General features: G+C 41.5%; 4 protein-coding genes across 6 annotated transcripts in view; 1 reads left to right on the top strand and 3 right to left on the bottom strand.

Moving 5' to 3' along the window:
• The window catches only part of SMAD4 (SMAD family member 4), a 36,909-nt gene extending 9,559 nt beyond the window's left edge, over positions 1–27,350 (bottom strand). For both annotated transcript variants that reach the window (XR_013996356.1, XM_081097591.1), the window contains exons 1-7: positions 25,818–27,350; positions 24,593–24,767; positions 24,143–24,172; positions 21,877–22,089; positions 15,220–15,339; positions 15,009–15,125; positions 13,330–13,380 (exon numbers count right to left, since the gene is read on the bottom strand). Coding sequence is in view for 1 of the 2 variants with exons in the window: in XM_081097591.1 (XP_080953717.1) it covers positions 13,330–13,380; positions 15,009–15,125; positions 15,220–15,339; positions 21,877–22,089; positions 24,143–24,172; positions 24,593–24,767; positions 25,818–26,066 (955 nt within the window). In the remaining variant the exon portion in view is untranslated. The remainder of the gene's footprint in view (positions 1–13,329; positions 13,381–15,008; positions 15,126–15,219; positions 15,340–21,876; positions 22,090–24,142; positions 24,173–24,592; positions 24,768–25,817) is intronic.
• Positions 27,351–46,737: 19,387 nt separating this feature from the next.
• Positions 46,738–47,365, top strand: LOC308522850 (ubiquitin-fold modifier 1). Its single transcript, XM_081096433.1, has one exon. It carries the CDS (start codon positions 46,873–46,875, stop codon positions 47,128–47,130), a length of 258 nt encoding a protein of 85 aa, XP_080952559.1. The 5' UTR covers positions 46,738–46,872; the 3' UTR covers positions 47,131–47,365.
• Positions 47,366–68,329: 20,964 nt separating this feature from the next.
• On the bottom strand, positions 68,330–85,906 carry ELAC1 (elaC ribonuclease Z 1). Of its 2 annotated transcripts, XM_081096964.1 has the most exons (5): positions 85,823–85,906; positions 77,263–77,427; positions 71,017–71,484; positions 69,316–69,640; positions 68,330–68,768 (listed from the first exon to the last, which is right to left on the bottom strand). In XM_081096964.1, the coding sequence occupies exons 2-5, from the start codon at positions 77,417–77,419 to the stop codon at positions 68,690–68,692; spliced, it is 1,029 nt and encodes a 342-aa protein (XP_080953090.1). In that variant the 5' UTR covers positions 77,420–77,427; positions 85,823–85,906; the 3' UTR covers positions 68,330–68,689. The 2 variants fall into 2 exon arrangements, with proteins under 2 accessions (XP_080953090.1, XP_080953089.1); XM_081096963.1 differs by lacking the exon at positions 68,330–68,768 and having other exon boundaries at positions 69,000–69,640; positions 85,823–85,877.
• An 8,204-nt stretch (positions 85,907–94,110) lies between these two features.
• Positions 94,111–143,293, bottom strand: ME2 (malic enzyme 2). The gene is made up of 16 exons (XM_081096959.1): positions 143,117–143,293; positions 129,190–129,309; positions 121,642–121,775; positions 119,419–119,568; positions 116,945–117,020; positions 115,647–115,808; positions 115,235–115,338; positions 112,515–112,624; positions 112,318–112,415; positions 111,913–112,026; positions 107,281–107,395; positions 105,916–106,058; positions 101,527–101,629; positions 98,919–98,989; positions 98,165–98,263; positions 94,111–96,222 (listed from the first exon to the last, which is right to left on the bottom strand). The coding sequence occupies exons 2-16, from the start codon at positions 129,295–129,297 to the stop codon at positions 96,055–96,057; spliced, it is 1,755 nt and encodes a 584-aa protein (XP_080953085.1). The 5' UTR covers positions 129,298–129,309; positions 143,117–143,293; the 3' UTR covers positions 94,111–96,054.
• Positions 143,294–144,179: the final 886 nt, after the last annotated feature.

Genomic DNA, 144,179 nt, shown 5'->3' with positions numbered 1-144,179 from the left:
GTAATGATGTTTACTTTGAATTTATATGAGTTCACACAAACACTCCATCCATGCTTTTGTTCCGGCCCTCCGGTCCAGTTTAAGAACCCATTGTGGCCCTCGAGTCAAAAAGTTTGCCCACCCCTGCTCTATCCACTGAGCCAAACCGGTTAGGGCAGGGGTGGGCAAACTTTTGACTCCAGGGTCACAATGGATTCTTAAACTGGACTGGAGGGCCGGAACAAAAGCATGGATGGAGTGTTTGTGTGAACTACTATAATTTCAAAGTAAACATCATTACATAAAAGGGTACGGTCTTTTTTTTCAATAGTTTTATTCATTTCAAACGGGCCGGATCCGGCCCGCGGGCCGTAGTTTGCCCACGGCTGGGTTAGGGCTAAACTTTTCTTTTTTTTAAACACACTGACTTAAAGACATATTTCAGGGAATATTATCGAAAACATCAATCCATAGCATATTTTTCTAGTTCCCTAATTGACTATAAGGAGCCAAGCTAGTCAGCCATTCAGACCAGAGTCAAGATTAATTACACTCTAACTAGACAGCTGCTATGAGCAGGAATTCTCAATTGTCTCTTGGCTGAAAGGTCATTTGTTGTATCTCTTAGTGAAGTGAAGTCATGTTAACTACTACAATTTTAACGCTGAAGATGGATTTAGTGCAGCGGTTCTCAACCTGTGGGTCTCGACCCCTTTGGTGGTCGAACGACCCTTTCACACGGGTCGCCTAAGACCATCCTGCATATCAGATATTAACATGACGATTCATAACAGTAGCAACATTACAGTAATGAAATAGCAACGAAAATAATTTTATGGTTGGGTCTCAACATGAGGAACTGTATTTAAAGGGCCAGAAGGTTGAGAACCACTGATTTAGTATATTCATTTGAACAACAACAAATGATTTAAAATAACTGTGAATGATTAGAGGAAAAAGGAGGCACTACTTGGTTGGGTTTGTAAAGTTTTCTGCAGATTAACCAATTACTTATATGCACATCAATGTGCTATTTATGAACTCTGATTGGACTAGAACTTGAAGCAATAAAACTTTTAACAATCTGAAAGGATAGAAAAATAGATCTTTGTAACTCCCTCTCAAAAAAATCTTAAAATGAAGTATAACTGATGCTTAAAATACATTTTTTTAAAACCTTGTATTCTGCCCTAACCGGTTTGGTTCAGTGGATAGAGCATCAGCTTGCGGACTCAAGGATCCCAGGTTCGATTGCAGTCAAGGGCATGTACCTTGGTTGCGGGCACATCCCCAGTAGGGAGTGTGCAGGAGGCAACTGATCATGGTTTCTCTCTCATTGATGTTTCTAACTCTCTATCCCTCTCCCTTCCTCTCTGTAAAAAATCAATAAAATATACTTTAAAAAAATAAAAATCATCATTGAAAACCTTGTATTCTATGTATCTAATTGATTTTTAACATGTTGTCAAGGAAGAAAATACTTTCCAATGAAGAATTAATAAAACAGACCACGAAGAGACAAAAATCAAAATTTCAAATGTTTTTTCAAACAGATCAAATCAACTAATCATGAATACAAACATTCCTTTAAATTTTGTGTTATCATTACAACATGAAAACTAGTGACATACAGTGACTTATTAAAAATCCATTTTGAAATATTTATGACGTTATTCCTTAGAGTAAAAGTCTTCAGTAAAGACATCACATTCTGCTCTGAACCAGAAGCTTCAGCAAACACCTGGCAGGCATGCTGCATGAAGCTAAACTAGAGGTTCTCAAAGCCAACAGCCCAAGCACCCATGCTCTGGCAGCTAAAACCAGTAACAGCCCTGAAAAGAGGTCTTTACACAATGAGTCCAAAAAGTAAATTTCGTTACAAACAATGCCCTGAAGTCAGGAATGTTTACAACGATGATTAAATAAAATGAGGTGCAAATACATGCCTTTCCTAGTTCACACTGAAGAACACTATCCGGAAGGAAAGTTCCATCGTGAGCAACGTTTTTCATGAGAGTCAATTCAGGGTGGGGAAAAGGAGTGGTAAAATCTTCTTGTTTAAATAAAAAAACATACTGTTATCATGAACTGCAATATCTGTACTTGCACTTAAAACTTATTTTATTATTTTCCAGTCACCAAGGGTTTTTTGTTTGTTTCCTGCCGGGAGCCGGTCCATGCTTGCTGTTTCAAGGGACCTGGCATATATGGCATACTGTTCTTAATATGTTTGCTCACCTTCTTGGCACTATGTGTTTTAACCAAGGTCTCTGAGAAAGGTTGTTTCCCCAGGCAGGGATTTTCCCCTGAAGTTAGGGAGGGAATAAAACCTCTTAACTAAGTGCCAGGTGGGTAATTAATCACTTTAACTACGAACAATCATGCTTAAGCTACATAATCTTTACTCCCTGGAATGGAGATAAGAAACGCCCTAACCTTTGAAATAGAGATTGATAGGACTGGAATCAACTGGTATCAATACAGATGTAAGAAGACAGAACTAAGAGAGAGAGACAGAAATTGGCACAGAATCTACACAGAACGTTCTCTAGAGACAGAAGAACTTCGCTGGAGAGAACATGGCAAAAGATCCTGGACTGAACCTGACTACAGAAATTGGCAAGAGAACCTGACTAGAACCTGGTGACTGAACCTGGCTGGAGAACCTGGACAGAACCTGGCTGGAGAACATGGCTACAGAACCTGGCTGGAGAAACTGGAGAACCGAGCAAGAGAACATGGACACAGAACCTGGCTGGAGATCCTAACCAGAACTTCGCTGGAGATCCAGACCAGAACTTGGCTGGAGACCCTGACAAGAGAACCCGGCTATGATGATCAACTGAACACTGTCTCCGTGTTATTCCTTCTTCGCCGACTCCGTCCACACCTTTGGGGATCCCTGGACCTGCTGGGGTTGGACCCCGGCAGTTTCCCTAATATTTCACACACCACACAACAAGGATGGTTACATGAAGCTACACTCGGAAAAGCTGGCCCGCTTGGCTAGGAAGAAGAGATGTACCACAAACCGGGAATGAAAAATGACCATCCATCGTGAAGAGGGCATGAGGCCTAAGAAAGCAGGAGGAAGGTGGTTCCTGCCTATGAGGACAGAGAGGGCCAGAGGTCATCTAAATGGGTTCCAGGGAACTTGGCAGTGCTGGGACACCGCACACCATGTGAGAGCTTTTCCATCCCACTCCAAATTCGCTAACCAGATGAGAGGGAACATTCTTACTTTTAAAACAGGAGCAGGTCCTAAGAATTCATTAAGTTCACTAGGCCTTTCTAGATCTCTCTCTGCTCTTTTGCTCCAAGAACCAAGCGCCATGTAAGTGACAAGCCTGCAACTTCACCAAGTTACCGTCACCACAGGCTGAAGTCACTCCGTCAGAGAGCACTTTCTTAATGCCCCAACTCCTTTCAAAGGCAGTGGGGCTGTTCTCTGCCCACTGTGCGGACCCTTGTTCCCAAAGTAGAGAAGTTGGGTGCTCATCACTGGCCAGAGAAAAGGTTGTAAAAGGCTGAGTTAACAATATGAAACTTTTTTTTACAATATAAGAACTTAGCTAAATATGCTTTGTAATGGGGAAACATAAAGCACAGTTGTGTCAAACAAATGCTGTTCAATTATAAATGAAAATCTATATCTCCAAGGCATTATCTCTAATTTCTGAAATCAAGTCATTCAAGAAAATATTTTTAAATTTGGTTAACCTTTTTAGAAGTTAGAAATTTGGATAAAGCACCTAAGAGATTCGTTATGAATTATTCTTTATATTATTTAGATCTGAATGGGATGCCCTGTGAGAATCTTTTATGACACATAAAAGTCCTCTTGCCGGTGTGGCTCAGTTGGCGTGTCATCCTGTACACTGAGAGGTCCGGGGGTCAGGGCACATGCCCAGGTTTTGGGTTCAATCCTTAGTCTCTCTAGGTGTGTACAGGAGGCAACTGATCTAAATTTTTCTCTCACATTGATGTTTCTCTCTCTCTCTATCCTCTCTCTCTCTCTCTCTCTCTCTCTCTCTCTCTCTCTCTCTCTCTCTCTCCAATCAATAAACATATGCTTGCATGAGGCTTAAAAAGAAAAGAAATGCTGAGTGGAGTGGATATTACATGGTGAGGAGAAGGGCAATATGACTGGAAGCCTTCTCAATAGGGAGATCAGGTGTTCTCCCCGCTTGGTGCAACTCAGGCCTTTCCCTACCCTCTCTCCCTGCCTCACCCCCACCCAAGCCAGAACCCAAATACCCAGGTTGCTGAACCCAGGTTTGGTCTGACCCCACCGGTCAGACACCTGGTGCAGTTCCCACCGCCTACAGCATATTTGGTGCCACGTGACTTGCCTGCTGGCAGATTCCAAGGCACATGCACGGTCGACCTGGCCTGGGAAAACGCCATCACTCCTTGTATTTCAGCTCCAGGCCCAGATGAGGACAAAAACAGCCAACGCTGACAGCAGGACCAGCTGCACTGAATACTGACCCCCTGCCCTGGTGCCTGCCTATCAATCATTGGAGACCACAACCCTCAAAGGATACACCTGAAGAACTGCGTGTATCCTACTAAGATCTTTCCCTGGGACCTCCCCAAAAATCTCTGCCTTCAAACGCTTAAGATGGCGGACCCAGTGCGCTCTCCCTCCCTGGAGCACACCAGTGCCTCTCCCTTCCCTCTCTCCCTCCCCACCCAGGTACATTACCATCAGCTTCCTCACTCCCAAGCTCCAAGGGCCCTTCCTTTACCTCTGAACTTGTTGCCTAAGCCCATTTCTTCTAGATATTACTTCTACCTCTGTAATTTGCCCAATAAGTGTCCTCTTACCAAAAATAAAAAAATAGGGAGATCAGTTAGAATATTCTTTTAACAGTTCAAGAGGAAAATAAAGGTTGTGAGGTAAAACTGCTCTAGGGCCCATTAGTGTTCACAGCCAAAGCGTTCACAGCCTTCTGGGTTCCGACCAGCTGACTCCATTAAAGGTGTGTGGGCAGAGCTGGTCCCCTCCTGCAACCATTTGGACAAGAGACCTTTCAGGATCACCCTCACCATCGAGTCCCTTCCTATTACTCTCAAAGACAGAGGCCTTCCTGCCAGTGCAGAACTACAGATGGATGGCTCAGAACTAGTTAATGCTATTCCCTCACCACCAGAAGCTCTTAGGCCTCAACATCGGTTCTAGCCTGAGAAGAATGAAGTAAAGCTATCATGAGGACAAAAGTGATTGCAGGATATAAAACTGAGTTCACAGAACTAGCTAAATGCCACCACTCCCAACCCCACACACTGTTCCATCTAAGGTAGGTCTTTCTTCAGAGCCCTGATTACCCTCATTCCTGTAGATCACCTTCCACTAAGCCTTACGAAGACTGACACCACACCCCATCCCATGACCCCCAAATTGCCAGAGATCACTATTAACTCTCAAGGATGCTGCCTCAAAACCAGCAAAAACTCTCATTCTTAAGATTCTAGGTATTCCCTTCTGATCACAATATATTTATTCACAAACAAAATTAAGATTCTGATCAATGACTTCAATTCTATAATTTCAAATACAAAAAAAACCAAACCACTAAACCAGACTGTTTAGGGATGCAGTCATCACTTTCAAAGAGTGAAAAAAAAAAATACGGTTCCTGGGTTGGCGCCCAACCACTTAGCCACACTGGCCAGACTACAGTTCATTTTTAATCAAATTAATAAATAATACTGGGAAAACTAAGATGGCGGCATAGGTAAACACAGGGAAATTGCTGCCTCCCACAACAACTTCAAAAATACAACGAAAAGACAAAGCGGACATCATCCAGAACTACAGGAAGGCTGGCTGAGTGGAAATTCTACAACTAGAAGGAAAGAAAAACACACTGAGAGCCAGAGGAGCTGCAGAAGTAAAGTGCAGAGGTACAGAGGCTCGAGCGCGCGCACGGAAAGGGGCTGGTACCTGAGGACGCGGCTGTCTTTTTGAATCGGGAGGGAGTCACAAGCTCCCGACTGCTCTGAACTCCAGTTCCGGGAAGTCTCTGGGGATCCAGGACACATAGGGGAGAAACTGGATTGTCTGGCAGCAGGCAGAACTCTGAACTTGAGGGCGGCTTTCCCTCAGAGGTGCTTGCAGCGATTACCAGGACACTGAGGCGCGAGGCCCCTTAGGGCAGGGCTGAGGACCAGCCATAGCTGCTGGCTCCGCCCTTTGATTCCCTGAGACCCCGCCCCACCCAGGCCGAGGCAGAGGCTTTTGCATATGAATGCCCTGGCCCTTTACGACCTGAAAATTACCTAACAAATTGCAGCTGGGCCAGACAGACCCAGAACTTCCAAGAGAAGGCCCAAGGCCCCACAGCAGCTTGCATTGCTTCACAGCTGGGCCTCATCAGGGCACCTTCAAACTCCAAAAAAGGAAGGGGAATCTGCAGTTCTCTTCATAGCTCCTGCCGGGTAACCTCAGGCAGAGGCTAAATTAGCACCTCCTTAGATCCAAGAGCCAGTGTACCCAGTTGTCAGAGGGGGACCATCCGGATTACAACTCCTCAGATCCATAAGGGACACACTCAGGGGGCAGACTCAATGAGCACCAAAGCCCCACTGAAGCAAGTCTTGCCCGAGAAGGGTGTCTTCAGCACAGAAGTTCTCCCACTGCAGACACAGCTGATTCTCACTGCCAATTGGCCTGGAGGTCAATTCCTCCCAGTGATCCTACAACAATCAAGGCATAACTACAACAAGACTGTGCACAAAGCCCACAAGGGGGTGCACCAAGAGTGTCCACCTCAGGTAACTGGGGAGGCTGAGCCACTGGGCCCTACAGGACACCTAGCACACAAAACCACTCTACCAACACAGGGAAGCATAAAAAATGCGGAGACAAAGAAACAGGTCACAAACGACAGAAATGGAGGAAAGCAAACGACTGGATATAGAGTTCAAAACCACGTTTATAAGGTTTTTCGAGAATTTTATGGAAACCACCGATAAATTTAGTGAGACCCTGGAGGATATGAAAAAAGACCAACTAGAAAGTAAGCATACACTGACTGAAATAAAGAATAATATACAGAGATCCAACAGCAGACAAGAGGATCCCAAGAATCAAGTCAAAGATTTGAAATACAAAGAAACAAAAAATACCCAACTGAAAAAGAAAAAAGATTCCGAAAATATGAAGATAGTGTAAGGAGCCTCTGGGACAACTTCAAGCGTACCAACATCAGAATTACAGGGGTACCAGAAGAAGAGAGAGGGCAAGATATTGAAAACCTATTTGAAGAAATAATGACAGAAAACTTCCCCTACCTGGCCAAAGAAATAGACTTACAAGTCCAGGAAGCGCAGAGAACCCCAAACAAAAGGAATCCAAAGAGGACCACACCAAGACACATCATAATTAAAATGCCAAGAGGAAAAGACAAAGAGAGAATCCTAAAAGCAGCAAGAGAAAGAAAATCAGTTACCTACAAGGGAGTACCCATACGACTGTCAGCTGATTTCTCAACAGAAACCATGCAGGCCAGAAGAGAGTGGCAAGAAATATTCAAAGTGATGAATAGCAAGAACCTGCAACCAAGATTACTTTATCCAGCAAAGCTATCATTCAGAATAGAAGGTCAGATAAAGAGCTTCACAGATAAGAAAAAGCTAAAGGAGTTCATCACCACCAAACCAGCATTATATGAAATGCTGAAAGGTATCCTTTAAGAAGAGGAAGAAGAAAAAGGAACTCTTACCATTTGCCACAGCATGGATGGAACTGGAGAGCGGATAAATATCACTCATTTGTGGAATATAATGAACAACATAAACTGATGAACAAGGACTGATCTAGAGACGGAGAGGCATTGATTGGACTGTCGGGCCTTGGAGGGAAGGTAGGGGAGGGTGGGGGTAAGGGGGAAAGATCAACCAAAGGACTTATATGCAAGCATATAGGCCTAACCAATGGACACGGACAACGGGGGGGTGAGGGCATGGGGGGGGGAGGGTAGGGGGTAACGTGGGGATAAGGACACATATGTAATATCTTTTATTTTATTTTATTTTATTGGTTTTTTACAGAGAGGAAGGGAGAGAGAGTTAGAAACATCGATGAGAGAGAAACATCGATCAGCCGCCTCCTGCACACCTCCTTCTGGGGATGTGCCCGCAACCAAGGTACATGCCCTTGACCGGAATCGAACCTGGGACCCTTCGGTCTGCAGGCCGATGCTCTATCCACTGAGCCAAACCGGTTATGGCACATATGTAATATCTTAATAAAAAATATATTAAAAAAAATAAATAATACCAAGTAGACAATAGATTTTTAAAAATCACAAAAAAATCAGACAATATTCACATTTAACAACCAGTTGATTTTAACAGAAACAAACCCTTAGTTTCAATGGCAAAGCCTCTGATTTGGTAGTATCTAATTAGTTCCATAATAACTTAGAGTCAGTATTTTTATTCTGCCAATAGAGTATATGTCAATGGAATAGATGTAAGGTAAGTCACATGTATTCTTGAAAATGAATGTGCAGAAATCTCAATACATAATTAAGCAAGGTTAATTTTTGGTAACATATTAAATATATATGTTTTAATACAAAAGAAGAAATCTGATATAATTTAAAACTTTATATTTTAATAGAATTTATTTTTAGAGAATTTTTAGATTCATAGCAAAACTGAGGAGAAGATACAAACATTTTGCATATTTCACCTGCCCCCACATATGCACAGCCTCCCTCAGGGTCAAAATTCAGTGTGGTATTTTTGTTATAATGTATAAACCCATATTGATATCTTATTATCACCCAAAGTTGATAGCTTACCTTATGGTTCACTCTTGGAGTTATATTTAATGGGTATTAACAAGTATATAATGGCATGTATCTACTATTATACTATCAGATAGAGTCGTTTCATTGCCCTAAAAATCATCTCTGCTCTGCTTATTTATACCTTCCTCTTCACTAACCTCTAGAAAACACTGATCCGTTTAGTATCTCTATAATTTTGCCTTTTTCAGAATGTCATATAGTTGGCATCCTACAGTATGTATTCTTTACAGAGTGACTTTTTCACTCGATAGTAAGTTTCCTCCAAGTCTTTTCATTGCTTGATAGCTCATTTTTTGTTGTTTGATTTGTTGGTTGTTTTTTGTTTGTTTTTGGTCTTCTTTATTTTTTTGTTTAGTTTTTGTTTTAACACTGAATAGTATTCAGTCATCTAGTTGTCTAAATGTACCACACTTTGTTTATCCATTAACCTACTGAAGGACATCATTTTGGTTGCTTCCAAGTTTCAACAAATATGAATATATCAGCTCTAAGCATCTAAGTGCAGGCTTTTGTGTGGACAAATTTTCAACTCCTTTGGGTAAATACCAAGGAGAACAATTACGGGGAAAGTGGTAAGAATATGTTTAACTTTGTAAGAAACCTTCAAACTATCTTGCAAAGTGGCTGTACCATTTTACATCTGTAGTAGCAATGCATGGATTTCTCTGGGGCTCCATATCCTTGTCAGCATTTAGTGGATTTCGTCCATTCCAGTGGCTGTGTAGTGATATCTCACTGTTTTAATTCTCATTTCTCTGAAGACATAGGATGTAGAACATGTTACTTTCCACTTGTATATATTCTTTGGTGTCTGCTCAGGCCTTTGGCCCATTTTTAATATATTTTTAAAATTTTTCTTATGTCATGTCCTACAAGTTATTTGTATATTTTGGATAATAATTCTTTTGCAAATATTTTCTCCTAATCTGTAACTTGTCATTTTCCTCTCTTTATGTCTTTTGTGGAACAGAAGTTTTGAGTTTTAATGAAAACCAGGTTATCCATTACTTCTTTTATGGATCATGTCTTTGGTATTGTATTAATCATGTGTTTTATATATGGTCCATACATATAACTATATGTAATTATATATTTTACATTTATGAAATATTATCTACGTTTGTACTTTACAGTATATTAAATATGTAATGATATATACTAACATAAAACATAATTTAGGATGCTCAATGACTAAAAATAAACAGTACTAAAGACAAAAAAAGAAAATACAGTGGGGCCTTGATTTACGAGTTTCCTGACTAACAAGTTTTTTGAGATACCAGCTGTCTCTCGGCCAATTTTTTGCATTGAGTTGATAGAGTAACTTGAGTTAACAAGCTCCTTAACAAGCTCTGTCTTGGAACGAATTAATCTCGTAAGTCAAGGCCCCACTGTAATCCTATACAATAGAAGCCTAATATACTAAGAGCCAGTCGGTCATTCAACCAATCAAAGCATAATATGCTAATGATATGCTAAGGTTGCTCAACTGCTCACTATGATGTGCACTGACCACCAGGGGGCAGATGCTCCAACTGATAGGTTAGCTTTCTGCTGGGGTTGGGCAGATCAGGACTGAGCAAGACGGGCTGGACAAGCCCTGGAGCCCTCCCACGGTAACCTCCCCGGCTGACCAACCTCCTGCATCCCTCCCTGGCCACAATCGTGCACAGGTGGGGTCCCTCGGCCTGGCATACGCTCTCTCGCAATCCAGGCTGAGGGGGCTCCCCTCACCCCCCCGCCGAGTGCACGAATTTTGTGCACCAGGCCTCTAGTAATATTTATAAAAAGCAGGATCATGGTTACTGCTGGGGTAGGGGGGGAAAAGTTTTTGACAAACAAAATGCCTGAGGTAGGAAGGTTTTTGTGGGTGCTGCAATATTTTAGTTTTCAATCTGGGTGGTGGTTATATAGGTATTGGCTTTAATGTTATTCATTAGATTATATGTATCCATGTTTTATATACTTTTCTATTTATTATATTTCCCAATAAAAATCTATAATAATAAAAGCATAATATGCTAATTAGACCGGACACCCTTCCAGACGACCTTTCAGATGAAACTGTGGTGGCGGGGGCCGAGGCAGAGGCAGCCAAGGCAGCGGTAGCTGCTGCTGCGGTAGGGGCAGAGCCCCTTGCACAAATTTTGTGCATCAGGCCTCTAGCGTTTACATAAAAGTAAGACCCCTTGACCCATAAAAATGTTTAAAATAACAAACATATACAAAATCTACTACAGTTAATAACTAATACATGTGTTTAAAAAAATGTTTCTGAACATTTTTTGAATCAGAATTTTTCTCCAAATCAAAATAAATGTTATTTGCATCCTAAATAAGCACAAAGTTTGTTAAACTATCACACTGCTGGTGAGCATGGTAAAAATGCTTTTTATACTCTAATGTGTAAATCAATTTGGCCTTCTGATCCAGAAATTCTTCAAATCTCTTAAAATGAAGAGTTATAAGCATCAAGATCTTACCCTCAATGTTTTAACAGCCAGATGAATAAATGGAACCAACATAAATAATAAATAATAAAACATTGTTTAAGAAAATTATACAGATCTATTTGAGAAAGTATATGTTATCCTTTAAATTAATCATTATGGTAACTATAGAAATATTTTTTAAAAATCTTTTTTAGAAATATATACTAAAGTATCCTATATAATAAAGATTAACCCTCACACCCTCACAATATTGCTGCCTATGACCAGGCCAGTAGGGGGGTTAGTGAGGGACAGCCAAACGACTGAACAGAGCAGGCTGCGTGGAGCAACCAGGCCAGCAGGGGGGTTAGAGGGACGACCAAACGACTAAACAGCAGGCTGCGTGGGGCGACCAGGTCGGGGGGGGTGGCAGGGGGGGACGTGAGGGGCGACCAGGCCAGCATGGGGGCAGTTGGGGGTGACCAGGCTGGCAGGGGGGGCGGGCAGTTAGGAGCGACCTGGCTGGCAGAGGGGTGCAGTTGGGGGCAGCCAGGCCAGCAGGGGAGGCAGTTAGGGGTGACCAGGCAGGCAGGTGAGCAGTTAGGAGCCAGCGGTCCAGGATTGTGACAGGGATGTTCGACATCCCCCGAGGGGTCCCAGATTGGAGAGGGTGCAGGCTGGGCTGAGGGGACCCCCCCCCCCCGGTGCACGAATTTCGTGCACCATGCCTCTAGTTTACATATAAAATGACCATAGCCCCGCCAGCGTGGCTCAGTGGTTGAACATTGACCTATGAACTAGGAAGTCATGGTTCAATTCCAGGTCGGGGCACATGCCCGGGTTGCGGGCTCAATCCCCCCAGTAGGGGGTGTGCAGGAGGCAGCTGATGGATGATTCTCTCTCATCACTGACATTCCTATATCTCTCTCCCTCTTCCTTCCTCTCTGAAATCAATAAAAATCTATTATAAATAAATAAATAAATAAGATGGCTACATAGGATTTTCTTCAGAATAATAGATAAGGGTATGAATGAGAATTAGGGCGGGGGGGGTATGAATGAAGCAAGATTGGCCATTAATTGTTAATAGCTAAAACTGAGGGATGAGTACAATGAGGGAGGGATCTCCCATATTATTCTGGTATTTGTTGTATGTTTGAAATTCTTTATAATAAAACATTTTAAAAATTAGGGTGAAAATTAAGGGGATGAGTTAAAATGATATACTTTGCATCTTTTTATGATAAGAAAAACAGTTATGAAGGGATAGAGGAAAGAAAAATCAAAATATTATGTTTATGTTAAGAAGCCTTCAGCATTTCATTTCTAAACTTTTGTTTTATTACTTCTATAATTTAAAAAGTTATATTCAAACTATGAACTGAGAAAATCTACTTAGCTATGCTCTCTTTTGAGCATAATTTAATCCGTTTCTACATTTCAATTAGCCAGAGATTCCTGAATCTTCTAAGGCAGATACAGTGACTTATTTTTCTTTTCAGCATCTACTTCAGATCCTTCCCTAGCTTTTTAAAAATTTTTTATTATTATTTTTAATCAGAGAGGAAGGGAAATGGAGATAGAAACATCAATGATGAGAAAATTATTGATTGGTTTCCTCCTGCATGCCCTCCCTGGGGATTAAGTCCACAACCTGGGCATGTGCCCTTGACCGAAATCAAACCTGGGACCTTTCAGTCCACAGGCTGATGCTCTATCCACTGAGCAAAACCAGCCAGGGCTTCTGTAGCTTTTTAAGTGACAATTTTACACTGTGTTCTATTTGAAACCCAGTTTCTTCTGCTACATATTTATGTATTCAATGCTAAAACCAGCATTTTGGTATTTTACATTTTAGCTGAAGACAGCTCTTATCTTTTCTTTCAGAGACAGTTAAAAATGTATATATAGACAATTTGTGTATGACTATAATGGTTACTCGTAAACTATTAACTAATGCTATGAGAACTGTACTTATCTAAACCTTAAATAACTCTGTTATTACATTAAAACCCGCATATGTGTATTTGTGTGTTTTTCTATTACCATAAAGAAAATCTAATTATAGGGAATCAATTTTCAAATACACTTACCAGGATGATTGGAAATGGGAGGCTGGAATGCAAGCTCATTGTGAACTGGCCCTAAAGAAAAGATAATAGAAATCCCAATTTTATTTATTAAAAGTTCACTAATATTAAAATTTTTGATACACCTTATTTAAATATAACTATCATACCTTAGGAGCTGTTTGGATCAAGTTTCTGAAATGTCTAAGAACTTAAAAGCTTAATTTAGATTACTTCATAATTATAATAAGCAAATACTCTTGAATTACTTTTATAGATACTTAATAGCTAACATTTAGTGCTATATGCACTAGTGCTGTTAAGCAATTTACAATAGTTGTACATGCAAAACTTAATGTAAATTATAAATTACTCATGTAACATGTAATACAATATAATTTATAATGTAATATGTAATAATAACTCAAAGTGTTAGGTGCATTCTAAAAACAAGTGTTTATGGCTTATTAAATTAAGGCTATTTCCATAATGGAACAGTAGCTAACATAACTGAGAGATTATTATGTGTTAAGACATTGTGCTAAACATCTCACATGAATTATTACATTTATTTCTTATAACATGGGGTTAGATACTAATTACTACTGTTACCCTTAAGGCAGGGGTCCTCAAACTTTTTAAACAGAGGGCCAGTTCACTGTCCCTCAGACCATTGGAGGGCCGGACTATAGTTTAAAAAAAAAACTATAACAAATTCCTATGCACACTGCACATATCTTATTTTGAAGTAAAAAAACAAAACGGGAACACATACAATATTTGTATTTGCATGTGGCCCACGGGCCGTAGTTTGAGGACCCCTGCCTTAAGGCTTAGAGAGATTAAATAACTTGCCAATGGTCACACAGCCAGTTAAGGGTCCAAATTCAGCACCCTTAACTACTATGCTGTCTCAGCAGCCATTAAAAATTATATTCTCTTAAGATATCAAAAAATAACATAACTGAAAAAAAACCAGGATATAACAATATACACAATATGATCTCCTCCTCCCCCCAAATTTATATATACCCATTTATATGACTGGAAGGAAAACATGACAAAGTATTAAAAGTGGTATCTCTGGGTAGCAGGATTCTTATTTATACACTTCTATGTTTTTTTTAAGTTTTCTTTGGGACTATTAACCTTGTATTAGAGGGAAAAAGATTTAATCTATATGAAAGATTTATACTATTGATTTTACTAAGCCAAAAGAACAAAGTTCCTATTCTGCCTGAAACTACAAGCTATGGTTAATCAGTAGGGTATCCCTCCCAATCATGCCTGCAGATGCAATGATGGGTTCCACGTCAGAGTGTCTATGGTATGCTAAATACTACAGTGAGGGAAACCTTGAGATCTTGACACTCAAAGGGTTTCAATCAACATGGGGTGGATATACAGATACACATGAGATCTAAGAACATGCACAAAGCAAACAAACAAATGAATGGAAATCAATGTGGTGTTAATGAAACATTAGCAACGGAAAAATAAATGTATTTAGTAAACATTACTCTTCTAAAACAAAGGTATGATAACACAGTAATAAAAAATGTTTACCAAAAATACTGAAAAACTCTAATCATTTAATAAAACTAAATTGTAAAATGAACAAAAGATGTAAAAACATTTTTTAAATGGAAAAAAAACGAAGTCCTCAAAAAGAAAAGGCCCTTACAACAAAAACAAGAGCTTACAGTAATGTCCGGGATGGGGCGGCATAGGCGGGTGGTGCTGAAGATGGCCGTTTTGGTGGTGAGGCAAATTAGGTGTGTATGGTGCAGTCCTACTTCCAGTCCAGGTGGTAGTGCTGTCTAAAAATTAAGGCCCACATGGATTAATTTGTTTTTATAAAGTCTGCCTACTTCTTCTCAACTACTTAAAATATTTTAAAAAGCATGTACATACTATGATGGTAAGTAGCTGGCTGACCAGTAAATCCATTCTGCTGCTGTCCTGGCTGAGGCCCTGAAGCTATCTGCAACAATCCTTCACTATGGCTGCCTGCCAGTATACTGGCAGGCTGACCTAGAGGAACAAGAAGACATTAAGATGGCACATTTATAGATCCAATCCTATGGTTTTATACAGTAACTGAAGGACCAAATTACATGACAGTCACAACTATAAAAATGAGCAAAAAATGAACTCATTCATGGCCTATCAAATAAAAAATCCTAAAGTCCTCTATAAAAGCAAATCTTAACTTGAAGAAGTTCAAAATCATTCTATCTTAAGTAATGGCTAGCTAATTTTAGTGGCCTATTTCTTCACAATATTCCTCAAATGCCAGAAAAATCCCACTATATATCTAGGCTACCACACTAACTTCTTCAGAAGCATATCAGCTCACCCCAGCCACTCCATTCAGCTCTGAACCTTTTTGATTAGAACTCCAAAAGTCCAGGCTTAAGTAAATGTTGAAGACTGGAAAGTTCATTATTATCAGCTCTGGTACTGGTAATAATACAATGCTAGGGTTTGATAAAAGAAAAGCAGGTCAGGCAAATATTTTAAATGAAATGTGATGGATAAGGTGAGAAAATTTTAAAAAAATTTTTCAAGCTCCACTGTTTGTTATAGTATGATTGCTAGTCTTAAAAAAAAACTATCAGACTATCAATCTTCTTTGAAATTTTTTCATGTACTTTTAAAAATCAAGAATCATCTCTTTCCAAGAACATTAGCACACTCCTGAAATTACAGGAAACTAGTTGCCTTCTCTGTATATAACAAAGAAGACTAAGCTTCCTCTGGCTTCTATCCAATTAAATGTCATTCTATGATGGCTTACTGGCCTCCACTTTTAAAGCCTTTTTTTTTTTTTAGTGGGAAAAAACGTGATTTCTTCAAGCAAGCATTAAGTCAACTGTTTGTCTCATTTGTAAACCACTGAAATTTTGTAATTATTACTTGTCTAATCTTCACAGGACTCAGCCCATTTAAAATGAACTCATTTTAGCAGGCATCAACAAAGGCCCACAATTTCAACCTCCAGATACTATCAACAGGTTAGTATCTGTGCTCTAGCACTAATCTATGCTGTAATGTACATTCTTTATTTCTCCATCACTGCCCATTCTCTTTGTCAACTATGTTCCCAAACTGGTAAATAAAGAGTAGATAGACTGGCCAGTGTGGCTCAGTGGTTGAATGTCAACCTATGAACCAGGAGGTCATGATTCGATTCCCAGTCAGGACATATGCCTAGGTTGTGGGCTCAATTCCAGTGTGGGGCATACAGGAGGCAACCAATCAATGGTTCTTTCTCATCACTGATGTTTCTACCTCTCCCTCTCCCTCCCTCTCTGAAATCATTAAAAACAAAAAAATATCTATCCCTCTCTCTCTATCCTATCTAATAAAAGAGAAACATGGTAATTGACGTGCGACCGCTACCCTTCCCATTGGCTAATCAGTGAGATATGCAAATTAACTGCCAGCCAAGATGGCGGCCGGCAGCCAGGCAGCTTGAAACTAACATGAGGCTTGCTTGCTTCACTGACGGAGGACTCCAACGTCCCCCGCCTGCCGCTGCAGGCCTCTGAGCTGGCAGTTTGAAACATAGTTACAAAAATAGAAGCTAAACAAAACCCCAGAAACCAGCTTTCAGCTAGCCAGGATCTCAGACCTGGAGTTGATACAGAGTTTCGATTGTAGAACCTAAACAAACCAGATACCTGCTTTCAGGAGCGGAGGCCTAAGAGCTGGAGCCTCAGAGCTAAAGCTGGCTCAGAATAAAAAAAAAAAGAAAAAAGAAAAAAAGGAGCAGTTGGGAGCTTCAGCCCCAGCCTGAAAACAGCCCTCAGCCCCTCACCCAGACTGGCCAGGCACCCCAGTGGGGACCCCCACTCTGAAGGGTGTGTGACCAGCTGCAAACAGCCATCATCCCCTCACCCAGGCTGGCCAGGCACCCCAGTGGGGACCCCCACCCTGATCCAGGACACCCTTTAGGGCAAACCAGCCGGCACCCACCCGTATACCAGGCCTCTATCCTATATAGTAAAAGGGTAATATGCCTCCCAGCACCGGGATCAGCGGAGCCGCGAGGTCTCCCGGCACCGGGATCAGCATGACTGGGGGCAGCGCCCAAACCCCCTGATTGCCCTGTGGCTCTGTGTGTGACAGGGGGCGGGGCCAAAACCTCCCTATCGGCCCTGCTCTGTTTGGGACAGGGGAAGGCGCCCCAACCCCCTGATCGGCCCTGCTCTGTGCCTGATAGGGGGGAGCTCCCCAACCTCCTGATCGCCCTGCGGCTGTGTGTGTGACAGAGTGCGGCGCCCCAACCCCCTGATCGGCCCTGCTCTGTGGGTGGTAGAGGGCGGCGCCCCAACACCCCCACCCCACGGGCCCTGCTCTGAGTGTGATGGGGTAGAGCCATAACCTCCCCATCGGCCCTGCCCTGAGTGTGACAGTGGCAGCGCCCCAACCCCCTGATCGGCCCTGCTCTGTGGGTGATAGAGGGCGGCGCCCTAACCCCCTGATCCGTCCTGCTCTGTGCGTGACAGGGGGGAGCTCCCCAAACCCCAGATGGGCCCTGCTCTGTGCATGACAGGGGGAGTTCCCCAACCCCCTGATGGGCCCTGCTCTGTGCGTGAAAGGGGGGGCTCCCCAACGCCCTGATCGGCCCTGCTCTGTGCGTGACAGGGGGGAGCTCCCCAATCCCCTGATGGGCCCTGCTCTGTGAGTGACAGGGGGCAGCGCCCCAACCCCCTGATTGGCCCTGCTCTGTGCGTGACGGGGTGGCGCCGCAACCTCCCCATCGACCCTGCCTTGAGTGTGACAGGGGGCGGTGCCCCAACTCCCCAATCGGCCCTACCCTGAGCGTGACTGAGGGTGGCATCGCAACCTCCCGATCCGCCCTGCTCTGTGCATGACAGGGGGCAGCGCCCCAATTCCCCAGTCGGCCCTGCTCTGAGCCCGACCAGGGGCTGCACCTAGGGATTAGGCCTGCCCTCTGCCACCCAGGAGCAGGCCTAAGCCAGTAGGTCGTTATCTCCCGAGGGGTCCCAGACTGCAAGAGGGCACAGGCAAGGCTGAGGGCCCCCTCCTTCCCCCCCCGAGTGCACAAATTTTTGTGCACCGGGCCTCTATTATATATATAAAAGGCTAAGTAACCAGCCGACTGGCCGGTCGGCCGACCAGCTGACCAGCCAGTAGGTATGACACGCACTGACCACCAGGGGGCAGACACTCAACACAGGAGCTGACGAGCGACAGCAACTTTACAGCGTGCCCTCTCACACTCCGGGACCCCTCAGGGGATGTCAGATTGCTGATTTCAGCCCGATCCCTGCAGGCCAGGCTGAGGGACCCTGCTCACTCCGCTAATGCCCTTCAAGCCCTGGCACCGCCCGAGGTGCTGCTAGCCAGGGAGGGACTACGGGAGGTTGGCTCCAGGGTGTGTACAGCCCATCTTGCCCAGTCCTGCCCCACCGGCCACCTTCTAATTAATTTCTTTCGAATGTGCACGAATCCATGCACCGGGCCTCTAGTGTGTGTGTGTGTGTGTGTGTGTGTGTGTATGTGTATATATATATTTTAGAGGCCCAGTGCACAAAATTTGTGCACTGGGGGGCTGGGCGGGGGGGGCAGCGCGAAGGTCCCCCAGCCCGGCCTATGCCCTCTCACAGTCTGGGACCCCTCGGGGGATGACCATTGGCTGGCTGAGGCCTGCTCCCCAGGGGATTGGGCCTAAGCTGGCAATCAGACATCCCTCTGGCAGCCCAGCAGCCCTCGGAGGATGTCTACTTGCCAGCGGGGAGCAGACCTAAGCTGCAGTCAGACATCCTTAGCGCTGCTGAGGAGGCAGGAGAGGATCCCACCACCACCGCTGTACTAGCAGCCATCAGCCTGACTTGTGGCTGAGCAGAGCTCCTCCATGTGGGAGCTCACTGACCACCAGAGGGCAGTTCCTGCATTGAGAGTCTGCCCCCTGGTGGGCAGTGTGTGTCATAGTGACCAGTCATTCCCAGTCTTTCTGCTGTTAGGGTCAGTTTGCATATTACCCTTTTACTAGATAGGATAGAGGCCTGATGCACGGGTGGGGCCCAGCTGGTTTGTCCTCAATGGTGTCCCGGATCAGGGTGGGGGTCCCCACTGGGGTGCCTGGCCAGCCTGGATGAGGGGCTGATGGCTGTTTTCAGGCTGCCCGCATCCCCTTCAGGGTGGGGGTCCCCACTGGGGTGCCTGGCCAGCCTGGATGTAGGGCTGAGGGCTATTTTCAGGCGGGCCAAGCCTGCAACTGAAGCTCCCAGTCTCTCCTTTTTTTCTTCTTTTTTTTATTCTGGGATTTATTTACCTTCTGTAATTGAATCCTTGTTGCGGCTCCAGCTCCAAGGCCGGCTGGCTGAAAGCAGGTACCTGTGGTTTGTTTAGCTTCTATAATTGCAACACAGTTGCTTAGAGTGCAAGCTCAGAGGCCGGCAGCGGCAGGCGGGGAACCTTGGCTTCCTCCATCACTGGAGCAAGCAAGCCTCATGTTTGCTTCAGCTGCCTGGCTGCCGGCCGCCATCTTGGTTGGCGGTTAATTTGCATATTGCCCTGATTAGCCAATGGGAAACGTAGCGGAGGTACGGTTAATTACCATGTTGGTCTATTATTAGACCGGATATATATCTCCTATGTAATGGACAAACATGGTAATTGACCATACCTCCACTACACCTCACATTGGCTAACCGGCGCGATATGCAAATTAACCACCAACCAAGATGGCAGCTAATTTGCATACTGCAGGTAGGGCGGGTCAGCGCCATCCCGCCTGCCCTGCCACCATCCAGGCCTGCCATCTGCAACCCGGGGTGGGGGACATCCCGTGTGCAACCCAACCTGGGGTGGCCGGGTGGGGCCACAGCGATCGGCCGGCCCACCCAGCCGCCGTCTGGGTGTCCTGTATGCGACCTGACCCAGGGCAGCGGGGCGGGACAGCGTGGCTCCTCTGTCACCCCAGCTTCCTCATCACAGCTCCCTTGGGGGCCAAAGCCTTTAGTCGGACATCCCCCGAGGGCTTCCTGGCTGCCTGAAGGATGTCTGACTGCAAGCTTAGGCCTGATCCCCTGGGGAGTGGGCCTAAGTCGACAGGTGGACATCCCTCAAGGGGTCCTGGACTGCAATGGGCACAGGCCGGGCTGAGAGACTCCCCCACCCCCCCCCCCCTGCCCAATACAGAAATTTTTGTGCACCGGGCCTCTAGTATATATATAAGAACAGAAACACCAAGTGGTTATATCCTCACGTTTTCACATAAACACTATATCTAAGTAGTCATCTCATGTAGCAAATCCAAAAGATACTGCTTTTAAGATATGAAATGAATTAAAGAGGGGGAAAGTTGGTATGCTTTACTCAAAAACTCAATTATATAAATCAGTTCTCCATTTATTCCAAAGATCAAATTTATATATTGAATCTGATCTGATATTAAAGTAAACAGAATAATGCCCCCTTTGGTAGGGACCAACAAAGTATCAGTCCAAATCTATTAACATCTAGTGCTGATGTGGGCTTAGACACAATCTCCTTAGCAACCAGGTGCAAATAACATATACATGCCAACAACCTGCTCTGTGATTAATTTTACAAAGCTATTCCAAACAGCAAATTGTCCAGCTATTTGTGACTGTAAAAATAAATAACAGCAGTAACAGAACCAAGTCATTATTACCTTGATCAGGCCCAAGAAAAGTTGAACCTAATAGCCCTGTGCCAGAGAAGGTGGCACCTCTATTATGGAAAAAAACTTTTTGAAACAGACTTTTTACTTGAAAAAATACAGTGTTAGCTTATGTAGAATTTAGCTTTATTTCAAAATTGACTAAAATACTTAACATTTATCTTGAGGAATATTAGTCTGTCAAGATCCCTTCTTCTAAGTTTGCACAATAGGAGACTGAGATGACTATTATAAAGCAATAGTCTGCCAGATAAATCAAAAGAAGAACACTGATTAAAGCAAAGTTCGCAATTCCATTACCGTAGATTTTTACAAACATGTTGGTTTAAAACAACTTGTTAATTACTTCACTATTTCTCTCAAAAGTATCTGAAAGCTCAAGAAGCTTCTTACTTCTGCATACAACAGTAGATAAAGTACAAATTAGACCACTAATTTAAATCAATATTATAATCAGTCATTACTTAACTTCCAAGTGACTATACATCAACATAAAAATATTTAAATAAACTACAAACCATATTTTCCCAGCAACCTATTTAATACTTATTTACCAATGAAAGATACCATAGTACAGCCCAGCCGGTATGGTTCAGTGGTTGAGCAATGACCTATGAACCAGGAGGTCATGGTTTGATTCCTGGTCAAGGCACATGCCCATTGCGGGCCTGATCCTCAGTAGGGGGTGTGCACATCAATGATTCTCTCTCATCACTGATGTTTCTCTCTCTCTCCCTCTCCCTTCCTCTCTCTGAAATTAATAAAGACATATTTTAAAATAGATACCATAGTACTTTTAATTATTACTTACTTGGAGTTTCCCTCCAAGTGTAAATATTCAATGGTTAAGGAAATTCAACTTGCTGACTACATCTGATTCTACAACTCACTTGTGGAAGCCACAGGAATGTTGGGAAAGTTGGTGGTGCTGGTAGCATTAGACTCAGATGGAGCTAGCAGAGCTGGGGTGCTGTATGTCTCCGTCGATGCACGATTACTTGGTGGATGTTGGATGGTTTGAATTGAATGCCCTTCAGTGGATAATGATGGCTGTCCCTCAAAGTCATGTACATATTCATCCTTCACCAACATACTTGGTGGAGCTATATAGAAAATTAAGCATATTTTAAAATCTTATAAGCTTCTATTTTTAGAAAAAAATCTTATAATAATACCTAAAATTAATAATAGTGTAAATAATTCAGAGTTTTTTTACAATATTTGAAAAGCATACTACTTTATCAGCAAAAGCTATTTATTTAGAGGTAGTGGCATCAGATATATTTTATCAATCAATTTGACTGACCCCTTGAAATTTGAAGCTAGACTATATTCCCACAATGGTTTTGAAGAGGTACTCCTTAGTTAACTTAGAAATAATAATCACCTTAAATATATAACATGAGGCAGACAAAAATCAAATGGCTGGGGAAACTATTTATCCAGATGAGACCAAATTGAGATTGAGCACTGAGCTATATCTTTTTGCTAATTTAACACATGGTACAAGTATGAGTCAGATCTGATAGCTATCCAATTCCAGGATCTAGAATTATTATGTAACATAGTCTTTGAAAGTAAAGTATACTGAATACCCCTAAAGGTTTAGGACCAGACAGAAAAATCCTAAATGCTAAGTCAAACTTAAATTCCCTTCTAGAAATCCAACCCAAATAATGGTACTCAGTAACAGCAGTATTTTAGGATAGGGAAGGAGTGTGAAGAGTCTTCAGAGCAGGAACCCCTCAGAAACACCCCCCGAAGGAGATTCTAATGTAGCTATCACTACAGTTTCCCAACCCCCAACACCCCTTTAGCTAAATGCTTTAATTCTCCAAAAAACATGGATGGAGAATGGTGACGATGGGAAGTGACATGGTATCAATATCTATGGCGACAGGGCTTTAGCCAATCTGGGTCCCTTCCCAGACCATCACAACAGCTTCTATTATCAACCAATTGTTTGAAGAAACCTAATAACCATTAACAAGTACCAAGGGCACTAGAGTATTCTTCTGTTACGAATGGCACAGAAGAAAAGTGGAGAATAAAAACAAGTGGGCTTTCAGGGTCTTCCTAAATTTTGTTTAAGGTCAGAAGATATTTCTGACCCACCTCTAAGATTCTGCAACAGAAGAGGTACTGAGCCACTAACTTCCCCCCAGAACAATGGCACACCTTTTTAAGGTGACAGTGGTTCTTCATCAGAGTTTCTCTGCAAATTAATTAGTTCTTAGAATTTTGAGTTAACATGTTCTAAATAACATAGCTAATGTTTTAACAGATCTCTGTTCTCACATATTACACTAAAAAAACACACAAAGAACACACACACCCATTTGTTGTATTTCCCCACCTCAAAACACCTTCTCCTTTTTAAAATAGGACTAGATCATCTGTGATCAGCATATACTTTAAAGCAGTGGTTCTCAACCTGTGGGTCACGACCCCTTTGGCGGTCGAACACCCTTTTCACAGGGGTCGCCTAAGACCATCCTGCATATTAGATATTTACATTACAATTCATAACAGTAGCAACATTACAGTTATGAAGTAACAACGAAAATAATTTTATGGTTAGGTCACAACATGAGGAACTGTATTTAAAGGGCCAGAAGGTTGAGAACCACTGCTTTAAAGTGTCCTTGCTTAATTTACTCAAAATGTAACAAGACTGAAAAAAATATTAATATATATAGTTTTAAATCATTCTTAAAATTCCCTATCATTCATAAAAATAAGTTAGGCTGAAATGAAGAAAGATTAGAATACTGGTATTTTTTAATATTATACAAGATTCCAAATTACCAAACATTACAGGTATTTATACCCATTTAAACCCACCTCTGTTAGATTTTCTTCCAAAATAACCAGTTTTAACCGATTCAAAAATATTCTTCCTTTGTATGTTTTATGATCCCCCTATTATATTTTTAGACTACTTTAATTGATAAACAGCATTTCAAATAAAAGCACCAACAGCTTATTTAAATCCAGTTTTAAATGCTGATGCATGCAACCCCCAAAACCTACATTTCCAAAGGGGCAAGACGTTTTCTTGTAAATGAACCAGTATACACAATTTCTAAGTAAATGAAAAATACAGGAGACTGAATAAAAAAAAAGAGAGAAAGTTACAAGAAACAGGTTACTTACCATTACTCTGCAATGTTAATCCCGAGAGATCTTCATTTTTAAAAGGGGGAAAGAAAATGAAACATTAATCATTACCATGAAAATATTTTCCATTGTATTTTAAATTATTAAATGTAAATATAAGCCAAAGTCAAAACTTCATGAACCATTTCAAGAATAAATGCTATCATAATACATGAAATATTCAACTCTATCATGCTTTCCATCTTATTTTCCAAAACAATATTCTAAATGGGCAAAATACCAACTATTTTGTTCTAGCAATCAAAATACAAGTGTGTTCCAAAGTTGAAATTTAAATATTTATATTTCATTAAAAATGTCTGATTCTTTAACTTTAGTTGGAAGTCCTGGGCCATCTCCAAATTTATAATTTAACTTAGAAAAATTAAAACACTATTGAGATGTTTTCCCTTTGTGCTTCTAAGGAAAAAAGCAAAGTTTACTTACCAATTCCAGGTGATACAACTCGTTCATAGTGATATGGATTCACACAGACACTATCACACTTTAAGTCAAATGCATACTGACAATATTTAACATGTTTTAGTTCATTTTTGTGAAGATCAGGCCACCTCCAGAGACGGGCATAGATCACATGAGGAAATCCTTTACGGCCAGCCACCTAGGAAAAAGAAACAATCATTTATTGAGCATCAGTTATGCATCATACATTATACAAGGCACTTTATACGTGTTCTCATTTAATCCTTACAATCCTATAAAGTCAGTATTTTAATCTCCATTTCATAAAAGAGAAAACTAGCCCTGACCGGTTTGGCTCAGTGGATAGAGCATCGGCCTGCGGACTGAAGGGTCCCAGGTTCGATTCCGGTCAAGGGCGTGTACCTTGGTTGCGGGCACATCCCCAGTAGGGAGTGTGCAGGAAGCAGCTGAATCGATATTTCTCTCTCATCGATGTTAAAAAAAGAGAGAGAAAACTAAAGCTCAAAATAACTTACTTGGCTATGGTCACAAAGCAGTGAGCTTAGGTATGATTTCAAAGCCTGTGCTAGGTTTTGAAAATGCAAAAAAACTATGGCTTTGTTGTGGAAATTATGCCTAAAAATCTAGAAACAAAAATGTTAAATCTAATGACATGTTTCTTTAAAAATATTAAGGACTGGAGATATATTATGTAGTTCTACATGAAAAAATATGACCAGTTAAAACAAAAGGTAAAGAAAATTTGTCAAATATAAGCTTTTCAACTTAAGTCTTAAAGATATCCTTGAATTCTTCTAGATTTCTTTAATATAAAAGTACCAAACATACATTATCAGATTTCTAAATTATTTTTAAAAAAAAAACAAGTATAACACAGGTTTCAAAAATGTGCATATAATACCAAAAAGGAAAAAAACATAAAAAAGCAACAAGAATAAATACCAAAATGCTAAAGGTATGAGTTTTCTTCTGCCTTTTATTTTTATGTTCCAAATTTTCTACATGTAACATTTTAGTCAGAACATTAAACAATTTTTAAAATACATCTTTATTATATGGAATACATATTCTTCCATATATTCCCATGGTGGGTATTGGTACAGGATGTGTAATATCTAAAGAGATGGGGCAAGAATTAAAGTATCCCAAAGTAACTGAAAGGAAACAAGAATTTCTTTTTTAATCTGCCACTACAGAAGATATATGAAAGCTCAAGTACAAGACTAACCTGAAGCCTTCCATCCAATGTTCTCTGTATGGTAACACATTTACTAGGATGAGCTCCATTTGTAGTAATGGCTGTTATTAACGAATCCAATTCATCTTTTTTCTCCTTCAGCTTCTTTACCAAACTTTCAATTGCTCTTTTTGCAAATGTTTCACTCTCTCCACCTTGTCTATGGCACATCAAACTATGTACAATGCTCAGACAAGCATCATTACTTGTTGGTGTATTTGTAATAGACATATTGTCCATTTGTTAAAGTTATTTCTTTTATATCAAGTATATCTCCAATTTCCAGAGCAATTTTGATATTTTGGAGGCAGTGAAAAACACTGGCTAATGTCACAAGGCAAATTGTTAAACATGTGGTATTCAGGATAACCTTAAAAAAAGAAAAGAAAAGAAAAGAAAAAGACATTAGAACACAGTTTACAAAGTAGATTCAATTACTTGGGAAAGATGGAATTGCTCCAGTTACGTCAAAGATTCAATGCACATAATTAAAATTTGGTGCTTAGCCCCAGCTGGTTTGGCTCAGTGGTTAGAGGGTCGCGCCTGTGGGCTGAAGGGTCCCGGGTTCGATTCCAGTCAAGGGTACATGCCTAGGTTGCAGGGTCAGTCCCCAAGAGGGGGCATGCAGGAGGCAGCCAATCAATGATTCTCTCTGGTCATTGATGTTTCTATCTCTCTCTCCCTCTCCCTTCCTCTCTGAAATCAATAAGATTTTAAAAAAAATTGATGCTTAGATTTTTAAATGACTTAATTAAAATGTTGCTGTTTTTGACATTCCAAAAATATTAAAGTTAAGCCTTCTCATTATAATAGAGACATACTCAATCAAGCCTTATTGACTGTATTAGTCACCATAAAGCAGTGGTTCTCAACCTTCTGGCCCTTTAAATTCAGTTCCTCATGTTGTGACCCAACCATAAAATTATTTTCGTTGCTACTTCATAACTGTAATGTTGCTACTGTTATGAATCGTAATGTAAATATCTAATATGCAGGATGGTCTTAAGCGACCCCTGTGAAAGAGTCATTCAACCGCCAAAGGGGTCGCGACCCACAGGTTGAGAACCGCTGCAAAGTAAAATCTTAGGAACTTTTTAAAAAGGAATACTTAGGAAGGTCAGTACTTAAAATATTCTTGATAGATACAACCAGTTAAACCTAAGAGTCTATCACTAACACACATGAAAAATTCACTGTCACCTAATACAAATGACATTTATCAGTGTACAACACCCATCTTTGTTCAAAGAGACTACTGACAACAATAAAAAAAAATAAACTTTTAAATGGGCAAAGGATTCTAAAACTCATTTCTACAAAGCATGGCCATAAAGTACATGAAAAATGCTCAATCATTAATCACTAGGGAAATGCAAATCAAAACCACAAGGAGATACCACTTCACACCCACTAGGTTGGAAAAATCAAAAGGATATACAGAGAAAGACAAATACCATATAATTTGTCTTTCACTACAGAATCTAATGAACAAAATAAACAAACAAAATAGAAACAGACTAACAGACATGGAAAACAGATTGACAAGCTCTCAGAGGGAAGAGAGGCTAGGTGAAAAAGGTGGCGGGATTAAAAAAAAAATTTCATGGACACAGACAACAGTGATTACCAAAGGGAAAGTGGGATGAGGGGAAGTAAAAGAGGGTAAAGGGGGCGGTAAATGGTGATGAAAGGACACTTGACTTCGGGTGGTGAACACATAATACAATATACAGATACTGTGTTGTAGAACTGTACACTTGAATACTTGAATCCTATAATTTTATTAACCAATGTTACCCCAATAAATTCACTAAAAATTTTTTTTAATGATATATAGATCAGACAGTAGGGTAGTGAAGGCCTTGGGCAAGGGGCAAGGGTGGGCCAGAAGGGATCAATGGGGAGAAAAGGGGGACATAAACCTTTCAACAATAAAGATTTAAAAAGAATGATTTAAAAAATAACTTGGGCTAGAAAAGATATTTTCTAAAAAGGATATACAATAAGTACTGGCAACTGAGTGGAGAAAATCAAACTCTCATAAATTGCTATTAGGATTGCAAAATGGTGCAGCCACTTTTGGAAAGTTGTCTGACAATTCCTCAATATGTTAAACAAAGAATTACCCTATGACCCAGCAATTCCATCCAAGACTACTGAAAACCTATGTCCACACAAAAATCTGTACATAAATGTTCATAGCAGCAGCAATCATAATATCCAAAAAGTAAATACAACCCAAAAGTCCATCAACTGATAAATGTATAAATGAGTATATCCATACAATGCAATATTATCCTATATAATAAAAGCCCAGCGACTGAAAAGCAGAATGACCAGAACAACCAGAGACCAGAACAACCACGGCCCCTTGCCCCGGCTGGCCCTGTCCCCCAGCGGGGACCCCCACCCAGATCGGGGGCGTGGCCAGCCTGCAAACCAACCCCAGGCCCCTCGCCCCCCAGCAGGGACCCTCAACCCAATCCGGGGCCCCCATCAGGGTAGGCCGGCCAGTCCCCACCTGTGCACCAGTACTCTATCCTATATAATAAAAAGGGTAATATGCAAATAGACCCTAACGGCAGAACAACCAGAATGACCGCTCAACCAGTGACTATGAGGCACACTGACTACCTCTCAGTCCCTTTCCCTGGCTGGCAGGCTCCGAGTGCCCAATGGCGAGCAGGGAACCAGGGGTGGGTGGTGGGGGACGCTGGTGGTGCCAGGCCAAGGCCCCCACCCCACCAGTTGCCCCACACACAGAGGGCAACCCGCGGCGGGGGCAGGTCCAGCGATCAGGCAGGAACTGCCGACCTCTTGGTCCCTTCCCCTAGCTGTCAGGCTCTGATCGCCTGATGGTGAACAGGGAACCGGGGTGGGTGGTGGCAGGGGGCGGGGCCAGTGAGTGGGTGGAATGGCTGACCTCTTGGTTTTTCCCCCCCCGGCCGGCAGGCTCCAATCACCCGATAGCAAACAGGGAACCAGGAGTGGGTGGCGGTGGGGTGTGGGGCTGGCTGCAGGTAGCCGGGGAAGATAGCCCTGATCACAGGCCAGGCCCAGGGACTGTACCACGCACGAGTTTTGTGAGCCATGTCTCTAGTTCAGTCATAAAAAGGAATTAAGTACTGGTACATGCTACAACATGGATGAACCTAGAAAACATGCTAAGTGAAAGAAGCCAGTCACAAATGGTCACATATTATATAACCCAATTTATATGAACTATCCAGAATAGGCAAATCCATAAAACAAAAAGTAGAATAGTAGTTGTCAGAGGCTAGGGGGAAGAGGAACGAGGAGTGACTGCTAATGGGTATGAAGTATCTTTTGGGGGTAATGATAATGTTCTAAAATTGATAGCAGTGATGCACAACTCTTACCATTCTAGTGAAAACCACTGACGTGTATACTTTAAAAGGGTGAATTTTATAGTTTGTGAATTATATCTCAATAAAGTTACTTACAAAGAGAGAGAGACCACTGAGCCCTGTCCAGGTGGCTCCGTTGGTTGGAGCATCGTCCCATACACCAAAAGGTTGTGGGTTCAATTCCCAGTCTGGGCACATACCTAGGTTGCAAGTTCAATCCTGGCTGGGGAGCATAATGGAGGCAACCCATCAATGTTTTCTTTCTCACACTGATGTTTCTCTCTTCTTTAAAAAAAATATATTTTATTGATTTTTTACAGAGAGGAAGGGAGAGAGATAGAAACATCGATGAGAGAGAAACATCGATCAGCTGCCTCCTGCACACCCCCTACTGGAGATGTGCCCACAACCAAGGTACATGCCCTTGACCGGAATCGAACCTGGGACCTTTCAGTCCGCAGGCTGACGCTCTATCCAAACCGGTTTCGGCTGTTTCTCTCTTTTTGTCTTTTTCTTTCTCCCTCTCCCTCTCTTCCTTCCCCGCCTCTCTCTCCCTCCCTCCTTCCCACTGTTCCTTCCTCTCTCTCTAAAAATCAATAAAAACATATTCTTGGCCCAGCTAGTGTGGCTCAATTGGTTGAGCATCATCCCATGCACCAGGAGGTCACTGGTTCAATTCCCAGTCAAGGTACATGTGCAAGTTGTGGGCTCAATCCCCAGTAGGGGGTGTGCAGGGGGCAGCTGATCAGTGTTTCTCTCTTTTTAAAAACAACACTGAATTCCTCAAAAATTTTTACCTGTGAAAGCAACAGAGTAAATTATTTTGTTCTTTTTCAACTGTTTTTTCATTGATTTATTAGAGAGAAAGAGGAAGAGAGAAGCATCAATGAGAGAGAAACATGATCAGCTGCCTCCTGCACACCCCCTACTGGAGATCAAACCCATAACACAGGCATGGGATATGCATGGGACAATGCTCAACCAACTTACCCACACAGGCCAGGGCAATTATTTTCAAAACAAACTAAAAAATATATATGTAAAGTGTACCCTCAGGAGTTCAACCAAGAGACTAGGAGTTCGATCACTCACTATGATGTGCGCTGACCACCAGGCGCGGAACAAAGGAAGGTCCTGGCCAGCAGCCAGAAGGCCCCAATCAGCCCTGATCGCAGGCCAGGCCTAAGGACCCTACCTGTGCACAATTTTCGTGCACCAGGCCTTTAGTAGAAAATAAATATTAATGAAGAATCTATACTTATATGTACAAAACTAAAGTAACTTATCTGACTTCAAGTTTGAACATGGAATACGAAAAAGCCATCAGTCTAAGATTAAATGACATAAAGCTGGAGTGTAGCTACACTTTGAATGCCGAGTTGTTTTTCTTTATTGGTTGATGTTGTTGCATTCCATGCTTATTTCGCTTTTATTTTCCTTTGCTCTTTACTTGAATCTTTAAAAATCCACCACCAACACCAAATAAATAAAACTCAGTCCATACCAAAACCTGTTCCTCTTCTGATGACCTTTATTTCTAAAGCATTAACTCCATTCAATTACCAATGCTGGAAAAGCTTGGTAAATCATCTTTGACCTCCCTCTTTCACTACCCCCACATTCTCTCACAAAGTTACATAATTCTTTACCTTAGTCATTTCTATCAATCTTTTTTATTTTTTTATTTAAAAAAAAAAACTATTTCAACTATGTGACATGCAATAAACCTTAATATTTCAAGTAAAAACGATCTTATAAATATGTTACATCCAATAAACATTAATATCTCAAGAAAAATTATTTTAAATATGATGTTACATGAAATAAACACCAATTATTCAGGAAAAATGATCTTACATATATTACATGCAATATACATAAATATTTCAAGAGTAAAAGGATTTTAAGTATAATGATATTACCAAATATCATAAAAGTTGTAGGAAATATTAAAAATCTGCAAATAACAGGATTACTTCTATTATATTCTAGTATATTTTCCCCCCTCTGGCTCTATTTTTGTTCATCAGTTTGTTGTTTATTATATTCCACAAATGAGTGAGATCCTATGATATTTATCTTTCTCCGACTGGGTTATTTCATTTAGCATGATGCTTTTAAAGTCTATTTTGCTGGATATGAGTATTGCTATGCCAGCTATTTTTTTCTTTTCCATTTGCTTGGAAAATTTTTTCCCAACTCTTCACTTTCATTCTGTGTGTGTCTTTTTTTTTTTTGAGGTGGGTCTCTTGTAGACAGCGTATAGTTGGGTAACGTTTTTGTATCCATTCAGCTATCCTACACCTTTTGATTGGAGCATTTAGTCCATTTACATTTAGGGTTATAATTGAGAGGTACTTATTTATAGCCATTTTAATTCTGTATGGCCAGGTTTCTCTCTCTGTTTCTTCTTCTCAGCAATCCCTTACAGCAATCCCTTTAGCATTTCTTATAATGCTGGCTTAGTGGTAATGAACTCCTTTAGCCTTTTTTTTTGGTCTGGGAAGCTCTTTATTTGACCGTCTATTTTGAATGATAGTTTTGCTGGATATAGTAATCTTGATCTCAGATCCTTTACCTTTACCTTGAGTACTTCATGCCATTCCCTCCTGGCCTGCAGAATTTCTGGTCAGAAATCAGGTGTCAGCCTTATGGGAACTCCTTTGCAAGTAAGTTTTCTTTTCTTTTGCTGCCTTTAAGATTATCTCTGTCTTTAATTTTTGGCATTTTAATTATGATGTGTCTGGGCGTGGACCTGTTTGAGTTCTTCTTGTTCGGGGTTCTCTGTGCCTCCTGAACTTGTGTGACTTTTTCCTTTACCAGGTTAGGGAAGTTTCCTACCATTATTTCTTCAAAGACCTTCTCTATTCCTTTCTCCCTTTCTGCCTCTTCTGGCACACCTGCTATTCTCATATTGTTACGCTTCACATTGTCCCATAGCTCCCTTAAGCTGTCCTCCTGTTTTTTAATTGTTTTTTCTTTTTGGTTCTCTAATTGAGTGATATTTTCAACTCTGTCTTCTAATTGACTGATTCGATCCTCAGCTTCCCCTAATCTGCTGTGTATTCCTTCCAATGTGTTCCTTATTTATTGTTATGTCATTCTTTATCTGACTGTTCTTTTTTCATAGTTCTATATCTTTTTTCATACTGTTGAGCATTTTTTATTTAAATATATTTTATTGATTTTTTACAGAGAGGAAGGGAGAGAGAGATAGAGAGTTAGAAACATCGATGAGAGAGAAACATCTATCAGCCGCCTCCTGCACATCTCCCACTGGGGAATGTGCCCGCAACCGAGGTACATGCCCTTGACTGGAATCGAACCTGGGACCCTTCAGTCCGTAGGCCAACGCTCTATCCACTGAGCCAAACCGGTTTTGGCCTGTTGAGCATTTTTAACATCATTACTCTGAACTCTGTTTCAGATAAATTTCTTATCTCTGCTTCATTTATCTCTACTTCTTAAGAATTCTCTAGTTCTTTCATTTGGGGGTTGTTTCTTTGTTTCCTCATTTTGGTTGTCTGTGTTTGTGACTATGTATTAGGTAGATCCTCTATGCCTCTCAATCTCTAGTGCAGGACAGTGTTAAAAGCTGTTTCTGACTAATTGGATCAGGCAAAGACTCAAATCCTCCGGAGACCACCTCTGTCTACAGATTAATAGGATTCTGACTTGAATTGCCCCTGGGGAATTGTCCTCAGGTGTGGTGAGAGTTTTTTTTCAACAGGGTGGGGTAGTTGCTTCTGTCTGGAGGCTAATAATCTCTTAAGTGGCCTCAGGGCAAAGTGTTTTCCAATAGGGTGTGTCAACTGTCTTCCCCCCCAGCCGAAACAGATGTCTATGTGGGAAAGATGTCCTCTGCTGTGTGAGGGAATGACTCAGACCAGGAAACTTGGGGGTCTGCCTTCTGAGCCTTATCCCGAGTCCCGTCCTGGGTTCTGCTCTCACAGCTCCAGTCCACTTCAACCTCCCTCTGCCAAAGCACAAGGTGGGTGGCTCCACAGGGAATTTTTGTGCATTGGCCCTTTAAGAGGGTGCCCAAACTTTCAGCTGCCACTCCCTGGCAGACAGCACCCCACTGCTTTTCACAGCCAAATGTTATGTGGGTACCCTCCTGAGTTTGGTGTTCTCTGCTGGGGAGCCCAGCTTCGGGAATAGTTCTCAGAGTTCTCAGGGGCAACCCTCCACAGCTGAGATATCTCTCTGGGACTTCAGCTGCTGTCTGTGGGTGCCCAGCCAGCCCTTTCTCGCCTCTGCCCCTCCTACCAGTCTATATGCCTTCTCCACCTTCAGTCCTTGGGTATAAGGGTTCTCTCTTGCTAGTTTTCCATTGATTATTCAGGAATCCTTTCCGTATTTCAATTGTCATTCCCAATCTCCTCCTTTCTATTCTCCCTGGCATTGTTGCAGTTTGGGGCATCCTTAGAATTTATATCAATCACTTGGTATTTAACATGTGTTCCCCCTTATTGTTATCTGTTTTATGTAAATGCCTGTCTCCTCAGCTAATGATAAGCCCCATGCAGAGAAAAGGCAGTTTTTCTTATATCTTTGGATACTTAGCACATTCAATAGATACATATTTGAAGGTACACTTTCCAGATAACCAAAATTTACCTACATGGGGGGATGGAGGCATTGGAGTCAGAGCTCTGCATTAGAATCCTAGCCAAGCTGGCATGACTCAGTGGTTAAGCTTCGATCAATGAACCTGGAAGTCACAATTCAATTCCCAGTCAGGACACATGCCTGGGTTGCAGGCTCAATCCCCAATAGGGGGCGTGCAAGAGGTAACTGATCAATTATTCTCTTTCATCATTGACGTTTCTCTCTCTCTTTCTTTCTTCCTCTCTCTCTCTCTCCCTCCCTCCCTCCCCCTTCCTCTCTGAAATTAATAGAAATATATTTTTAAAATGGAAATAATAAAAAAGAATCCTAGCCCACACACTAAGTAGTTGAAGAAATTAAGTTAATTTGTCTTAAACTCTGAATCTGGATTAAAAGGAGAGTGTATAGAGCTCAAATGAGAAAGTCTATACCATAAAGTGATACAGTTCAATAAAAAACAGCTATTATCTAAATACCAAAATGTTTGTTTAAAAATTTTTTCCCCTAAAACACACTATGCATTTTTATGCACTTCCTCCTATTAAAACTTGTCAAAATTTAGGAGGGCAGGGGCTGAAGTAGACCATCCAAGGACTCACAACTCAAATATAGGAGCCAGGCAAATTTTATAATGATTAAAATGTGCCAGGTGTAAAGATATATGGAGAGGAGTACAAGTGCATGCTCATCAAAATGGGTAGCCAGTATGCATTTCCAGTGGAAGTGACATTTCAGAATGCTAGTCCATGCTGGTAGATCTTCAATGTCCATCTGTATGTGAAATCTCATTTTTAAGTTATTTCCCAATATTTATTTGTGGGGAAAATGGAGGGAAAAGAGGAAAAGCAAGAAACCACTGTGTATGCCAAATAAAATACACCTTCAAACTCAAATCTGGCCCAAGAGTGCCACCAGTTTAAAATCTCTGAATGCCACCTTGTAACAATTTTAGTTTCTAGACTGAAAGCTCTAGGGGAAGCAACTGTATACATCTTATTCATTATTATAAACCCAATTCCTAGGACACTTAAGTGCCCCTTATTATCAGATCAATGCATTTCTGTATGTGCTTTCAGATTCTTTCTCATGCTTTTCTTCAGTGTAAAACATTCTGTCCCACTTTATCCACTTGGTAAGTCCTAGCCATCCTTCAAGTGCCCTTTAAATATCTCAGTTTTTCCAGGACCACACCCTAACACACTATCTCTTCTCCTCCCAATCCTAGAGGAGAATTACTTCCCTGGTCTGTTTACTGTATGTCCCCTGTGTATTACTTGATCTCTACAGCAGGGCGGATCGGGAGGTTTTGATGCCACCCTCAGTCACGCTCAGGTAGGGCCGATTGGGGGGTTGGGGCACTACCCCCTGTCACACTCAAGGCAGGGTCGATGGGCAGGTTGCGGCGCCACCCCTGTCATGCACAGAGCAGGGCCAATCAGGGGGTTGGGGCACTGCCCCCTGTCACGCACAGAGCAGGGCCCATCAGGGGGTTGGGGAGCTCCCCCCTGTCACACACAGAGCAGGGCCCATCAGGGGGTTGGGGAGTTCCCCCCTGTCACTCACAGAGTAGGGCCGATAGGGGAGTTGGGCACCACTCCCTGTCACACACAGAGCAGGGCGGATCAGGGGGTTGGGGCAACGCACCCTGTCACGAACAGAGCAGGGCCGATAGGGAGGTTGTGGCCCCGCCCCCTGTCACACACAGAGCTGCAGGGCGATCAGGGGGTTTGGGTGCTGCCCCGTCACGCTGATCCCAGTGCCGGGAGGCCTCGCGGCTACGCTGATCCCGGTGCTGGGAGGCATATTACCCTCTTACTATATAGGATAGAGGCCTGGTGCATGGGTGGGGGCCGGCTGGTTTGCCCTGAAGGGTGTCCTGGATCAGGGTGGGGGTCCCCACTGGGGTGCCTGGCCAGCCTGGATGAGGGGATGATGGCTGTTTGCAGCTGGTCACACACCCTACAGGGTGGGGGTCCCCACTGGGGTGCCTGGCCAGTTTGGGTGAGGGGCTGAGGGCTGTTTTCAGGCTGGCGGGTGACTGAAGCTCCCAACCGCTCCTTTTTTTCTTTTTCTTTTTTATTCTGGGCCAGCTTTAGCTCTCAGGCTTGGCTCCAGCTCTTAGGCCTCCATTGCTGAAAGCAGGTTTCTGGCCTTTGTTTACCTTCTGTATTTGAAACAATGTTGCGATCCTGCTGGCTGAAGCCCCGGACTAAAGCAGATTTCTGGGGTTTTGTTTAGCTTCTATATTTGTTACAATGTTGCTTAGAGTGCAGCTGAGAGGCTGGCAAGGCAGGCGGGGAAGCTTGGCTTCCTCCGTCACTGAAGCAAGCAAGCCTCATATTAGTTTCAAGCTGCCTGGCTGCCGGCCGCCATCTTGGTTGGCAGTTAGTTTGCATATCTCACTGATTAGCCAATGGGAATGGTAGCGGTCATACACTAATTACCATGTTTCTCTTTTATTAGATAGGATTTTGTCTCTAGCCTTGTTTTAATCATAATGTGCCACCTGATGTTGACCATATGGATCTAACAGCAACTCCAAGCTAATTAAGTTACTCTCTAAAAATAAAAAGGCTAATTGCTGGCCTGAAGGGCTCTCATGGAGTTCATAAACTTTAATTAATTAATGTTGGTATGTTTTTATTTCTCAGATGTCTACTTTTGAATTATCAGCTGTATTATATATGAAACAAACATACAAGTATATTTTCTATAAGTTATAGGTATTTTATTAATGATCAATAAACAATTAATACAGAAATATTTGAGAAAAGTGCTTAAGTTAACAAGAAAAAAAAGTCTAACCTGGTGAAATATCACTAGGAAGAAATTCTAATCATAGGCTTAAAACCAAGAAAAAAGAATCTGCATGTTTAGTTCAACAGCCTATAGCACAAGCTAAAGCCTAGATTCTAAACCAGAGGTCCTCAAACTTTTTAAACAGGGGGCCAGTTCACTGTCCCTCAGACATTTCACACATGCGCACTGCGGGCCCAGGACGAGTCGGCTGCTAAGCAGGACAGGCAGCGGCGGCAAAAACACCCGGCGGGCCGGATAAATGTTTTCGGGCCGCATGTGGCTCTCGGGCCGTAGTTTGAGGACCCCTGTTCTAAACAGAGGAACATTCAAGAGTTGAGGGTCATCAAAAGAAAACCTTCCAAAAGCACAAAAGATTATAGACCTAGGTATTAGTGATTTAAAAACCTGGGATGGGAATAATACAATCAGAATGCTTTTGTGATAACTTTTAAGATGAAGTATAAGAAACAAATTTAGAAGTGTGTTTGTTTACCCATAGGTCTTAGATTTAAGTATCATACCGCAACACTGATGATTTCCAGAGGGAAAGGGGCTGGAGAGAAGTAGAAGAGGGTAAAGGGGCAATAAATGGTGTTGGAAGGAGACCTGACTTTGGGTGGTGTACACACAATACAATATACAGATGACGCACTATAAAATAGTACACCTGAAACCTATATAATTTTATTAACCAATGTCACCCCAACAAAGTCAATGAAAATTAAAATAAACAATCATCATATTGGTATACCAGCTTCACTTTAAATGATCTTATTTAAAAATTAACATTTTTCTGTACTCTCATCTGCCTCTACATTCAATCTGTTACGACATGTTGTTTTGGTTAAAGTATATGAAGAAAATGTGCCTCACATAGATAACTAATTGGAAATGAGTATTTTAATGGCCTTTTAAGGTAATGGATATTCAATTTTTATTCAACACCAAGTGCAACAAATGGCAATTCTTAATGTTAATTGCAACGTGAAATATGAATCCACATCAATGAATTTCTTGGCTCTGCTATATAAAAATCCATTGGTCTATAATGTATTTTGAATGGGCCTCCTTATCCATGCATGACTTTGTAACATCATGCATTGGTCATCTGGGAAAATATTAGTTTAATGAGTTATATAGATCTTCCAAATGTTGAAATATTTTATGTATTTTAATAACATACCTTAAGAGCACCACCAATTTGTTTACTCATTTTCTTTTTTTCCTTTTTTTAAGGTGGGCAGAAGAGGTGGTTTTTTTAATATATGTTTTTATTGATTTTAGAGAGAGGAAGGGAGAGAGAGATAGAAACATCAACATTGAATGGCTGCCCTCTGCTGGCGATCCAGCCGAAAACCCAGGTATTGTCCCCTGACCAGGAATTGAACCTGTAACTTTGGTGCATGGGTCAACTCTCAACCACTGAGGCACACTGGCCAGGCTCTTCATTCATTTTCAAAAAATACCTGCGAAATATCAAATCTGTGTAACTATGGTTTATATATCAGTCATTTTTTTACGTAAAAATAAAAGTAGTATCCCATTAAAAAGCACCTAGTGTAGCCCTGGCCAGTGTGGCTCAGTTGGATGGGCATCCTCCCGAGCACTGAAAGGTTGCTGGTTCGATTCCTGGTCTGGGCACATTCCCAGGTTTTGGACTTGATCCCCAGTGAGGCATGTGCAAGAGGAAGCCTATCAATGTTTCGCTTTCACATTGATGTTTCTCTGTTTCGAAAAAGTCAACTACAAAGTCTTTATATATATATTTTTTAAAAACCCAGCTAGTTTAGCTTGCACCTCAATCACACAAGTGCTTTTCCCAGAGATGAACCTTGTACTTCAAAGTGCAGAAGTACTTTATGCTCGCTTTTATTTAATCATGCTGAGTATTAAAAAGATATGCACTCCAGGGGACAGATTTTAAATATTAAAACTTTTACTGCTTCACCAAGGATACTCCTAAGTAAAACTAGCATTTTTTTCTAATGCTTAACGTGTGTGTTTGGCTGTGAAGAACACAATAAAGATTCATACAGTTTACTGCCACTAAGGTGCCCGCAGTTTACCCACCACTGCTTCTTCACCAGCAGTGCAAATGCCCACATGGTAAAAAGACAAGTTAACATCTGTTTTATTATGAAAATAATTTTGACTTCATGAATGTCCTAACAGGAAAGGGTCATGGGGACCGCCTCCATCTGGAGTCTATGGGCCACACTCTGGGAAACATTGTTTTAAAAAATTGGAAACTAAAGTATATTTTAATAGCTGATAACTGAAAAATGCATTTCATAAAACCTTTTAAATGAAGAAGACCATCAAGTCATCTAGATTATTCTTTCAAAAAGGGCTGTATCAGAATACCCTGCAGGTTAGCCTAGCCCTATTAACACTTTATATGCGGGAAACGTGTTTACACGTTTTACGTATTTATACGTTCTACCAGTGTAGTAGAGCGCGGGACACGTATTAATACGTAAACTAAAGTTATCGTAATTTTACTGAACGTTGCCATTTGCGCAAAAAATTAGCAAAAATGGCCCGCGCCACCTGTTAGCGCGCGATAAAAACTACCCGCAAACAATGTGTTAAATATATCTATACTAATAAAAGGGTAATATGCTCATTAGACCGGGTCAACCAGCCATCTTCCGGACATCTGACTTCCTTCTGGTCAAAACCATGGTGGTGGGGCCAGGCAGAGGCAGTTAGGGGTGAGATCAGGCTGGCAGGGGGTTAGGGGTGATCAGGCTGGCAGGGAAGGGCAGTTGGGGACGAGATCAGGCCTGCAGGGAAGGGCAGTTGGGGGCAACCAGGCCTGCAGGGGAGGGTCGTTGGGGGCGACCAGACCTGCAGGGGAGGGCTGTTGGGGGCATTAGGCAGGCAGGCAGGTGAGTGGTTAAGAGCCAGTGGTCCTGGATTGCAAGAGGGATGTCTGACTGCCGGTAGTCAGACATCCCCCAAGGGGTCCCGGATTGGAGAGGGTGCAGGCCAGGCTGAGGGACACCCCGCCTCCTGCATGAATTTCGTACACTGGGCCTCTAGTACTAGTATAAAGAGTGGAGCCCTGCCTTCAAAAAGCACTCTAGGAGTCTGAGGTGTCAGTTTTATAAGGCACTAATCTAGTGTACACTAATCTACACTTTTCACTATACAAATTACCAAGAAAGACAGTGAAACAAAATACAATATCATGAATATATGCAACTGATTAAAAGACTAATTACATAGATGTTATGTCACTTTACTATTAGCCTGCTGCATATCCATATACATAAGATTCTTCCTTCAATTGGTTTATCTTACCCCATTGTGTATTACTTCCAGTCATCCTTCCACCAGATGATTCAATTACAATGACTGGTCATCTACTGATATCAAATGCTTGAATACCACCAGTGAATAAATAGCGTTAACTCAGTTTTCCATTTAGAAATATATTTTGACTTGAAAAAGACCTTAAGTGCATATACATTCATCCACACTAAGATACAGAAGTCATACCTTACTCCAAAGACAAATATTCAGTAGCAGTCCTTTTATTCAAATCATAAATAAGATTTGCATTCTAAATATGCAAACTGGGGGTGATGAATTTTAAGTAAATTGTTCCAGTGCACTAATGATTGTAAAATAAAGTCTGTACTGTATTAAAACAAATGAAGCAATAAGATAAGCATACTAAAATATCCAAAGCCTTTAAAACCAAGAGGTACTTTGTTATACAGATTCGCGTGCCCCCTCTAGTCTATTCCCAATTCTGAATCCGTGTGGATTGAAAAGAGGTGTGGTAAGGGAAAGAATAATATTTTGTTTTATTTTTTTAAATAGCTCTTCCAGAGACAGAGATGCAACTGGTCTTAGACGGGTGCTTTGAGTGATATAGATGGAGAACTGAAGCTACCTGCACAAATGATCTCTCCCCCCTTCCTTCTCCCTTCCACTATCTCTAGAACTACCAACTAGTTGGGCTTGTTGGGCAACTTTCTCACAGTATTCAAGTTAAAGCCTGACAGCAAAAGCTAAATCAATGCAACCTGCATCTCAGGAACCATTCAAGTGACTATTTGGTGTCTAGAAAATTTTATGGTTTCCAAACAGATTACCCCTATAAAGACCAAGTTCCTTTGGGAGTTTAAATGTTAATTTTGGCACCTAAACAGTCTCTAAAAGGAGCCAAGTAAGCATTTTAGAGTGCTTTAAAAGATAAACTTTCTAGTTAGGATAGTGATGATATACCAATCTCTCATCACGGGAAATACAGCATCCTAAAACTTGCTACCAGACAGTTCAAACGAATTGAACAATGAACAGTAGAAAATAGGGGAGAGAAGGAGAGATGAAGGAACAGACTTGGAAGCAAAACATATGAGGTAGTATCTTCAAGGGACCCATTAAGTTAGATGTGAGATGATTACATTGTGCATATGTATATCAATGTATTAGAGTGTAAAGCTGACGCAAGTGAAAGTTAAAAAAATAAATAAAGTTTTCGAGGACCCTGCCCTGGCCAGGTAGCTCAGCTGGTTAGATAATGTCGCCCCATTTGCCAAAGTTTTGGGTTCGATCTCCCATCAGGTGTCACATACAAGAAGCAACCAATGAATGCATCAGTAGAATAACAAACTGTTCTCTCTCTCTCTCTCTCTCTCTCTCTCTCTCTCTCTCTCTCTCTCTCTCTCTCTCAGCAATCAATAAACAAAACTGTTTTTTTAAAGTTAGAGAACTCTAATAGCTCAACCACTTCAGAACTCTCACCTGGCTATACCCCAAGCCAACTGAATCACAATTTCTGGGGATGGGATCCAGCCATCAAGATTTGTAAGGCTCCCCAAGGGATTTCAAAGTGCAACCAAGATTGAGAACCACTGTCCTATACATTGGGAACTGAAGAAAAACATTAAAAAAATGAACCCCAGCCCTGTCCAGTTTGCTCAGTGGTTAGAACGTTGGCCCACAGACTGAAAGGTCCCAGGTTCAATTCTTGGTTACAGGGTCCCCAGTCTCTGCAGGAGCATGTGCAGAAGGCAACCAATCGATTTGTCTCTCTCATGTCAATGTTTCTCTCTCCCCCCTTCCTCCTCCCTTCCACTAGCTCTAGAAACCAATGGGAAAAAAATATACTCTGATAAGGATTTAAAAAAAAAAAAGATGAACCCCACACAGTTATAAATTTTCCAGACTGCAAATTATTCTCATTTAAAATGTACACAATAAAATATAGTTCTTGAGTTTAACGGCATTTACAATTATCACCAAAATTGAAATTAAGATGCAATAACAGATACTCATTACAATCGGCCTCTGGTAGCTTTCTACCATATCCTACCTATGATGTGATTTGCAGTAGCAAATAATCAAGACTTAAATTGGCCCAGCCAGAGTGGCTCAGCGGTTGAGGTCAGTAGTTCGATTCTGGGTCAGTGAGCAGGCCCAGTTGCGGGCTTGGATCCCCAGTAGGGAGCATGCAGGAGGCAGCTGACCCATGATGTTCCTCTCTATCTCTATCCTTCTCTAAAAATCAATAAAAACATTTTTTAAAAAGACTTAAAATTTTAAGATTCTGATCACTTATTATTCTAGTTTTACTAGTAAGCACTACTCTCATTTTTATCCACTCTCATGGTTAAAATAAATTTTCCTGGATGCCAATTACATCATGTAATAGTGTCAAAGTGACACAACCCAAAATACCTTGTTCCCGAGAACCAGAAATTCAGCCACATTTCTCATCACTAAAATTACACATTTTAGAACAAGAAAAAAAATCCAAAAATTCTAAATCTGACCCATTATCAAGCATATGTTTTGGCATATTATGATGTAAACAGTATCATACTGAAAGTCACTCAAATGAATATCTAGACAAATTTTTCAACTGTCTGAATTTCTCTTTGTAAAACAACTGAATCCTTACCAACTATTGAGCAAAAAGTCCCAAATTTAGTAATTTAACAAAATTGAATGTGTTATGCTAACCTGGCTCCTTTCATTTAGTGTAGAAAATAATAAAATCACTGAAACAAATTAGCTTTATACATGATTAACCATTATCTGAGAGTCACCATTAATCAGCACTAAAGCAAAACACACACACACACACACACACACACACACACAGAAAACAAAACTCTGCGTAACTACACAATCTTATAGAAAAAAAAAGGAAATCCAACATGTACAATGAACACTGAAATGGCTAACATAAGATGTTTAAAAAACCATTCACTTTAAAATCACTGAATAAGCTCAGCCAGTGTGGCCCAGTGGTTGAGCACCGCTCTATGAACCAGGAGGTCACGTTTTGATTCCGGGTCAGGGCTCATGTCTGGGTTGCCAGCTTGATCTCCAGCAGGGGGTGTGCAGGAGGCAGCCCGTCAGTCGAGTGGATGAGTCTCATCATTGATGTTTCTATCTCTCACACTCTCTCCCTCCCTGTCCCTTTTTCTGTCTCTCTCTAAAAGAAATAAAAAATTTAATAAATATACGTTTTAAATATAATGAACAGAGCAGATCCTATAGGGTTAACTGCCGTAGTAGAAGCCTCAGCAATTCACAGCTCAATTAGAATGGTGTCTAATGATGTTACTATAACACCAGCTCACTCAGAAAAAAACAGCTTCCAAACCGGAGAGCTGGAGTGTGACTGCACAGCATAAATTAGTTTTATACTTGCTCTTTAACTGGGGGGCGAGGGGCGGGGGGGCCTGAAGGGAAATGCAGAATAAAGAATTCACACACAAATGGAGATATGGCTAAACTAAAATGTAGTTTAGGAAAGTGAAGTATAGGTTTTTACAAAGATCTGCTGCCTCCTAGTATAAGCAGAGTTCCTTCAAACAGCAGAGACATTTGATCAATGACCCATATAAAAATTATTCTGAAAAATTTCAAAGTGACTTTCTCAGCAGAAATTTTCATTAAACCTGAAACCAATTTAAAGTATTTTTTTTCTAAGCTCAAAATTTAAGATGAAGGCATTTCTCGGAACAGGGAAGTTTCTACTTAGGCACTCCCACTTCAAACATCAAAGAAGGTGCCACCTTTCCCCAAAACCTGGAAAGCTAAGAAAAGGCCACTTCTATTAATAGACTCACAAAATGGTATATCAATTTTGCCTAGAAAGCTTTTAGTTTTAACTCCAACAACTTAAACCTACATAATCTATCACCACTGTTAGACCTAAAGATATTCCAAATCTTAAATGCTTGGCCAGCCTGCATTACATTTGTTCTGTAATAAACCCAATTAAAAAAAAAAAATCGTGACATTATCAAAGAAACATTAATAAGAAATCAGATTTTTAAATGTTAATTATATCAATCATTTAGAACTTGAAATGTCATGTACTAGCTTTCCAAAAGAGAAAATTAAATCCTTAGCAGAAAAGTTACACGCTAGAATTTCGTATGCTGTATTTCAACTGAAATATATTTAGACTCTGTTCAACATGGCAAAGGCAATTTATAAAATCTCCAATAAAAATTATTCAAATACAATGTTCCAAATCACATTACTTTACAAAAATATGTACTTTTGAAAGTATTTATTTTCGAATAATCAAACTGCTTAGGGAGACTAAAAGGATGCTAATTCTGCCAAAAGTCAAAGGTTGTTAAATAAAAATTAGTCAAGATTACATGCCTTTAGATTGTCAATTCAAATGTAAATGATTCCACATTATCTTATTCTTATTACTCCTAAATAACCGGCAGTTTCACCTTGAAGTATAATGCAAACACTAAAGGCATTAAGAACTAAACTCAGCCCGGCCGGCATGGCTCAGTGGTGGAGCGGCAACCTAGAACCAGGAGGTCGCACGGTTCGATTCCCGGTCAGCGCTCACGCCGGGTGGTGGGCTCCGTCCCCGCCGGGAGCCGTGCCGGAGGCAGCCAGCCGATGGATGATTCTCTCCTATCATTGATGTTTCTCTCTCTCTCCCTCTCCCTTCGTCTCTGAAATCAATAAATTTTTTTTAAAAGAAACTAAATTCAAGTATAAATGAATAAGAAACAAATACATTCACTTTTAAAAATCACTAGGATTCTCAGGGGTGAACACAGCCATCAATCCTCAAGGGGCCTCTCCAAACCTCTCCATACACGCAAAGAAACCTTTCAAGTTACCGAAATACGCCCATTTCTCTGAACATCGAGGTCGGGGTAAGCGATGGAGCCACTGCCCTCCACCCTCCACCCATTTCACAGCCAGTGCGCGGAGCCCCAGCGACAAGGTGGACCATGCCTTTTCTTTCTTGTTCTCCTGGATGAGGGGCTGGGCGGGAGCGGGCGGCTGGTGCGGCGCTGAGATCGTCTCCTGCGGCCATCGCCCGCCACACTCACACACAGCGAGCGAGCACACCCCGGCCGGGACAGACGCTGGCACGGCGCACCGCGGAGAGAAAGGAAGGGACGGAGAGAAGACCAGCTGCCGGAGCAAAGAAAGGAGGACACACCACGTCTACCTCGCGTTCAGGCAGCTCCGGCAACGCTACCCTCCAGCCGGCCCCCCGCGCTCGGCCGGGCGCGCAGGGAAACTCCTCGGCACAACAAAGAGGAGCGGCCGCGGCCGGGACGCCGTCTCCGAGTTTCACTCGGTTCCGCGACCCACTGCGAAGGGAGCTGGGACCGGAGGGCCGACGCCGGGCGCGAGGGACGCGAGGCACCGCGGCCCGGCCGGCCCGACCCCCCGAAGGGCGCCCTGGCCCGGCCCGACAAGCGGCCGCGCTCGCCCCCCGCGCGGACCTCCGGCCTCCCGCGCGCTCCCCGCCGCCGCCTTCGGGAGCCCGCCCCGGGCGGGGAAGCCGCGGGAGGGGTGCGCGGGCCCGGCCGGGGGGAAGAGGGGAGGGGACATGGCGCGCTACCTGGACTCCGGCGATGGCGAGGGCGGTCCGCTCTCCCGCCGGGGCTAGTCCGCGAGGGCGCCGGGCCCGTCGCTCCCCCCGGCGGCCCGGAGCCCTCCTCGGCCCCCGCCCCGAGGCGTCCGGGCCAGGCCGCCCCTCCTCGGCGCCGTGCCGCTGCCCGCGCGAGCCGGGCCGCCTCGAGCTCCCGGGCCGCCCCGCCGCGGGGGCCTCTCTCGCGGGGCGCCCGGCTCCCCTCACCCGCTCGCGTCCCCTGAGCGGCCCGCGGAGCCGAGGGCAGGGCGGGAAGGGCCTCCGGAGGAGAGCGGGCGGGCGCGAACGCGGGCTCCGCCACCCGAGCCGCTCCGTTACCGCAGCGGCGACGACGACCAGGGCCGAGGTGCCGCTGCCAACTTGTCGGGAGGACACTGAGCATGCGCGCGCGGAGACCACATCCGGGTAATTTCAGGGTTTGGCCCTTTCCCCCCTCAGCTTTCCTTTCTCCCGGCTGCCCCCGCCTCCCGCCCGCAGTGCCAGGAGGGCGCTCTGCGCAGGCGCCCGCGGAGGAGGAGAGCCAGCCCGCCCGCCGCCCGCCGGACTCGCGGCTCGGGACCCGGCCCTGCAGGGAGGCGCTGCCCCTCAGAGTTGGGCGAGAAGGGCCGCCTGGAGGGAGCGATCGCCAGAGAAATTGGCATCTCTTCGCAGAAAGGTACCCAAGAAGCGCGGGAGGGCGCGGCGCGAAGGGGCGTCCAGTAAGTGTTTCTCAAGAGCGGCCGGTCGGGCCTGGTTTGGGGGGACCTCCGGGGGCACCAAAATGAGACTGCAGCTGCTAGCAGTTCTCTTCGGGAGGAAGCCGATGGTGCCGGCCCCTTCCTGCCCTTCCCCCCTGCCCCGATCACTCGGTTCAGAGGCGCTGACGTTGGCGGGACTCTCCCATATGGGGCCACATGACATAAACGGGGTGAGAGAAACGCACTAGATAGTCAGGGAATCGCACACGTGAGAGCCTGGCCGGTGTCTCTAAAAGTTAGTGGTTCTTGTCGGAGAGATTTAGGCGGATCGTCAGGGTTGGAAGGAACCTCTGAGGACCTATGCACACCTGCTAACCAGGTACCCGTCGGGTAGGGGAAGGCCAAACTCTGTTTTACCTCATACTTCTTGTTCTTGACATTTTTACAAGAAGCGCGCGTTTCTTTTACATTTAAGAAGCTTCAGAAAATACATACTATTTTTTTTCTTTTTCACCAACCAGGAAATACTTCTGTGGGGGTTCCACCGAGACCAATTAGAAAGCTCTAAAGGCCTGGTTTAGAGCCTAACGCCATCTGCTGCTGGGCGTGGAGGAGGCCTTGCCTCGGCGGAAGTGGGACTGCCCCGTGGAAGTAGGATTGCCCCGAGCGTCGGCGTCTCCGCCCAGGCCGGCTCCACCATGTCCAAGGTTTCCTTTAAGATCACCCTGACGTCCGACCCGCGGCTGCCCTACAAAGTACTCAGTGTTCCTGAAAGTACACCGTTCACCGCAGTCTTGAAGTTCGCCGCGGAAGAGTTTAAAGTTCCTGCCGCCACGAGTGCCATTATCACCAATGATGGAATAGGAATAAATCCCGCACAGACTGCCGGAAATGTCTTCCTAAAGCACGGCTCGGAACTGCGAATCATTCCTAGAGACCGTGTTGGAAGCTGTTAATGTCCTCTGCTTAAAGATCAATACACCTTTCAAAGTCAATATTGGTATTGCCCAGCCGGCGTGGCTCAGTTGGTTGAGGACCGGACCATGCACCAAGAGGTCGCCAGTTTGAATCCCAGTCAGGGCACATGCCCCGGTGTCGGGGGTGATCCCCAATGGATGTTCCCCCCTCATGGATGTTTCTCTCTCTCTCCTTCTCTCTCCCTCTATCTCTAAACTCAATAAAAACATTTCAATAAGCAAATATTGATATTGCTGTTGTAGAACTGAAATCAGGCACTTATTCAACCAAAGAACTTGTATGCATGTATGCATAACCCATGGACACAGACAATAGGGTGGTGAAAGCCTGGGGCAGTGATGGTGAACCTATGACACGCGTGTCAGAGGTGATTCATGAACTCATTTTTTTGGTTGATTTTTCTTTGTTAAATGGCATTTAAATATATAAAATAAATATCAAAAATATAAGTCTTTGTTTTACTATGGTTGCAAATATCAAAAAATTTCTATATGTGACACGGCACTAGAGTTAAGTTAGGGTTTTTCAAAATGCTGACACGCCGAGCTCAAAAGGTTCGCCATCACTGGCCTGGGGGGAGGGGGTTAGAAGGAGCTAATGGGGGGAAGGGGGACATATGTAATACTTTTAACAGTAAAGATTTAATTTTAAAAAATAAAAAAGAGCCCAGCACAGAGCAAAAAAAAAAACACAACTTTGAAAATGCCAATAGTTGATGAAATAATGAAAGATGACTCCTTTGTTACTCCCTCTCTTCGTGTGAAGAGAGAATGCTTATGCATTGAGGGTACCATTTTTACTGAAGATCTTAGCCTTTCATTGCTACCTCACAGCATGCACAGCTGCTAGTTCATTTGGGGTAAATGAATTATCCAACTGTGTTTTATTACTGAAGGATGCTTCTGAGAATTCCTTCTGAGAACATGTGGAAGATTAAATTTATTGAATCTATTTGTCTTTAAAATTTTAAAAGGATTGGATCATACATGGCAGGTTACTTGACAGGATCTGATTTGCAGACTCAAAAGTAGTTGAATTCTTAATTATATCGTGCTTATGATAAAGGATATAGACATATCCATGAATACTTAACCAATTTTTACATTTAGCTTTTTTTTAAGTTTCAAGCTTCATGTGTTCATATAAACTTTAATATCAGAGAGCCAAAAATTGAATTTTCTTATCTAGTCCCATGTGTAAAATTTATATCCCTCACCAAATAGTTTTAACTATGTTCTTGCAGAATCCAATACTTGAAATTGGGAAAAGTAGAAGCATCCATTGCTGAAAAATAATAAAGTCATCTATTAAGTCATATGGCGCTGAAACGCTCTCGTCCCCCTCCTGCCGTTCACACAGTGCCCACCCCTTAGCCCCATGCTGTTCTTGCCATCATAGCCTGAGCGCCTCCCGTTTCTACCAGAAAGCCTCTAAAACTGTCCTCTTCACCAGTGTCCCCTTACCCCTGGGGGTGTGAAGACTTTCCAAGACTAGTTTTCAGGGAATTCATTTCCAGATCTTCCTCTGATATCTGTACTATTTTCTGAAATTTCTCAGCTTTAGAAAGCACCTGAAGACATAGCAGCCCCTTTTAAAACTGTCTTTCTCCCACCTTAGAAAAAAGTCAAAAGCCTCACCCATTACGAAGGTACCTTGACCCAACAGGTAAAGACCTCCAGGGTAGTTCACAGGGACAGTTCAAGAGCTGGTGTCTGTGCTGAGAAAGTAAGCTATCCGAATAAAAGGGCCATAAATTTGCTTGTAAGTCCCACTTCTTTATCAACAAAATTAATAATAGGTCAACACGGGATTCTTAGACAATACACCTCAGTTGGGGTTAAAATAATTGAATAACATTGCTATAACTAAACTTCCATTCCCATCTGTACTAGTTAACCTTGTTGTATTGGTTAACCTTGTATTAGTTAACCTTGTTGTATTAGTTAACCTTGCTGTATAGCACAGCAGCTTAAAACAACACCAATGCATCGGCTCACAGTTTCTGTGGGTCCGGAGTCCACACATGGCTTTCCTGGGTCCTCCGCAAGACCACATCGTGATGCTCGGCTGGGAAAGGAGCCGTTTCCCAGTTCACCTGGTTGTGGGCGGCATTCAGTTCCCTGCAGGCTGCAGGACCCGAGGGCCTTAGTCCCTAGCTGGCTGTGGGCTCCCCCAGTTCTGGGACAGGTGACCCTCTCCATGGGGAAGCTTACAATATGGCAGCTGGCATCTTCAAAGCCAGCAAGGGGGACAGTTTTGGTGTAAGACATTGGTTACAACCTTAGGTAACATCATCACATATACGTGATCACATATCCCGACACCTTTGCCATTACTTGATTGGCCAGAAGCAAATCCCAAGTCCCATCCCCATTCAAGGAAAACTACACAAGGGCATGAACACCAGGAGGTGAGGATCAGAGGGGCCACCTTAGAGTCTGTCCACCACACCTATTTATTTATGCAAATGACAATTCCTATAAGCTTAACCTCAGAACTCTTCTTCAGGTTCCCTTCACCTTCTTGCTAAAGGAAACCTGACTTACCCCTGGGACACTGCTTCCCCTTCTCCCTCTCAAGTAGTAGCAACTGTACTTTCAACCATAAGCACCGTAGCCTGTGCCTGGAGGTGAGGCAGGTGTCCTTACTCCTCAGCATGCTTCCAGACCACCCCCTCTCTCCTCTCTATTAACCTGCAGCTTTAAATCTTGTTACCCAGGACTCCTCATCTTATTCTCATTCCCCTTCAATTTTTCACCATGTGCTCCTGTCAGTCACTCCAATGCCACTCCTGTCTCAACTCTCGGTGGTTATACTAGACTATACTAAGATGGTTTTCTCATGGCCTTGACCTCTCAGTTCCTTGACTTCTCCTCCAAGAATCTTGTCCTACCCTAACTCAGCCACTTGCTCCCATGAGTATAATCACAGGAACCTTATCAAACGCTGCAACTTCTTCATACTCACAACTTCAAACATATCACACTCTGAACACAGCCTCGTATTTCCTCATTTCCCTATAGCACTCTAACTCCAACAATTCTTCAATCCACACACCCACTTTCTCCCATTCTTACCACGGCCAATTATTACCATCATTTCCGGGCACACACACTCAACCCCCAGACTCGCCTCCCCCCTTTTCCTGCTTGCTGGGCAAAACCACAGCCCTGGATTCAAGCCAGCTCTCCACCTACTCCGTGCCAGCACCCATGCACCTGAATGTGGCTACAGAAAAACAGTCACACTGACTCGTTTCACTTTCATTTCATCAGTGGGAACTTCAAGTGGGCCCTTAGCACTGCCCGTGAATCCTACTTCCCTCCACCATTCTTCTGGATTTCATACTTTTTCTGTCCTCTAACCTACACCTCTTTCCCTCAATCATCATTCTCAGTTAATGACCTTGCTTTCTAGTTCATGGAGAAAATTGAAGCCATGAGATGAAAACTTCCACAGTTTTCCCACCATCTCATCTACCCATAGTCACAAACCAGCATCTAGAACCTCTTCTTCGCCTTTCCCTCCAGCACAGGGTGAGTTTTCCAAGCTCCTCGCTAAAGCCAGTCCCTCAGCCAAGGCAATAGATCCCAATCTTGCCTTGCCTAATCAAGATCATCACCTTCACTCGGGCAATTATACCCTCTCTTCTATGTTATCAATGTCCCCCTCTCTACTGGGGTCACCCCTATAAGCTTACAGTAGCTGTTATTTCTCCAGTCTTACAAAATCTTCACTTTCACTGTCAGCTACTGCCCCATTTCTCTGCTTCCTTTGCAACAAAGCTTCTAAAATCTTCTATACTTTCTGTCTCTACTTCTCCCATTCTGTAGCAGCAGATACATGCCATATGATACATTTATATCAAGTTTATAAACATGCCAAATACAGTAAGACTACATACACATATAATCAAATCATAACAACACACAAGGTTACATGTGGCATATTTTAGGCTTTTGAGTGAGAGGTTCTCCCAGCCTCTCTTAAACTCATTCCACCATAGATTTTCCCTGGCCGGGGAGAGGGTTCAGTTGTTGGGAGCGTCATCCCTTTCACCAATAGCTTTCGGGTTCAAGTCCTGGTCAGGGTACATACCTAAGTTGTGGATTCAATCCCCGATAAGGGCGCATATGGGAGGCAACATATCGATGTTTCTCTCTCACATCAATATTTCTCTGTTCCTCTCTTTCTCTCTCTCTTTTTCTCTTTCTTCCTCTCTCTCTCTCTCTAAAAATCAATAAACATATCCTCTGATGAGGATTAAAAAATATATATGCTTTAATTTTAATAGTTTATCAAAATTTATAGTATTTTATGTTTAAAGCAATTAAGTATTCAAAAATGTATCAATAATAAAATAAGGATGAGTTTAAAAATTTTATTTTTTTGTATGGAAATATGATAGGCTGATCAATAAAACTTTCCAGCCTAAAGCCTTATATTAAAATGTTCAGGGGCAAGATAAGGGGAAAAAAGAATGAGGTAAAATTTCTTTTAAAGAAAAGCTTGTTCATGTATTTTTTTAAAATAGATGATAGATGCATTATGATATTTAGATTCCCTTGGATACACTTAGAAAATGACGTAAGAACCTTATTTTAAAATGCCAATACTTGTAATGTGCCAGAAATAACAAGCTTTGCCATTATTTAAAACTATGATGGAACGTTTTAGGTCTGACCTTTGAAGGTACAAGAAGAAACACGGTTTCTCCCATTTCTTTGAGGAGTCAGCGAGAAGAATGTGGGAAGACCAGTCCCAAAGCACTCCACGGAGCTGAGCCACCGCTCTCCCGAGCCTTCAGGAGGAACACCTCAATTCCGGCATCCGCCTCTACCTGGGCGGGTAGCGCCCGGAAAGCTTCCTTCCCTTTTGCTTTTATCGATGGCTCCGCCGCCTGCCATAGGAAGCTCCCCCAGAGTGAGGAGAATACAGAGCTTCCACCTTTTCATCCCCGAGGCGGAGAGAGTGCTCACCTCCAGCATGGCCCCCAGGAAGTGCTGTAACAGAACAATATGTGCCATGGAACCAACCTAGCAGTCGACAGCTCCAGGCACGGGCAAGCATCCTGACATTTGAGAGTTAACCCCATGTGTGTAAAAACAATTCAAGTTGCCCTTAAAAATCTCTTAGCATCGATCCACCTGCATATTACCCGCGTTTCCCACACTCCTAAAAGGACCACAGCACACCGTCATCTCCTGCGGCTGACAGCGTCGGAAGTCATGTCCGAGGGCGACTGATGTGCCTGTGACTCGCCAGTGATGTGTTCTCTCGGTTTCAGGGGAGGCCAAGGACTTGATGAGGAAGAGAGAAGATGGGTGGAGCCCGTGCTCCATTTCGTTTCGTTATTTATTGTCTAAAAGGCTGTCCTAGCTGCTATTCGAGCCAGATCCAGCACGGGCCCGGCCGCAAGGGCAGCTGTGGACAGAATCCCAAGGGGGGGAAGGGGTGGAGCCGGCAGGAAGGAATTAGGCGGGTGGAAGGGAAATCACAGCCCACCTTTGTCTGGGGTCAGTCCTCTGTTCCCCGAGGCTGGGAGGCAGCTGAACGTGAGGGCGGGGCACACAGCACCCCTGAGTCGGCGCTAACCGTGCAATGAGCGTTCACTAAACACTTACCAGGTGCCAAGCACGAAGGGTCTCCGGGATAAATCTACCGTAGCACGTGCTCTTGAGCAGCTCCCAGTCTGAGGAGGGAAGGGGACCTGTTAACCAACAATTCTGAGGATGCGGGAATGGGATACTGGAAGAGGAAAGCGAGGGAGCAGCCCCATCTGGCCGGAGGGAATTGAGGAGGCTTCACAGGAAAGAAGCAGTTGAGCTGGATCCTGAGGGAGAGTAGGAGTTTGCCAGCAGAAAAGGACTCAGTGGGGACGTTCAAGGCACAGAAAACAGCCTAAAGATACGAGAGTGGTTGGCATATTTGTGGGATATGTAAAATAGCTATACTAATAAAAGGGTAATATGCTAATTAGACCGGACATCTTCCAGACATCCTTCCGGACAAAGCCGTGCTGGCAGGGGCCAAGGCAGAGGTGGTTAGGGGCAACCTTGCCAGCAGGGCAGTTAGGGGTGACCAGGCCGGCAGGGGAGAGCAGTTAGGGGCAACCAGGCAGGCAGGCAGAGTGGTTAGGGGCGATCAGGCAGGCAGGCAGGTGAGCGGTTAGGAGCCAGCGGTCCCGGATTGCGAGAGGGATGTCCCATTGCTGACAGTCGGACATCCCCCGAGGGATCCCAGAATGGAGAGGGTGCAGGCTGGGCTGAGGGACCCATCCCCCCACTCCCACCCCCCAGCACGAATTTCATGCATTGGACCTCTAGTAAAGAAATAATTATAAAATGCAATATGTAGCCAGAGATATATTTGCCATATACAAAATAAAACATAAAATTCCACCCATACAAGATTACATATCACAGCATTGTTTACCATAACAGACTATCAGAAACAAGTGTTTACCAAAAGGAGATTGGATAAATTATCACCCATCCATACAATGGAACACTAGGTAACTATACAATAGAGTGAAACTTTTTGCTGTAACCATATGACTAGTTCTCAAAGGTTTACTGCAGAACAATGTGTATGTTATGCTGTATTTAACATGCAAGGTCCAGAATGTGTATGTCATATTTTCTTATGTGGGGGTCAGTGGGAACTGGGCAGATAGGGGATGGGTGAGAGGAAATTTTTCAATGCATAACTTCTTTTCGAATTATGTCAATGTATTACCTATTCAAAAATTAAATTGAAACCTGACTCAGACTTGCAATTCTAAACGACTAGAATGTACATTCATATTCCTCTCCTTCGCGACTCAGTGATCCTCTGGGATCCCTGCTGTTTGTTGGGGTCGGTGTCCTTGCTGCTCCCAGACTAGGCAGTGAGTCCCCTGAGGACAGAGATTCTCCTTCCTCACTTTCTGTGGGTGCCTGACACTGGGCCTTGCACACAGCAGGTGTGAGAATGTTTGTTGGATGAACACATGGAGGCGAGAGGAGGGAGATGAGGCGGGGAAGATAGATTTGGGGCCCAACTGTGAAGGAAGACATACTGATGATTTGAACTCCGCTGAGGGACAGATATGTTTGTTTGTTTGTTTGTTTGTTTGTTTGTTTTTAAAATGTGTTATTGAGGCATAATTTCCATTTATAAACTTTTTAAAGTAGAGAGTTAGATTAGTTTGGGTAAATGTATATGCCACGCACCTGTAGAAGATGGCGGGAAAGGCACTAGGTGTGTGACCCATGGGGTCAGACCAAACGTGGGTTCAGCAAGCTCGGTACGCGGGTTCTGGCTCGGAAAGAATTCAGAGCCAAGACCCAGACTGTAAGAGAACATTTAGGTGGTAAGTTACAGAGGTAGAAGAAGTACTTCCTAGAAGAAACGGGCGTAGCAAACAAGTTCTGGGGATAAAGGAAGGGCCCTTGGAGCTTGGGAGTGAGGAAGGTGATGGTAATGTACATGGAGGAGGAGAGGGCAGGGAAAGGCATGGGCGTGCTCCTGGGAGGGACAGTCCACTGGGTCCTCCATCCTAAGGGTTCCAAGGGTGGAGATTTTAGGGGAGGTCCCAGGGGAAGATCTTAACAGAATATTCAGCAGCTTTCCAAGTGTGTCTTTTCAGGGTTGTGGCCTTCACTGATTGATTGGCCTTTGGGGACATTATTTACTGCAGCTGGTCCTGATGTCACTCTGGGCCTGGAGCTGAAATACAACTGAGGCCCAGATGTTATCTCTAGGGAGGAAAGGTCAGGGGGTCCAAACTGCACGACCAGTGATACACTAGGAGGCGGGATGGGGGAGTCACCCGGGGGATGAGGTCCCACCCTACAATTGATTGTCCATTGCTAGGCATCCCGGGCTTTCCACCTGGTGACCTTCTTTTTCTGGCCCATCGTCCTTGCTCTGCTCATGTATATATCTAACTGCCTACAACACAATGGGTGCCACAATCAAGTTTTAAACCATTTCTATCACTCCAGAATGTTCCCTGTGCACCTTTGCAGTCCGTCCCCACCCCCACACTCCTGGCTCCAGGAACCACTGACATGCTTCCTATTGCTAAGGTTTTGTTTTTTCTAGAATTTCATGGGAAACCACAATGGAATCTGACAGTATGGAGTTGTGTGTTTTTTGTTTTTTTTTTGGTATCTGGTTTCTTTCACTCAGTTTGATGTTTTTGAAATTCAAAATGTTATTGTGTGTATCAGTAGTTGGTTCCCTTTTATTACTGCTCAGTAGTATTCCATTGTGGGTATATGCAAATCCATAGAAACAGAAAACAGATTAATGGTTGTCAAGGGGTAGGAGAAAGGGGAATTGGGAGACATAGGGTTTCTTTTCTGGGTGATGCAAATATTCTGGAATTAGATGGTGCTGATAGTTGTACAACATTGTCAGTGTACTAACATACATTGAACTGTCTACTTTAACATGGTTAAAACGCATAGAAACAAAGTGATAGTTGCCAGAGGATGGGGGTGGGGAAAATGGGGAGATGTTGGTAAAGGGTACACATTTCCAGTTATAAAATGAATAAGTTCTGGGGATCAATATATAGCATGGTGACTATAGTTAGCAATGCTGTATTTATATACTTGAAAGTTGCTGACCGATGAGGCTCAGAGGGAAGGCGGGGAGTAGGTGGGGAGGGATTAACCAGGGAACTTATATGTTTATATGCATAGCCCTTGGACACTGACAATAGTATGGTGAAGGCCTGAGAGGGGTGGGTGTGGAGTAGAGGGAGTCGACAGGAAGGGAAAAAGGGACATCTGTAATACTTTCAACAATAAAAGACATTTTATTAAAAAGTTGCTAAGAGAATACGTGTTAAATGTTCTCACCTTAATAAAAGAAACTGTAATGATCTGAGGTGGTGGATGTGTTAACTAACCTTATAATGGTGATCATTTTGTATTACATACATGTATAGAATCTTCATGTTGTACACCTTAAACTTACACAATGTTATATGTCAATTATATCTCAATAAAGCTGGGTGAAATAAAATGTTTAGAATGGTAAGTTTCATGTTATGTAAATTTTATGTTAAAAATTTACATTTCAGATAAACATCACAAGCATGGTTACTAAGCAAAGAGTTCTTGGAGGCAGACTGACTTGTTTCAGGTCTCCATTTCCCTCCTTACTAGCTGTGAGACCTTGGGCCAAGTACTCAGAGTCTCCGTTGCTTCATCTGTGAAATGGGTGTGAAATGGAGGCTGTGTCACAGAGCTGCAGGGAGGCCTCGTTGAGATAACGCATGGGAAGCACTTGGCATGGTACCGACAAGCATCTGATCAGTGTTAGCTACTTTCTAATCCTCCTATACCTGCCATATGGCAAGTCTATTACACGTCTTATTTGATTCAACATGAAGCAGGCATTATTCTCATTCTACAGGTGATGAAACTGAACCACCAAGAGATTAAGAATAAGTTGTCCCCATACTGAGGGACTTTCTATAAAAAAAACAAACTGTTCTGTATTTTTCAAAAATGTCAATGCCCTAAAAGACAAAAGAAGACTGAAGAACGGCTCCAGGTTGAAGGAGCTTCAGAAGCTATGACAGTAAGTGGTATGCACGACCCCAAATTGGGTATGGAAACACTTGCTCTAAAGGACATTATCGGGCCAGAACCGGTTTGGCTCAGTGGATAGAGCGTCGGCCTGTGGACTCACGGGTCCCAGGTTCGATTCCGGTCAAGGGCATGTGCCTGGGTTGCGGGCACATCCCCAATGCGGGGCGTGCAGGAGGCGGCTGATCAGTGTTTCTCTCTCATCGATGTTTCTAACTCTCTATTCCTCTCCCTTCCTCTCTGTAGAAAATCAATAAAACATATTTAAAAAAAAAATTTTTTTTTTTAAAAAAAGGACATTATCGGGACGACTGGCAAAATTGAAATATGGACAGTAGATTCGGTAATAGTATTGAATCAATGTTTGATTTCCTGATTGATCACTGTAGTGTACAGGGCCAGGACTAGGGTTCGGCAAGCAAGGCTCCTAGGGTGTGAGATGTAAGGAAGCCCTCATGAAGCCATTCACTCCCAGGCCTTGCTTGCCTCCCTGGACCTGGCCTGGAGTGGTGTTCCTTGTTCTTCGGAAGTCCGCACTGAAGTATTAAGGGAAAAGCAAGCCCGTGTATGCAACTAGCCCTCCAATAGCACTGAAATAGTAATATATGGGGAGAGAGAGAGAACGTTAAAGCATATGTGCCCAAACGTTAACAATTGGTGAATCTGGGGTATATATACAGGGAATATAGACATTCAGGGAATATAGACGTTCCTCGTACTATCCTTGCAAGTTTTCTGTAAAATTGAATGTACAAATGGTTAAGTCACTTGTCAATGTGAAGAGGTTCCTTTAGCAGCAGAGCTGGAATCTGGACCCTCTGCCATCTCCCAGCTGTCTACACCATCGACACCGTGTTTGGGGTGGAGCTGCCCAGCCACCCAAATAGCTACACCCTGAGGCCAGGGTGGAGGGTCCCCTGCCCAGGTGCCTCCGGAAGGCAGTGGCCCAGGCGCATTAGAGCAGTGCTTCTCCATTTAACAGCACACAGACCACTTGGGGATCTTGTTAAAGTGCAGGTTCTGATTCTGTGGATCTGAGATGGGGCCGGAGGGTCCACATCTCACACGAGCTCCCAGGTGAGGCGGATGCTGCTGGCCCCTGGACAGGAGTTCCAGAGACAAGGCCCTAGCCTCCAGGGCCCAGACCTCCAGGGCCTGAAATTCAAAATCTGGGGGAAGAGGAATAATGGGAAGGAACCCTAAGTGACTTAGGAGGCAGCCACAGTTGTGAGTCTATGGACCTCAAATGCTTTTCAATGAGATGTTCCGCTTTCTTTTTCCAAACATCCTTTCATTTAATAAACAAGCAGAGTGAGCCTACTGTGTGCCCTACTGTAGTGTCGAGTGAGGAATGAAAGGTGAGGCACGTGAACGGAAACAGTTATAATTTACTCAGTCTTTCCCTTCCCCCAGGAGACTCCAAATCTAGACACTTTTCAGTCCAACAAGTGAACTTGGCATCTAACAGTCTCACTCGGCGTCACAGGCACAAGAGAGAACATTGCAGGCAGGGCTTGCTGGAAACGACAATTTCATCAAAAGCAAACAACAGAAAACATTTTTAAAAAGACAGAGTTGGCATTTGTGTCATGACATAATTTTAGTGACAAAAATTTTTTATAATGAATATTTGTGTGAAAGGTTCTTTGTTTTCAATTCTTAGGGGGAAAATATCTTCCCTTAACTTTACCAAAACATTTTCTTATTTTTAAAGCATTTTTCTTGGGAGACCTTGAGGAAAATAGCTCACTTTACTTTGAACCAAAATGAGTTACTAGCCTTGTTTGTTTGTTTGTTTTTAACATTCAAGGAGCCCTAGCTGGTTTGGCTCAGTGGATAGAGTGTCCGTCTGTGGACTGAAGGTCAAGGGCACATGCCCAGGTTGCAGGCTCAGTCCCCGGTAGGGGTCGTGCAGGAGGCAACTGATTAATGGTTCTCTCTCATCATGCATGTTTCTATCACTCTCTTCCTCTCTGAAATCAATAAAAATATATTTTAAAAAAATAAAAGATTCAAGGATAATCAAGTGCCGCCTTTTGGAGGTAGGAATGAGGCATTTAAAGGAGAGGGATGCTGTGAGCATTTGAACAGCTCATCACTCACATCTCGGACGGCTATGCCAAGGAAAAGCCTAGCTGGTTCCAGGACTCAGCTTCTTCCGGCCCCTCCTCCAGGAAAAGGTGGCCAGCAGAGCCCTGGCTCCCCTGAGGCTCCCAGGACATTGCAGCTCTGAGGTTTTCCTTTCCCTTTCTCCCAGGGCCGCGGCTGCCTCTCTGCTTCTGCTTCTTCCCCTTTCCTTTCCCTGGCTGACTCTCACTTCCCCGGCCTTTCCGACAAACTGAACCCACCTGCTGCCTTTCAATTCTCCCAACACTTCCAGAGCTTCCAGCCCTGGGTGCTCCCTCGCCTGTGTCAACAGCTTACCCCTGGCAGAGCCAGCCCTTCGCAGACCTGCGGGATCTGCTCCTAAAACGTGCTGGGGCCATAGCCCTTGCTGGCGTCAAGCAAGCCTCCTCCATCACTTGGGTACCTGGGCATCTATGCCAGCACATTTCATCAGCAAGGAAATGAGAACCCAGCACTCTCTGGGCCACAGGCCCCTGAGGCCACTGGTGGTGGTGGCTGTTCCCCTCCCTTCTCCATTCTAGGGAAGTTGGTTTTGGGGTCAGCTCCTCCCTGGTTTACCAATAACACCGATTCTCACTAAGAAAGATGCCCTGGCTCAGAAGCCCCTCCCCAGCCTGGATGCCCATCTGCCCTCCCCAGCACACAGGTAACTGGGAGCTCCTCCGAACTCGCCTGAGGCTATCCAGGCCGCTAGAATTCTGGTCCCGACTGGAGTTCTGACAGTCCACTAAGGTTCCTTGAAAAGTGTTCTTAATTGGAGGGCTTGACCCAAAGGCCCTGCCCTCCATCATCGCTGCTCCCCCAGGGGCAAACTGGAACTGATTCTGCAGCCAAGGGGAAGGCCACCCGCGCAAGCAGGCCCAGGCCCAAGGTTGGCCCTCCCTCCCCCCTCCACATTCCAAATCTTTCTCATCCCACCCATGAGGCCCAAGCCTCCTCCTACCAATGACTCCATCCCAGCTGATCTCATCCTTGCCTTCCTACTGTCCTGTGTGTTTACATCCTACTTCAGTAGAAGACAGGGGCGTAGAGCTGGAGATGACGTTGGGCTCCGGAGTCCGAGGGGCAAGTCTGGCTCCCTCACCGTGTGCTTCTGGGAAAGAAGTGACTGGGCCTTTCCCAGCTTTGGTTACTTCGTCTATAGAAGCTGGTACCATCGCGCTTGTTTAAAATTTTTTTCCCTGAGAGTTAAGTGAAAATTCTATTATCCGACAAAATTTTGCGTATCTACTCTTTGTCAGGCACTGTTCTAGATAGGGGTAAAGTGGTGTATGGGTCAAATCCCTTGTCCTTGAAGAGTTTACATTCTTAGTAGGTGATACAGACAATGAACATGGACCCAAACAAATAAGAAAGCATCAAACAGTAATAAGGGCTATTTTAAAAAGGACCATAGAGAGGGATTAGGTTTGAAGAGGGGGTGGAATACTATTTAGGATAGGGTAATAAGGAAGGTTGTCTGAGGAAGTAACATTTGAGCAGGGACCTTTATTCATACATGGGATTGTGACTATTATCAAGATTGAAAAAGTGAATTGTTTTCATAAGTAAATTTATTTAATATCCATACATTATAATCAGTCAGGAATTATGCAGGCTTATATACAGAATAGCATCAAATTTGGAACATCAGTTAGGATATTACTAGATGCAAATCGCTGCAGATTCAAAGTATGGATGCACATAACAATGTAAATAGACGTTACAAATTTCTGCAAATTGTGCCTAAAAATGGTCTTCAGCAGATGCTGCTAAACTCTCTTTGGATTACAGCTTTTGAACAAAACAAAATCCCAATGTATTTGGACAGGAGATCTCTAAAACCTCCTCCACCCCCACAGCTGTCTTTATTTAGTACTAAATTTAAAGCAGATGGAGAAAGCAGCAAGCAAGACAATGCCTGCATCTGCTAATAAATTAATACTTGCTGAGCCAAGCAAATAGAGAAATCTAGAGTGGCCTCTACATGTTAGCTGAGCTACAAAGAAGGCGAGGCCTCCTGCTTTTGAAGAATTTATAATCTATACAATCTTATATAATAAAAGCCTAATATACCAATCAACCAAACAGCAGAACGACTGGTGGAACAACCGGTCGCTATGACGTGCATTGGCCACCAGGGGGCAGACGCTCAATGCAAGAGCTGCCCCCAGGACACAGGCCCCAGGCCAGCTAAGGTGGGTGCCAGCGGGGGCCTCCCAATCGCCCCGCCGTTCACCCCTCAGAGGAAGGCGACTGGTGGCGGGGTGATTGGGGAGTGGGGCTGGCGCCAGCCCGATTGCCCCACAGGAATGGGCGGCGCAAGACCGGCCAAGGCAGGTGCCAGTGGGGGCCCCCTAATCACTCTGCCAGTCACCCCACAGATCTGCCCTGATCATCGGCCAGGCCTAGAGACCCTGCAATTTTGTGCATTGGGCCTCTAGTTTAGACATAATATTGTTTGCTAACATTTATTGAGGACTTACTATGTGCCAAGCACTATTCTAAGTGCTTTATTCATATCAACTCATTTAATCTTCCTAACAATCCTGTGAAATACATGCTGTTATACTATCCAGTTTACAGAGGAGGACACTGAGTCTCACAGAGATTAAGTGACTTTGCCCAAAAGGCCACATGGCCAGTGACAGAGCCGGGGTCCTAAAGCCCATGCTCTCCGTCACCATGGTGAAGTGTTCTCCTAGAAAGACACAGACAGGAATAGGTTGTCTCTATGACTTCATTTTATGTTTACCAGGTGTTCTTTGTTATTTTTGAGAAGTACGCCTACCCCTCTTAGAATGTCTCACAGGTCTGTATCACAGGTCTTATGCTGAGCCTTGCGTATAATAGGTGCTCAATTGGTATTTATTGGTTTGATCATGGGCAATATTATTTTGAATATAATGGCCATAAGAACTTAAGGAAGTTGACCAACGCCATGAGAGATGTGTCAGAGCCTGGTTCGGCCAAGTCCTGCACCCTTTCTGTCTGTCCACACTACATTGGGAGCCACCTCTGTTCCCTCTTGTCTCTCTCTGGAGGCTGTAAGCAACTTGAGGTTCAGCATAGTGTCCAGGTCATCACTGCATCCTCAGTGACCAGGCCAGGGGCTGGGAGGGCATTTCTTTGTGAGTGACAGGAACCCAGCTGGCATTTGTGAAAGCAGGAAGCGATGTGTTCGAAGCATGCCGGGGGAGCTCATGGGTTAAGGGAAGAGAAAGAAGCAGAGGAGGTCCAGAGACTGAACCCAGGGCTCTATGCTGCCGGGCTGCCTTTCTTTCCACCTATTCCTGCCTCTGCCTGTATTCCTATGGTAGGGGGCCTCCAAGATGGCCCCACAATCACCCCTGTATAATCCCTTTCCCTTGAGTGTGAGCCGGACTGATTCCCTTCTAATGACTACAATATGGAAGAAGCAATGGAATGTCACTTTCAAGGTGAAGTTATGAAAAGACTGTGCACCCCTGTCGAGTGCTCGCTTGCTCTTGCTGGTCCTGTGGGAAACCAACTGCCATGCCAAGGGGCAGCCCCATGGAGAGGTCCATGTGGCCAGGGACCACGGTCTGCCAACAATCCCAGGAGAGGGCTTGAAAGGGGCTCCCCTCAGTGGAGCCCTCAGAAGTCATCACAGCTCTAGCTGGCAGCCTGACTACAACCTCATGGGAGAACTAGAGCCAGCAGCACCCAGCTAAGCGGTGCCCAGAGTCCTGACCTACCAAAGCTGTGAGACAATAAATCATAATATTTTGTGGTAATCTGTTATGAAGCAACAGCAGTGGCACTACTGTTGAATTCTAGATCCAAATCCTTTATCAGCTCTAGGTATTGCAAATATGTTCCACCACTCTGCGGCTTACCTACTCACTCTTTTGATAGCGTCTTCTATGAATATAAACTCCTAATTTTAATGTCCAATTTAACAATCTGTTTTCTTTACTGTTAGCACTTGTATTCTGTTTAAGAAATCTTCCCCTACCCCAAGTCCAGGAGTTATTCCATCTTATCTTTACATTTACATATAAAGTCCACCTGAAAATGATTTTTGTGTATTCAGGGAGGAATCAAGGTAATTATTTCTCACTATGGACATCTGATTGACCCTCATTTATTGAAAAGACAATCCTTTCCCTATTGCATAGGAATGTCATATTTGTCATAAATAAAATACTATGTATGTGTGGTGTTTTTTTTTCTTCAGGACTTTATTTCACTCCATTATGTCTTCCTTACAATAATAACACATTATATCTGGTAGTGAAGTCTCCTAATGCTGTTCTTTCAAGATTTTCCTGGCTATCCTTGGTCCTTTGCATGTCCATATAAACTTCAGAAACAGCTTATCAATTTCCTCATCTATATCCACATAAAAACCTGCAGAGCTTTTGATTGACATTGAAACTACAGATAAATTTAGGAAAAAAAATGACATTTTTCCAATACTAAATTTTCCAAATTTATTAAGATGGTGTGCTGTTCTGTATATTTGAGTCTTCTTTAATATAACTGAATATTTTTTTAATTTTCAATAGAGAAGTCTTATATATTTTTCTTTAGATTTATTCCTAAATTTTTGATGGCTTCAATGCTCCTGTAAATGGTGCCATTTAAATTTTTTCAACTCGTTTGTTGTTGGAATATAGAAACAAAATTGTTTTTCTTTATTCTAATTGAATACCCAGCAACCTTGCTAAATTCACTAGTTAATCCTAACAGGTTATCTCCTTTATTCTTTTGGATTTTTTATGTACATAATCATATCATCTGCTAACAATGAGTTTTATTTCTTCCTTTTATTTATTGATTGATTAAATGACTTGAGAGGGAGAGAAAGAGAGAAACATCAGTTTGTTGTTCCACTTACTTATGCATTCATTGGTTGATTCTGGTATGTGCCCGGATCAGGCAATGGACCCCACAACCTTGATATATTGGGACGACATTCTAACCAACAGAGCTATCTGGCCAGGGCAGGGTCTTATTTCTTTTTAAATCCTTATACCTTTTATTCATTTTTCTTGTCTTACTACACTAGGACCTTCAAAGCAAAGTTGTATAGAAGTGGTACTCAGTGGGCATCCTGTTTATTTCTGGTACCAGGAGGAAAGCTTTCAATATTTTATTATTAAGTATATGTAATACTTATTGTATTTTTTGCAGATATTTATCAGATTAAGGGCATTCCCTATCCTTAATATGCAAAAGTTCTTATAATGAGTAATAGGTTTTTATCAATAATGTACCTATCAAGATCATCTTACCAGTTTTCCCCCATTAATTATATTAATGTGGCATATAATACTGATTTTCAAATGTTAAACAAACCTTCCCTTCCTGGAATAAACTCCTTTTTCCAAGATATCTTATTCTTTATACATTACTGGATTCAATTAGCTAATTACTTTCTTTAGGGTTTTTATAAGAGAAATTAGTCTGTAATTTTCCTTTCTTTTAACATCCTTAAATGTTGGCATCAAGGTTATACTGACCTCATAAAATGAGTTGGGAAGTGTTCCCTCTTTTCTATTTTCTGGAAGTGTTTGTGGAATAAAGGTATATTTCTTCCCTAATTGTTTAGAATGAGTCACTAGCAAAACCATCTGGGCCTGGAGGTGGTTTGTTTTTGTTTTTAGAAGAGTTTTAATCACAAATTCACTTTCTTTAATAAATAGAAAATCTGAGTAGTCACCATTTTTTCCTTGTGTCACTTCTGGAAAATTGTGTTTTTCTTTTAAGAAAGTTGTTTTAGTAATTTTAGCTAAAATTAAAGTTACTTATAGTATCCTCTTTTAACTTATTAATAAGATCTGTAGCAATTTCTCCTTTTTCATTCCTAATGTAAGCATATTGTAAATAATCTATCATTGGACTGACTGATGAATGGATAAAAACATGTGGTATATTCATACAATGGAATATTTGGCCATAAAAAGGAATGAAGTACATACTGATATAAGCTACAACTTGGATACATCTTGAAAACATTATGCTAAGTGAAAGAAGCCAGTCACACAGGACCACATATTGTATGATTCAATTGATATGAAATATCCAGAATAGGCAAATCTATAGAGACAGAGAGTAAATTAGTGGTTAGAAAGTAGATTAGTGGTAGAAAATAGCTTAGGGCTGGGAGCTTGGGAGGAAAGTAGGAGTGACTGCCAAAGGGTATGGGGTTTCTTTGGGGGATAATGAAAATGTCCTAAAATTGACAGTGGTGATGGCTGCCCAGCTCTGTGAAAAGATGAAAACCCATTGAGTTGTATGGTATGTGAATCATAGCTCAATAAAGATGTTTTTAAAAATCTATCTTTAGACAGATGAGATATACTCCTTGATCTGGATTTGATTAGATCCTCCTTCAATTTTGTTCAAAGCAAAAAACTGGAAACTACCCAACTTGCAAAAGAATGTATCTAATCATTCAGGTTCCAATCCCAATACCAGTATTCCAGTTATCTCTTTCTTTGGTATCCCAGCTGCTTGTCATCTGGACTGGAGCACTGTGCAGTGGAACCAGCAGACCCTGTCTACGCTAGTTCCCAGGAAGATGGACTTTAGGAAATATTTCATGGAAAGAATGCCCATGTATCTTCAGAAAAGTCTTTGCCTAACCCCAGGGGTACAAATACCCTAGTTCAGCGGTTTTCAACCTGTGGGTCGTGACCCCTTTGGGGGTCGAATGACCCTTTCACGGGGGTCGCCTAAGACCATCAGAAAACACATATATAATTACATATTGTTTTGTGATTAATCACTATGCTTTAATTATGTTCAATTTGTAACAATGAAAATACATCCTGCATATCAGATATTTACATGACGATTCATAACAGTAGCAAAATGACAGTTACGGAGCAGCAACGAAAATAACTTTATGGTTGGGGGTCACCACAACATGAGGACTGTATTAAAGGGTCGCGGCATTAGGAAGGTTGAGAACCACTGCCCTAGTTTGAAGACCACGGCAGCAGATCACACTGCCTTTCAGCAAAGGCATATGGGGGAGGAAACCTATCGTGTTCCAGGACGCACTGGCTGTATGAAGATGTGTTCCACGGCAAGGCTGCGGGTGAGCCAGTGAGGATCAACATTCGGGCTGCTCACTCAGACGTGGGTGTTTCGACAAGGTCAACCCCAGTCCAGGATGTCTGACAGGGATATGGCCTCCTGTGGACAAGCCTATGACCTCTGGAAGGCACGACAATGCCGAGAACCACCTAGACAAGATAACCTTGGTTTCACTTTGGTGACACTGAAGGCCTAAATGGGGCTCAGCTCTACCTGAGGCTGCCTGCACAGTTTCTGGAAGTGGCAGGGGTATTTATTTAGCTGGAAACTTGATCCCTTGCCTTTCCCTTTTTACTTTTTTGTGGGCGAATTTAATCTTTGTACCTGCCAAGTCTGCTGCGTATATAATTAGCACGCTGACATCTGAGCAACAGTGTTTCTCTGCTAGCTTTATTTAGGAGTCGAAATATTTTTTCTCTTTGGGTAAACTTGGGCGCCCTCCTCAACTTCCTTGTTATCCTGGATATAACAGCTTTTTAATCCGGAAAATATGTCCATCATTCTGTGTCCACATGTCACCTGGAGTTACCCTGTCCCAACACAGGAAGGCCTGGCATTTAGCTGGTTTTCAGTGAACGGGACACCACCAAACCAGGTATTTAGACATTTTTGAACAAATACAGGAATGAAATGGACCAGGCACAGACCTTCACTTGAAGCTCTAAAGTTTGCACATTCATGATATCAAGACCTCGTTTCTTTCAATACACGTTTCTGGGTGCTGCTCTGGGTGGGTGTTTCTGAGAATGGAGAGGTGACTAAGATACAGGCTTTACCCTCAAGAGCTCCATGCAGCAGCAGAGGTACTAGTATTAGCCATTCCCTGTTGTACAGGTTTGGTCACAGAGTAAGTGTCTAATAAATGCTTGTTTGAAAAGAGTTCAGGAACCAAGTTTCACTTGAAGCCTGGTCAAATGTTGGCACTTTGCCAGGCCGGCAGCCTAGAGTAGGGCAGAATCGGGCTGTTGTGAAGACGGCTTCAGAATGAGATCCTGAGTTACTAGACCATCTTATCACTACCCTAGGAACTCCAGAACCACCCAGGAGTCAAAAAGTTTTACTAGAGAAGCCCCAGAACTCAAAGGAATTTAATAGTATACACCATCACAATACTTTTAAATACCCTATATAATACAAGAGTAATAGGCCAATCGACTGAACGGCGGAACTACTGGTGGTGGTGGTGGTGGGGGGGGGGGTCAGCCAAGGTGCAAGCCAGCAGGCAGAGGGCGGGGACAGCAATGGGGGGCAGCAGTGACCAGCGGTGGCAGAGGTGTGATGAAAGGGGTGGGGCTGCTCAGCCAGCCAGTGCCATCCCGATTGGCCCACCTGGTAACCTCCCGCAGAGGCTCCCAGACTGCCAGAGGGCACAGGCCGGGCTGAGGGACACCCCCGCCCAAGTGCATGAATTTTTGTGCACTGGGCCTCTAGTGTACTCTAAAACTCTCTGGGTTCTTGAGATGGAAATAGATAGTATGTGATGAAATAGGACTGAGAAGGGGGTTCAATAGAGTTGACAGCCCTGTACTGCAAGACGTCTCAACGCCGTGAAGCAAGGTGCTGTGCTCCTTTTATGCACTGCCTCACTTAATTTTCGCAATGATCCTGGGAGGCAAGTCTTATTTTTTCCTATTTTAGAGATGAGCAAGCGGAAGCTCAGAGAGAGTAACTAATCTGCTCCAGACCACACAGGTTCCACCGTACGGAACAAAATGGAACCCAGAAATCAGGTCTTTCTGACACCAAAACTGATTTATGACCACTCAAGCAGTACTGTTTTTAATATAGCAAAGGGCATTAGGACACTCCCACAGGAACACATAGCATAAAGGATTTCCCAAACTGATTTGATTAGGGAACCCTTTTGAATGAACCAGTACTTGAGACTAGCTTTCCATATAACACATTTTGAGAAATATTGGGGTCTAATGAGTCAGATACCCCATGGCAGAAAGGAGGTAGAAGGCACGTGAGAAGGAAAAGCTATTCTAGAAAGGACATTTATTAAAAATGTGCTCAAAGAATTACTAATAGGAATATGTAAATTAAATGCAGTTGAATAGGTATCATTTCTTTACCTCCACATTCGTAAGTTCCAGCTATGGCTCATTTCTGTCAAATAATATTTGATATTACATTCCAATTCACTTAGCTAGTTCTTTAGGATTGGTTGTAGAATATGCTTTACCTAGTAGTTCAATTCATTATGTCATGAATTTTGAAAAAGTATATTCATATTGGGAGCCTACATTTTAATTTGCTATGTATCTCAACAGGCCTGCAATTTGTATTTTGGGGTGAGACAATTCTTCATTGTACAGAGCTGACCCAAACTTTACAGAATCTAGCATCCCTGGCTCCTACTGCTAAATATCAGTAGTACTCTCCCCCCACCTCCCAATCATTTCTTTTTGGTTGTTGTTGTTAATCCTCACCTGAGGATATTTTTTCCATTGAGAGAGTGGAAGAAAGGGAGGGGAAGAGAGAGAGGAAGAGAGAGAAACATTGATTGAGAGAGACACATCAACTGGTTACCTCCTGTACGCACCCCAATTGGGGCCCGGAATCGAACCCAAGAACCTTCGGTTTGCAGGCCAACACTCTTAACCACTGAAAAACACCGGCCAGTCATTTTGACAAGAAACATCCCCACAATTTCAAAACCCCACCTAGGGGAGCGGTATTACCTGAGCTGAGGACCACACGTTTAGAGCACACAGGAAAGTTCAATAACACAGTAATTAAAGGATAAACACCTAGCCTGACCCTGCAGTCAGCACTCCAGCCAAGAGTTCAAGATCCAACATGCCGGCTTCAATCCTGCGTGTCCAATGTCATCTTCTACTTCTATCCTGTTAATAACATGAACAGGTTCAACACAAACTGCCAAAATACCATTTTTAGCCACGAGGGCCAAGCCCTGCGTACTTTGCCAATAACAGCAATAAAGCTGGCAGAAGCTAAGCCCAGGACTGCCTGGGGTACATCTGAGGCAGCAGCCCAAAACGTAAAGGACACCTGAAGAGGCTATCACTTTGTCAAACTGGGCTTTAAAAAGGATGCTAGCTTTTGTTTTATTTTTTGAAGTGATTTATTATAAAAACACTTGCTCCCTCTCACTGCTGGATCAGTTCAGCAATGACACTCCATCATTTTTAGGATTATGGGACCCAAATAATTTTAGACCAAAACAACAAACTTTGTTGGTTCAGTAACATATTCGTGGACATGTCGGTATGTATCCAGGGACGCTGGCTTCACTTCTTGATTGGAATGCCAATCACCATAAAATCCTCTGCTAGAGTCACCTCTTGGAAATCTAACACTGATTCGGCCTGCTTTTTCAGCTCGACAGTCCCATCTGCCTCTCCTTCTCTGGCCAAGGCAACGGGTTTGTACCTCTGACTGAAGTGAGTCAGAACCAGCCTCTTTGCGCGGCACCGCTTCGCGAACGCGGCTGCCATCTGGGGCGTGCTGTGGCCGTGCTCCTTCGCCTTGTCCATCTGGGCGTCATCCAGGGTGGCCTCATGGATCAACAGGTCTGCCTCAAAGCACAGCTTCACGCCCCCATCGCCCACAACCCCGGAACAGTCACCCAGAATGCAGATTTTTCTTCCAACAATAGGCTTTTTTAAGACATCCTGGGGAGAAATTGTAACTCCGTTTTCCAGAACAACAGAAATTCCGTTTTTCAGCTTCCCATAGGCAGGACCTGGCGGAACACCTAATGATGGAGGCAGATAACATCACATCAGGGGAATGGAATTTATGACTTGTTAAGAGAGTCTGTTTTAGCAGCAACGCAAACAGCAAATGGAAAAGGCATCCATTTTTTTCATAATTTGTCTAAATATTTTATTATTTGTGGAAAACTGGAATATTTACACTTTGTTAAAAGTTCCGTGTTGGCAATGCCATATAGCACTTAAAACATTTCCCAAGCACATGTGTCAGCTAAGTTTTAAGCTCAGTCCCACTGCAACATTATTACAGTCAAGATAACAGCCTCGATGCTCTGCTGTGTGCGGGAATCAGTTCTGGAGAGTGCTTTATTTAATAAGCTCATCTCTGGGCAAAAGTTAAGAGCCCATTTAAGTAATGACAAGGTACTTATACACTGAATAGCTTAATAAAATAATCTTCTTCATGTGTAGTGACGGTTCCACCTTTACCAAACAGGGCTTAAATCGCATTAATCTGGAATAGTATCTGATTATCACTGAGGATAATACCTACAAATAGAAAGTGCTTACTAATCCCAACGTAGATTATGTTTAAAATTTCCCAATGTAAGAATATTTCCACAGGATTTTAGATAGTAAAAATACCTTTGGCCTAAGTTATCTTTCCTCATCATTTCGCATTTTGTTTTAGTTGGAAATGAAGGAAGAGGTTGAGTAAATAAAGTAACAAACACACAAAAGACTCCATCATGCTTTGCAGAGGCTCTGCCCTGGCCATGCCAAGGAAGGCGGAGATGCTGGCGGTACGACACGCCTGGGCACCGCTTCCAGAGCCGCTGCAGACCCCCAGGCATGAAGGCCTCGCATGCAGGAGGTAGAAGCCTCGGACGGGCCCCAGGCCTCGCTTTGTGAGCTTGTATTCTCCCGTGATGGACCCAGGTACATAAAAGGGTGAGGCAAAGGATACAGAACACTACACTGACTTAATCACGGCAGAAAAGGAAAACCCTGAAAGTAAGTGGTTGCAGTTGAAGATTAAGATATGGCAAAAATTCTCAAGGCGAAGATGTCATTGAAAACATCTTTTAAGAGAGACATGAAAAAACAAAGCCTAGACCTAAGACAACAACCACTCCCCTGCCAAGCAAGAAAGTGTAAGCTGAAGATAAGCCACACTAAGAATGTGCATCAGGGAGCAGCAGAGAGAAGGATTAACATATATATACTTGGGTTTTGCTCTGTATAGCATCTTTTGGTGCCAGGAATCTCCCTTATTAAGCAAACTCTGGGCAAAGGAAATAAGTGGAGAAAATGTCAATTTTAGGCCTGGGAGACAGGAAAGGAAGGTTGCTATAACACTTCCCAGAGCTTCAGTTACCGCCAGCTTGACTGACCCGAAGAGAAGAAAAACACTTACCGAGGTCTTTCAGCTTCTGTGCATTGAGTTTACCTGGGCGCTTCTTCTCCACCACTGAAAACCCAAAGGAGGGGATTCGGTGAAAGAGGCGAAATGCTTTTACAACAAACTGCTCGTCATCGACCAGAAGGTAGGAGTTTTCTTCCGAGTCCAGCAGGATAGTCCTTCCCAGTCCCTCTTTGGGAGAGCTGTCTGCTCCACCCAGGTGTGCAAACTCTTTCAGTTCTTCTGCAGGACACTGATCTGCTGTAGGCACCAGCTCGTGGACCACGTACGGGAAGACCAACTCCGTGTGAGAGAGTTCCATGGTTCGCCAGATGAAGTCCCGGAGGCCTGCGGGGCCGTAGATCTCAATGGGCTGTTTGGTGACCGTGGAGCCACTCTGCAGGCTGATGGTGCAGAGGAGGCCAGGAAGGCCAAAGAAATGGTCTCCATGAAGATGTGTGATGAAGATCTTGGTAATTCTCCCTTTCGATTGAGGAAAAAAAATAAAATTGGGAATTTTTCAGAAGTAAAGACCCATACAAAGGTACTTGAAAGACACATAACAACTTGCATAGAAAGCAGTAAAATGAACTTAGAGCTTTACTTATCACTATAAATTTATTTTTAAATATTTTTTCTACATGATTCCAGAAGCAAGAAAGACAGGCTTTCTTTTACTAAATGGTTTTAGTAAGACAACTTTTTCATAAAACATCTTCAAATTACATAGTGTTACAGTTTTCAGAGTATTTTCTTATATATCCTTTTACAAAAAAAAAAAAAAAAAAAAAAAGTTGCAATAAGGAAGTGTACCAAAATAATTCACTGAAGTAACTAGATAGGCCTCAGGTACCAAAAGCATCTGACAGTTACACTGCCCCCTACTGCTCCCTCTGAGAATAGCAAATATGTATTTCCAGCAAAACAAGTTCTCGGGCTTTGATCAACTGGACCAGTGCCTGAACCCCAAACTGCCTTGTAAGGACTCTCTACACTGGACAGAGATTAACTAACCAGGTCAGAGCCTGCTTGTCTGAGTGAGGTTGATGGGGAGGAGAAAAAGGAAGATGATGAGGGAGGCAGAGGCAAGGAAGAGAGAGAGGGAGGTCAGAGAGCAAGGGGGTAAAGAATGAGAGGGGAGGTGGGCAACAGACACTAGAATGCAGCTCAGAGGGCAGTGCCGGTGTTACTTATGCCAAGGAACATGGGCCCATCTCTTCCCTTCACTCTGAACTAACACAACAGCTTTATCAGTGCACACTGGCTTAGGTTATAACTCGATTTACCTAAAGGCAGACTGACTTTACTGCTGGTATGTGGCAGGACGCCACATCAGCATTTTTTTGAGATGCACAAGGTATTTTAAAAGTAACAATCACAATAACACATGTTTAGGGTAACAGAGGCTCTGGTCTAAGCTCATGGCCCACCTCTTTCAAACATGTGCTGCCATAAAAGAACAGAAGCTTACTGATGCCATACGAGAACAGGGAGAGTTTACTGCCATGTGACTGTCCTGTGACGCCAAGGCAGAAGTGCTCTCCAAGCGAGTCTTCCCGTTCTGCACCAAGCCCAGGCCTGTGGCTAAGAACAACAGGTTGGCAGAGGCAGATTCTGAACCTCGAGAATCCCTCCCTTTGCTCCTTTTTCTTTTCTCTTTCAGTCCTGTTTTTGCTGTCTTTCTGACTTTTGGAAGCATGGCATTTCCCCTTTCTGCTGTCCGGGATGCCAGGCACTCACAAGTGGACCCGAGGCCTCTGCAGACAAGAGAACTACTACGGTGTTGAGTCCTGATCCACGCTGACCGCAGGTTTGCCACCTCAGACGCCCTGGGCCTCTCCCTATCTACTGCAAAACAGAGCAAACTGAGCACCAAAACCACTTGCAAACCCAAAGTGAGTGAGACAATAGAAGTAAAAAATTGCTTCCCATGTTATCAGTTTCAGGGAAGACAAACATTTCATTTTTCAGGAAACTTGATTTTAGAGGGAGAAGGAATGGCAAACACCATTATCAAAGGTAAGAGGAAGCTATCCAATGAAGAAAGAAAAATGCATGAGTTCCCTTTTACCCAAGAACAAGAAAGTACAAGGGAAGATGTCATCCGTACAGGAGTGGAATACTGGGCATCCTCTCTAAGTGATGCTGCAGTTGTATCTACTGCCCTTGGGAATGTCTGCAATATAGTCCTCTATTATGGTGTTCAGTTGGAAAAAAAAGCAGATTACAGAAGTACAGTGATTTCATTTATGCAAAATTATACACACAAACACACACACTATACCTACACTGTTACCTTATCTGCATGAACAGAAATTTTACTTATGAGATGCAGATTTAGGCTTTTCTTTTTTGTTTGTTTGGTTGTGTTTTTTTTTGTATTTTTTAAGGAATAGTTTATTGATTTTTAGAGAGAGGAAGGGGAGGGGCAGAGAGAGCACAATATCGATCAGCTGCCTCCTATATACCTCCTTCTCGGGATCGAGAAGTAACCTGGGCATGCGCCCTTGACCGGGAATCGAACCAGCAACCTCCTGATGCACTGGGTGACATACAACCAACTGAGCCATCCTGGCCAGGGCTAGGCTCTTCTTATTTACACTTTTCTGCTTTGTTTGAATTTTTACAATGAGCATGTATACTTTTTATAATTATTTTTAAGGGAAAAAAAGGAAGGCTAAGTCTTTAATATTATGACAGAAATGGACATGGCAAGCCTATACTTGTTAATCAGATGCTTGTATTTTAGGACCATGGAAGCTTGAAAGATGTATATTTAGATAAATACAAAGTACTTCCTTATGAAACTCATAAAATATTATTACCCCAGGAGGTAGTACAAACTGAAAGGGTTTCAATAAATCAAATAACAATAGGCCCATATTGTGTTACTGAGAGAAACCAATAACATCCTGGTGTTCTATAAGTCTCCCCCCCTCCCCCCCCACCCGAGTGTGGGTGGGACCTACGATTGGCTTCTAACCAGTAAAATAGGACCCAGAGATACAAAGTGATTTCATTATGTTTTAAGACTCCATATTGCTTGTAGATTTCCTCTTGAGTTTCTTTCTCCTTTGCTGGTACTACTCTAAGCTACATGAAGCACAAACCCACGTGACCAGAGAGCCTCTAGGAGCTGTGGGAAGCCTTGGTTCTACAACTGTAAGGACTCTGCCAACAGCCTGAGTGAGTTCTGAAGCAAATTCTTCCCCACTTGAGCCTCTGATGAGACCTCAGCCTCAGCCAATTACAAAACTGCAGCTTAGTGAGACCCTGAGGCAGAAAACCCAGATAAACCAGGCCCTAACTCCCTAACCTACAGAAACTATAACATAATAAATGCAAATAGGACACTAAATGTGTAATCTGTTTTGCAGCATTAGATAAATGATGCAGCATTAAATAAAAAGGAAAGACTTATCCCCATACCCAAACCTCTAATACCCACACTTAACATTTTCTTCTATTTTAATCATTTTGCCACATCAACCCCTGCTCTCTGAACAGTTACATATTATAGCTTCCACTCTGGTCTGTGCCTACCCAGACAGTTTTCACAAAAGAACACTTGTGAGACCCAAGGGACATAAAGCACAGTACCTGTTGTCACATCAGGGCTTCAGGACAAGGCAATGTATAATTGGGGTTGAACATGTCCCAAGTGATAGTCATTAGTTCATTCCTCCAACTACTCTTTTCATGACACCCAGGTCTGAAACATAGCCATTTGTAACTTGTAATAATTCCTTACTTCTTCTCACTCTAGATATTTAATCAGTCACCACCTCCTGTTGGCTCTACAAGTACCTCTTAGATTACGTGTCTCTTCATCTCTATTCCTACTTCCTGCTTCAACATCCTCATCTTCTCTCTCTTCTCTCAGATGAATGCAATTGCATTGAAACTGGTCTCTCTGATGCTATTCTCTTCCTGCCACAAATCAGACCATGTCACCCCTGCCTAAAAACCTTTAATTCAGTGGTTCTCAACCTTCCTAATGCCGCGACCCTTTAATACAGTTCCTCATGTTGTGGTGACCCCCAACCATAAAATTATTTTCGTTGCTACTTCATAACTGTAATGTTGCTACTGTTATGAACCGTCATGTAAATATCTGATATGCAGGATGTATTTAGGCGACCCCTGTGAAAGGGTCATTCGACCCCCAAAGGGGTCTCGACCCACAGGTTGAGAACCGCTTGCTTTAATTGTTCCTTTTTGCCAATGGCAAGGTCCAAATACCTTAGCATACCACAGAAGACTTCACAGTCTGCCCACATTTATTTTTAGCATTCTTTTTTAAAAATATATTTTAATGCCGGAACCAGTTTGGCTCAGTGGATAGAGCGTCGGCCTGCGGACTGAAGGGTCCCAGGTTCGATTCCGGTCAAGGGCATGTACCTTGGTTGTGGGCACATCCTCAGTAGGAGGTGTGCAGGAGGCAGCTGATCGATGTTTCTCATCATCGATGTTTCTAACTCTCTATCCCTCTCCCTCCCTCTCTGTAAAAAATCATTAAAATATATATATATATTTTTTTTAATATATTTTATTGATTTTTTACAGAGAGGAAGGGAGAGGGATAGAGAGTTAGAAACATCAATGAGAGAGAAACATCGATCAGCTGCCTCCTGCACATCGCCTATTGGGGATGTGCCCGCAACCCAGGTACATGCCCTTGACCGGAATCGAACCTGGGACCCTTCAGTCCGCAGGCCAATGCTCTATCCACCAAGCCCAACCAGTGAGAGCTATTTTTAGCATTCTTATCTCTCTTCTATCTTAGCCAAGGACTCGGATGCTTTGGATGGCTAAATACTCCCCAAACATGTTTGGAAACTTCTTTACTACTTACTCACTTCGCTGTTTGTTCCTTAAATGTCCAGCCATACTTATCTCCCCAGAGAAACTTCTCTTAGATCCTAGCTCAACTGTTACCATCTCTGGAATGCTCTCTGAACACAGGAATATGCCAGAAGGACTTAGAAAACACCTCCATCATTCTCCTTATCACATTACATTATGACTGCTTGCATGGCAGTCTCCACTATGGATGACCCTTGGATGCTAGAACTCTCTTTCTTTCAGTCATCCAATGCCATGCACTCGTTGAGTCATAGGGAAAGTAACTTCTATAATCATCATTTATCAAGACCTAATAAGAGACAGGCACTGCACTAAGTACTGAACGTGTTATTCATGCTTTTATTGAACAAACATTTACTGGGCATCTACAAAGCACACAAGTGACCACTCAGCTTAGCACAGGGCGACAGTGCACATAAAACAACGATTTAAATAACATCATTTTAGATACTGATGATGCTAAGAAGTTAATAAAAATAGGACAAGCCTGTAGAATGCCTGGGGCGAGAGGAACTAATTAATTATAGAGATTCAGGAAAAGGCATTTGAGCTATTAGTTAACTGATGAGAAGACAACCACACAGAAAAGGGATTATTATATACTAGAAGCCCGATGCACGAAATTCGTGCAAGAGTAGGCCTTCCTTCCCATGGCTGCCGGCATCGACTTCCCTTTGGCACCTGGACTTCCCTTGCAGCCCTGCCTTCATCCGGAAGGTTGTCCGGAAAGACATCCGGTCTAATTAGCATATTACGCTTTTATTATTATAGATAATTTTCACAACATGCCTTCTTAAGTAGAAGTTTTTATCCCCATTTTCAAGATGCTGATCTGCTAAGATCACAAGCTGAGTCACAGCTGGGACTGGAACGCAGGTCTGCCTGACTCTGACTAAGGCTTTTCATCCGTTTGGCAGAGTTTTCCAGCTGCTAGGCCTTTGCTCACTCCACTCCCTCTGGCTGAAATGCCCTTCTCCTCTCCAGCCCAGGGAATCCCTCCTCTTCTTTCAACAACTCACAAGTCACCCTCCAAGCTGCCTACCCTGATAACCGAGTGGGAAGAGCGTCTCCCCCCGCTGATCATCTACTGCCCTTTGCGTTCTCACGAGACCTACATCTCCTGGTGGAAAGAAGTGAGTACACATACACTGTTCTTTTGCTTGGGCAGCGTCCCTCTAATAAGCGTCATGTCTCTCACTGCATCCTCTACTCTGAGCCTCTATAAATCTTTGCTCTCAAAACTTGCAGGAAGAATGACAAGTAAATAAATAAATGAAAAACGTTCAGTGGGTGTACCAATTGCCTGAGGGCTTTCCAAGCAAAGGCCCAAGGAAAGCCAGGAAGATGCGGCAGAACAAGAGATGCTCTTAATGAGATAGCTGGATGCACACTGACCTGCTTTAAGCTGGCTTTTCATAAGCTGCGTCTGGGTTCCCTCCCCACAGTCAAAGAGCCAGCACTCGCCCTCACACCGCAGAACCAGAGCAGAGGCACCCCGGGTCGGGGATGGGTATGCCGCGCCTGTCCCCAGAAACGTCACATCCATGGACATCTTCTACCCTGCAATGGAAAGATCACCTAGGCGTTATTGCACATCACTGCTCAAAATCACCAAAAACGGGTTCCCCAGAGACTAACTGTTATTTAGGGCAGTGAAACTATTCTACTGCGTGATGAGGTAGAGACAGGCATCATCGTTATACATTGGTCAAAACCCACAGAATGCACAACTCAGAGTGAATGAACCCTAATGTAAACTTCAGTCAGTAATAATGTATCAATGTTGGCTCATCAGCTGTAACAAACACACCACACTACTGCAAGATGTTAACAACGGGAGAGGAGTAGGGAATATAGCGGAACTCTGTACTTCCCAACCATTACTTTTCTTTAGTCCTTCTAGTAAACAATAACAGCAATCACCACTCTATTTGAGGTTCTGACATGGGATTTAGTTACATTTACTAAGTGGTATGCCTGGTGCCCACCATGATGAGCCCTTTCTCTGAATGATCATAAATAGAGCAATGCTCTACAGCATTTTCAACCAGTGCGCCGTGGCACACTGGCGTGCCGCACAAATTTTTTAAAAATGCAATACCTATTTAGTCAGGGGTATGGGCCTCTTCCCGCTTAGACTGTCAAAAAAAAAAAAAAAAATGACAACAGCCAACACAGTAATAGCCATCCAGTGTGAATGAATCAAAATTACACCTATTTTTTATTAAATCAGCAAAAGATATATTTTTGGGTGTGCCGCAGAGTTTTAGTAATTAGTTTGTAAACCATGAGGTGAAAAAGGTTGCAATCGCTGCTCCGCAGCACTACAGTAACGCCAAGTGAAGGCCTCACTCCTCTAAGTAACAGGGTCCATACTGGTCAGGATCTGGGTTGCTGCTCTAAGTGATCAGCAGTAATCTGCTGAGTGTGTAGATTTCTGCCAACTCCTGGCATCTCTTTTTCTTTTCACTGTTTCTGGGCACATCTGCCATCGCTGCTATACTTCTGTGATGGGAGATGTGCATCTAATAGAATAAATGAGAATAAACTCAAACTTGTACATAAACAATCATAGTTCATCCATACTGAGGGCTGGGAGCAAAAAAAAAAAAAATACATCATTTTAAGAAAAAATACTAAGATAAGAACATCTGATAGAGAGCTGGATAAATATACAAAATTGTCAATAACTTCTCTCAGTCTTAGCAATAACCAGATAAAAATAGAAACGGGAAAGATCTCATTCACAAGAGAGAAAAGACTTATAAAATCACTATAAATAACAGGAATTAAACAGGCTCTAAAAGACCCAGATGCACATTAAATCTCTTAATAAGACTTAGTATCACAGAAATGTTCATTTTTTCATAATTAGTACAGATATACTTAATGCAAATTCTGTCAGACTTCCAGTGACAGTAATCTTGGAACAAAAACAATCAAAAGATGGGAGAAAATAATGTCTGAGAATGGGCAAGAAAATTACATAAAACAGTAAGTAGAGAATTACCTTTCTAGATATTATACTTACTATACTAGGTAAGTGGGTATACTATAATTAAGAGAATAATATTGGCACAAAAAATAGAGGTGAAAGAGAAGGAATAGTCTAAAATAAATCTGGGAATTTATGGGAATCAATATGTAACAAAACTGTAAAAAGGGTGACATTTAATAAGTAGCACTGATATTTTTTTCTGCTATTTTTGCAGAAAAAAAGTAATGCAAGATATTCACTTTGCACTGCATATAAGAACATATTCCATGAGGTTTAGAAATTTAAATGTAAGAGGTCCAATAAAATATGTTTAAAAATATTAGGAGAACATGTATATAATTTGGGGATTGGAAAAGCCCTTTTAAGCAAGACAGGAAATTAAGAAATATCAAAAAAAATAGACGTTTCACTATATATCAACTTTCATATATCAAGACTCAGAGTCAAAGGACAAAAAAAAAAAAAGGCACCTGGAGAAAACTATTTACATTGTATGATAACGAGTTAATGCCCCTTGAAACAAATTCAAAATACCAAACATCTGATAGACAAAATATACAAAACCAAACCAAAAAACTGATACAATAGATAAATGGATATATACAGGAAATTCACAGAAGAAATCTAAACAACCAATAAGCATGAAAAGTGTTCAATCTCCAGGTAGAGGAAATGCAAATTAAAGAAATGAATACCATTTTTTCCCACATCCGCTGGCAAATATTAATGCTAGCCAGTGCTAAACAGAACAAGATTGGCATTCATATGTTACGAGTGGACTGCTATTACGCTTTGGGAGAGTAATCTGGCAATATATATTACCAATAATAATGATGCTGTTAATAACAACACACTAACCCAACACTCCCATTTTTGAGAATCTACCCTATAGAAATAAAGGACTTATGTGTAATGGTGTTTATTGTGGTACATTAAAGGTGGCTAAAATTTGGAAGCAAGCTGAAAAAAAAAATCAATAGGGAAACAATTGAGTATTTTATTATACAGTCATGCCATGAACTATTTGTTCTGCAGCTAAGTCAGGCCTGTAACTCTTGTCCTGAAGGGATGACAGTGAGAAAATTTACAGATGGCTATGGTATGATCTCATTTTCATAACAATGTCCAAAACCCCCACATTTATATGAGACAGAGAAAGTCTGGTGTAGAGGATACACACCACATTGTTAATACCAGGGGTGACTAAAACGGAGAGGGGAAGAGATTATTTTTTCTTTTAAATCTTTGAATTTTTAGTTGCAATAAACAGCATTTAATTTTTAAAAAATATATATTTTATTGATTTTTTACAGAGAAGAAGGGAGAGGGATAGAGAGTTAGAAACATCGATGAGAGAGAAACATCGATCAGCTGCCTCCTGCACACTCCCTACTGGGGATGTGCCCGCAACCAAGGTACATGCCCTTGACCGGAGTCGAACCTGCGACCTTTGAGTCTGCAGGCTGACGCTCTATCCACTGAGCCAAACCGGTTAGGGCAACAGCATTTAATTTATTTAATTTTAATTTATTTTATATATAACTAGAGGCCCACTGCACAAAATTCGAGCATGGGTAGGGTCCCTAGCAGCTGTCAGCTGCTGGCTGGGGCCTCCCTTTGCTCCACGATGGCCCCTGGTGGTCAGTGCACATCATAGCAAGTGATCGAAATCCTGGTTGGTCAAACTCCCAAGGGGAGACTTTGCATATTAGGCATATATATATATATATATGAAGATTTCTTTAAAAGTGATTATTTTTTTTAAAAATGTGTCATATGGCTGAACATGCTTTTCAAACTACAATTCACCTAATCTTCCTTTCCATTGGGGATACAGTCTGCTCCCCCGACTTCCCCCCACTCCCCTCACACACACACCTTACACACGCAGATGGTACATCTCTCTACCCCACACACAAGCCTTTAGGTTACTGCTGGTGTCCCTTCAATATGCTACTCCACACTTTCACTTCCAAGATCAAACCTTCCACTGATAATTAAGTAGTTTAATCTGCAGAGGTTTCCTATTAGATTGCAGCTTGCAAGACAAATAAGAATAAACAAAATTTAAAAAATTAAAAGCTAATAAATACAGGAGGAATAAACTATATATATAAAAGCCTAAGCAACCATCGCAACCAAACGGACGACCGAACAGGTTGTGTGGGGCGACCAGGCCAGCAGGGGGGTTAGCGAGGGACGACCAAATGACTAAGCAGCAGGTTGCAAAGATGGTGGCGCCCACAGCCAATAAGGAGGGGATATGCTTATTGACTGCCATGCCCTCAAAGATGGCAGCACCGACAGGCACAAGATGGCGGCACCCAGTCCCCTCAGCCCTGCTAGGGTGGAAGGTGGCAGTAAGGCCAGGCCCGCCCCCAGGAGGCCTGGCCACTCCGCGCGCCTGCCTCCAGAGACTCCCAGTCCCCTCAGCCCCCAGCTGCCCAGGGCCGGCCCGAGGCTCAGGTAACCAGGGAGGGCTGAGGCTTGCACTGCTGGCAGTGGCAGCAGAAGAGGTGTGATGGGGGTGTCGCCTTCCGCCCTGAGGGCTCCCGGACTGTGAGAGGGGGCAGGCCAGGCTGAGGGACCCCCCTCCAGGGCATGGATCTTCATGCACCGGGCCTCTAGTAGAATATAATCACTTTGCAATCCCTAAAAATAATGGATCTAGGCCAGTGGTACATAACCCTGGAGTATATTAGAATCAGCTTTTAAAACATCAATGATTGGGCTCCATCCCAGAACACTTAAACAGGAAATTCTGAAAGTGAGATATGTGTTTTAGTATAAAAAAATGCTTCCCCTGAGATTCTAATGTGCAGTCAGATTTGAGAACCACTTAATGAGAAGATAATGAAGAACAGAACTATAATGGATGGATCAGCCGACTTGAACTCACGCACTAGTCAATTTTTTAAAAACTTTTTATGAAAAATGTCAAACGCACACAGAAGTAGAGATTAGTGTACTGTATTGCCATACACCATCGCCGAGCTTCAGTAATTATCAACTAATTCATGGTCAATCTTATTTCATCGGTATCCCCTCCCATCATCCAAGAAGATCTGATAAGTGTATTGGGCACTTCCATCAGTAAATACACACTGGCTGGCTGGCTCTCCTTTTCTGATGTGAACAGGCACTGGTGATCACTGCCAGAATCCATTATTTTATTTGGGGTTGCCAAAAAGTGGTGTTCTCTCATGCCTTCGGCAGTTATTAGCTGGCATCCTTCTGTAATTCCCTGGCCAATTATTTAGTTGCCCTGTGGTGCAATTTGTTATTTTATTTTATCCTCACCGAGGATATGCTTATTGATTTAGAGAGGATCAAATCCACACCCTTTTGGTGTATGGGACGCTGCTCCAACCAACCGAGCCACCCAGCCAGGGCACCCTGTTGTGCAGTTTGTAGAGTGTCTACTAGTCAATCTTAACACCAAGACAGACAAGACCTTATCTAACTCCCGACGCGATGCCATATGAAGGACATAGAAACCCGACCAGGTTTTCTTGCCAAAAAGTAGAATTTGAATCCTCTACGCCTGTCATCGAAATACCAGTTTACTAAAGGACCCCACAGGGAGGGAAAAAGCCAAATCCGGAATGTAGGAAACTTGACAGGACAAATGATTTGATTTCTTCAACAAGTAAAATCTGTGTGTGTGTGTGTGTGTGTGTGTGTGTGTGTAGGAAGGCGTAATAAGGATGGAGGAGATAAAGAAATTAAAACAGAGATGTGGAGAACCAAGATGGCGGCATAGGTTAACGCCGGAGTTTGCTGCCTTGAACAACTACTTCAAAAGTGAAACTAAAAAACGGAACGGACATCACCCAGAACCACAGGAACGCTGGCTGAGTGGAAGTCCTACAACTAGGAGGAAAGAGAAACGCATACGGACACTCAGAGGAGGCGCAGTGCTGAAGTCAAATTCTGAGGTGTGGAGTGCGCGCGCGGAGCGGGCTGGTGGCGGAGGGCACGGTTGGCGTTTTCAATCGGGAGGGAGTCGCAGACTCTGAGCTCCAGATCCGGGCGAGTCTTTAGGGACCCAGACTCAAACGGGAGTAGCGGGACTGTCTGGCTTCGGTCAGAGTGAGTGCAGCTTTCTCTCCGAGGTTTGCAGCGGGTGCTGGGACTCAGAGAGGCAGAGCCCCTGGGGACAGGACTGAGAGCCGCCATAACTGCTCTCTCCAGCCCACCCTGTTGATCCTGTGCGACCCGCCCCGCCCAAGCCCTGCACAGAGGCATTTGCCGGATAGCCTCAGGCAAAGGCTAGATTAGCACCTCCCTAGAGGACAGAAGTTCTCTCACTGCAGACAGAGCTGATTCTCATAGCCACTTGGCCTGGAGGTCAAACCCTCCCTGGTATTAGCTACAACAATCAAGGTTTAACTATAAGACTGCGCACAAAGACCACTAGGGGGTGCACCAAGGAAGCATAACAAAATGCGGAGACAAAGAAACAGGACAAAATTGTCAATGGAAGATATAGAGTTCAGAACCACACTTTTAAGGTCTCTCAAGAACTGTTTAGAAGCCGCTGATAAACTTAATGAGATCTACAAGAAAACTAATGAGACCCTCGATCTTATATTGGGGAACCAACTAGAAATTAAGCATACACGGACTGAAATAACGAATATTATACAGACTCCCGACAGCAGACCAGAGGAGCGCAAGAATCAAGTCAATGATTTGAAATGCGAGGAAGCAAAAAACACCCAACCGGAAAAGCAAAATGAAAAAAGAATCCAAAAATGCGAGGATAGTGTAAGGAGCCTCTGGGACAGCTTCAAGCGTACCAACATCAGAATTATAGGGGTGCCAGAAGATGAGAGAGAGCAAGATATTGAAAACCTATTTGAAGAAATAATGACAGAAAACTTCCCCCACCTGGTGAAAGAAATGGACTTACAGGTCCAAGAAGCGCGGAGAACCCCAAACAAAAGGAATCCAAAGAGGACCACACCAAGACACATCATAATTAAAATGCCAAGAGCAAAAGATAAAGAGAGAATCTTAAAAACAGCAAGAGAAAGAAACTCAGTTACCTACAAGGGAATACCCATACCACTGTCAGCTGATTTCTCAACAGAAACTTTGCAGGCCAGAAGGGAGTGGCAAGGAATATTCAAAGTGATGAATACCAATAACCTACAACCAAGATTACTTTATCCAGCAAAGCTATCATTCAGAATGGAAGGTCAGATAAAGAGCTTCACAGATAAGGAAAAGCTAAAGGAGTTCATCACCACCAAACCAGGATTATATGAAATGCTGAAAGGTATCCTTTAAGAAGAGGAAGAGGAAGAAAAAGGTAAAGATACAAATTATGAACAACAAATATGCATCTATCAACAAGTGAATCTAAGAATCAAGTGAATAGATAATCTGATGGAACAGAATGAACTGGTGATTATAACAGAATCAGGGACATAGAAAGGGAATGGACTGACTATTCTTGGGGGGGGAAAGGGGTGTGGGAGATGCAGGAAGAGACTGGACAAAAATCGTGCACCTATGGATGAGGACAGTGGGTGGGGAGTGCGGGCGGAGGGTGGGGCGGGAACTGGGAGGAGGGGAGTTATGGGGGGGGAAAAAGAGGAACAAATGTAATAATCTGAACAATAAAGATTTAATTAAAAAAAATAAATAAAACAGAGATGTGTGGATCTTGATTTGGAGAAACTGATAATGGGTGGGGAAAAGGAGAATTGGGAAAATGTGAATACTGACTGGATAGGTGATCATATGAAATGCTTATTAGATTAATAATGGCTTTGTGTTTTTTAAAAAAGGAGTTGAACCCAGCCAGTGTTGCTCAGTGGTTGAGCCTCCAGGGAAGAACCAGGTCACAGATCCATTCCCAGCAGGTCACATGCCCAGGTTGAGGGCTCCATCCCCAGCAGGGGGCGTGCAGGAGGCAGCCCATCAATGATTCTCTCTCATCACTGATGCTTCTCTCTCTCTCTCTCCCTCTCCCTTCCTCTCTGAAATCAATAAAAACATATTTAAAACAAAATAAAAAAGTTGTTTTATAAACATAAACAAGTATTTAACGGACGCGACGGCGCATTTAGATTTGCTTTAAAGAACCCGCTGGGGTGAGGGTAATAGATAAAACCAGGTTGGCCATGAGTCGGGAATTCAGTACACGATCTTATTTCCATATGTTTGAAAGTTTCCATAATAACAAGTCACACACCAGCGAACAACAAACCAACTCATCACAACCCCTCTCCTGGGTCTGGAAGCCATCAGGTTTGTATTTACTGAATGGCGCTTGTTTTGTGACATGTGCCATTCATTTTAGACACGCGGCATTAAAAGGCACCAAACCCGGTTTGGGCCCCATCTTCTTGGACAAAAAGCCCCGGCCGCCCGCTTTCTCCCGACTAGACCCTCCCGGACCGAGCGCACAGCCGCCGGGAACGCACACGGCCCGGCCGCCCGCACGGCCACCGGCGCTTCCGGGGCCGGAGCAGGTGGGAGGTTCCCGGGCGACCCCAAGGGCTGCGGGCCGAGACCCCGGGCGACCCCACGGGCTGCGGGCCGAGACCCCGGGCGACCCCACGGGCTGCGGGCCGAGACCCCGGGCGACCCCACGGGCTGCGGGCCGAGGCCCCGGGCGACCCCACGGGCTGCGGGCCGAGACCCGCGGCGCAGGCGGGGCAGACGCGCCATCCTCTATTTTAGGGGAGAAGGAGCCGGGCCGGGGGGCCGGGGGCCAGGCGCCCTTCCGAGTCGGTGTCGGGGTCCCCCACGGACCGGTGGGCGGCGGCAGGAGCGCGGGCAGAGGCGGCTCCCGCCCCCGGCGCTGGACGAGGCGCGCTCGCTCCGGGGCCTGGCGCGGGGCCCGGGCCGCGAGGCGGGAGGAAGCGCGCGCGCCTGGCCGCGCTGGGGGCCGCGGCGGCGCAGACCCTGCCCGCCCTCCTCCGGCGCGCGCGGCCCACTCACCCAGCCCGGCCCGGGGCAGCCGCGGGAGGCGCACCCGCAGCGAGGCCGGCGGTCCGCGGGCGGCGACGGCGCGGGCGGAAGTGCGCCGCCGGCTGGTCCGCGCGGCCGCTCTAGGACGCGCCGGAGGTCCGCGCTCGGTGGCGTCCGCCCGGCCCCTCCGCGGGGGAGGCTCGGGACCCCTCCCCTGGCCCGCCCGGGGGGCCCGCACCGGTGCGCTGGGCAGGATGGTGGCGGGAACCCGTGCGGACCAGGGCGCCACGAGTGCAGACGTTTACTGTTCTGTTTTTTTGTTTTCTGTGTCATATTTTCAAACAGGAGCCTTGTCCCGGATGCTTTGCTCATGCACAGGTTTGTGTGATTTCCCTTCTTTCCTTGGGACGAATCTTTCAGCCACCAAACCTAAAACGTTCAGCTGGAGGCGCCCGAAGAGGAAAAAGCAGTGCGCTCTGAACCCGAGTTCACATCGCACTACTGTGGACCGTGAGCCTCGGCTCTTTCTCCACCAGCCGGTCCCGGAACGGACGGGAGGGCCTGCTTAGAACCTGCAGCCCTCCTAACCGGTTTGGCTCAGTGGATAGAGCGTCAACCTGCGGACTCAAGGGTCCCAGGTTCGATTCCGGTCAAGGGCATGTACCTTGGTTGTGGGCACATCCCCGGTTAGGGGATGTGCAGGAGGCAGCTGATCGATGTTTCTCTCTCATCAGTGTTTCTAACTCTCTATCCCTCTCCCTTCCTCTCTGTAAAAAATCAGTAAAATATATTAAAAAAAAAAAAAAAAAAAAGAACCTGCAGCCGCCGCGCTGCACCCGCCACCAGCATTGCGGGCGTGTTCTCTTAGGTGTCACCCAGCCTGCAAACCGCTAGGGGTCAGATCTCATTCTGGTTAAATTCTAGCATTTGGAAAAAGTATTTCAAGCTCCCAGGCAGTGCCAGATGCGCTGATTTTTTTTTACTCGACATACTCGAGGTGGTCAAAGTATGCAGTAGCCAAATATAAGCAATAGGGGAGCTATGTATGCAGGGTGTTTTGAAACTATCAGGGAGCGGAATTAAGAACACTGGCCTCTCCCCCACCTCACCCCACCCTACTGCTTTGCTCAATAAACCATTAAGTAATCCACTTTTTGGACTCTTCAAAGCCTTTGTTTCTTCGAGTATTAATTGAGCTCCGACTTTGTGGATAGTATTATTTTGATACTGAGAGCATTTTAAAAATATGTCTTAGCCCCTGGTTTTAGGAGCATACACTGAGATTGGGAAAAACTATTATCAGGAAACAACTAACAATATCAGGGAACTAATGACAAGCCAAAGAAGTGATAAGAATATGGAAAAAGGATCACTAGCCATGAGATCAGTTAAGAAAGGTAGGACTTGAGCTGGGTCTTGTAGAATGGTTGAGACTGAATGTTGTAGTAATGGAAAAATAAGGTGGATTGGCGACATTGAGACTGATTTAGCATAGCATTAAACATGGAACGTAGCAGAAAACTTGAACTGTAGTTATCCTGATCTTTGCTTAGCTAAGAAATGCTCAAAAGAACTAGCTCATTCTCCAGCTAGCTCTTGATCGCAGCTTAGTTGGGGTCCCCCACAGCAGTGCCTTCCATAACCTGTCCATTCTAGAGGTTCATGGTTTGTTCCTGTCCACCTATCAAAGCTTCCTACAAATGCTTAGAAGTTATTTCATTTTTAGAAAATAGTGGATAGAAATTTTGTTCACTTTTAAAATTTTCCATTTTGGGAAATTTTATACGTACACAAAAGTTGAGAAAATGTGTGAACCGTTTAGGTATAACCATCACCCGCCTTCAATAGTTAGTAACATCGGGTCCATCTTTTTTTACCTAAAACCCATGCACCTCCAAAGGCAACAAAACCCTGGAATATTTTAAAGCAAATTCCAGGTACAATATCATTTTATCCATAAATAATTCTGTAAGTATTTAAGGATCCTTCTTTAAAATTTCATCACTACATAATGATGGCAGGCAGTCCAGTGCATAAGTAGAAAAGATAGGACTTAAAAAATACAACTATAATATCATTATCATAAAAATACAATAATTTAATAGCATCAAATCCAGTTACTGTTCAAATTTGCCTGATCAACTCATAACATTATTGGTTTTAGAGAGAGACAAAGGGAGAGGGAGAGAAAGAGAAACATCGATCAGTTGCTTTCCACTGACCCACTCAGGCCAGGGCTCTCAACTCATAAATTTTTTTTAATATATTTTATTGATTTTTTTAACAGGGAGAGGGATAGAGAGTTAGAAACATCAATGAGAGAGAAACATCGATCAGCTGCCTCCTGCATACCCCCCACTGGGGATGCCTACAACCAAGGTACATGCCCTTGACCAGAATCGAACCTGGGACCCTTCAGTCCACAGGCTGACGCTCTATCCACTGAGCCAAACTGGTTAGGGCTCAACTCATAACTTTTGAAGCCTATTTATTCAAGTCAGAAAATTAAAATATAAATTTTAAAAAACTAAAAAGCTCTTTAAAAAACGTAATTACAATGTTATCTCACCTGAAAGTTAACAATAATTCTTTTAAAAAAATTTTTTTTTAATATATTTCTTTATTGACTTCAGAGAGGAAGGGAGGAGAGAGAGAGAGAAAAATCAATGATGAGAGAGAATCATTGGCCGCCTCCCACACCGCCCCCCCCCCCCCCCCACTGGGGAACAAGCCCGCAACCCAGGCATGTGCCGTTGGCCGGAATCGAACCCGGGACCCCTCAGTCCACAGGCCGATGTTCTATACACTGAGCCAAGCCGGCTAGGGCAACAATAATTCTTTAATATCTAATTTATTATATTCTTATCTACATTAATAAAATGGAAACATGCAAATTTGTGTCACTCTGCTACGCCCACCAGCCAGAGTGACTGTGTAAATTACCCAACAAAGATGGCAGTTAATTTGCATACGCAGGCACAGAGTGAAGACTGAAGACTGAAGACTGAAGAGGCTCGCTGTGGCCGGAGGGGAGAAGCCAAGCCTCGCTGCGGCCAGACCAAAGGCCGGGGTCCCGGGTGCCGGCAGCCAGGGGAAGGAAGACCTATTGCATGACTCTCCTCATGCAACAGGCCTCTACTTTGTAAATATCATTTTCAAATTTCCCTAATTATCCCCAAATATCTCGTATGTAGTTGGTTTGTTTGAATCAGGATTCAAAGGATTACACATTGCATTTGGCTGAAGTCTCTTAAGTCTCTTTTTAAGCTTAATAGTTTTTTTCTTCCTCTTTTTTCTTGCCATTTATTTGTGGAAGAAACTGGGTCATTCATTTGTTCTGTAGAATTTCCCAAACTGGCTGATTGTACCTCCACAGTATCATTTAACATGTTCCTCTGTCCTCTGTGTTTCTACCACATGGGACTTAGATCTAGAGGCCTGTTCTGATTCAGGGTCTATTTTTTGGCAGGTCGGCTTCATAGGTGATGCTGAGTACTTTCTGATTTAGTCTTCTAATAATTAGGGTCTTGGAATATATATGTGCTGGGGGTGAGAAATAATTCCTTTACTGCTATGATTAAATAAGGAGAGAAATAGAGTAGGAAGCTGAACAAAAGGAAATAAAAAGATGAGGAACTCGACTAGTGTTCCACTTACGAATTTAAGTCTAACAATATATTCCCATGGGGTCAAATAGTCTTGGAGGGGTGTGTGTGTATGTGTGTGTTTTAAGGTTTAATAATGACAAGTTTTAAAAGTGCCTTATATACAGGAGCCTTTAAAAACAGGGTCATGGGGTGGTGAACACATAATACAACATACAGATGATGTATTATAGAATTGTACACCCGAAATCTATATAATTTTATTAACCAATGTCACCCCAGTAAATTCAATAAAAAGCAAAAAAAAAAAAAAATCAGTCACATTTTAAACAGTTGAAAACAATAAAAGCAAAGTCATAATGCATTTTTTATGTACAGGAAAATTTTATTAAGAAAATACACACATCTCATTACAATATGTCACGAAAGGGAAAAAACAATTCACATCTTTATGAAGTTTTTAGACTGATTCCTGGAACTGCATGTAACAAGTTGATCTGGTATAATATACTGCTCTACATAAGGCATTCCCCTTAACTAGCAATCCCATAAGCAATTACTGCAAGACTACCCCACCTCTTTATCTTTTTTAAAAAAATAATTTTTTATTGATTTCAGAGAGGGAGAGGGATAGAAACATCAATGATGAGAATCATTGATCAGCTGCCTCCTGCACACCCCCCACTGGGGGATTGAGCCGAAACCCAGGCATGTCCCCTTGACCAGGAATGGAACCGTGACCTCCTGGTTCAGAGGTCACTGCTCAACCACTGAGCCACACCGGCTGGGCTCTTTATCTTAAATATAAACGTGAGAAAGGCTAAGCCGTGACTTTTGCAACTTGTGGTTTCCTTGAAGTCAATAATTAAAGCTGGGTGTGTTAACACAATATCAATTGCAAAAATATGGTTTTAATTTCAGTTAGTTTTAAAGGTCATTAGATAATAAATCCTTAGGCAAAAATTTTACCTGGTCAAATATTTAGCTAATATTGGTCTCTTCAGAAATTCTTTATTGCACGCATACATATTAGTACTTTCTAACTGTTCTCACCTTTTAATAAAGAAGTTATATATGTGCATATAATACAATAGATATCATTTAAAATAAACTTTACAATTCAAATTCACATTGACTTTGGCAGACTCCTGAAACCAATTTGCCCCAAAGTGATAGCAGTTGGTGGTTCTATGAAGATGACCAAATCAAAAGATGTTAGTGAACTGGCTACTGAGAATGTTGTAATTTATCATATTCAAAACCACATCTTTTATGTTACTGTGCAATACCTAAAGTGCTGAAGACTAATGTTTACATTGTATTTGAGTTATAAATGGGAACAAAGTAAAAATCAAATGAACCGGTAAAGTGCATTAAAAAGGACCTAAGACTAATCTTATAAGATTAGGCTGGTTGCACAGTGGTTAGTGTTGGCCCTCAGACTGAAGGGTTGTAGGTTTGATCCCGGATCCTGGTCAGGATGCGTGTGGGAGGCAACCAGACACATCAATGTTTCTCTCTCTGTCTCTCCCCCTCCCTTCCACTCTCTCTGAAAATGAATGGGATAAAATATCCTCTGGTGAGGATTAACAATAAAATAAAATACATAAAAAGAATAGGTGACAATTGTCATCTGAAATAACAATTCTTGAAGATAAGGTATTTAAGATTCAGATAATATCATCTAGCACAGAGGCCCTTCTTCCCTGAGAAGGGCTAAGGCTAGGAGCCTGTGCTCTGAGAGCCTGGCCTGGAGGCCTTCTCTCTAGAACAGGTGGGGTGACAAAAGTGATTGTGAAGACTAAACATAATGATGCATGTAGGATACTTAGAACAATGCCCCGCACAGAGTAGGTGCTATTCATAAAATGTATTTATCATTACTCACTAACTGCTTACCTAACATGTTGGTGATACTGCAATGATTACGTAGGAATCAATGATTTGCTAGAATAAACACTTACAATTAGGAAAGGGAAAACAATTTTTCTACAACATACTGAACACTGGGGAATAGATTTCTCCTTAGTCTTAAAACTTTAGAAAGTATGTTGAATGTGGGGATAACTTCCCAAACAGCGAAGTGGCAAGTATTTATTTGAAAAAAGCAATTAAATAACCATATGTAAGTTTATTGGCAAAAGATGCAAAGCATCCCAGTCATTTACCTTCATTTGTATATTTTATGCAATTGATCTAGGAACACCTTTTGTATCATGCACGGGCTTACTTTTCTCTTTGAGAAGCATAATTTTCCTTGTCCAAGAAAGGAAAATAATTATTGTTTTAAAATCTAATCACTAGTTTATCTGAGTAACTCCTGGCAAGGATTAAAGGAATTAGGCACTAAGAGTCATGTCCTAATTAGTCCCGGTTGAATTTATTAAAATTTTGAAACAAAAGCATTTTTTTTCTTTGTTTAATGGAAACATCTTATGCTCACTTCTGATGAGTGGTAAATTTTCTGCAGTTGAATTATCTTGACTGTTTTAAATATTAAGGATGTTACTTTAGCTTGTCTGTAGAGGATTTCTTTCATTTTAATGTTTAGATGCACATCAAATTGCAAATCACTAATCAGTCGAGAGCCGGATAGAATGTGACTTTCTATGGAGTCACAGTGTGCCTGCACCGGAACAGGTGTGATCCTGCCTGGGAAGGAAATATGACATTGGTTCTACTTCATTCATTAAGACAGTCCCTTTATCAGCGGTTCTCAACCTGTGGGTTGCGACCCCTTTGGCAGTTGAATGACCCTTTCACAGGGGTCGCCTAAGACCATCCTGCATATCAGATATTTACATTACGATTCATAACAGTAGCAACATTACAGTTATGAAGTAGCAACAAAAATAATTTTATGGTTGGGTCACAACATGAAGAACTATATTTAAAGGGCCAGAAGGTTGAGAACTACTGCTTTAAGTGGAACCCTAATAGAGAGCATTGGGATTTATATTAATGTTCTCATGTATTATGTATGCTCAACAGAGATGATTCCACTTTGGTGAATTCAACAGAACACTAGAGCTGTTCAACTGCATGAAGAAATTATCTTTGAGGGATACTGAATGGGTTTAGGAAAAAAGCTAGAGAAGCATTTGGATGAAGTATTTTTTTCTAAAGAAAGGCTTTTCCTGTTCCCCTATCATCCCCTTTGGGCTTTCTTAGTTATCTCTCAGCAGTAAATAATGCCCCACACCCCTTAATAATGATTATGCGTTGCTATTAATTTGCTAGTAACTCCTTTGCAAAGGAGAATGCAAAATCTTATTTCTCCAATGCTGACAATTTAGAGAAAAGAAAGACAAAGGATAGGTTAAGTCATAGCATGAGACAACCAAAAATAGAGAATAAACAAAGATTCATTTGATGGCTAATCTTTTACAAATGAAAACTGGTTGCTAGGTTTTAATAAGTACATTTAAAATCAATAATTTGAAATTAAACAGTATTCAAGTTATGCCTTTTCAGAAAAATGTTTAAAAGTTCTGTATTAATTTTTGCTCTTATGAACATCCTTTAAAAACTATACGTAACAGAAATAGGTGGACCCAATTCTTTGTAAGAACATAATTTGTCATCTTTTTCATGTGCAGTACATACTCTATGAGCACTGAACTCAAAATGCACACCACCTAGGACTCTGGAGCAATGCCATTCGGGCCTTCTCTGTACCAGCAGCACGGGCATCACCGGGCATCACCAGGGAGCTCGTCAGAAGCGCAGAATCTTGGGTCCCACCCCAGACCCAGGGCATCCACAGGAGGAATGGGCCAGCTCTCCAGGAGACTCAGACAACCTGCTTTAAGGCAGTGACAGGGAGGGCAGGGGAAGTGTGCGCTGAGAACACACCTGCCACGACTCTGCCCAGGGGGTCCAGGGGCCCAGAGGAAGGGACAGAGGCCTCTGCATTTTAAAGAAGCTTCTTAAAGAAGCTTCACAGTGATTCTGAGGCAACTTTCTGGGTAAGAATCCATCCTTTAGAAAGGTTTTAATCAAAATCTTTAACACTTTCCCCATTATCGTCAATAAACCTTACCCTCGCTATTTATCCAATTTGTTTCACACCACAGGTGGTGCTGCCAGGTTAGAAAAATGTGTCATCACTTTTTCCTATTTAATCATTTCTGACAGGCTAATCTACAGAATTTCTTTACTCAAAAGAATTAAAATGACTCTCCATTCCTGTTTTTCAAAACAATTATCTCCTTTCTAGGTAAATGTTTCCATAGAAATCAAATGTTTCAGCTTATTTTCTAATTTGATGCCATTATGCCACCCCCCTCCCACCATGATGAGAATTCTTGCCTGTATTTTCTTAGCTTTAATATTAAAAATGGTTTCATTACTTTACACCCAATACTTATTTAAAAATACTGATTGGTAAATAATACATAATGAGAATTAAGTAGCTTAGAAATATATATATATATATATATATATATATATATATATATATATATATATATAAAGATTTCTTATTTAAAAAAGCAATGTTATTTGGCCTTGTTTTTTTCCCCTTGAAATACTGATAATTCCCATGAGACCTGTACTAGAGATATTAATAAGTGAACATCTTAGTCAAATTACTAAGTAAAATTCAGCATGTGTTCCTACCTTCAGTAAGCACAAATCAGGTTTGTAATATTTATGTTAAACTAAAATCAAGATTTCAGAGAATATTTTTGGGAGTGATTGTGTTTTGACAAAGGTAGTATGAAAAACATAAACCTTTCATATTTAATTAAAAGAAACAAATTGTGACCTAGTTGCTTATTTTATGAAACAGATTTATCTAACAGACTTCTGACTGTTAAACAAATTAACAGATTTGCACTTCCCCATATTTTAAATGGCAATGACATTTTGAGCATTCTTAAAATGAAGAATTTACTCAAAATTATTGTGAATTAATCTCTGGCTATAGGTAGAGGAAAATATGAAAATAAATACAACACCCTTTTTTTCTCTACAGAATGTTATATTTACCATATCAAGGACTGTGGAGAGAAATGTCAAATAATGTGCATGCTAAGTAGTTGTGAATACTTTTTTGTAGTAATATTGTAGAATGAGCATTTAAAAATTTAGTTCCTTCAAAGCATCCGTGTTAGGCACATAGATAGCCATACTACTACTTCTTAAAATGATTCTGGATTTTCCTTCAGAACTCTCCAGTTTGTAAGCCACACAAAAAACTGGTCTCACTAGTCAATTATTATCCATTTTACTGGGTTGAAAATGGCATGAAAATGGACTATTAAAAACGGTCTGAACACCTACCTTATTTATCCCATTTGGCTCTAAATTAATTTTGATGGCTTCAAAAAATTAAATTCATTTTTAATGGAGAAAGAATTGTCACTAATGATATTCAAAGGAATGTCTCGTAGGAATGAATATTCCAAAATTATCTCAAGTAGAGCATCACTATTGGAAGAGGGGTATGACTTCTTCAGTTAAATATGACTCAATTTAGATGTGAAACATCTGACTAATTTGTTAAAAGTCATGATGTTAATCATAATTTATGCATCTTATACCTCCCTCCTTAGAATCATCTCGAAATTAAGATGATGAAAATATGTGTTTTTCATAATAAGCAAAGCTAAATTTCTACCTGAGCAATAAAATAGCATAATTGAAGCAATTAAATTGAAGTTATTATCTTTATTAAATAAAAAAGTTACACTATGATTTTTATACAGTTAAAAACAATGACTTTTTAAATGTTTTAATGTTGACATTATTACAGGCTCAATGACTTTTTTTTTATTTGTCTAAAGGCAGCAGTAGTTTCCATTTCTCTCTTACAATGTTATAGTAAAGCCTTAATTTAGTTTTAGGAAATAAATAATAGGGTATATTTTTCATATTTCTCTAACTCTATATACTGGAGAGGAATTTCAGAGCATGAAGAAGAAATAAATAAAAACATTTTAGACAATTTATCCTTAGAATTTGGTTAAATTTGGCTTTTCCTCATACTGTGTGCTCATCTCCACAGAAGTCAGTTAGTATATTAGTCACCCTCAAAAGAGCTCAGTGAAAGATTATTACCTATTTGAGGCCCAGTGCACAAATTCATGCACAAGTGGGGTCCCTTGGCCTGGCTGGCGATTGGGGCCTATCGGGCTGTAGGAGGTTGGCCGGCCAAGGGGAAGGGCCATGGGATGTTGGCTGGCTGCAGGAGATTGGCTGTGGGAGTGCAATGACGACCAGGGGGCAGCTCCTGTGTTGAGCATCTGCCCCCTGGTGGTCAGTGCACATCATAGCAACCGGTCAACTTGTCATTCGGTTGCGTAGGCTTTTATATATATAGATAATAGTAAATAGCAAATTCTTGGGCAAGTGTGATCAAGAGCACAGGTGAAGACATTCAAAATATATTTTTAACATCTCTTTGATGTGGTATGAGCTACAAATCAGAATGAACGCATTATGGCTATTTGGTGGCAGGGTGCCAGTGGGCATTAACAGTGTAGTCGACACATCTACCCACACAGAAGTGTAGATTCATGGGAAAAATAAGTCTGGCAAAGCAGTGGGGGACAATAAAACACAGAAAAAACCCCCATAAATTTGAGAACATTATATTTTTGTCTGAAAAGAGGGGTTCCCTGAAGCACGGACAATATTTATTTGTGGGCGCTTCTATTCTGGTAGCACGGGAGGGCTTTGTCCAGATTCTGGCCATTCATACATATCTGGCAGCATGGAGTCATATTCACTTCGCCATATTCTTTCTCTAACATACTTGGCCTTGTCCTCAGGTTCTGGGTATCGGAAAGCCATTTTATTAGCATACAGGTATTCTGTAACCTGAAAAGTAAATAAGATTATATAACAGAAATGACCAGCGAGGAATCTTATTTAGAAAAAAATGTAAATATCTAGGAAAATAATGAGAGACATGCCACATTGAGGTGACGAAAACAACAGAATTATATTGAAAGACTTAAACCCAAAAAGCCCTGAGTGGAGAGAGACTGAGTGGGGATTTGTCAACACGGACAGACTCAATTTTACCGATTTAATTTAGAAATATGACGTAGTTGTATACACAGTTGCAGGGTTTTCTTTAAACTCAAAGAACTGATATAAAAATTCATCCAAAAGAATAAACAGTTGAGAACAGACAATACTGAAAAACCATAATGACAGAAAATATATAGTATCAAAGAATATACTTTATACATATTATAATAATTAAAACAATGCATAATGATAGATAAATACGGTTAGGAACAGATTCCTAGTAACAGATTAAAAAATTTTATACTAATAAAAGCAGTAGTCTCGATCAACTGGAGGTGAAACAACTGGTTACCTACTCAAAGAAAAAGTTTCTGTCTCACAATATACACTAAAATAAACCTGTGTGATTAAAAAGTCTTATGTTATTAGAAAACACAGGTAGATATTTATATAATTTTGGAGTGGAAGAAGGCATTAAAACTCACAAAAGATGAGAAACAACCTATAAACAGATAATTTCATGAAAAAGCTTTTGAAAAATGGTACATGAAACAATTCTAAGTTTAGAATAATGACAATGGGACAACACCTGCACCACAGCAAACAGAAGGATCACTATCCTGTACAATAAAGAGCTAATGTGCTAATTAAACGAACAGCAGAATGACCGTCCAGAAGACCTTCCGGACGGAGCTGGGGCTGCGAGGGCCGGCCGGGGCAGCTGGGACTGTGAGGGCTGAGCCCCTTGCCTGAATTCCATTCATCCGACCTCTAATCCTTAATAAAGAGCTCTCATAAGTCAGTATCAGCAAGTGGAAAGAGCTGGCTGGCATGGCTCAGTGGTGAGTGCAGACCTAAGAAGCAGGTTGTGATTTGATTCCCGGTCAGGGCAGGTGCCCGGGTTTTGGGCTTGATCCTCAGTGTGGGGCGTGCAGGAGGCAGCCGATCAATGATTCTCTCTCATCATTGATATTACTATCTCTCTCTCTCTCCCTTCCTTCCTCTCTGAAATCAATAAAAATATATTTTTAAAAAAGACAGAAAGGCATATAACATACAAACAAGCACAGGCCATGAATAGGCAGTTCACAAAAAAGTATGATTGCTCAATAAACACAAAATATTCTTCAATCTAATAATAAAATAAGTGCTTTAAATAAAAATAAGATAATTTTCATCTATTAAATATATAAGATTTAAAAATAATAATTCAAAGTATGGGCAAAGGAGTGGGAAAACAAATACACTCATATCTAATAGGTACTATGTAAATCAGTACTTTTTTCTGAAGAAATATTTGGCAATATAAATCAGTAGCCTTAGTGTGTTAACACTGTTCGTCCTTATGATTAGAAATTTATCTTAAAGAAAAACAATCACAAATGCACATAAAGACTTATCTGAGGATTTCACTACAATATTATTTCTACCAAAATGAAAAACACTTAAATGTCCAAAGAGAAATGGTTAAACTAATTATGACATAACAAAAAGAGAATTATTATTGATTAACAAGGGAAAAGACTTATAATACATTAAGTGGGAAAAAGTGCAGTGACAACCCAATTATAAAAATAGGTACTGGTGACTGGGCATGTGTGTGCTTAAAAAGACTAGAAGGCAACAAACTCAAAATAACAATGTGGGTTATATTCTGGTAGAATATGGGTGAACTAAAATTTCTTCTTTGCACTAAATGTTTTAAACTTTTCTTTAATAAACTTGTGTTACTTACATAAGAAAATTCTATTAAAATTTATGTGAAGAGGTATAAACTATTACTTACTTTAATAGCAATGTTAATGGAAACTTCCTGAATATTGGAAAAAGGGGGATAAAGTCTCCCTTGAGCTAGCTCTTTATCCGTCAATTGACTTGTCAGTGCCTAAAGAGAAAAAGAGAACTTTATGTTTGTTTGTTTAAATAACACAGAATAATAAAGACCTCCTGAAACACAGAAAGGGTTGAGGAGCAGAAATACAGATAATATAATTCTCCTATTTCTAGCAGGAATACACTTAAACTACTGCAGAAATTAAACCTGTTCACTACTAAACAATAAAGAAATAACCAGATTTAAAGACTTATTAATATATTCTACTTAACATACAGAGTTTGGTATAATTACAACAGCTACTATGAAAATAGACATTAATATTTGTATTACTGTGAGTTCTTCAAAACTCATACTGCCAAGTTTGGAGTTGCAATTATTCCAAATAAATCTGTAATTGTCATTAAAAACTCACAAGGAGTTATATTTTATCTATGCTGTCAGAATATGTTACTTTCAGATACATATAATACAGGTATAGATGTGTTATAAATACAAAAGGATTCATAGCTTACCATCACACATTTGAAAAATCATGCTAAAAAATAATTTTATGCAAAAGTAGATGGGCAAATCAAAAGAGCAACGGGTGAGTAACTTCCTTTACATTCATAAGGCAGATTTAACCCCTTCTCTTTTCCTTTCTGCTTTTAATCTTTATAATTCATCCTTTATAAAATAACTATACAATATTAAAAATAATTACCTTTGCAGCTTCTAGGAAAACATGGTCACTAATATGCCGGGTGTGACAGAGAATAACAGCTAAAGCCACTCCTAGAATACAGTTTAAACAGTTTATTTAGTAAGGTCACTTTTCAAATTGTGAAAGGAGCCAAATAAATTCCCAGATTTAAAGCAAGTGAATGGCAAGCCATCCCCACTCCGAATACCCTCTCCAAAAAAACCCCAAGCAGCCAAGAAAATAAACACAAAAATCTGAGAGTTAAAATCCAATGACCTTTATTAACCACTATAATTCTTATTTACTAGAAAAAATACTTTAGAAAATATCAAAAAGCTTTCCCCAATATTGTTTTTACAGTTATCAAAATTACAAATGCATACAATTTACCGACACTTGTTACAGAAAACACTATCCCACACACCTCCAACCCTCCGCTTCTTGCTCTACAGAGACAACTACTTGCAATTCTTTTAGCTGATTGTTTCAACATTCATTTCTTACTCTTACACAGTTTGCTCAGAGTTCTGACTGACTTCTGAGTTTTAAATATCACTGCTTCCTTCCTGTGGGAAATAAGTAGTTAGCTTTCTGTCACATTTCCAGCCATTTTTCTTCTTCCCATCATTCTGAGTGAGTGAACATTCAGTGTTTATTATGACTTCATAAATGCTATTCACAGCTGACTATCCACTAACACTGTGTCATGATTTTTCCTCCTCTGTATAACTTTGTTTTCCATGAAGTTACTATCCTATTTTTTTCTTGACTTTAGTGGTTTTTTGGAATTTGAAGTAACTTCATGACAAAACATCCGTTCACTTGTCTAATTTTCTTCTAATATTTCAGCTACCTCATGTAGTCTCTCATTTCATCCTCTAGAATAAATGTGATCTGGCTGCAATCCACTTCAGATATGGAGTTGTCATGCTGGAAAATCCCTCAATCATCGGGATTCCCTTTGCTTCTAAATTGAGTTTATTTCCTAAATCCCACTTCTTCCTAGTTTTTTGTTACTACCTCTTCCTGTTAGCATATATTCTCCTGTAGTTTTCTGAAAAACAGTACGTGGGAGGTATATTTTTTGAAATCTTACATTCCTCAACCATCTTTTTCTTTTTCTTCTTTTCCTACTTTCCATTTTGATAGTTTGAGTTTAGAATTCTAGTTTAGAAATAAGCTTCCCGCATTATTGGTGATGATCCAGTGCCAATGTGATCCCAGGTACTTTCTCAGTGATTATCTTTTTACCTCCTCTCTGGAGGTATGCAGGCTATGTGTGTGTGTGGCTAATGCTCTGAAATTTCATGATCTGCCCTGAGGTGCATCATTTTCACTGAGGTGTTTGGCACACAGTGGGCAGGCCTTTCCTACCTGGAAACTTGAGTCTTTCCATTTGGGGAAATGTTAATAAAGCTTTTGATAATGCCCTTCCGCCCGTGTTCCTGTGCTCTCTTGCTGAAATTTCTATTTCCTGCTATTGTACCTCGTGGACTATTCCTCTAATCCTCTCCTCTATTTCTATCTCTGTTCTTTGCTCTATTTCTAGGTGACTTCCTCAACTTTTTCATCTAATCCTTCTGCTACTAAAATTTTCATTTTCAAAACTTTATTTTTGTTTTATAATTTTAAAAAATGTCTTGTTTCAGACATGCAATCATTTGTCTCCATGATGATATTGATAGTTTTTAATTTTCCTTCTTCCCACATAGGACTAGTAATCTTTTAAAATATATACATTTTTTATTGATTTCATAAAGAGAGGAAGGGAGAGAGAGAGAGAGAGAAACATCAATGATGAGAATCACTGACTGGTTGCCTCCTGCATGCCCTGACTGGGAATGGAGCCCACAACCCAGGCATGTGCCCTGACCGGGAATTGAACCATGACCTCCGGGTTCATAGGTCGATGCTCAATCACTGAGCCATGCCAGCTGGGCAGTAATCTTTGACCGTTTCTCATATGCAAGGGTTCGGAACTAAAAAATGATTGGTAGCTATGAACACAAGGATGGGGCTTGCCTACTCTGTCACTATTGAGTGGCTTTTAATCTCCCACTTTCTGGCACCTCTGTCCTCAACTATATCTGTTGTCTCAAAGTCTAGAAATTTTGTTTTAAACTATTCAAAGACTATCCCAATAGAGTGGGGAGGATGGGAAGATCAGATGGTTAATAGCTTCCTTATTTTAATCCAGCCTCTGGAAAAGATAGAAAATTTTAAAGAAGAGTAACTGGTCCATCTACATTTAATGCAGTTATTTAAATGTCTGGGGCAAAAATGACTGTCTTCTTACATGGGTGGGACAAAAGTAGGTTTACAGTTGCTTATATGGAAAATAATAACATAATTAAATAATAATACAAGAATAAACTATGCTTTGCATACTCACAACTATAATTGTTGAATTATTTATCTGTTGAATTACAACTGTAAACCTACATTTGCCCACCCCTGTATGAATAAATACATTTTCAGAGGAAATAGAGCAAGTTGGATCTGCTGAATTTCTTGAGTTTCCCTGTGCATTCATACCAAACTCCTGTAAATTCCATCGTTCATTTTAATCTTAAACTCTAAAGAATTTCATTAATGATTACTCTGAAACACACATAATGGTGACAATTACCTGGGAAAATATATGCATTGTTGCCTTGGCCTGGCGTGAACACTCGCCCATCACTTAGTTTCACCGGCTCGAATGGACTGCCACTGGCAAACAAACACCTTCCCTGCGAAGAAATGAAATGGCCTTGATTCTCTTACTTGATGTGCCTTAGAAAATCAAGGTAACCTCAAACAAGATTAAATCCTATAGTAAAGCAGACCAACATACTATTTGCAAACAGGAATAATTTACTATATAACATAATCCTGTCACTTAATTTTTATTGAAATAAAGTTTGTTTTATGCATACGTCCTAAAGTTGAAAAATGTCCATTAATCATTTTTCAAAACCTTACACCTTCCATTTCCTTTGAAAAATTTTAAAGATGTAGATGGCCAATAAATACCATCCTAAAATATTAAAGATTGATGGAAACATCTGTGAATGAAGGGGAAAACATCAAAAATTAAACTGCTACCATTTACTGTACATCTGTCCAGTACCAGGGGCTCTCTGTGTTAACTCAGTGCACTTAGCCTGCATGAACACCTTAGAGGTTATCACTATCTTGTTTCACTGATAAAACAAAACGAGAAAACCAAGGCTTTGATACTCCCAAGTACTCTGTAAGACAAGCTTGTCAAACCTGCGGCCTGTCGCCCGCATGTGGCCCATAACGAGTATTTTTGCGGCCCAGCCAATATAATGATATGTAAGAAATGTTGATAAAAATGTTGTAACTGAAGTTTTACAACATCCTGTTATACATAATTATTAATAACGAACTACAACGTTTGCTAATGACTGACGACTATAATCATGTTGCATTCATTTCCCTTACGTGCCTTATGCACACGCGCACCATCCTCTCCACTAAAACTAGCAGCAAATATTTTAGCAGCCGATCACTACATCATTAGTCTTGGACTGACTTGTTTGGTGTGTGCAACAGGAAATATATCACTTTCAGAACAAGAAAAATAGGTTTATTTGAGTTACGCTTATTAATTTGTGTAATTATTCAGTGTCTGGTAAGTTAATGTTCAAGAAAAAATATTAAATTTTATTAAAATGTTCTATTATTTTATGTTAACGATTACTCATTTATTTCAGCCCTTTGTATTCAGCATGTCTCTATAGAAATAAGCTGATGTTTCCAAGAAAATTGAAGCTTTTGTTTTTTTGCGGTCCACATAAACTTAAACCTTGTTTATTTGGCCCGTGTTAGCTTTTGAGTTTGACAAGCTTGCTGTAAAAGGTCAACTGGAATCCAGGTATTTAAAACTCTGAAGCCCACGGTCTCTTTCTGTTATGCCATAATGCCCCCTAGTGAGGCAGTTCAGAAAAGAGGCATCGATACAACCACACTATCAATCCCAGAAAAAAATGGCATCTTGCCTTTAAAAAAAAAAAGTCTCCAAATTTGTCGTAGTCATCCAGTCTAGTACTATGCTCTATAATAGCACATAACAAATGTTACTGGTACATTCTGTATTTCTAAGAGAAGTAAATGCCTGTGAAATTGAAAAGTATCTGAACATTAATTTATAAAATGAAGTCCTTTATATATAAAATCCCTTAACAAATACCACCACCCCCACCTTTCCCTGGAAAAAAAATAAGACAAAGAGCAAGAAGCAAGCAATGTTCTCTAGCAGGATATCCTATCCCACAATAACCAAGGCATAACATATATATGTCCTGTTTTAAACAGCTCCTTGGATTGAGTTAAAAAGTGATTTACAGAAAACTGAACTATGTCCACATGGTAGGATGGACAAACTGCCACGAGTACTTGAACATTCAAAAGAACTATGTCTAATAACCTAAAATCCAAATTGTAACAAGAGTGTAATATCCAAGTGTTATTCTTTGAAGTATAGCAGATCCTTGGCATTAGTGGTTTAAACACTCAAGAATTTGACCTGAAGGTCCATGAAGTACAGTAATGAATACTTTTACAAGATATACTTTCAATTTCAAAAATGATACAAGGTTTATGGTAAGTGTTGAAGCAAGTCAGCGACAGGCTTAGTGGTAGGCTTGGGTGACTAGCTTGGACCTACAACTACATACAACATTTTCTACAGATAGCTATTATCATTCTCAACCTATTTTAGGCATAACTACGCATAACAAAAGTTGTGTTTGTTTGAACATTAACATTAGTTCCTGGCTAATGCCATACATGTTACCATAATAATAATCTATACTAATAATAGAGGAATATGCAAATTGTCTGGGACACTGTCACAGTAACAGTAATGACCAATAGCAGGCTGCATGGGGCGACCAGGTCGGCAGGTGGGGGACAGTTGGGGGTGACCAGGCAGGCAGGGGGGCAGTTGGGGGTAACCAGGCCAGCAGGGGGGCAGTTAGGGACAATCAGGCTGGCAAGAGAGGCGGTTAGGGCTGATCAGGCTGGCAGGGGGGGCAGTTAGGGGCGATAAGGCAGGCAGGTAGGTGAGCAGTTAGGAGCCAGCAGTCACAGGGATCGGGCCTAAACCAGCAGTCGGACATTCCCTGAGGAGGTCCGGGATTGGAGAGGGTGCAGCCTGGGCTGAGGGGACCCTCCTCTCGTGTACTAATTTGGTGCACCGGGCCTCTAGTCTATATATATATATATAAAAAAACCTGTGGCCGTAATGCCCAAAGATCGGTCACCAGGAGGTGCATGGAGCACCTCTCATTCCCGTGGCCCACAGGCTCTGATAGCAGCAAGGCGGGCGGTGGGTGGGCGGGGCCGTGCAGTGAAGAGGGCGTGGGGGATGGGCGCCAGGCAGGTGGGGGCAGGGAGTGCGGCATGGGTCCCCAGGTGGCGAGTGGAGGTGCTCCTGCTGTGGGGGGCGGGGCGGGGGCATCTGTGGTTGGCGGCGGAGGTAGGTGGTGCGTGGGGGAAGGGTGCAAGGTGGGAGAGGAATTGAGGCAGAAGGTAAAGGAAAAGAGCCAAACAGTTCAGAGCAGCCAATGGCTCAGACACTCAACACTGGGAAGAGAGGAATGGGGACTAGCAAGGCACAAATGAGCTCGCGAGGCCGATGGTGGCAGTGGCAGGGTCTGGGGTCCTGCCAGCACGTGCAGCAGAGGGAGTCTGGGGTCCTGCCTGCGGCGGCACGGCAGAGGGAGTCTGGGTCCCACGGTGCGGGGAGGTCTGGGTCCAGTGGCACGGGGGTCTGGGTCTTGCGCGATTTTGCGCGCTGGGCCTCTAGTGTGTATAATAATAAATATTATGGGGGCACCATTAATTTTAATAGCTCCATAAAGTGGATTATACAATGTAGTTCTTTATGGGGAATGTGTTATATTCACATGATACCAGTAAATTTGGAGATTTAGAAAGATCTTGGGAATGTTCTCTAGAATGGTGAGATTCTACAGCAGTTCATCTTCTCCAAACCATCTGTTCTTCCCCCATCATACTCTACCTATTGCTTAAGTGTGGCCAGATCGTAATGGTAACAGTATTGTCACATTCTGAGGCCCAAGCTGGCCTATTCTCTGTTCTACAAGAAACTGCTGCTTTCTCACTAAGCATCGAGGGTGTTAGAGTAACACTAAGACATCTCTCCACTGAAAACAAAGGAACTAAAAATTTAAGAGGTAACTGCAAATACATAAATATGTCATTATTTTATGTAACACTAAGAAATTATATAAAATTAAACTATAATGAAATGCTTTTAAAAAAATCATTTTAAAAAAAGAGATAGAAGTTTCAAAGTTCTAAAAATTGTGAAAAATGTTTTATCTCATCTGGCTGGTGGGTGAGCATCGATCTATGAACCAGGAGGTTATAGTTCAATTCCCGGTCAGGGCAACATGGCCGGGTTGCAGGATGATGGGTACGTGCCGAAGACAGCTGATCAATGATTCTCTCTCATCAATGATGTTTTTATCTCTCTCTCCCTCTCCCTTTCTCTCTGAAATCAATAAAAATATATTTAAAAAAATGTAAAACAGCACAAATGGCATAAAGGTATTAAAAAATAGAATTATGAGGTAATTACTTTCTAGAATTGTTACAAGCAATAATTAATACCAGTATTTGATGATCCACAGACGAATGTTGTAATCTCCAAAGTAACCATGAAAATTATGCAAGAATGTATAACCAACAGGCTAATAGAGGGAAAATAAGACATAATTAGCCGAAACCGGTTTGGCTCAGTGGATAGATTGTCGGCCTGCGGACTGAAAGGTCCCAGGTTCGATACCAGTCAAGGGCATGTACCTGGGTTGCGGGCATATCCCCAGTTGGAGATGTGCAGGAGGCAGCTGATCGATGTTTCTCTCTCATCGGTGTTTCTAACTCTCTATCTCTCTCCCTTCCTCTCTGTAAAAAATCAATAAAATATATTAAAAAAAAAAGAGAGTAAGACATAACTAATTCATTAAATTATTATTAATACCTCTGTAAGTGTATATGCTTCTTCAGCTGTACACTCAGCCATTGCTGTAGGATTACTTAATGCAAAGATTATAGGCCTTTCGTTGATATCAGCCATGGTTTTGATTACACCAGGAGTGAAAAGTCGGCCAGCTCCTGCAACTCCTGAAATAAATAAGGGGAAAAACAGCCAACTTCATTACAGGTAAAATAAAGCAATTCTTTTTTTTAAAAAAATAGTTTCATTGATTTGAGAGAGAGAAAGGGAGAGGGATAGATAGAAACATGAGTGATGAGAGAGAATCACTGATTGGCTGCCTCCTGCATTCCCCACACTGGGGATGAGCCCACAACCCGGGCACATGGCCTGACCGGGAATCGAACAGTGACCTCCTGGTTCATAAGTCGATGCTCAACTGCTAAGCCACACTGGCTGGGCTAAAAGCAATTCTTATAAACAGCATTTCTACAACAGGTTTAACATAACAAAAGTGTAGGTGAACTCTATTACAAAGATGGATTTTGCATGCTGAAATAATGTTATATGAACACAATTTCAAATGTGAAAAGAAAAACAATAAAATGCTAAGTTTTCACTTAAAATATTTATTGTCCACCCCAGACATAGTAAATTGTGGGGGGTAAGGAGAAGAGTATAAGATTATCTACATCACTATGTCTAATTAAAATCGCTACAACATGGATGACCCTTGAGGATATTATGCTAAGTGAAATAAACCAGTCACAAAAAGACATACTGTGTGATTTCACTTATATGAGTTCTAATCAATGAAGCAGCTAAAAAGATGTACTTTTCCTGATCATAGACACTTACTGTTTGTGACTCTTTTGCTATTTGGCATTCAATAGGGCTTGTACATGAAACAGATACAATTAAAAGATAATGATAGATTAAAAATCTTATAGCTACATTGGAAAGAAAATAGCTCCCCTTTTAAAGACTGTTACATTTTCTGCTGTGAACTTCATGCCATGTTGTCATAGTCTCATGTCAGCTATGCAATACCTGACTCAAAAGGTACCGAACACTTTCAGCTTTGTTGCCAGTGAAAATCGTGGACTCTGCATAGGATTTTCCTGGTACAGTGTGTCAATGACCTTGGTCTTTTTAGGTTTTGAGCCCAACAGTCAGACCAACTCTAAAAATAAAGTGTGATAAATCCCACAGCTTCTACACTTAAAAATACAAGCAATATACATTAACTGAACTTTCATTGCACGCTGTAATAAAAAAGCTATTATGAAAAATATCATATATGCTGAAAGCTAGATAAAATCTACCATTTCTTTTTTAGTAATCCTGATGTAAGTTATGATTGGCAAGATACAGTTAAGTAAAAGAATAATCTGCAACAACTTTACTTACCAATTATAGCTGAAGGTTTAAGTATCTTTACTGCATCTTCAAAAGTATCAGGTATGCTCTCTGGGGCTGAGTGAGCAAATGATTCCTGATGACTGTCTATTTTAGCTTCCCGCCCCTGAATTATTACATAAAAATACAGTATTTTGGTAAATGCTTATTGAGGATTAAGTGAAAAGACTTCATTGAGTCACATATTGTTTCTACAATAGGAATGTATTTTCATTTACTTTTCTCTTCAATCCATATCTTCTAATTCTATCTTCATAGTGTCCATAAACCCCAATATAAAATATAAATCAAATCTCCTTACAACCAAAAACTGTAATCCCTCTCAAAAACTCATTTACTCTGTGAAGTCCTCCTAAATTCAATATGGTACAAGTCCTACAATCCCTTTTCTGGGCAAGATGCAGTTTGGAAATCAGAATTTTTCATATTTTAGAAATGTATTATGGCAATATATAAGATATTACAAATGCCTCCCAATGGGTACTGCACAACTGAACAAAATTTATGACCAGTGTGGTTTTGCAGGTTTGATTCCTAGTCAAGGGCACATACATGGGTTGCAGGTTTGATTCCCACCCCTGGTTGGGGCAGTGTGGGAGACAACCAATCCATGTGTCTCTCTCACATCGATGTTTCGCTCTTTGTCTCTCCTTCCCCGGCTCCCTTCCTTCTACTCCCTCTAAAAGTCAATGGAAAAAATACCCTCACTCCTTGGGTGAGGATTAAAAAAGAAAAGTCACACCAAGCACAAAAGGTGAAGACTACAAATTACCTCCTCTCTGGTTTTGTTACCAGAGAAGTTCAGGTCAGCCAGATGCGTTACTAACTGGATGCAGAACTTTTAGAATTACAGACTTGTACCTGGACTCCCAAGACTTCAGAAACAAGAGGAACAGAGACTTCTGGCTCAAGTTGGCTGACTGAAGAAACGTGCTTTCCTCCCCAAGTCCCCAGTCCAAACGCTTAGTAGTGTCAAATTCTTAGTAGTGTCACAAAGCAAGGAGAGGTACCAGTGACAGGAAAACAATGAAACGCTTCTCAATGATTTAAAACAGGCAAAACATGGATGAAAACTTAACCAGGCAGAGAAATCCATACCTTGACTTTGGCAAAAGAGAAGACATCCCCTGCAAATGTTTCCATCAGAGCTCCAGAATAACCCAGATAAAAACCAGCAGGGCTGGGAAAATCTGCACAGCATTGCTGGCTGGGAAGTGAACTAAAGGACTGAGATACAGCCTCACCAGGTGGAGGCTCTCAGAATAATGGCTTCGTATGCTATGTTTGTCTCCAAGAGAAACACAGCTCTCCACTACGATGGTTCAACAGGGCAGTCTCCAAAAGGAGGGCAGCGTTAGGGACACCAGGAGAGACTGGAAGCCTAAATTCATTAGGTCAAGCTACTTAGACTAAAAGGAAAATACACTCAGAAGCTGCAGATGAACAGGGAGGGGCTTCTCACTGTGCTAACCAATACTATATGCATTCTAGAACTGACTTATCCTATATAATAAAAGCCTAATATGCTAAGTATCCAGTCGACCACTTGGCCATTCAACCAATCAAAACGTAATATGCTAATGATATGCTAAGGCCACTCAACCACTCAGTATGATGTGCACTGACCACCAGGGGGCAGATGCTCCAACCAGTAGGCTAGCTTGTTGCTGGGATCCAGCCAATCGGGACTGAGCAAGATGGGCCAGACATGCCCTGGAGCCCTCCTGCGGTCCCTACCCGGCTGGTCAACCTCCCGTGTGCCTCCCCCACCCCGATCATGCACCAGTGGGGTCTCTCAGCCTGACCTGAGCCCTCTCACAATCCGGGACCCCTCAGGTGATGTCAGAGAGCTGGTTTCAGCCCGATCCCGCAGGCCAGGCTGAGGGACCCCACTGGTGCACAAATTTGTGCACTGGGCCTCTAGTCTGTATATAAAGGCTAACATGCCAAGTGTCTGTCCGGGTAATGATGTCACGGAACAACGCTCAGCTTCCTCTCCCTAGCGACTAGCCTCTTTGCAGTTTCTTTAGCCCAGGAACATGACTTGCTTTATAGCCAGATGCAAACATTTCACACTTTAACCAAATGTCTATGAGGAGTTTTCCCATGCCTCATCTCATTTGATCCTCACAGAAGTCCTGGAGTAGGTAGAGAGAAGACTTGGTGGAATCCTATTTTCATTAGCCAGGAAATGAAGATTTAGAAAGTTTACAAACCTGACCTGACTGAAAAGAAGAAATGGTGGACCTTGAAAATGACTTCAGGTTTTCTCACTGCGCAGAATATAGTTAAACACTGCTGCAGTTAAATATTTTACCCTTTGTTCTCCCTGCATGATCTACAATAACAATCTGCTTCGTGTTGATATTTACTGCTGTGTTGCTGACAATTCCCTGAAAGAGAAGTTGGGGTGCTTCACTGGGCTGGAAAAAGTTTAGCTACATCAGAAAGCAGGTTTAATTAAGCAAGTTTATTCTATATCTATAGAAGGCTAAAAGTTGACTTGTGCATGCACGATTCATATAAAGTTCCCGCTGGTGCCAATCGCACTCCTTGGTTTCGATCTGTCATTGTCAATCGTGAATTTGGTTGACACTTCTATTATAGAGAAAGGACGAATAGCAATACTAAAATATTTCTTCTAATTAATTTCCTTTCAACAAGGGCCACTAGTTACAAATATGATGAAGAATCACATTTGTGAAAACCAGTATCACAAAAAGAAACACCCATCTACTATGTCCCAGTAAAACTACATATCCTCCCAATAGCTTTCCAAAAGTATGTCTTATAATCCTTGCATCTTATATACAAGTTAACATAGAAGTTATAGTTTACTTGAGAGGGAACTTAGTTGAATGGTTAAGGTCACAGGGTTCATAGGCTACCTGGGTATGAATCCTAACTCCATCACCTATAAGCTGATGTCCTTGAAAAAGTCACCTGACCTTTCTAACCCTCAGTTTCCTCGTTTGTAAAATTCCATAGATTTGTGGGGTTTTTTTTTGTTAATTCTCACTGGAGGATATTTTTTCCATTGATTTCTAGAGAGACAGGGAGGGGGAGAGACAGAGATAAACATCGGTGTGAGAGAGACACACCGATTGGTTGCCACCCACACACACCCTGAAGAAGGCCAGGGATCAAGCTTGCAACCGAGGTACATGCCCTTGACTGGGGAAAAACCCAGGGATCCTTCAGTCCGTGGGCCAACGCTCTATCCACTGAGCCAAACTGGCTAGGGCAGTGTTGTTGTTGTTGTTTGTTTGTTTGTTTTTAAATATATAGTTTTATTCATTTCAGAGAGGAAAATATATAGTTTTATTCATTTCAGAAACATCAATGATGAGAGAGAACCATCAATCAGCGGCCTCACTCACAGTCCCCACTGGGGATTGAGCCGCGACCGGGCATGTGCCGACTGGGAATCGAACCGTGACCTCCTGGTTCATAGGTCGATGCTCAACCACTGAGCCACATAGGCTGGGCTTCATACAGTTTTTGAGATTAAATAAAATAATAAATGTAAAGTTTTAGCACAATGTCTGGTATATTTTTAAACAACTATTATTTTATTATGTATAATTAAACTACTCAAGACTTTTTACTCACACACTTTTTCATTTTATCTTTTGATAAAATGTACTAATAGAATATTGGTACTAGTTAAGAAGAAAAGATTACAGAATTGGAGCGAAGTACATTGAGATAAGCTTGCTCCAAAGATGTAAATGACAAGTAACTGCTATATCATTATACAAGGCAAAAGTACAACACTGTGTAGGGATAGGTTCAATTATGATATAGTTTACCTACATTTCAATGTGTTATCGATATAAGCTATAAGGCATTTCTTAAACTAATAAAATGACAATCAACGCTAGGAAGACAGGCATGTCAAAGGACACTAAGTCAATCTCAGATAGAAGCTCTTTATTATCCATGAATTGGCCTTAAGAATATATATGCCTTGCCCTGGCTGAGCAGCCAGTTGGTTAGAGCGTCACCCTGACATGCCAAGATTATGTGCGGGTTGGATCCCCAGTCAGGGCACATATAAGAAACAACCAAGGAATGCATTAATAAGTGGAACAACAAACTGATGCCCCCCCCCCAAAAAAAAACACCAATTAAAGATTACTTGTTTTTTAAGTAGAAAAAAAAAAAGCGCCTTTTTCTGGGGAGAGGATCCATAGATTTCTATTAGATTGCTAAGGGGATTATGACCACCAGAGGGTTAACGAATTTTGTTCAAATATCAGATGTTCTGCTAACAATTTAATTAGAATAGTCTGAGTTCCAATTAAAAACCTAGTCTTAGAGGGGTCAAGTACAATATTATTTGCATGATTATTTGGTCTCTTAAGAGTCTGGAAATCGAGGAAGGAGTAAGTCTGATGCCAACACAGACACTATGATCTGAATACAAAGCAAGAGTCTTTATAAAAGACAAAGGTTTTAGACTGGAGGATTTCTGTTGAGAACATACTGTAAGATCCCCAACTAGTACAATTTGGATAGTCGAGTGAGATATAAGTTTTTAAAAATTGATGTTTTAAAAATCAAACTAAAACTATCATTATAACAACATCGTTTTGCTTCTCCAAGTTTTAAATACCTTACCTTATATAATAAACCAAACTTGTCAACCATCCAAATTTTCTTTTGTGCCTCTTCTTCTGGGAGGCCACTTTCTACCATAGCCATAACTATAAGATTTGCAATTCCAAGAGCAGCCTGTCAAACAGAACAAAAATTTAAAAAGTAAACACAAGAATATGATGCAATACTTGAATTATAATGTTTTGTTATGAGGAATATTTGGTTTATTCTTCCTTTACAAATCACACACAAGCTGATTCTTTGTAATATTCTCTAAGCATATTTTAAATTATCTACTTTACAACAGAAATTTTAAATTACAAAGATCTCCTTATCTCTCTCAAAATTATAAGCTCATTATGCCCCATTTTCCAATTCTAAAGATGAGTGTTGGTTTTAAATTCAAAACAGCTTACAGAAACTTACCTCTCCTGCTCCAAGAAATAAGATTTTGTGTTCTGAGAGTGATTTACCAACAACTTTTTGTGCTGCAAGAAGACCTGCAAGAGCTACTGAAGCTGTCCCTACAAGAAAAATAAAGATTTTTAAAAATAAAAAAGTGGTCACATAAAAAGGGTTTAAGAAATAGAAATTAAAATCCTGAAGTTCTCTTTTTGCTTTACCTTGAATATCATCATTGAAGGTACAGTATTTTTCTCGATATTTTCTCAAGAACCTGAATGCATTATGATTTCCAAAGTCTTCAAACTGAATAAGTGTGTTCCGTCCATACCTAAAAATCAGCAAAACCCATAATGGTTGTGTTGAAAAGCCACTACTAAATAGCTTTGCTGTCTAATATTCCTTATGATAGCATTACAAAATATGTTGTTAGTTCATTTAATGCCATGTGGCAATTTTCAGAGTCTATGAAAGACTAGACTCAAAATGTAGAAATCCATCTCTCATTCAGAAAATTTACAGGGTGCTTCAAATGAATGTAGTACCAGGGTGAGCCTATGGAGTATCAATCTGCATAAACTATTTCCAAGTGCCTATAAGGGTGCCCAGCACATAAATGCACCAAATAACTTCTTAAAAAAAGAGAGAGATTTTGTTTCTGAATCTCAAATGTATAATATTAGCTATGTATACTTATTACATTAACAGTTAAACAGCAATACAGGAAGTATATACATAAAAGGTTAAAAAATAATCGAGAAGATTAAATGAAATAACAAATGTAAAGTTTTAGCATAATGTCTGCTATATTTTAAACAACTATTATTTTAAATTATGTATAATGGAAGCACTCAAGATTAGGAGGCTACTATAGCATGAGTTCATGAGCATTCAGAAAAAGACGCCAATCATCTTGGTGAAATGAGGTAATAAGGGAAGGTTTACAAAGGAGGTGAGACTTTATTTCGGCCCTGAAAGAAGAACAGAAAGTCAAAAGGTAGGAAGAAAAGCAAGACATATTTTGGTGACTCTAAATTTTCAACAGTCTGGCTTTATATGAAAAGATAAGGGAGAAATTGGTTAAGGTGAGTTGGGCCAGATAAAGGAGGATCTTGCATGGCAATTAGGGAATGGGGACTTCATTCTGTATCTGGTGCAGAATCAGTGAAGGCTTCAGGGAAGGAAAGAATTCATGTACAACTCCCTTTAGGAACGATGCACCTGCCATTAATATGCCGCACAGATTGGTGTGGGGAGAAAGGAGAAAGCCAGGAGACGCAGCTAGGAGGCTGCTCTAGCACGAGGACCAAAAGATCGGAAGCAGAAGCCATAGGAAGTAAAAAGGAAGATTATGAGACATTAGAATAAACAAACAGAACTTGATGAGGAGGCCAACTGGGAAGTAAGGAGGAAGTTTGTTAAAATACTAAGGTAACCTGGATCACTAAGAAGCTACCATTTGACTGTATAAGATAGAAAAGTAGGGGAGATGGCAATTTCTAGGATAATGAAAAGTTTAGTTTTTTTAGATGTGTCAACTTTGACTGAAAAATTTTTAAATATCTCCTATGTACCAGTAATTTAAAAGTCAGGGCAGGGTTAGGTCATAAATGTAAAGAATTTGGACTTTGTCATGAAAGTAAAGAGTTTAGACTTTACCCTATGTCAATAGAAAAGCAATTAGAGATTTCAAGCAAAAGAATGACATAATGAAGAACATGTTTTAAAAAAATTTAATCTGGTGGTAATGTGGAGAAGAGCTGGAAAGGAGAGAAATTGGAAAATGGTTTAGAAAACCCGGAAGAGAGATGAGAATGTGCAGAAAGACTGTAGCAATGGGAGAGAGGAGATCTATTTCTGAGGCATTTGAGTGGTACCACCAACTGGATTTGAGGACTGGAGAAGGAGAAGAGTCAAGGATAACACCAAGTTTAAAGGTTTGGCAATAGGGTGAAGGTTACTGCCATTAATAGAGGCTGAATACACAGAAGATAAGCAGTTTGGAATGGGAAGGAGTTGTTTTGGACACGAATATGAAAGAGCAACAAAATGTCTGGTGGAGATTTCCAGGTGTTAGAAATACAGGCCTCAGAGGGAGGTGGGACTGCATAGATGGGTTTTCATGGGGGGAGGAGTCACATGCATAAAGGTTATAGCTTACCATGTACTCATTCACATGTAATAAAAATGAGCAAGAACCAATGAAGATAACTAAAGAAAGAAAAAGGTGGGTGAAAGACCAAGTTAGGAAAATATTGGTAGTCAAGAGAAGAGGGAATTTTGAGGATTGCAAAACCTGGTGAGATGCTGCAGACAGATGGAGAGAGAAGAGGACCAAATGGTTAGGAAATTTAAAACATGAAAGCGGCACAAGAGTTTCACCAGAATGGGGAAATGAGCGTGATGCCAAGGGCTGAAAGAACTGGACAGTAAGGTTCTGATAGGAGCAGTGAGTGCAGACTTCCCTCAAGATGTCGGACAACTTTCCCTGACCAATGTTGCTCAGTGGTTAGTGGTTAGAGTACCGGCCTGCACAACAAAGGGTCACGGGTTCGATTCCCAGTCAAGGGGTCATACCTGGATTGTAGGTTCAATCCCAGGCCCCAGTTGGGCCGTGTGTGAGTCTCTCTCACACCGATGTTTCTCTCTCCCCCATCTCTTTTCCCCTCCCTCCCTCTCTTCCACTCTCTAAAAATTAATGGAAAAATATTCTCAAGTGAGGATTAACAACAACAGCAAAATATATTGGGCAACTCAGGGAAAGCAAGGCAGAGTGGGTAGGTTATCACCATGTATCAGCATGTCTGATCAGCAGGAAAGAACCAAAGTTCTCAAAATTTAATCTCCTACCTACCTTTATAAGAGGTGAACAAAACAAAACAAAACTGTGATTTTTTTCTTTAATTAAAGATGCTTTTATATACTCAAACTTAAAAAATACCTGTCAGTAATGGCCTTCATAAACTCATCAATTAGATCATCATAACGTTGTGATCGGTCTCGTTTCTGATATAAGCCCATGTAAAATGGATCTTTTAACAGTGCCTATAAAATAGACCAAATGTAAAAATAAAATGATTTTGTTACATAACCAGTTTAAACATATTTTTAAAACAATAATAACAAAATAAATTATTAATATAGTTTTTTAAACCTTACTGCCCTGCCCTATTTCAAGACACTTTTAATAGGCTAATTTACTATTATTTGCATAGATCTTAAAAGCGGAGTTTGAGACAAAGACTAACATCTAATCACAAAATTTTCCTTCTTATATTATCTTCAAAAGAGGAATGAAATAAAAAATATCTAATATGGAAGGAGGGTCAGAGGGGGAAAATGGTTTTACTCACTGGGTTATCAGTTCCTACATCAATGCACACAGGCAGGCACTTGTCAGGCCGTATCCCTGCACAAGCTGTATACAAGCAAAGTTTTCCTACTGGAATTCCCATTCCATAGACGCCCAGATCGCCAAGACCCAGAATTCTCTCGCCATCAGTCACCACAACAGCCTTAATTACAAAATAATAATAATAATAATTAATTAGAAATGGTAAAAAAAAAGAAAGGGACATTATAGAAAAGCATTTTAAAAAAAATTCTTGATATTTGTACACTCACTTTAAAAAATAAAATTGCTTCTTGACTATCTTCCAAAGTAAACCAACCAAGCATACTTAAAATTCTAGTATTTCTAGAATGTAGACGTCAAAAAGAGCACTAACTAGATTTGACTTCCTATCTTTAGGAACATAATGCTTCTGACTGGAGGATTAACCAAATGCCTCACAAAGACTAAACAGGGAAAGAGAATAAACTTCTGGTAAAGAGATTAACCATAACAGAAAAATTAGAGTTTAGAAATAAGCAACATGATACTCCAACAAAATAATCTAGGCCAAACAAGAAAAACCTTAGCAATGATGAAAGAGAAAAAGATCTATAGTAAAAAATATACCTACCTACAAGATTTTAAGATAATATAGTGAATTTAATGATCTGACCAAATTTTCTTTAGATCATTAGAACTAATGATTACTCATCAAAGGTTATTTTGGTGAAGAAAAGGTACTAAAGGCAAGTAAGATTATTGCATGTAGTAAATACTAAAACCTAACAGAAGATCTAAGTCATTAGATTTTATTATTTTATGAAAGGCAGCCAGATTGACCAATACATTTGCTAAATTTGAAACTTTAAGAGTTTTATATTTGCTTAAGGATCTAAATCTACCTTAGATTTAGAAGAAAAAAGGCATCATGAATCCTCCCCATTACTCACCAAATAAAAGTTTTATGTTATTTTAATAATATGGTATTAGTACTTGGTTAATATTAAATAAAATAGGAAACATTAATACTAATTGAAATAGAAAAGAAATAAAGAGAAGGCAGGAGACACCAGTGGTATCGATAGTGAGCAAGCTCACTTTGTGTACTAGTTCCAATTTCTTTCCCAAAGTCTAAGTTTATACCAGTTACCCATTTTGTAGTTATTACTATCATGATCTCCTCAGAGCACTAAATCTGCATGTATATATAAGTGCAAAATAAATCAGAGCAACAATGAAAAACTGTTCTTGGAAATTTAGAGGTAAGTTACAAGGAAAGAAATAACATTGTGAAAAGGAAGGTTGTGCTATTAGTACCTTAACATGATTTTCTGGCCAGTTATCCACAATTGATCTAACATGACCTCTGTCTGAGATTGAAATAAATAATCCCCTGCAACAGAACAAAAACACCTTTGCATTTCACAACAGTTTTTTGTTTTTTTCTAAGTCTTTGTTCATAACTGGAATATTTAGGTATTTTAATAAAACATCAAGACACAGTATAATTTCCAAGCAGAATTAGCTAAATCACACTGGTTTATTTTCAAACATTTCCAACTACATCTTCAAACATCTTCAAACTGTAATTACATTGCTCACATAGTAGTTGCCACAAAGATTATTATTAAATGATGTGATCATTTTTCACAAGAAGAAATGCATCCACATATCATTTTCAAATAAACCCAATATACCTCCAGTAAAAAGCAATTTAAAAATAAACCACCAATTCAGAAGAGCATACTACTGCTAAAACTCACTGAACTGAAAAAATTGAAATGTGAAGAACAGGAAGGAAGAGAAGAAAAGTGCAGTAGTTTCATATAAAAGACATTACCTTGAGGCATTAGGAAAAAGTGAAATTATTTTAAACACACAGTATACTGCTATCCAACTGAGATAATGAATCCAGACTTCAAAAAAGGAAGAGGGGAGGGAAGGGGCGAAGAGGAGTGGAAGGGAAGGGAAGGAAGGAAACCAAAACCAAAACACAGGTTCTAGAAAATAGGGCAGGCAGAGATGAGGTCCAACAGGTATCAAGTGCCCTTAAACCAGTGGTTCTCAACCTTCTGGCCCTTTAAATACAGTTCCTCATGTTGTGACCCAACCATAAAATTATTTTTGTTGCTACTTCATAACTGTAATGTTGTACTGTTATGAATCGTAATGTAAATATATGATATGCAGGATGGTCTTAGGCGACACCTGTGAAAGGGTCGTTCGACCGCCAAAGAGGTCGCGACCCACAGGTTGAGAACCGCTGCCTTAAACTGATTCTTATAACTAACTTTCTCATTGGTATCTTACCTTTGGCTTTACTATCCTAGCTCAAATCAGTTTAGTTCAAGCGTTTCTCAACCATTAACTGCATAACAGAATCATTTGATGAACTTTTTAAAAATGCCCCCATGAATTCTGATTTAACTAGCTTGGAGTTTAGATCAGATTTACTGACCATCCTTTATGTAAAAAGCAAACAAAAAACCACTGCAGCAGTACACCACATAAATGACACAGTATCTGCTCTCATCCAGAAGCCATGCTCCTTATGTTTCACATCAGCTCTCATCTCTGGTGCACATTAGAATCACACCAGGAGCTTTTATGAAACACCAACACTTGGGTCCAACTCTAGACTAAATGAATCAGGATCTCCACAAGGGGAGCCCAAGAATCAGTATTTTTTATGTTTCCCCTTGTTCTTTAATCTGGATTGAGAACCACTGTTCTACATGAAAAAGAAACTATAAAAGAGCTGAAAAGCTGGGTAATATCACAGAAATGTTTCAGACCCACTAACTGATGGCAGCACATAGAACAGTGTTCTCAAAGAGTCTTCCAGTGATACCTGACCACCACCACCCATGGCGCTCATTAAATTCACACTTCCAGACCTTTCTCTTTGTCTTCAGACTCTTGGGAATTAAAAGGAGAAGAGTTGGCAGGGATCAACATTTCAAGTGAGTCCCACAGGTGTGTCATGCACATTAATGCTGAAAGCCACTAGACTAGATGAGGGGAGATTGAAGAGAAATGCTATCATATTTTGTTTGGATTTCTACATTTGTGTCAATATGCAAGTAAGACATGGGAAACATACAAGGATTGAGGAAAATAATAGAAGAACAAGACAAGAAAACTCAAATTAAGTAAAAATAGCATTTATATAATGCTTAGAAGTTTACAAACTGGCAGTCACACCAGTTTCCTCATCTGACCTTCTCAGCAGCTCTTTGGCAGGTACTGGTATCACTATTTTATGATGAGAAAACAGATTTAGAGGGATAAGGTCACTTATTCAAAGACCTGAGTCAAGACCCACTCCAGTCTTTTCCACTTAAAATAACTGGAAGTGCTGTGAAATTAAAACTTTATAAACATCCATAAAAACAACAAATGACAAAAATGAATGCTGACAAAAAAATGAGAATCAATCTTTTAATTTGGCAAGATTGTAAAAAACATTAATAATAATTCTGGAGAATCTGCTACCATGAAAAAAAAAAAAAGAGTACCTTTACTTTTGGTACGAAAATGCACAGTTCCTCTAACAATAATAATTTAAAGAAAGTTAAGAAAGAATGATACTGTTTCTACAAAAATGAAAGAAACAAATGTGTTGGGTTTTTACTAATCCCTTTTTGTCCAAATTAAGCTTTTGTGAGGTGAGAAATGTGGTTGAGATAAGACTGCAACAAATAAAACAGAAATGTAATAAGTGTCACAGAGTGATATTTCTCCTACATAATAATCATTTTCAAATATATATTTTTAAAAATAAGCCTTACTTAGGTCTTCTAAAGATGTGTCCATATTGGGAGCAGGCAAGACCAACTGTTGGTGTATATACAATTGGCAACAGATTTTCGATATCATCTTGCAGTATTCTATAAAACAACTTTTCATTTCTTTCTTGTATTCCCATTATATAGATGTATCTGAAATTAAGCACAGTAAATAATATCTACATCAGCCAGTAATACATTCCAAGTTTTGTCCTCTGAAAGGTAAATGTAGCCATCTAAAATAGAGGGCCAATTCCCTCCCAGAAAGCAAATCCCTAAATTATCATTATTTAACACCCAGGAGTAAAAATCAACAAAAATTAAATAGGCTTAAGCTCCAAAATGATTAATTAGGCTTAAGCTCCTAAAATAGTTATCAAGACCTCTAACTACTTCTCACCCTTATCTTCATAATGAATTTACTTCAGTTCCTCAATGCATCACAACTCTTACCTTGGAGTTGCTACTTACGGGGAACCCTTTGCCTAGAAAACCCTATACTCATGCAGTCCTATACTCATGCTCTCCGAAAGCAGCTCAGGGTGGAAGGCTCTCTCGGTTCCTGTTCTGCCTCTTCCCAATCCCCATGACACATATAGTCACATTAGATTTCCTGTTTTTAGGTCCCAAAACAATCTACTTCTCTTCTGTAACTCACTCCACTTTCTGTCTCCCCTCCAGCCTATATGAGATAATGAGTTAGGGACTATCACCTTATAAACTTCCACAATTCCAGGAACTAGCAAAGTATGTAGAATATAATTGATGTGCTAATTTTCAGTGAATAAATAGGGAGGACAGATTCCATTTAGAAGAGGAAAAATTGCCCTAACCGGTTTGGCTCAGTGGATAGAGCATCGACCTGCAGACTCAAGGGTCCCAGGTTCGATTCTGGTCAAGGGCATGTATCTTGGTTGTGGGCACATCCCCAGTGGGGAGTGTGCAGGAGGCAGCTGATTGATGTTTTCTAACTCTCTATCCCTCTTCCTTCCTCTCTGTAAAAAAATCAATAAAATATATTTTAAAAAATAAGAAAAATAAACATGCTCTTTCTCTCTCTCTCTCTTGAGCAAGCCCATGCCTTTCCCCACCCTCTTCTTTCCCCAGGGCAAGCTCCCTCTCTTTGGAGCACACCCACCCCTCTCCTCTTCTTCCCCCAGGTATATTCATTCTCTCTGCCTTTCCTTTTCCTAAGCTCCAAGGGCCCATTTTTTGTTTCTGTAAATCCTTTCTGAGCCCACGCAGCCCAGGTGGCTCACCTTTTTTTCTTTTTTAACCTCTGTGACTTTCTAAATAAACTTTCTCTTATAATTTGAGTTCCTTGCAGACAAGGCAAAGAAAAAAAAAGAAGAGGAGTAATATTTTCTATATAGTTACCATGGGCAGAAATAATACCAATAGGTAGATATTAAAGGGAAGGAGATTTCTTCTCAACACAGGGAAGAAAAACAAATAATTGGGCTATAATGACTGAATAGCTTTATGAAATAAAAGGCAGAAATGCTGCCTGTCTGGCGTGGTTCAGACATAAACACAACTATCTACTGATGAGCTCCTAGAAGGAAGGGTTGTGCATTATTGTAGAGGACATACATTTCGTTTGCCTCAGCCAGGTTTAGTTACTCCTCTTTTCCACTCCCTAAAGGGTCCTGGATTGAATATTACCAACTTTATATCCTCAGTGGCCAGTATAGTGGCACACACAAAGTAGATGATCAATAAAAGTTATTGAACAGACTGGATGAAAATTAGATGATAGCTTTGCTTCTAATATTTCATTCGAACTTGAAATGCTCTGTGATTTTGAGCATAAAAAACTGATTTCTGCTACTTTTTTTTTAAAGGATATTTCATTGGGGGTTATTTATTTTTTATTAAATTTATTGGGGTGACATTGGTTAACATGAACATATAGGTTTTAGGTGTGGGTTTCTATGTTACAAGATTTGTATATTGCACCGTGTGCCCACCACCCAAAATCAAATCTTCTCCTGCCACCATATAGTAGGACCCCCTTCTCCCTAAATTTTATAATAGGGAAAACAAGTGAAGCATTCACTGCAATGAAAAATACATGATCATTATAAAAATAACAGGAATGGACTACAACACAAACTTCATTATGAGACTGTATGTTTCTCATGCCATAATAACATAATAACCACAATACTCCCAATTTTTTTGGTCATAACATCAATAAAAACTAAACATCTAAGCAATTCTTACTTTTCCAAAGGGCAATTTAATTTTTTCACATTTCTATGGAATCGTAAGGCTTGAATATCTTGTGTCTCTATTTTGGGAGGTAGAAGTCCTTGAAGACCAAGCATTTGTCGTTCTCGTAATGTAAATGCCATTCCCTAAAAAAAGGAGTAAAAAAATATTAAAAATTATTACTTACTGGGGTAGCAGTAGTGATGTCCCAGAATATATAATTTAAATATATATATATATTTTAAAATAAGTGAGATATTTTTGCCCAGATTGTCAAAAATGTGTAAGATTGGTCATATCTAGTATTGGAGACGGTGTGATAAAACAGATACTCTCACATACCTGCTGGAAATGTAAACTCATTTAAGCTTTTGGGAAGAAAATTATAAAGTAATCTTAACATTTTAAATACACATACTCAACAATAATGCAATTCTACTTCTGGACAGCCATCCTAGATAAATATTCATACATAAAGAGGCATATACAAAGAGATTTGTTCTAGCACTATTTCAAGCTCTCTTGCCTATTACAAACTAAAACACCATCAATTATGGAACAGTTAGGGAACCCATGGTATTTCGATATCATGAAATACCATCACACTTAAATGTATATCTCTGTGTGTCATAGAAAGATCTCCCAACATGCAGTTAAGAGGAAAAAAAGAAAGGCAAGTTGCACATCAAAACACACTTACTGTAAACTGTAATGTTTAGAAAATCCCCATAAAGTACATACACACAGATGCATCATACATTAGAAATGAAATAAACAAACTATGGTTTGAAAGAACATAAAACAAGCTGGTAACATAGGTTACCCCAACTAGAAAGGATTGAGGCTGAGTAGAAGGAAGAAGGAAGAAATGATACTTAAGAAAAAATTAACCCATGTTCTAAGAAAATCTTTTGCAATTTCTGGTATTCAGGTATGGGTTAAATTCTTTGAATCAAAGTGATGCCAGTGAAAACGCCAGACTAAGGACTTCCAAAAATCATTTCCTCCATAAAAAGCAATAAGAACACTGGCCAGCTGATCAGAATAAACTTTTTCAGAATTCTAGAAATAAACCAAAGACTTTAACAATAGGGAGCATTTATTCAAGAAAAACTGCTGAATTTCATCAAGAATAGCAAGCTTTGTGCCTTTTTAACTTGCCTCATTCACTCTCTCCTCACCAACTCCACAGCAGCCTTGAAAATAGCAATCACCGAGAAAACCAAGATGGCGGCATAGGTTAATGCCGGAGATTGCTGCCTCGAACAACCACTTCAAAAAACAACTAAACGACGGAACGGACATCATCCAGAACCACAGGAAGGCTGGCTGAGTGGAAATTCTACAACTAGGAGGAGAGAGAATATCATACCCAGACTCAGAGGAGGTGCAGTGCTGAAGTGAAATAGTAAGGTGCGGAGTGCACGCGGAGCGGGCTGGCAGCGGAGGGCGCAGTTATTGTTTTAAATCGGGAGGGAGTTTCAGACTCTGAGCTCCAGATCCGGGCGAGTCTCTAGGGACCCAGACTCAAACGGGAGAAGTGGGACTGTCTGGCTTCGGTCGGAACTTGAAGGCAGCTTTCTCTCTGAGGTTTGTAGCGGTTGCTGGGACTCTGTGAGGCAGAGCCCCAGGGGACAGAACTGAGAGCAGCCATAACTGCTCGCTCCAGCCTGCCCTGTAGATCCCCAGGGACCCGCCCCGCCCAAGTCCTGCGCAGAGCCATTTGCCAGATAGCCTCAGGCAAAGGCTAGATTAGCACCTCCCCAGAGGACAGAAGTTTTCCCACTGCAGACACAGCTGATTCTCACAGCCAGTTGACGTGGAGGTCAAATCCCCCTAGTATTACTACAACAATCAAGGCTTAACTACAACAAGACTGCGCACAAAGACCACTAGGGGGTACACCAAGAAAGCATAAAAAATGCGGAGACAAAGAAACAGGACAAAACTGTCAATGGAGGATATTGAGTTCAGAACCACACTTTTAAGGTCTCTCAAGAACTGTCTAGAAGCCGCCGATAAATGTAGTGAGATCCTCAAGAAATCTAATGAGACCCTCGATGTTATGATAAAGAACCAACTAGAAATTAAGCATACACGGCCTGAAATAACGAATACTATACAGACTCCCAATAGCAGACCAGAGGAGCGCAAGAATCAAGGCAAAGATTTGAAATGCGAAGAAGCAAAAAACACCCAACCGGAAAAGCAAAATGAAAAAAGAATCCGAAAATACGAAGATAGTGTAAGGAGCCTCTGGGACAGCTTCAAGCGTACCAACATCAGAATTATAGGGGTGCCAGAAGATGAGAGAGAGCAAGATATTGAAAACCTATTTGAAGAAATAATGACAGAAAACTTCCCCCACCTGGTGAAAGAAATAGACTTACAGGTCCAGGAAGTGCAGAGAACCCCAAACAAAAGGAATCCAAAGAGGACCACACCAAGACACATCATAATTAAAATGCCAAGAGCAAAAGACAAAGAGAGAATCTTAAAAGCAGCAAGAGAAAGAAACTCAGTTACCTACAAGGGAATACCCATATGACTGTCAGCTGATTTCTCAACAGAAACTTTGCAGGCCAGAAGGGAATAGCAAGAAATATTCAAAGTGATGAATGCCAAGAACCTACAACCAAGATTACTTTATCCAGCAAAGCTATCATTCAGAACTGAAGGTCAGATAAAGAGCTTCACAGATAAGGAAAAACTAAAGGAGTTCATCACCACCAAACCGGGATTATATGAAATGCTGAAAGGTATCCTTTAAGAAGAGGAAGAAGAAGAAAAAGGTAAAGATACAAATTATGAACAACAAACATGCATCTATCAACAAGTGAATCTAAGAATCAAGTGAATAAATAATCTGGTGATCATAATAGAATCAGGGACATAGAAAGGGAATGGACTGACTATTCTTGGGGGGGGGAAAGGGGTGTGGGAGATGCGGGAAGAGACTGGACAAAAATCGTGCACCTATGGATGAGGACAGTGGGTGGGGAGTGAGGGCGGAGGGAGGGGCGGGAACTGGGAGGAGGGGAGTTATGGGGGGAAAAAAGAGGAACAAATGTAATAATCTGAACAATAAAGATTTAATTAAAAAAAATGATAAAAGGTTACATTAAAAAAAAACAGAAAAAAAAAAAAGAAAATAGCAATCACCGTCTGGCCAGTGTTGCTCAGTGGTTGAGCACCGACCCAGGAACCAAGAGGTCACCAGTTGGACTCCCAATCAGGGCTCATGCCCCGGTTGCAGGCTCCATCCCCAGTAGGGGGTGTGCAGGAGGCAGCCCATCAGTGATGTTTCTCATTGATGTTTCTATCTCTCTCCCTTCCCCTCTCTCTAAAAATCAATAAAAACATATATATTTTTAAAAGAAATAATCTTTAAAAAAAGAAAATAGCAATCACTGTGTAATAATCACTTTGAAAACCAGAGCCTGACAGCCATTGGAGAGGGTGGAAGGGGTTAGAGATTCTTCTAAAACTCCAGGGCTCTGTCATTCTTTGACCTGTCGGGTGGTTCCCTGGAAGAACCCTTTTTGCAAGACTGTCTTTATGTGGCTTGATTTGGAGCTCACCCAGAGTGAATAGCCTTTTCCTCAGAAGAGCTTGTTAAAAACAATAAGAGGCAATTATATAACATGGCAACTCCCTACCTTGGGGAGTAACAAATGAAGCAAACAACAGACTAACCAAAAAGTGGAAAAGGAAAAGTTGAGGAACTAATGTCTATGGAGGAGCTTTGAAAACCCTGGACTTATTCCTGAGAATCTAGAAGTCATGTGCATGAACTGTTTTCATGCCCAGGAAAGACTTGAGAAGGCTCTAAACTCCACCTCTGGCTAACCTTGAGGCTCTGCATACACAGAAAGTGAGGGCTGAGACATAGTTGTAAACTACTTGGCTAAGTACTAAAGCCAATGTCCCATGTTACACAGAGCCACTTGGCAAATAATGGAAGACTTATTGGGAATGTCAGTAAAGAGACAAAAAATATAAAAAAGGAACTAAACAGAAATTCTGGGGTTGAAAGTACAATAACTGAAATTTAAAAATTCACTAGAGGGCCCGGCCGGTATGGCTCAGTGGTTGAGCATCGACCTCTGAACCAGGTGGTCATGGTTAGATTCCCAGTCAGGGCACATGCCCAGGTTGGGGCTTGATCCCCAGTAGGGGGCACACAGGAGGCAGCCAATCAATGATTCTCTCTCATATTGATTGGTTTTTATCTCTCTCTTCCTCTCCCTTACTCTCTGAAATAAAAAAAATACATATATTTTTTAATTCACTAGAGGGGCTAGATTCTAAGAGATGAACGAATCAACAAATTTTTTAAGACAGATCTGAGATTATCCAGTCTGAGAAAAAACACACACAATGATTAAATATGAACAGAGCCTTAGAGACCTGTGGGATACTATCAAGAGCACCAACATTTGAAAAATACGAGTCCCAGAAAGCCAGGGGAGAAAAAGAATATCTACGAAATAATGGGCTAAAAACTTTTCAAATCTGATCAGAAACATTAACCCACACATCCAAGGAGTGCAACATCTCCAATGAGGAAAAAATTCAGAGATCTACACCTAGACACATCAAATTGTCAAAAGACAAACACAAAAGGAGAAAACTGAAAGCAGAAAAGATTCAAAAGGCAAACAGGGAATTCTTAGGAAGAGAAACAGCTAGTTTCTTTTTTTTTCTTTATTACGGTGTTACATATGTGTCCTTACCCCCAATTGCCTCCCCCCCCACTCATGCCCTCACCCCACTGGTGTCTGTGTCCATTGGTTAGGCCTATATGCATGCATACAAGCTAGTTTCTTACCAGAAATCATGACAGCCATAAGGCAGTGGGCTGACATGTTCAAAGTGCTGGAAAATGGTCTGTAAAACTGCAAACTACAGTTTTAAAAGCAATTTTAAGTGGATCATGGCAAAATAAAAAAAGATGATATATTAGCATGGTAAAATATGATTTTCCTTTTTTTATCTGTCATAACACTATTTGTGCAAATAGTTAGAATCACAAGAAATATTTAGTTTTTCTCAGAGAACTAGCCTGGGAAATTAAAAACAAACAAAAACCCTCAAAACTGAGAACCATAAAACCAGAGCTCCAGAAACAAATTAGGAAGTGAAAACTTCCCATAGGAAAAGATGAAGAGCTCAATTTCAAAAAAATAATAGGAAGGTCAGTCAAATGAGCATGGGGAGAGAAGGAGAAATCCAACCTTACACTTGTACAGCCCTTTAAATGTTTCAAAATGCTATTATTACTACATTATTTAGGTGAGAAAACTGACACTTAGGTTTAAATGACTTTCCTAAGTTTCTTGGCTAGTAAATAGCAGAGCTCAAATTAGCATCTAGTCTGCACCATAATGATGTCCAATCCTTTAAAGTAGAAGGACTTCTAAAAAATATTAAAAATTTCATATTCAAATTCATACAAACAGAAAATAAGTAGTGGTTGCCAGAGCTAGGAAGGGAAAGGAGGAGTGGGGGAGAGACTGCTTAATGTGTACTGGGTTTCCATTTCGGTAGTAAAAAGTTTTGGAAATTGATAGTGGCAACATATGCACAATACTGAATGTACTTAATGTCACTGAATTGCATATTTTTAAATCATGTTCAATTTACCATAATAAAAAAGTTTTACAGAAATAATAACAGGTATACCTTAAGTAGACAGTGATTGCAGATATACATTTGGTGGAGGGGGACAAAAAAGGGAGAAAATGGGACATCTGTAATACTCTCAACAACAAAATAATAATAAAAAGGATTAAGAATTCAGTATTGCCTTTAATTACTAGCTTATTAATCACAGCAGCAACATACTCTTAAAACAGTACTTATAAACATTTAAAAAGTCATTTAGTCTACAAGGTTTGACGCATGAACCTGCCTTCTTTACGTGGTAAGTCCCCAAGGAGTTCATGAACCTCAAAATGGGAATCACTAGTCTATTTTCCTCCTTAAATATACAACCACAACAAAAAACTCTTCCTGATGTTTAAGAGATTTCCAGAAGTGGTCCTTCAATGAGGTAACCGTATAGATGCTATTCCACCACAGAGATTTCAGAAGGCCAGAGTATTAGAATTTCTTTTCTTTATAGAGGTACTGTAATGCATTTAGACTATCTTCCTCCTTAAAATTCATTCCCTGCAACATACTTTATAAATTTCTTAAAACCCCCACAAAGTAGGTTTATATAGTTTCTATAATAAAAGAAAACCAACATATTTATCAAATGTTTACTATGCCCATGGAGTTATAAAAGATACAAAGAAATTTTGAATGGTCCCTGCTCAAGAAGAACCTGGAATATAGTTAAAAAATACGAAGTCATGAAAATGTAAATACTATCAATTATTTCAACAGCAGCTTATGACATGAAAAGAAGCACAAAGCCAACATCCAGATGACGTGCCACAGAAGAGGAAGATAGACACTGCTACAGGGTTTAGAGAAGGGAGCAGTTATCCCAGTCTACGGGGTGTGCAAAGGCTCTACAGAGCTGGATTCTCAATGAGTTGCATCTTGAAGAGCAAGTAAGATATGTGGAGAGGCAGCAGAAACAAGAGAGGATATGCCTCATTAAGCTTCATTTACTTCACTAACTGCTTGCTCAATTTTCATTCTAGCCAGGTACCAAAAATGCAGAGATAAAGTGCTCTGTGTGACCTTTAGTCAAATTTCCCTTTGTAGACCCCAAACCCCTCAAAACATATCATACTATCCAATTATTGTCCCCCCACCCCATAAGAGAAAACATATGGGACTGGCAAATTTCTTACTGTTGTTTTAAAATAAACCACACCTTAATACGAACGCACCATTCTTAAAAGGTAAATTTCATATATTGCAATAAACCTATGTATCCTCTTGCAAGCTTCCTGTAACAAATCTCATCCAGAATTATTTACTTACTATTTTATTTACTAACAATTGTTCCTGAAATATGGAGAGGGAATGCCCACTGAACCCAGCATGGATAAGGAATAAAGTCACAACTAGATCTCAATATTGCCATCATCTCTGCCCCAAGAATGTAAAGAGTGTGAGAGGTCTCTGTCTTTTAAAGCAAGAGTGTGATTAATGGGCACAATCACTTGCTTGTAATGATTCGTGTGCAAAAAGCTGTGCGAAGGTGGGGCAGATGCTACATAAAATTTCATTTTACAATTCTGACCCATCTTACAAGGGCCCAACTGATTGGTCCAGGATGAGTGCTTGATCTAAACTGGGTAAATCTAAATATCCCACATCAAAAGTCCTGGCCAGACTGCTATTCTGTGGGTTTTTCTGAGCTAGGACTAGGAAATAGTCTTTCCTGGTGGTAGAAGTTGTGAGTTGAGAGATATAAAGCAGCCATGATTCTTGCCATATGGAGAAATGTGAAAAGTTCATGCAGAAAAAGCAAATACCTCCGAATAGTTTTATTGTAAAGCTACAAAATAGAAAAGTTTCACTTTATCAGTCTAAAATATATAAATCAAACTGTCATTGGGACAAGAGAAAAGGTACGTCACTAGTCGTGTTACTAACCTTGTTTGTTCTTGGGTTCAACATGAGGGGCTTGCCTTTCTCTTTTGTGTGTACACGCCGGCATGCCAGAGAACAAGGAGTGGCAACCACTCTTAACCGGGACAACATCTTTTCTTTCACCTGCGAAAAACAAAGCAAATACAGTCAGACTTCAGTTCTCAGACATCTCCCATCTCAAATAATTCAGTTCTCGACCAATTTGTTCATGGAAAAAATGTCTCAGTTGCCAAACAAAACTTCGGTTCTCAACTTAATAACCTGTAATAACCTTTAGTATTCCTGCTGATAAGTCACGCATCACGCAGGTGACAAAGGAGATAATTCAAGAATATGAATCAGTTTACTGCTAAACCTTGCGTTGTTAGCATCTCAGGGAATTGTGCTGTGAATATTTTCTAATGGGGAAAATGATTCGGTTTTCAAACAAATTGCTTCTCAAGCAGCATCTGGAACGAATTAAGTTTGAGAACTGAGGTTCCACTATACACCATGGCTGAGAGACATATTACAGAACTGCATGTACATCAGTTTTCAAAAACAGATTTAGAAAGCTTAACTTTATACATGTGAAAAATATTTTTCAAAATACATTTATGTTTCTATAGACTGTAATGGTTGCAAAAGAGTAACATTACAGTAAGCCAAGACTTACTTTTCCTGACAATACTCTTAAATCCTTGGATAATCATCATTGCAACTCTTAGGTATCTATTATAGTGTGCTAAACATTTGCCTGTCTTCTAATCCACACAAGTGTGGCAAGGTATGTATCTCCCACTTATGAGAGAAAGGAATTGAGAGGTTAAGAAACAAGGTAGCACTGGCCAGGTGGCTCAGTTTGTTGGAGCATCATCTGTATACAAAATGGTTGTTAGATTCCTGGTCAGAGCACATACCTAGGTTGTGGGTTTGATCCCCAGTTGGGGCACGTACAGGAGGTAACCAATTGAGGTTTCTTTCTCTCTCTCTCTCTCTCTCTCTCTCTCTCTCTCTCTCTCTCTCTCTCTCTCTCTCTCTCATCAATAAAAATACATCCTCAGGTGAGAATTAAAAATAAACTTTTTTTTTTAAAAAAGGAAAGCAACAAGGTCACATCTAGTAAACAGTGAAGTGAGTTCCATGTGGGAGTTTAGCTTGAAGGTAAAAAGTAAATAATAGGAAAACCTGGACTACACACATTCAGGGAAGAGAAGCGATCCAGATTCTTACCTCGACTTAGAATTTTAAACCTACTGTAGTTAATGTTTAAATGTAATGAACTAAATTTTTTGTTCTTAGAAAAACTGTTATTTAATATTAAAAATTCATTCAAATTGGATTTTTGTCTTTTCACATCCATCCCAAACATGGGAATTTTTCAAAGTGCAAAATTGTACATAATACATTATACTTTAAATATTTAATGATGCGAATATAATAGATTCTTCTGCATATCAATTCTGCCACCAAAAATCATTTTGTAATTCCTATTTATTATTTTAATTATTAGAAATCACTGCAATTGTCATGCAATATGTTTTTTAATGGAATTTCTATTTGCTGAGAAATCTGTGGTCTGTATATGGGAGTGCAGCAAAACCATTTACACACTGGGATTTTTTAAAGTTAATTTTAGGTGAAATTCACATAACATAAAAATAACCATTCTGAAGTGAACGATTCAAAGGGATCTAGAAAATCTATAATGTTGTACAACCACCACCTCTATCTAGTTCCAAAACATTTTCATCATCCCAGAAGGAAACACATAGTCATTTACGCAGTTTTCCTCCCTCCTCCAGTGCCTGCACCACCAATCTGCTTTCTGTCTTCATGGACTTAACTATTCTGCATACTTCACATAAATGTGGTACCTAAATAAGGCCACAAAAACAAGAAATCATAAGCACATCAAGAATCACAAGAAACGGGGATGGGGGTGTGGTTTAAGGGTACAAACTTGCAACAAGTAGCAAGTAAGTCATAGAGATCTAGCACAGAGTACAGTGAATACAGACAATAATATTGTAGTACCATCGTCAAACTTGCTAAGAGACTACAACTTAATTATGCCAACCACCAAAATGAAATAATTATGCAGTGACAGAGGAGCTAATTATTGCTACAATGGCAATCATATTATATGTAAGTATTAAATTAACACGTACACCTTAAATTTACAGTGTTATATGTTAAATATATTTCATGAGCCATAACTGCTTTTCTTAAAAAAATGTTAATGCCATGAGGGACATGTTACAAAAAAACAAAAATTCAACAGAGTAAATTTGAAGACTCTAATTGACTTTATTAAATGATTCACCTATCAGGCAGCGTCCCACCCAGCAAACAGAAAAGATCTCTGAGGAGCTGTGGGAAGCACAAAGTTTCTAAGGGCTAGAAGGGGGTGGGACAAGCAAGCCACCTTCCTTTGGGGAAAGGGCAGGGGGTCTATCATGCAGATCACCTCAGTAGTGCTAATCAGGAAATGCCATATTGACTGGTTAAAGGTCACGAACCTGGGAGAGATGGAAACTACAATAAAATCTTGATTTGCTGTTCTGGGGACAAGTGACTGTATTTTGTGTCTGTCTGTTTGTTTATTTATTTAAACAATTTCACCCATTTTGCTCAGAGTCTCAGCCTGAGAGATGTGGTTAAAACTTAAGGCATTTGCACACTCTCAGCGACCACTATTCTGTAGTTCTCACAGCTTTTACTGATCCTCTGTGTGATTTTTTTTCTTCTTCTGATTCTCTTTGGTATTCCCAGATCATGACTTCAGGTTCATTTTGTTTGTTTGTTTTGTTTCTGTTTTATTCTTCAATGGATTCCCATTAGTCAGATTTATTCCAATGGATACCACAGATGAAGATCTCGAACAAGGCCCACAAAAACCTTTTGTGACCTAGCTCTGACCTACCTCTCTAGCCTTATATGGTAACATACTTTGATGCCATACTGACATTGTTTCAGTTCCTTTACTTAATCTTCAAACCAGCCAAAGGCCTTTTCACGGCTTTTATTTGCAGGGAACACCCCTTAACCCTCTCCTCTTCCTCTCCACCCACCTAATCTTTAAATCTTGCTTCTGCTTTCACTTCTCCAGGACACCTTACTTAACCTCCTACTTTAAATTTTCATAGAAAACTATTTTATTATAAATAATTATACATTTTATATTTTTGTATCATTACTTAATATCTGGCTTTAAAATTAGACTACACTTCATAAAGATAGGAATTTGTCTACTTTTGTTTTTCAGTACATCCCTTGCTTTTCTTTTTTTTTTTTCAGGTTTATTTTGAAGTTGGTTATTCTCTTCATTTCTTTTTTGATGTTCCAGGCTTAGGAAGATCATCTGCTTGGTGGTGAGCCACTGAGAACATGCACTTAAAGCCTTTGAGAGACTACAGTATGCTAGGATGATTACTATGATTACTGGGAGCAGGATAATTCCACTGTCTGGAGTGCACTTGGGAGTCAGTCATAGCCAGATCTTTGAGGAGAGGAGAAGTCAGGATCCAGTCCAGTTTACAGTATATGACAAAACCTCAAAGACAGTCAATAGGACTAGAAACTAGTATCTATAAAGGTACTAACATTATTTTTTCTCTACAATTCTTTTTTTTTTAAACCAAAGATGATCACAGTAAAACTAATTTGTTTGCATTAAACTTGGTTTCACTCATTAATATAAGTGCAGCAAAAATAGTGACTGATCATATCATCTCTTTCTAACACTGCTTTCTGGACCCTTTCATGAGGAATCTCAGACTAAACTCTCAAAGCCAATGACTGGCCATCAGGTTGGACCTGCAATACCATTTCAGTCAAAGCCTTGGTAATACAGCTATTCTTTCGGACTTCAAGTAAATGTTGATCCTCAGAGCTAGTTTTCTTGAATTTTTTGGTGACTTGAGACTTTTAAAAAAGTGTTATTGTTGAAAGTATTATAGGAGGCAACCAATGGATGATCTCTCTTACATCAATGTTTCTCTTTCCCCCCACCCCCCATTCTCTCTCTCTCTCTCTCTCTCTCTCTCTCTCTCTCTCTCTCTCTCCCCGTCTCAAAAATAGATAAATAAATAAATAAATAAATAAATAAAATATCCTCGGGTGAGGTTAAAAAAAATACTAAGAATAATAAGGGAAAGTAGAATACATGTTTTCAGTTATAGAACGTAAATATGGAAATGCATATATAGGGAAACACGAGGAAAGCTGTAGGTATGTAAAAATAAATCTTTTTTTTTAAAGCCTTGACCAGCCAGGGTTGATTTCAGAGAGGAAGGAAGAGGGAGAAAGAGATAGAAACATCCATGATGAGAGAGAATCATGGATCGACTGCCTCCTGCAAGTCCCCCATTGTGGGGAGGGATTGAGCCCACAACCCAGGCATGTGCCCTTGACCTGAACCAAACCCGGGACCTTTCAGTTCACAGGCCGATGCTCTATCCACTGAGCCAAACCAGCTAGGGCTGTGAAAAGAAATCTTGAGAAAGAAAATTTTGTGTATGATCAAGCTGGAATGTATTATAAGCTTTAATATCAACTGTGTACTTACATAAAATTAAAACTCAATGTTATTTCATCTGCTAAAAAGACAGTCTTCCTGTACAACTAGTATGTTATTGCTCTCTACCATCAGATCTTTGATTGCTTAGGTAAACCAAGTATTAATATTAAAAAAAGCAAAATTTGCCCTAGCTGGTTTGGCTCAGTGGATAGATTGGCTCATGGACTAAAGGGTCCTGGGTTCCATTCCAGTCAAGGGCATGTTCCTTGATTGTGGGCTCGATCCCCAGTAGAGGGCGTGCAGGAGGCAGCCGACTGATGATTCTCTCTCATTATTGATGTTTCTCTTTCTCTCTCTCTCTCTCTCCCCCCTTCCTCTCTGAAATCAATAAAAATATATTTTTTAAAAAAGCAAAATTTTGCTAACAACTATTTAACTTTCTGTATTGTCTGTAGTCTTTGCCATCATGATAATTAAGTATTATTTCACAGTAACCTATGATCCTACTTGACCAAATGTTTTAAAACTTGTATGTTTAACAAATTCAAAAATTAAAGTCTTTTGCTTAACCAGAACAAACTTTTTCAGAAGGATCCCTGTGCCATTTCAAAAAAGATCTATCTGTCTCTCTCTCCCCACTCTCTCCCCCTGTCCTTCTTCCCTCCCTCCCTGTTTTTTACTAAGGGGAAATTATTGTTATTAAAATAAATGTTATGTTCTAGAAATTATACAAAATGTCTAAAAATCCAAAATATCCTGATACAACTTTTTCATTTATAATTCTAGCTGGTATCTTATATGGTGTATTGCAGAGAAAAGCAAATTGTTTTGTCAATTCAGATCATACTTTCAAAATGGGTGAGGACTGTAGAACACTAAGGAAAAACTGGATTTGTAAAACTGCTAACAAAAAGATCAAGATCAATAAGAATATGGGACTGAATGAACTTAAGGATAATTAAAATATCCATGACTTTATTTGAAATTATTACTGTTTTTTTAAAATCTTTGTTTTCCAGATATAAATAATTTTTTTTCTCCTAAACTACCTAAGACATACAGTAATTTAGTAAATTATATTTTACTAGAGGCCCAGTGCATGAATTCATGCACCTATGGGGTCCCTCGGCCTGGCCTGTGGGATCAGGCCGAAACTGGCTCTCCGATATCCCCCCAGGGGTCCTGGATTGCGAGAGGGCACAGGCCAGGCCGAGGGACCCCACCAGTGCACGATCAGGGCTGGAGAGGGATGCAGGAGGTTGGCCAGCTGGGGAGGGACTGTGGGAGGGCTCCAGGGTGTGTCCAGCCTGTCTCACTCAGTCCCAATCAGCCGGACCCCAGCAGCAAGCTAACCTACCGGTCAGAGTCTGCCCCCTGGTGGTCAGTGCACGTCATAGCGAGTGGTTGAACAGCCTTAGCATATCATTAGCATATTACGCTTTGATTGGTTGAACAGACAACTGGATGACTGGACACTTAGCAAGCATACTAGGCTTTTACTATATAGGATAAGCAGAATTGAAACATTTTTCTTTTCCTCCCTACCTGATCCCTCCAATATTGGGAAATTCTTCATAAATGTGTATTCCCACTGTCATAGTTCAATACATAAGCTCATAAGCTCATTAAGAATCTGTTCTCCTTGCAACAGGACACAACTGGAAACAATGGATATATTACCAAGGCTCATGGTATTTTTTTTTTTAGAAAAACATGAATACTTCCAGACATGATTAGACAGCCTTAAGGAACAAAGACTGACTTAGGGAAGCCTAATTGGGAAAAACCGGTCTAGTACCTTATTTACAGAATTCACAAAAGCCTTACCACATCAACTTTTGCATTCAGCATTCTCTGCTTTTGATATCCATTTAACTGAAGGAAATGAAATTAAACACAGTATTTTACAACTGGAAAAGGCACCTTCATAGGACTCTATCAGCAAGATGGAAAGGACCACATTAGGTGCTCTCCTAACTACTCTGTGTGAGGCCAGGTCTACAGGTGTTGACTCTTGGATTCACATTTCCCATGTAAAGAAAGCCCTTGCAGCCCAACCAATTGGTTGAACACACCCTACACACTCCAAAGGCTGCTAGTTCAATTCCCAGTCAGGGCACATACTTGGGTTACAGTGAGGTTCAATCCCGGTCAGAGTAACATATGGAAGGCAACCGATCAATATTTCTCTCTCCCTTCCTCTAAGTATGTCCTTGGGTGAGGATTTAAAACAAACAAAAGAAAGCCCTTGTACCTAACTGGACTGTTGAACCAACAGAAGATTTGAAATTAAAAATTACTAGGAAGTGAAGGAGACAGTATCTGTTGTGGCAGCTAACCCAAAATTCTGGATCTATACCTTCATTTTTCCTTACTTTAGTTCCTCTCTATCTTACAAATAATACGAAAGGCAAAGCATACTAGTATACGATAATAATTATTATTTCCTTTTTTCCCTTATATTTCTGCCTGCAAAGATAACTCAACATTGGGCATTACCTTTAAACCTAGTTAACAAGTAAAAACATGCAGAGGTGGTAAACATTGTCAAGGGTGTTCAATGGCTGGCAGTGTCAACCCCAGGAAGGGTGCCAGACTGGGAAGAAAATTTTTTCTTTAGGCAAGCATTGCAATAAATGAGTACATAATTAGAAACTTTATAATAAACCTTAGGGGAAATTGCTGGAGCTACCACCAAAGTAAAAGCCAACTAGAAATATCATTAAATTTTCTTACAACAACTTGTGTTAGATAACAGAATTGCTCTTGACCATATCCCAGCTGAACAAGATTGGGTTTGCTTTGTTGTTAATACCTCTTAGAGTACTTGGATAAACATCTGATGAAATACAGATGGAACTAGATAAAATCCGGCACAAGTCAAATGATAAATACAGAACCTCATGATCTTTTGACATCCTTAGGTGGCTGCCTTTAGGTATTGCCTCCTGGCCTAACATTTCATTTGTAATTATAGGAATTTTTTTTGTTATAAAACTTTGTTTTGTATAGCTTGATGCACCACTCAGATAATGGTTTGCTCAACCTTTTGAGATGATCACTAAGACCTATGAGACATTATATGAGAAACCTCAAGAAATGATAGATATTTGGCCTGAAAGGAACATGACAGTAAAGCCTTCAGTTCTGGTGCTCTGACTGCGCAGATGTGGCCCCAGGCTCCTAAGAAAACCACCTTCCCTCCTATGTGGAACATGACATACTAGGAATGAGCCTTCCTGGCCATGAGGGACCAACAATGCTTGTAGTAACTAATCAGTGTTGCTTTCCAATGACTGATCAATGATGCTTTCAAGGAAAGAACTGATCAAAAGGGGAAAATGTGAAAAATATAAATGGAACCACTTTAAAATGGAGTCAGTGCTGCCACCCCAGAGGAACTGCCTTGCATGTCTTACTCCTCAAACCATCAGAGTGTTAAAACTGGGCAAAATAACCTTTGGACTGAGCCTAAAGCAGCACTGTATCCCAAACAACTGTTTGTAAAGATAACAAGAGCAAACTTTATGAGCAATGGACTGAAAATTAAAGACATTCTTTAGGATTAGCGTCACTATGTTAGCTTACCTGCATCAATAGAAAGTCCTTCCTTCTTTATGTAATCGTTGCCCTTCCCTTTCTCACAAATATCCCTTGCCTTTACCTCCTAATTGGAACACTATCTTGGTTTCTACCTGAATCAGTGCTTCCTAAATAACTAATCTTTTGGATCTCAAATAAATGTTTGTTGCCTTTCACTTTGGCCTTTTGTTTTTAGGTTAACAGTTAATACCCTTTTATAATAAACTGGTAAACATAAGTAAAGTGTATCCCTGAGTTCTGTGAGCCATTTTAGCAAATTATCCAATCTGAGGAGGGGTTGTGGGAAGTCCTGGTTTATAAGTGGCTGGTCAGAAGTATAGATCACAACCTGGGACTTGGGAATGGCATCTGCAGTGCGGGCAATCTTTTGGGACTGAGCCCTTAACCTGTACAATGTGAGGCTATCTCGAGACAGACAGTGTCAGAATGCAGTTAAATTGTAGCACACCCTGTCAGTGTCTGCTGAGAACTGGAGAATTGCTGGATGTGGGGAAAACAAATCTGGTGGCCAGAAGAATTGCATTTGTGAGTAGGGAGAAGCAGTTTTTTCTTTAAGTAGTTAAGATCAACATTCTGATATATGAAATCTTCTATTTTCAGCTCTGCTTAAAAATTTGCTTCTATCAAATACTGAATTTAGCCTGTATGATAAAGATAACACTACCTGTCAAATCTACCTCATAATTGTGATGATCAAATGAAAGATATGCAAAAAAATATTATAAAGACTTAAAGAGTAATGTTATATCACTCAAATTATTATTTTATTACTAAGTTATAGACAGTAAAATATAAAAGTATAGTTGATGCTTGAACAATGCACCTAAATCCGCAATGGATTTACATCTGTGTATAAGTGGACCTACATAGTTCAAACCTACGTTGTTCAAGGGTCAACTATATTTCTGACTCATGGTTGAGAACCTGTTTATGTGGAGGGCCAACTTGAGTTATACGTGGATATTGACTGTGTGGCTAGTCAGCTTCCTTAACCCTCAAGTTATTCAAGGATCATCTATAAGTTTAATAGTGCCTTTAGAACAAGCAGGCATAAAAATAAATAAATAAGTAACTTAAGGAAAAAAACCTGCCAAAATTCGATCCAAGGGCTGAAAGACAGACAGACAGACAGGTGGGCTTAGGACCAGCTGGAGACAAGATAAAATGGGAGAGAGGGGAATCACACCTAACTCTTATGTTATAAAGATACTAGTGGCCCGGTGCACGAATTTGTGCACATTGAAAGGAAATTAATTAGAAGAAATATTTTAATATCGCTATTCACCCTTTCTCTATAATAGAAGTGTCAACCAAATTCACGATAGACAATGACAGATGGAAACACATGTGTGCGATTGGCACCAGAGAGAACTTTATATGTACTGCGCATGCGCGAGTCAACTTAGCCTTCTATAGATATAGAATAAATTTGCTTAATTAGACCTGCTTTCTGATGTAGCTAACTTTTTCTAGCCCAGTGAAGCACTCCAACTTCTCTTTCAGGTAATTATCAACAACACAGCAGTAAATATCAACATGAAGCAGATTATTATTGTAGATCATGCAGGGAGAACAAAGGGTAAAATATTTAACTGCAGCAGTGTTTGACTATATTCTGTGCAGTGAGAAAACCTGAAGTCATTTTCACGGTCCACCATTTCGTACTTCTTTTCAGTCGGGTCAAGTTTCTAAGCTTTCTAAATCTCCATTTTCTGGCTAATGAAAACAGAATTCCATCGAGTCTCCTATCTACCTACTCCCAAGACTTCTGTGAGGATCAAATGAGATGAGGCACAGGAAAACGCTTCACAGCCATTTGGTTAAAGTGTAAAATGTTTGCACCTGGCTATAAAGCAAGTCGTGTTCCTGGGCTGAAGAAACTGCAAGGAGGCTAGTCTCTCTCTAGGGAGAGGAAGCTGGGTGTTGCTCTGTGATGTCATTACCCAGACAGACATTTAGCATATTAGCCTTTTATATATATAGATAGATGATGGAAAGAGAACTGTAAAAATGAGTGAAGTAAAAACGAAACCAAAAAAAGGTGGAACTTCTCATTCTGAATAAATATGTAAAATCAAGCTGCTTACTTGAGAGTTTCTTGGATATTGAGATATACCTGGAGTTTCTCCCCTGATGTGTCATTCCCAGTGTCTTGCCCTGGGGAGCAGTAGAACTCACTCTCTGAGTGCTGTTTATAAATTGGACTGGGACCGAAACTGCTAGGCCACTGGCTGCTGGAGACTACTCCCCTGGCCCCCTCCCTACCTGAGGGGAGAAAGGAGAAGGTCAATGCACAGGAGATGCAAATTAGAGAGAGGTCATGAATTGCTGCAGTGAGCACAAACTCTGCAGTCAGACAGAGCTGAATCTGAATCTGGACTCAGCAAATAACCAGTTTGGAATCAGCTGTGTCACTCGGGCAATCCCAGATGCTCTCTGAATTGGTCTGTGACCAAATAAGAAAAACTAGGACAATGTAATATAGTTTTTCATAACACTAAATTTGTCTTTGTTTTCATGCTGTAATTATGATGTTCCTACCTTTTTTGGTGGTAACAATGTCCTTTATTTTATGAAAGGATGGGGATGATAGCTTGTAGTTAGCATTTAAATAGGTTCTTACCCTTAACAGAATTAGGTTTGCGATCTTATGTCTGGTCCTAATAGCCCCCTATACAGACTGTCCTTTTTCTTTTTCTTTTTTGACTTGCCCACAAAGTCCAAAAGTCTGGGAACTACTGACTTAGAAGTCTCACGGTCTCATCAATAAAATAGATGGAAAACTCTTTTGCAGAGTTGGTGTGCAGCGATGATGACATATATAAAGCGTCATCAGATAATAAAGCACCTTCAGAGCTTTACTATCATAAAAAGCTTGACTACTTGACCTGAAGGTTTATTCAATAGTATCCATATCCAGGCAGTGTAGCACAATCATCAAAAGCAAGCTCTGGGATCAAACAGCTGGATTTAAATCCTGGCTTTGCCACTGCTAGCTCTGTGATCTTAAGGAAGTTAGAGGAAGTTACAATCTCATCACTCAAGTGGGGTTGATAAACAACAGGACTTACCAAATAGGGCTTTTATAAGATTTAAATTAGATAATCCATGTAATATGCTTATCACAGTGCCCTCTAAGTGCTCTATACTTCTTAACTAAGCATCATTGTTAATATTACTACAGCGGGGCCCTGACTTACGAGTGTCCCGACTAACGAGTTTTTTTGAGAGTTTTTTGAGATACCAGCTGTCTCTAGGACGATTTTTTGCATTGAGTTGATAGAGTAATTTGAGTTAACGAGCTCCTTAATGAGCTCCTTAACGAGCTTGGTCTCCGAACGAATTAAACTCGTAAGTCAGGGCCCCACTGTAATAGGTGGCCAGAAGTGCTTTCTAAATGCTTGTTAGTTTCTGCATAACATATTCTAATGTGATGTTTTTATTAAGAGGCTATGAGGATAATCAGGGTTAATATTTATTTAAACTATTTCAAACTAAATCTCCAGGTCAAGAATGCGAACTTGGATGACATACAGATGCAAGCATCATCAAATGTCATCCTAAACAATATCTAGAAAATCAGTATTTTCATTGCTTTTGAAATTTGTTTATATTGATCAAAGGAGATATAATATACAGTCATTTAATGAAAATGGTGATTTTCAAATAAAATAGCTTTTAATAAATAGTTACCTTTTTATAAAATCAAATGTAATTTTTATATTTAGTATGAATTTATTCCTCTAATATTATCCTTAGTAAACTATAGGTTTTAGTATTATTTATATTTCAAAATATGGCTAAATTTTTCTGAAATTCACCAACATAAATTAGAATTTATTTTAGTTTATATAAGAGTTAATTTATAAAAGAAATTCTGAAATGATACATGGGTTTTTTCCTTTATGAAATTTTAATGTGTTTTCTTATATTTAAAAAGACAAAAACATTATACACAAACACCTTCTAAGGGAGAAATCCATTAGCAGTTCTTTCACAGGAGTAACTATTGAGTGAGAGTCTGTTTTAATTCTCAAGAGAATGAAGAATGTCAACCAAAGCATAGCCCAACATTTCCTATTAATGCACGGTAAAGGTTATAACAGAATTTCTGGTCTCTATGTCTAACTTTAAGTCTTTATAACTACCATAAAAATGTCAGATATAGGTTACAAAATTAGAGCTCACAGTTGATTATTTAAATGTCCAATATTAGAAGATATAAACTGTTTTATTTTTCTGTATTTCTGCAAGCCATGTAACATAGCAACATGTAACAACTAGTTATAGTAGTTATACAATAGATTATATATTTATCTATCTTTTAAAAAAAACATATATTTTTATTGATTTTTTACAAAGAATAAGGGAGAGGGATAGAGAGTTGGAAACATCGATGAGAGAGAGAGAAACATCGATGAGCTGACTCCTGCACACCCCCTACTGGGGATGTGCCCACAACCAAGGTACATGCCCTTGACCGCAATAGAACCTGGGACCCTTCTGTCCGCAGGCTGATGCTCTATCCACTGAGCCAAACCGGTTAGGGCTATCTATCTTTTGTGTAACTTCTATAACTAGCATGTGTATATATGTATGTATATGTACATACGTAATTACACAATAGATTAAATATTTATATTTTGTGTAACTATTACTGACATATATGTGTAGATGAGTGTATTTATATATATACATACACGAAACTATATATATCTGATACTGTATCTTCTCTAACTTCCAGAATGCTTGGCAACTGAAGAGAAAAACTTTTGAGTAAAACATTGCCATTAGCTTTACAGGGTTATGAAGGGACTGGAGCTATTATGTTAGATTACCGGGTTTGAATGCAGGCTTTGCCCTTTCAAACCTGTAATCTTTGTAAACTGGACAGAATATCAATACTATCTCAAAGTGCAATTTGGAGACAATTCATGTAGCGGACAATACGTGCTTCTATCGTTACCACCATCAATTGCAAAACTGAAAGAAACAATGCTATGAAATGCTTTGCTTAGAAGTGATCGCCGCAAGTGTTAGGAAGGTAAGTCAGATATGAAATAGCTTCAGCAGGGAAGCACTTCTGTTGCGATTTATTATTTTGGTTAGCCTCTCCTGAAAGGGCAACACATATTTTCTAGAATTATCTAAGGAATCAAGGAAGTCAAATCCAAGACCACGGGTGGAACCACACACAAGCAGGGATGGTTATCACCGGCTTGAGTCAAACACCTGCCAAACGTGGTCCACAGATGCAATTTCCTATGAATGGGCGGAACCGGCCCGATCTTAGAACTTTCTAGCCCGCAGCAAACTTCCTTCCAGCGAAGAACACACACACGCGCGCGCGCGCACACACACACACACACACACAACACGCACACGCACCCGCCTAGCTCATCATGAACTCACCCCTGCAGAAAAAGAGGCCAAGTTGCCAAAGGGGTTCGGAACCTCAAAATCGGTCTGTAAAGGGCGCGGGAGGAGAGATGCTCGCGTTGGGGAGGCCACAGGGCCTCGCTCCGCGCGGGAAAAGGGTCGCCCCGGGACCAGCGAGTCAAGAAACGGGGAAGTCACGCCCCCAAACTGTGGGTTCCGCGACCTGGCCGCTCCCCCCCGCCCTCAGCGAACCCCTTCCCTTCACCCCGCCGCCCCAACCGCCAAGCGGGGACCTCGCCGGCCGCACGCGCGGAAGCCGGCGGCGGGTCAGGCTCGGCTTCCCGGGCCAGGCGGCAGGAGGCCGACGCCCGCTCGCCTCCCGGAGCCCCCGCCGGCCCCGCCGGCCGCGCCAGGCCGCCCGCAGCCGCGTGCCGCACGGAGCCTTACCCGACGTCTCGCTCCGCGACAGGTGGTGCTGCCGGCAAAGAGGCCGCGGCCCTGCCCCCGCCCGGGCGATGATCAGCTCCGGCCCGGCCCTCCCCTTCGCCGGGTCTCCCCGAGGCAGTGCCAGCTCAGGTGCGCGGCGGCGGAGCGGCCAGTCCGGGAGCCGGCTGGCACTGAAGTAACGTAGAGAGAGGGCGGGATCCGGGAGCCGGGGGGACCCGGAGGAGGGCCGGCGGGCCCCATGGGCGGAGACTGACGGGCACGCGGGCCAATGCGGAGGCAGGAAGTCGGCCCCGGGGGGCGGGGCTCCGCTCGGGGCTCGGCGGCCGCGCGTTCCGTTCCTGCCCCACAGCACCTTCCTGCGTGGGGACCCTCCAAGTTACTGTTTTGAGGCCCAACGCGCGCCCTGTGGACTCGGTCCCGAGGAATGTGAGGAGGGGTCGTGTAGGGTAGGAGGAGTCCGGAGATAGTGGCGACGCCCGTCGCTCGACCACAGAGTCCGAAGCTGGCTGGCTGCGGACCTCGCATCCCTGGGCGGGCGGGGTGGGGTTGTCGCTGGTGATGGCTGCGCGGTCGCGCGAGAAGAGGCTCTGCGCGTGCGCGGGCGGGGCAGGCGCGGTCGGTGGGTACCAGCCTCCCAGCCCCGCTGGCGGAGGCGAGAGGAAGGCTGGGAGCTCGGGGCACCCTGGGCAGCCGGTGAAGTGGGGCGAGGAGGGAGGATGGAGGAGGTGGACACAGGTCAGGGATGGAGAGGCGCAGGAGCGGGGACCCGGGAAATGCGGAGCCTCCGCCCTGTAGGAACGCTGTCTGTTCCTGAGCGGTTCTTGTGGGTCTAGGACTCACTCTTCGCCAGACGCCACTGCTGCTGGCACCGTTATTGGCCGGTAGGGAATTTACAAATGATTCCTAGCATCACCGTCACCGTAACAGATAGTCACTGTTCTCGCTCAGGACAGCAACAGAACACTAAATTGCCTTCTTGAAATGGGCCCTGTCCAGGTAGCTCAGTTGGTTGGAGCATCCCCCCCCCCCCCATTATGCCAGGGTTGTGGGTTTCCTGTTAGGG

The sequence above is a fragment of the Myotis nattereri genome (genome assembly GCF_964212035.1).
Source record: "Myotis nattereri genome assembly, chromosome: 8".
NCBI classification, from domain to species: Eukaryota; Metazoa; Chordata; class Mammalia; order Chiroptera; family Vespertilionidae; genus Myotis; species Myotis nattereri.
This window is presented reverse-complemented; position numbering and strand designations above follow the sequence as displayed.

Excerpts from the sequence above, each read along its gene's own strand:
- ME2 (XM_081096959.1), bottom strand. The coding sequence starts at position 129,297 with ATGTTGTCCCGGTTAAGAGTGGTTGCCACTCCTTGTTCTCTGGCATGC. Across the intron at positions 117,021-119,418 it reads CACATCTTTAGAAGACCTAA|GGGATTATTTATTTCAATCT; the intron begins GTAAGGCTTATT and ends GTTCTGTTGCAG. Across the intron at positions 96,223-98,164 it reads CCATTAACATTGCTATTAAA|GTTACAGAATACCTGTATGC; the intron begins GTAAGTAATAGT and ends TTTACTTTTCAG.
- ELAC1 (XM_081096963.1), bottom strand. The coding sequence starts at position 77,419 with ATGTCCATGGATGTGACGTTTCTGGGGACAGGCGCGGCATACCCATCC. Across the intron at positions 71,485-77,262 it reads GAAAAGCCAGCTTAAAGCAG|GGAGAATTACCAAGATCTTC; the intron begins GTCAGTGTGCAT and ends CTCAATCGAAAG. Across the intron at positions 69,641-71,016 it reads ACAGAAGCTGAAAGACCTCG|GTGTTCCGCCAGGTCCTGCC; the intron begins GTAAGTGTTTTT and ends CTCCATCATTAG.
- LOC308522850 (XM_081096433.1), top strand. The coding sequence starts at position 46,873 with ATGTCCAAGGTTTCCTTTAAGATCACCCTGACGTCCGACCCGCGGCTG.